Below are 122077 nucleotides of genomic sequence, written 5' to 3'. Positions count from 1 at the left end.
CCCCCCCCAAAAAAAAATCCCTTTAGAGGAGGAATCAGTGAAGACATCCTCTACAAAAGATTTGCCCAGTACTTACAGGCAGGTATATTGCTTTACAGATCACTAATCTTCTCGTTTGGGGGGGAAGAATTAACTCACTTTACAAGTCTTAGGCCAGTTAAGAGCAACTGAAAATTAAGATAAAGCATCTCTCAAATTAAGACAACAGGACTCATTTACATGGGGAAAAAAGTGATATCCAATTTGCTACTATGGACGGCTAAAATGAAGTGCACCTGTGTATGTATCTAGTTGAGTAATAAAACTGGCATGCAATCGGACATCAGATACACTTCCTCTTTGGCAGCATACTCCACCATCTACAATAGATGACCTCTCCTTTTCCAACATTTTTAAGAGTCTAATTCCTGATGAGACCCCCCCTGTTCATTTTTGTATTTGGAGACAAAAAATCTGAGGCAGTTCAGTATATACTTGGACATTTTGAACTTGCCTCTGCCATTCCTGTAACATCCTATATGGTGAACCAAAAGCTAGTGAGGCTGAGGTTTTTAAGAAACTACACAAGTTACTAATATTTTCCATTTCTAAGTTAGCAGCTTACTTTTCAACCACCCTAGAGCTCTGAGCTAGGAGCTCTGTCCTTGCATGATTTTGGGATATGTCTTAAAATCCTGCTCTGCAGGTTTCCTTTTAAAAATGGTGATAAGAACTAGCTACTTTAACTAATGCAGATGACTCTTAGGAAAAGGAAGTGCTATAAAGTGCAAGTGGTATTTTTAACAGAAGTGCAATGTTAAAAGCACTGACTTGGTAACCAGACCTGGCTTTTCCCTTTACATGACCTTGGACAATCTGCAAAATGAGGGTTTTATAGTACACGAATTCTTCTTACATTCTTAACACTGTTCAATCTCAATTTTCCTGGGCCTCCAGTTTACTCACTCATTAGATGATGTGATGTTTAAGGTCCCTTCTAGCTATAAATCTAATCACAGGACTAGATTACCTATCTCCCAAATCCCTTGCAAATTCTACGTAGCTATGATCCAAATCTCATGGTTCTAGTGGTGCCTAGAAATGAGGGGAACACAAAAACTATCACATTTTAAAAGTCCTTTCCATTACTTAACTCTCAGGTGTAGCAATTTCAACACATAAATCTGTATTTGTAAAATGTTATGGATTTGGTCTACGTAAGTACCAAAATGTACTAGTTATGACCACACTGAGCAAATCACAACCTCTGTATGCTGGGCTCATAGGTTTCATCGGTTTCATCACCTGTAGATTGATGCTTTGGGAATAATCACCAGTAAAATTCCTCTTAGATCTAAAATGTTCTATCTAGGACTTGTCATTTTATCTGAACATGGGTCCAGATGGACGCAATATATTATTTGGAGGAAAATACTGCAAAGTCTAATTGAGTGGGAGAATAAGAGGAAAAATCTTCAATATACACACACACCATTAGCAATTACTATGTGAAGGGAAAAGCATTCAAAAGTGAATTATGAATACAGAAAGAAAATCCATTAGATACCATTTGATTGTTTTTTATTTAGATAAATGAAAATCTACCCTAAAAAAACAAAACTAATCAAATTTCTTGTAATTCAATGCCTTGGAACTGAGGAATCTGCAAAGCCTGAAGCTTAAACCCAAGTTAAAGTTAACAGCCCTCAACTGAATACTTATAGTTCCAGAGATCAAGGCAATATATTGGAACAAACTATCTGTTGCCAGAAACTAATTTGTACCATTAATAAAATAATCTCAGAGCACTACTTCATAGTCCTCACAAGAAATAATAGTTTACAATAGTTGCACTTTCTAATGTACAAGCTTTCATGTTGCTATATACGTATATATAAAAGCAAGGTTAGGGACTTGCTCCGCAACTCTTACAATTTACATTAGCTAAAGCTAGCCTTGAGGTGTAAACAGGATTTATTTTACACATTAACCGCAGCTTTAAAAATTCTATCAAAATTGCAGCTTATGCTACTGATGTTCATTTTTACCTGCTATAGCTTTAACAATATGGGTTAGCAGATATGGGTATAAAATATTTATTTTCTAAAATGTCCCATAACATATTCAGGTGTTGGTACAAAAAAAAACTACAAAGCAAGTAATATAACTTCTGGAGAATGGATTTTGATGACTGCAATTTTCCAAAGTTGAGGCAATCAGGAAAAAAAAAATGGCATGAAGGTGTTTACTTAAAAAAAACTATTTTACTGATTTTGCATGTGTTAGGCAATTCCATACTCATGTTTGAGCAAAGCAAAGAGCTTCTACTTCCATTTTAGAAAGGAGGAATACATATATCCAATATTTAGAACTCTTGACACAATACTAGTTTTAATATATTGTATTTTTCTGATAAGACCAAGCAAATGGAAATTTCTGAGTGAGGAAACTCCTTCTACCAAATGCAGATAAGCCCCTTCTCAGCAATATATGATCTTAAAGGGCTGGCTAACACTGGGAGGTTACAATGATTTACCCATTGAGTAGCAAAATTTTGTGGCTAATTTTTCTTAAGTAGCCATGCTTGCTCACAACAGCAAAGAAAATAGCTTCCAGTTTTAGAAGTAAAACCTCTAGCAGTAAATTCTATGGGGAAAGGAGAGACTTTTTGGCCAAGGGATTTGCAGGTCTGAGTTCTCCCAACTGGTAAGTAATTAGTGTTCATATCAGACAGTAACTTGAAAAGTGAAAACACTACAGATATAAAAACAGCAAGATATTACATGTGACAATTACATTATAACAAAAGCCTCCAATATTTGAAGCTTTCATGCTAATTTGCATGAATGATCATAATTGGAAGTATTCTAACATTTTCCCAAACTTTTTAAGTATTAGCCCAGGTACTTTTTATTTATGAGGCTTCTTAAAATTTGTTCCTATGATAACCCATTTGCTTTTTAAATATTAGGCAATTTTTAAGTAAAGATGTCACTGTGCCCTAGAAAACTGAATAACTTTCAAGAAATCACCACCAGATGGTAGAATTGCACCAATAGTGACAGCTCTGTATGTGGCTAGTCTTTGCCAATGGTAAAGACCTCCTAAAGGGAAGAACTGCCACTAAACACAGGTTTTAAATATGCAGTCCAAGCTTCCTTAAGACAGCTATCTTAAACTGGTGGTGTGATCGCACTTGATACATTCAGAGCTTAACAGTTCAAGCTTACCTGGTTTGATTAATATGACCCAAATGCTTTACAAAGTTAGTCCCAGGTTTCTTACATTCTAATAAGACCAACAAACCTAAGTGTAAGCAAATATTTTATTTAAATCACTTGTCAAATCACAGTTTACCAAATGTATATGAACATAATGAGACACTGTTAAGACAAGTGGGCATATGTATATGGAGAAGACATAATCTAGTATCTATCAAAAACCACTTTCTAAAGAACTTGCCTAATTTCATGCTGTGTGTATGTGGATATCGTCCAGAATACAAGAACAATAGAATCCAAAAACTTAAAGCAATGCATTCTTTTCTCAGTAACATCAAAAAACAAGTTTTTGCTCAGTACTTAAGCACACTCATGTCTAAACATCTATTCTGAAATAAAGGAAGGCCTAAAAATTTGCAGAATTTGAAATTGTTGAGACTTCCTGCCAACTTTCACACAGAGCGTAAAGCAAAATCTATCAATTAAAGCTAACGTTCTAAGTTTATATAAATTTTTACTCTGTGTTGAGTGATACACAGAATGAAATGATACAAATGGGGATATTTCAACATGAATGGATATCTTAAGTAGGAATTGTACCTTTGCACTAGGAAGGACTCTCATGAAAGCAGCAAATGAAGCCTCACTTATTGTATTCTTGTAGCTCAAAACTCCACAGTGCTTTACCATGGTCATGTGCACTTGGCACTCCATATAATACGTAACAGAATATCTCCTTAACCAGTAAGTGAAGGAAAATATACAATAAAAACAGAACAAGGTTTATTTAAGATATACATATAAATACAGAATTACACTCCAGTTTTGGAAGCATTTTAAACTAAGATTTGGAATATGAGAAACTAAATGTTTCCAACCCCTCTCAAGGTTCAGAATTAGGGTCATTAAATCAGAAACATCACATGTTATCAAGTGAAAAAAGAGAAATGTCTCAGAAAGAGGAAATGTTAACATCCAAACATAAAAGAATGATGAGTATAGCTCCTGATGTCTCAGGGTTGTCAGAGGCTCTCCTGGAATGGCTTCAGGTAGTAAGACCTAATCTTCTGTTCTCACAGTTCAGGAACATTAGTCTTGAATCTAATCAGCAGCAGCCTTCACTTTCTTAAATGGCCTTCTTCACATTCTGGTCCTACGACACACATTCTGAATTAGCTACGGAGAAAAAAAGAATAAAAGAGAAATAGCATCAGCAGGTTCTTCTCGGTACTCAAAGAAAGAGAAAAACAGTATCTGAGGGTCCTCGTTAAGGATGCAGGCACTGTAAACAATGATCCAAAATAACTAAAACTCTCCCAACAAAAATCAGTTTTTTTGTATACATTGTTTTCAAAGCTATTCAACTTTTCTTTGCTTCCTTCTGTTTTCTTTGGTTCTCTGCTGTGCACTTTTTTCTCCCTCTCCCAATTAGTGAGATTTTTGAAATAACTCCTACTATGCAAAACAGCTAACATTTAAATATTACTTTCTAGTTCACACTGCACTAGTGTATACTATACTATGAGACTCACCCCAGCTCTCTGAAATTATTAGTACACATACATGTGCATGGGAGACACCTGTCTAGGAGATACACTTTGGTGTATAAGGCAATATTATGCATTAAGAGCTTACTAAAGCATATTGAGTGCTAAAACCAGCCTATTCCCTTCTTATGCCCTCAGAAAGGATAACTTCAATGTCTATGTAGCATCTTCTGATTGTGTAAAGATAAGAATAGGTACAGGGTCTGGAAGTTAATTTTATCCTTTACTTTTTTTAGCACAGTTCATAATTTTCCCCCCAAACATTTGATTATCTTGCCTCCCTTTCCAATATCCTGAAATCTGATCTCATAAGGCCAGAAGGTAGGTGTCATTTCCAGCATGAATTCATATTTTTACTTGATCTAGTCCAGAGATTTTAGTACAAACTACAATTAACTCCATGATATCCATTTTTCAAAAATTTAACATGAGCAATGCAAGGTGAAATATGCCCAAGGACCCCATCAAATAGTGATTTTTTTTTTTTGTCTTTGGGTGCATAGCAAACAAATGTCATACCCCCTGTTATCTGCCTCTCCTTTCAGGTAGCCTCTTTAGCTTCTACTTTCTTATGTCTTCTAGAGTTTCATTTGGAAACTGATTATTGATGTGATTATGCTCTTACAGCATATCTGCTGAGTCACTGAACAAAGCTTAAATACCTTAAAAACCAATAGCTAACAGACAAAATGAGTCTTAGCACCTTCTGCCCATTTCCCTACAGAAGTGGCCAGGGGACCCCACAGAATAGATGACTCCGTGTTTCTTAGTTCTGCCTCTCCAGCACCTAAGAGTATCTTAGCAGGTGCTTTAAAACATACTTCAAATAAACTTTGCATTTCACAACTTTTTGTTTTGGATTAAGCTTATGATTATTTATTTTCTGAATAGTAGTTGACAAACACTTTTCTTTCTTAATTTTATAAACTGTACTTAAGTACAGACTATTTGGAATAGTGACCACAAAACATGAAGCTACACTTTCTTTTGAATGGTGGCTATAAAAACTGGAATGTGTTTCTTGATTTCAAATATCTAATGATACACAGATAAAAAAGGATATAGCATTTTCAGGTTGTCTTTCTCTGAATGCTCTTTAGCTTATCGATGGAATGTTGAAAATATGGCAAGAGAACTAACTTCATACTCCAGATGTGTTCTGGCTAGCACAGAATATGTTAAGAGTTATAGTTATCACCTCCTTAGTTCCTGGGAGATGGTCTATATATGCCTCTCCTTGATAGCCCAAGATTACTGTTGTGCATTCCTGGAATCCAATAAAACTACTGGATCTTTTTCAGATGTACCTCCCCTTTCTGTACTTTTGAAGTTGATTTTTCATTTTTGACTTTACGTGTATGCATCCCTACTGAATCGATTCACCCCAAAGCTCTAGCATGCCAAGATTTTTTTTTGGATCCTGTCATCCAATTCTAAGTGAATGAAAAATAAAGCAGCACAGATCCAAATGCAGAAACTTGGGACACTACCAGAGAACTTGAACAGCTTGCACAGTCTGGTGCTTCCTCTCTCTCCATCCCCCTTTTCCCTTTTCCATTCCCTGACCATTCAGAGAGACTGCAGAGAACTCTATGCCCCAAGGCGTACAAAAGCACTTCTTGAATCCTTGAAGCTTACCCAGAACATCCCATCCCAAAGTCATCTTCATTTGCAAAATTTTAAAGATTTGGGAAATGATTTGTTCAAAGCCATATGGATATCCTCAATCAGGGCTTCTTCCACTTTTTCCTCTCGACCCTTTCTGCAACCCTATATGGTGTTCTCAGCCCGCAGTCTAATTAGAGCTACTCTAAGTTCAAATGCAGAATTTCTTCCTCTGACACACCAAGGCCTCTCCTCCCCCACACCCATATCTAAATTCTAGGGAGCTGTTATCTTAGGGTGCAAATGATTCTGTTCTTCAATTTTCTATTTGTGCCCTGGGCTCCACAACACAGGGAAACGTGAGTAGTTGGGTGGGGCAGAACCTTTAAGGGGAAAAGGGAGGGGATCGCAGAACTGGGGAGGTAGCTGTTTTCAGAAACAGACCAGGCCCTACATCTCCACCTAACCCCCATTCCTCTCACCTCTAGGTCCCCCACAGCTCCTCCCACAAGGAAGGCTGCAGAATTTAATGATGCAGACTTTCTCCAGCTCCCCCTCCAGGTTACCAGCCCAAACTGGGAATAATTCTACCCATGCCCCATTACTAGAATTCATCTCACCATCAGGCCCTACCCCCTATCTTCCTCCTAAGAGGAATATAATATCCCAACCTTGGGGGGCAATTGCCACCTTAGTAAAACACAGTGGTCTATCGTAGTTAGTTTCAGAGAATGGAATCTGAAAACTATAGACTAGTGATATGATTTCTAACCCTAGAAAAATTCTGGAACTTCCTGAAGGAGTGTGAACATTTACAAAGCAAAAGGGCAACCTTTAGGTCTGACCAGGAGACAATGAACAAATGCGGTGAGAATAACCTCATTTCCTTTTTTTGGTCAGGGTCAAGGGAGTGCTGCATATAGCTTATAGCAAAGAATTTAATAAAGATCTCCCATGATATTTTATGGATAAGCTGAAGAAACAGGCGAAATGGTAATACAGTTTAACCAGTGAATAACTGTCCCCAGAGACAAGGAGATTAAAAGTAGTCAGACATTTTAGTTGCTTCCTAGCCAAAGTCCTACAACTACACTTTCATATTTTTCCTTTCCCAAAAGGGCTTGCAGCAAGTCCCAGATCAATTCACTGTAGGGGTAAAATTAACAAAAAATAGCCCCAGGGCTACACCACAACTTCCTAGTTCCTAACAGTCCTGCTAGAATTGTGAGAGTGTGAGAAGTTATCACAGGCCTTCCTCAATGTGTGGCCCACAAAAACAGCCAAACCCCAAAGATAAGTCATTAATTCACTGATGTCAACTTGAAGTAACATTTCTTTGTGCCTGACCCTGTGCTGTTTAAGTTTTATCATCAGTGACTTGGATAAACGGTTAGATACCATGTTTTATAAAATTTTCAGAAACACAAGTCTAGGAGAGAGAAATACACATTGGATACCAACTCAAGGTCAAAGACATCAACAGACTAGAAAATTAGAATAAATCTAATTGAATGAATAGGGGTGATATACCTGTATTAAAAAAAAAATCAAGCATATGTGGGAGGGATGGCTGGACAGAAGTTTATTTGAAAAAATGTATAGAGCTAGACGGGGGAAACTGGGGGATAAGGGAGGAAGGAACAAGCTTGAGCACCTTCAAGAGAAGCAGAGAGCAAAGGATTGGGGGGTGTATAGTTCTACTGTATTCAGAGTGGCAGCGTGGCAAAAGGGCATGCTTGGGAGTACAGAGACTGAGGTTTAGGTCTGACACTAGTCTATGGGTCTGAGTAACTTCCTTTATAAAGGAGGATAATAATAGCATATATCTTGTAAAGGAAAACATCTGAGAAAGACTTGAGATCTCTGATCAATCAAACGTAATTCCATGTCTTATAATAAAGAATGCTTCTACCTACCTTCTAATAGAATGATAAAATCAAGGTGCAAAATGATAATATGTTTTTGGATGTGGTATATCTGGGGATTTATTTTGCTTGGCTATGCCTATGTATGGGTTTGTTGTTTTTGTTTTCCCATTTGAGGAAGGTATCTTCAGGGGAGCTAGTGAAAAGGTTGTTACCCAAAAAGAGCACTCCACAAATTAAAGCAAGAAGGTGGTCACTGAAAATCTTTTTAAATGTGCAGAAGAGAACAGAAATTCAGAAGGAAACAAACAGAACAGCTTTAAAAAATAGGGTGAACTTATTATATACGACTGAAATCAAGTACTGTGTCCAGCTTCATGATTTCATATATAAACTACTTTGCATGTGGAATTTTTTTTAGTCTTGAAGTTTAGAAAAGTAAAAAAAAAAAAAAATTAAGCAAAAATATCATGTGCGGGGGTGGATGGGTGGATGGGTGGTGGTTGTTGCTAAACAACGTTGTTCAAGATCACATGTATGTAAAGGACTGTTGTTTAAAGGTTAAGTAATTCTTATTATGACACCACCCTGCTCGAACTCTATCTAGGTTGTTATATTTAGTTTTTAGTATTGCAACATCTGAAAGTATGGATGAGATGGGGAACACCAAGAGGAAGAAGGTAGTCAGGATGCTGAAGAGCCTTAAAACCATGCCACACTAGTATTGGTCAAAGATCCTGGAAACGTGTAACCTATGGAACCTGGAAATGTGTAATCTATTGAAGAGAAGACACAGGCAAAAAAATCTACACCTATGATCAAGGAACCTAGGAGCCAGTCTTCAAGTTATTTGAAAGACTATAGAGTGGAAGAGAGATTTGACTTTTTTTTTTCTCTCAGAGAACAGAACCAGGTAATATGGGAAGTTCCAGAGAGAAAAATTTAGGCTTGATACAAAACTATTAGAACTTACCAAAAGTGGGAGAGTGATGACCCAGGAAGCAATAGGCTGAGAGGTCTTTAAGACAAGGCTAATAAGTGAGTTAGCTATAGAAAGGATTCAGTTATCGGTTGGACTACATGACTTTTAAGGGGCCTTTCAACTCTGAAATTTGTAGATTCTATGACACTTGGGCTCAAACCTGTACCTCTGTGTGACCATGGAAAGTCTCTCTACCCTTCTTAGTATCATTTTCCTCATCAGCAAAATGGAAATAATAGTATCTGAGGCATGCACTTTATAGAGCTATAAATGAGAATACTCTGTGAACTACATACCAGACCATTAAAAAAACAATCGCATGATCATCATCAATGCAGGGAGCTCCCAATGAAGAATTACTGCGAATGCAGATAGGCTCCTTTCTCTGCCCCACATACTCTTAAGTATTGTCTGGAGCTCTGAAAGGTTAAGCTTTCCCAGAACCACATGGTCAGCATGGGCCAGAGGCAAGAATGAAACTTAGGTGGTTCCCCACTCCTCTAGGGTCCAGGGCTTCTTAAAGCTTTCTCCATTTGCAACCCCTTCAGCACTTTTTAAACAGTTTTAAGAATCACTGTCAGAAGTCTAGACCAACTCTCTCTCCCCACTATGCTACTACCCAATTTCTCACTGAGCAGCATGAATACAAACCTATTCACAAAAACCACACTTGTGGGAGGCAAAAAACTGGGAAACCAAGTATGTACCAAAAGAGTGGAAGATGAACAAATTATTATATACAAATGTAATGAGACACAATTCTGTCATAATAAATGACCAATGAGAAATTCAGAAAATTGAGACATAAGCCCTGATAGAGTGGAATAAACAGAACCAGGAATACAATATTCCAAATAACTTAAAAAACACTGCAAGGCAGCCTAACATATTAACTGCAGCAGCCATCTTTGGTTTCGAGAATACACTATACTTCCCTCCTCCATAAACAAAGTGGGAACTACAGAAACATATAACATTAGAAAATGTTGCTTCCTTAGTCATTTGTTAAATGTTAATTTTTTTGTTTTTGTCAAAGAGGTGGGTCTAGTGGCAGGAAGGCCATTTTTAATGGAAAACACAAAAACATCAATAAACCATTAAAAATGAAGCAGAAATGCTAGCTTATTGTCATTCGCATGCTATTTTAATAATGAGAGAAATTTCCCTTATACCAATCAATAAAATTAAATCAGATAATTTCTTTTCACAGCTCATTCAAAAAGTAAATTCTACTTCTCAGAACCAGGCTGAACTGCTTAGGGCAAAACCTAAGGCATGTTACGTTCATTACTCAATTCAAGGCCTCAAGGCCCTTGACTGCACATTTAAATAGGCCAAATTTAGTGTTATAAATACCAATGTCAAAGATTCATTTGTTAGTTCTATGTCATTACTGGGACTACACAATAGAGATTATTGTTGCTATTGATCTTTAGCAAAAAACAACAGCCAGAATTTTTTTTTAATGTTTCAGATGGGATTAGACTCTGTAGAAACATGCCTATGTATGTCCTAGTGGGCCATGATCATCACTTGAACTTTTTGAGCTCCCTCTTCCACAAAACTGTAAACCTCACGTGATTATTGTGAAAGAATTAGAATATACGCAAAACTGAAGATGTACAACAAATATGGAATGTTATTTCACACACACACAAAAAAGGCACTGTACTTACGTTATGCCTCAAGACTCCTTAGGTGCTGATTTTGGTGGAGACTCACAAGGTTCATCATATTTATGTACCCCCTCTTGCATCTGTGTTTTGGTATCTTCTACTGACTGGTCATAAATTTCTTTTTCTACCTGGAGTACTAGTCTTTCTTGGCATTCCAGACCCTGGACAGTTTCATTTAGTTTTGGTCCATTTGAATCAATGGGCTCTTTGCATAGGTCATTACTTTCACCTGGTACTAATTTTGGATCATCTGAGCGGTCAACTGCAATGTCATCTTCAGTTTCTTCTTTAGGTACGTGTTTTGACTTATCAGGTACTTCTCCTGACGTTGCACTGTCAATTTTTGGCTCAGTCTTTGTTTCAATGGCTTTTTTTTCTTCTAGTTGTGGTGCTCCTTCTTCATGCTGCTTGTCACCTAATTTTAATTCAGGTATCTGTACCTCAAGGGCCACTGTCGTTTCAGAACCTTCAGAAACAGAGACTTCTTTGTAAATACCAGAAATTACAGGTGCATCTGGAGTTTGCTCAACAGCTGCTGGCCCTAAGTCTTCAGTTGTAAGAGATTTAATTTCACATTGTGCTATCAGTTCACTTTCATTTCTTTCAGATACATGTATAGTACTCTCCTCTTCAGATTTTCTCATCTGAATCTGCTCCTCTGCATTAAGTGCAAAAGTTTGAGTGTTTAAATCTTTGGCACTAACAAGTTGATCAACAGCAGTCTGAATAACATTTTGTACAATTTTGGTACTCTGGGTTTTGATGGTCAAAACATCATCTCCATCCTTTTCAAGTTCTACTTGGGTTGGAGTTGGTTTGACTTCCTGAGAAACAACTTCAACACTGGCTGCATTTGACAGTTCCTGGGACTCTTCCTCTGGTCTTTTCATGAAGTCAGAACATCTGACAGTCTCTGTAACAGCAGATAATACAACTGTTTTTGTTTTTTCTTGAAGTATAGACTCTGTGAGAGACTGCTGTTCCATGAGTACTGCTTGGTCTGACCAGGTAGTATCAGAGTCTTGCACACTTTCAGAGGGCATTTTTTCAGTTACTAATTCAACATTTACAGAATCCAGATTTTCAGCTGATGTTTCTGAAAGTTTTACAGCTTCTGCTACAGCTTTCTCTACTATTGCTGCTGCTGTCAATGGTAAAGATGTTTCTTGAGTCTCAGAGCTTTGAACTTTAAGAATTTCCGAGGATACTGTCTCTTCCTGAACCAAGACCTCTTCCTCCACTGAAGCTGAGTAAGAACTGATCTGAAGTTCAACCTTTTCAGAAATGTTTTCATATTCTAATTTGTCTTTAGTAATTTTCTGATCGTTCAGTTCAACTTGGTCTATCTTTGTCTGATCAAGTAACTCCATCACTTTTGTGTCTAAAGAGACCTGTTCTTTTGCAATTATTTTATCTTTCCCTTCCTGATCAATAAAAGAACCGGAATCTTGAACCACTTCAGTCCCTGAAAGGTTCTGTACCATTTGCACAACTATCTGTTCCTCAGTAGGTACTGGAACTTCTTCCACTTTAGACTGTTCTATATTTCCCTCTGAAGACTGAAAACCAGGACTTTCTAGAGGCTCATCAGTTGATACAGTGACCACTGTTGTTTCTACAATTTCAGATCCTAACGCAGGTACAGAGTCACCAATATCACTGCCTTCCTGCTTTTTTATACGTTTATCTTCAAAATGTACAAGAGTATCTTCCTCTGTACTTACACTGACTGGTGTTATCTGTTCCTCTGGAATCTGTGATGTTTCAATACCTGTAGTCTCAGCTTGATAAATTGGGAAATCACGGTATGATTTACAATCCTTCACTTGTATACTCTTTTCAACTTCGTTAAATTTGTTAAAGGTTTCTGAAGGTTCAATTATTTCTTGTTGCCCATCATAAATGGGGGTACTTTCAGATTGTGCTGCTTGTACCTGTTCCTGCACTTCAGCATGCATCACTTTACTGTTATCTAACCTGGCTCCCTCTTCAGTTTCTAAAATGACTGCCTGGTGATCACCACTTTGTTCAGTGTTTTTCATGTTCACTTTCTCTGGTATTTTAGTTTCAAGACTCTGAACTGTTAAAGGTGTGTCTCCTGAAACAGCTGTTTCTGTAATCTCAGATTCTTCTGATTGCTTAACTTTTTCTATAACTGCCTGAATTACTTCCTGAGTTCGTTGCTTAAGAGCTTCTAAATCTGGTGTGTCATCTTCAACCTCCTGTACAGGTGTAGCTTCTTCTGTAGTATCAGGAGAGTCAGTCAACTGTGAAACTGCAGAAACCATTTCCGTAGTCTCTTCTGCACAAGAGGCTTCTGTTATTTCTGCTGCCTCTTCTGGAGCTGTCACTGCTTCAGAAGTTAATTCAAGCTCACTAACAATTGTGTCACTGCTAGCGTCTTTTATATCTGGTAAGGTTTTAGTAACAGGTGTTTCAACAAGAACTTCTTTTTCAAATATCTCCTCAGTTTGCTGTTTCGGTTGATCTGTTGCTTCTTCAACAGGTTCTGTAATTTTAGCAGAAATCCAAGATGGTGACCTTTCTTCAATACTTGTAATGGCTCTCTCCCCTTCTACAACAGTCACACTAACGGCATGAACCAGTCCCTCAACAGTCTCCTCTGTTCCTGGACCTTCTACTTGTTCAGATTTCACCTCATGCAGATTCGTTTTTGCTGCTTCGGCGTTTTTTCTTTGTTGGGCTTCAATTTTCTCTTGTTCCGCTGCATCATACTCAGATAAAGGAACAACAGCTGGGATATCAGAATCATCTTCATTAACTCCTGTATGGTCTTCTTCAACAGGAACTTGTTCTTGTTTCCCATCTAGCCTTTTCTTTCTTCGACCAGGAATGAGTTTCTTGATTGAAACCCAAGATTCTTCTTTCACAGGTTCTACATCTGAAGCAGAATGTTCTATGCCAGAAATAGTTACGGATTCCTCATTTCTCTCTTCCATTTTTGATTTTGACTTTTTCCTTGGAGTAACTAATCTTTTAAATGACACCCATGTGGAAACTCCCTCACCTTCAAGTGGGCTTCCAGCTAGCTCAGGGGAAGAATTTACCTGCCCCTGATCACCTTCATGGGATTGCATATGAGTTATTTCAGTCCCAGATTCTTTGTTTTTTCCTACATCTTCTGTTTTCTGGGAATCTCCACTAATAACTTTAGACCCTCCTTCTTCATCAGAAGATGATGACTTCCTTGCTCTTTTCTTGGAAGATCCTACACAAATTAAGGCTTCCCAGGATACTGAAGTATCAACTTTACGCTTTGGCTCTTCTGTCTTCTGGTCATCCCCATGTCCTTTCATCTCTTCCTGATTATCAGAGACTGCACTTTCAGTTGAAGACAGAGTAGCACTCTTTACTTTCTCAACTTCATCTTCTTTGTCACTTTCAGAAAGCCTTCTAACACGTTTCTTGGGTGTCACCATCTTTTTAAAAGATGCCCAGGGAGTAACACCTTCTCTCTTTCTCTCTCCATCTGACATAGTCCCTTCTTCTTCAATCTCAACCTCCTGTGGTGCTTCTACAATACCCTTCTCTACAGAGATAACCTCAGCCAATTCCTCAGGGGATGAAGCAGAGCTTTCACCCTTTTGTTCCTCCGGAGTTTCTGGAGAATCCACAGACACTTGTGTAAGCTCCCCCGATTCCTCTGGCTTTATTTCATCATCTCCTCTTTTCCCCTTATGTTTCTTTCCGGACAGTTTTTTTAAGCCAGTACCAGTAAACAGTTTCTTTAATGGGCTTCCTTGCAATCGACCTCTTTCTTGAGAGGACAGTATTTCTACTTCATTTGTGATGCCCTCATGTTGCTGACACAAAGCTAGTTCTTCAGCACTTGGTTCAACTAGTTTAACATAGTAATCTCCGGAGGAACACACCAGCTCTCTGGTCTTGACCAGTTTCTCAGTCACTTCAGCTTTCTGCAAATCTGCATTTGTTTCAGCTGCTGCAAGGAACAAAGACTCAACCTCCTGTTCGACCTTGGTGCTTTGATCTTCTTGCTCTTCCACAGTACTGACATGAACTTCTGCTACTGTCTCTACCTTGTCATCAAACACCTCTGTGGCTAAGGGAGCAATTTTCTCCTCAGATTTCTGTACTTCTTGAACTAGATCTTCAGGAGATCTATGTACTTTTTCATTCTCAGATACACTGGAATCTTTTATACTTTCAACGGCCCCCTGGGGGGGTAGAAACTCTTCAGAAACAGTTGAATGTTCAGTAGTCTCCTCTTCCTTCCCTTCACAAATTTCAACTACATCTCCTTTCCCAACCTCTTGCTCCTTTTTCTTCTCAGAAATCTCTGGTTCTTCCTCCTTAGATTTCCTAAAACTGGTCTTTTTTCTCCAGCCAGCCCAACCAAGACTGAAAAACTTTCTGAATGATGATATACTTTCAGATTCAGAAGATTTATTGCCTACTTTTTCTTGTTTCTCTTCCTCAGAACTCTTGCCTTCCTCAGGATCTGCACTGTCTTTCTGACTTTCTTCATCAGTCCCAACTAACTGGGTTGATTCAGTCTCTTTAGGTAATCCTTCATTTTCTGAAGCAGAATCTTGATATGCATCAGCTCCATTTGTTTCCACATCACCACCTTCATCTTTTTTGACCGTGAGTAATTCAACAGGGTCGGACTTATCATTCTTATCCTTTTTCACAGTAAATTTAAAGCCAACAAACTTAAACACCTTTTTAAATCCAACATCATTAGATTGAGATTCTTCTGTAGGTTGCTCCAACTCTTCTATGTTATCTTCTGACAAAGGCATTTGCTCAATTATTTCATGCACAGTCTCCTGAACATCCTGCCCACTAGATGCTGACCTAGCTACCAGAGCATTCTCCACATCATCTTTTTCAATCATGTTTTCAGGGTCTCTCTGTCCAACTGTTGGAAAAAGAAAAGAAAAGAAAATTGTTAAAATGATTCAACAGATAATGTGTTCATTTAAGATGCAAACGTAACTGACAATAAAGTCACACCGTAGTGTATTTTGGTGAACTCTACACATGGATCACTCCAAGGTCATTTCTAAGCTAGTACTCTGACTCAACTTTCCAGGTAACTTGACAGTTTCTCCAACACCTCTGAGAATCTAGAAGTGCAAAGCACAATGTAATCTGTTGACCAAATGAAGGAATCTAGGTGAGCCATCTCTGATCAGTAACAGACTCAGAGGGAATGGAAAAAAATATTTTCCCCAACCAAAACTGTATTTTAAACTTGTAAAATGTTGAAATGCCCCACTGTGCATCTCCCTTTTCAGCATCAGCCTAGCAGATCTGGAAGCAGAGGAATGTGAAGGAGGGTGAGGAGAATAGGAAACAAAGTAAACATCAGTTTTTAAAACATACAAAACCAAAACATTAACATCAATTCATTTACTTTGCTTCCTTTTAATCACTCCTCCACGACATTAATTATAATTCATCATTAATCATAAGATATTAATCACAATCACCACAGTCATTCTGAATTCAGGGTCTAAAAATGTCTTTATTGCAAACTCAGTTAAAATGTGCCAATCTAAAAGGAAAGTAATAAAAAAAAAATCTATGAAAATTCTGTGATTATAGTAATTAACCAAAGTGATTTGACACAATGATCCCGAAACTCTAAAAAAAAACCTATAAGTAAATTTACTTTTCAATCTTTTTTCCCTTTGAAATATTATTTACAAATTTATTTCTGCAAAGTTTCAGATGTAGAACTAATATTTAAGCTGGGGAGATTTTAGCACAAATCCTATTCCCTCAAATTCAGGAAACTAATTCCCTGAGACACTGAGATTTGCAAAAGAACACAAAGCTTTTTTAGTAAAAGATCTTGGATTCAAACTCAGGTCTGATACTCATGTCACTCGCTATTCTAAACATCTAAAATTATTTTTCTTTTTTTTTAATGGTCATGTGCCATCAACACTTCAGATTTAGGTGTTGATTAACTAGGCTCTTTGTATTTCCTTCATGGCTATGTCACCAATACTTTCCAGCTTTACCAGAGAGCAGAAAAAAGACAAGAATAAGGAAATGAAATTAAGATGAAATGGAATTCACTAACTACCAGCAGATCTGATAACACATTGGTTACTGGGGAAAATGTTGTCAAAATGTCTCTACATTTTTTATATATCCTCCATCACGATAGATTTAATATACAAGAGACTAATAATGGCTTGAGAGATCTCATCAACTAACTTCAAGACCTTAAGTGAAATGGAAGAGAATTCAAGAAAATAAACAATGGTGAACAGAAAAAAAAAAAAATGACATGGTCCTTTAAGAAAGCAGAAATGCAAGGCAACAAAAATGGTTTACTATGCAGGAGAAGAAGAACATTAAAGAAGGAATAAAAACACTGCTTATTGTGGAGAGAATGTTGACTAATAAACTTGTTTTTTATCTTCAACTGGAATGGAACGTATTTGATTCAATGAAAAAAACATTGTCAAATGTTTATTAAGTGCAAGGTAATATGCCAAGTACTAAAGATACAAAGATTAAAATGAAAGTCTCTTCCTTTATGTAGGTTTTTACAATCTAAGCAAACGGAAGAACATCAGTTAGACTAAATGAATAGGAAAGGGTTAGAATAAAGCATAAAATATTCATTACTAGTGGAGGCTGAACCTGACCTGACCTTAAAAGAAGAGGGAATGAGGGAGGAGGAAGGCAGCTATGTGGCACTGGTCTTCCTCATCCTAAAGTCTGCTCCTCTCCACCATCTACTTTATACTACCAGAATCCTATACAGGAGAGAAATAATCACATATATTTCCCTATTAAATACACAGGAGCAGCTAGCTGGCACAGAGGATAGAGCACCAGGCCTAGAGTCAGGAAGACCTGAGATCAAATCCAGCCTCAGATACTAGCTGTGTGACCCTTGTGTGACAAGATTAAGTGACAAATCACTTAATCTTGTTTGACTCAGTTTTCTCATCTGTAAAATGAGCTGGAGAAGGAAATGGCAAACCACTCCAGCATTTAGTCAGTATCATGGAAACAACTAAACAACAAAATAGGTGAAGGATAGAGGCAATAATAAAAAACGTTACTTTACTTGCTCAGCTTAGGTGATTTCATCCAATTCAAATCATCTTTTTTCAAATGAGAAAATAGAAAGTCAAAGGTTATGTGACTTGCCCAAAGTCACCCAGTTAACAAGTAACAGAGTCAGGAATCTAACTCAATTACTCTGACTCCATATCCAGCAGTCATTTCACTGCACCATGCTAGATATGTCAAATGATAGGCTGATAAGCTTAGAATTCCTTAAAATTTAGAATTATTAAAGGAATAGCATAGAGAAAGAATTATCTTTTCCAAGAATAAGATATTTTTGTTTAATACATTGTCTTTTCTTTCCAATTTACATATTGCTCCTCTTATTTTCAAAATTTCCTTTTTTATTTGTTGATTTTCAAAATACTGGAAGGATGTCAGTACTCAATAAAAATGACAATTTTAAAATGATTCACAGATTTAGTGCTATACCAAACTACCAAAAAGTCACTTAAAGTGTCTAGATAAAATAAAATTCTTGAAAATTTTAAGGGAAATAATGAAAGGAGGGAAAGCAAGAATTAAAAAGAGATACTTCTAGACTTGAAATTATACTGGACAACACTAATCATAGAAACAACTTGGCATTTAGTATCAGAAGAAATGCAAACTATCAACAGCAAAGAAAAAATATTCCAAATGACAACAAATAAAACAAATACAAATTAAAATAAGTTCTACCTCACAACATGGCAAAGATGCAAAAAAAACAAAAAACAAACAACAAACAACTGTGGGAGGAACTGCAGAAGGACAAGTATAACACACTTCTGGTGGGGGCAGTGAATTGGTCCAACCACTCTGGAAAGCAATTTGGAACTATACTTTAAAAAAGCCCCTAAACTTGCCACAATTAATATGTATCCCCCACCCCAAATTAATAAAAGACAGAGGAAAAGAGCTCATATGTGCAAAAACATTTATTGTAGCAAAGAAGTTGAAAATACAGGGGTGTCTATCAATTGGGGAATTATACCGTTTGTCTAGAAAGGTAATGGATTATTATTCTACCTTAAATAAAAAATGATGAACAGAGGATATTCAGAGAAACCTAGAAAGATGTATATGAACTGATGCAGAATGAAGTGAGTAAGTACCAGGGGAACAATTCACACAATGATGCTAGGAAAAAAACTTTGAATAATTTAAGAACTTTAATGTATTAACTAATAGATATCATGATTTCAGAAAACTGAAGATAATATATTTTTCCTCCCTCTTGGCTGTGCTGAATGTAGGTACAGAATGGAATTTACATTGAGACACATCAATATGTGCATTTGTTAAATTAAGAAAATTTTATTTGGCGCTAGTTTAAAAAATAGGAAAGATTGAGGCCTTAAATTGGAGCACTAAAGAAATAGTTATAAACTCAATAAATCAGTGTTCTATATAAGCTCAAGAACAAAAATTGTTTAAAACGCCCTATCTGACAAAAATTACTGGGAAAAACTTGACATGTATTACATTGTGGTCATCATTTTAAACCACATAGAACACTAAGCTCAATACACACACACACACATACATACATACATATATGTAAAACCTGAATATTAGAAGTTATAATATTAAAAAATTAGAAAAAAAAACACATTGGTTACCTTTCCACAACCATGATGGGGTGAAGGACAGAGGCAATAATAAAAAATGTTTTTAATTGAAATTATTTTGCAAAAAATATTTAACACAATTAAGTTAAGAAATGAAGAGACATGGAACATGATATTTCAGACGCCAAAGAATTGAGACTCGAAGCCAAGAAGAATTTACTCAGCAAAACTGAGTATAATCCTATAAAGTGAAAAAGACCATTAATAAAATAGAGGACCTTCAATCATTCCTGATGGAAATACAAGAGCTACATAGAAATTTTAACTTCAAACACAGGAGTTAAAAGAAACACATGAAGGTAAACATGAAAGAAGAATCAAGAATATTCAAGAATCAAGAAACAAGAATAAACTGCTTATATTCAAATATAAGATGATACATGTGTCCCCTTTGAACTCTATCATCTGGGTTCACAGAGGAAGACTGATTTGACAAGGCCTGGGAATGATTCTGTTGTTTCCTGATGATTTTAAGAGAAGAATGGAGAGAGGAAGAAGGTGGCATAAGGAGGGAGGAAAAGAGAAGAAAAAGGAAGATTGGGAGAAATGATCTTGTAGCATTAGCATATACAAGGATTCCAGAGGTCTAATAATGAAACGTGTTATCCTCCTTTTGATAGAAAAATGAAGGACTCAGTGCAAAATGACACATACTTTTTCTGAAGAAAATGTTTATGCTCCATATGTTTATCACAAAAGGAGGAGAGGAGATTTTTGCTGATTGAAAAAAATAACATACAACTTTTTAAAAGTGACAAGATAAATTGGGGAAAATCTTTGCATCAAATTCTCTAATATACAGGCCTGGACCACCCCCACCCAGACACCAAAAAAAGATCACCTGCTAGCCAAATGTAATGATGAAATGATACACACCTAGCTAGACTAACAACCACAAGTACCACTTACCCAACAGGGTTGAATTAATAAAAATGCTTTGTAAACCTTGAAAGCACTAAATAACCATGATTTAGCATTGTGATAAATTAATCAGGACAAAATCTTCCTGATTTCTGCAGAATTAGAAATCACATTACCAGACTGGGAACTAGACATAAAACAGAACAAATGCACATTTACTCTTTATTTAGAGAATAAGTAATAGTCTAAGTAAAATTCTATTCACATAATTCTTTATAATTATAAAGCACTATACACACATTCTCTAACTTGGTTCTCAATAACCTTGTAGGGCAAGGTGGCATTTCCACCCATTGCAATAAATAAGGAACTAGAATGACTGTGACCTAACTTAAGGCTACACAGTACCTGAACACCAAGGGATATTAACTCTTTCATGAATATTAACAACTTCATGAATATACTATAGTATCAACGCTCCCAGATCTTTTATTTTAGTTTGGAAATTTAGGTATGCTTTTTGATTAGAAATGGATGAGATGTTTTTAGTAAATTAGCCTGGGTAGTTGAAAAGCAGTTGAAATCAAATGTTGGTGACTTGAGGGAAGAACAAAAGGAAAACTGCATGCTATTTTCACCAATAAGAGTTCCTACTACATGGGTTAGAACTACAAAAAGAATTTGTTATCCAGCCTAAGTTGAGCAGTAGATAAGAGTGTTTGAGCCTGGAGTTAGAAAGACCAGAGTTCAGATCCAACCTCAGACACTTACTAGCTGTGACTCTGGGAGTCACCTAATCTGTTTGCCTCTGTTTCCTGATCTATAAAATGGGGACAATAATAGCACTTACCTCACACAGTTCTTGCGAGTGTTAAATGAGATGATGGCACATAATATATGCTATATAAATGTTAGCTATTATTATTATACCTAATATTTGCAGTTCCCTGATTATACTATTAAGTTCTCACCCCTTCTCTAAGCCATTTCATACGCTGCTATTTTAAACATACTAAAAACATTTTTCCTCATGTCATTCCAATACCCAAAAACTTTTGATGAGTCCCTATTACTTAGGGGAAAACCCCTAAAACTTCTCTGCATTTTGGCCCCAAGCTAACTTTGTAGCCTTACTTTTGCACTACTCTCCTATCTTGCTCTGCCAAAGTTGTTTCATGTCAATCCCCCAAAGCATCCTTCCTGCTTTCCCAAAAAGCTTTTCTCTTCACCTATTTTTCTATCTTTTCTTTTCTTTCTTTTTTTTTTTTGGTGAGGCTGATAGGGTGAAGCGACTTACCCAAGGTCACACAGTTAATAAGTGTCAAGTGTCTGAGGCCAGATTTGAACCCCGTCTTTCTGACTCCAGGAAATGCTTTATCCGCTGTGCCCCATAGCTGACTCCATTTTTTCTACTTTGAAATGCCTTCCCAGAATCTCGTCCAGATCCTTTCCTTCTTCATATTCCAACACAAAATGCTTATCTTTGCTGCACTGTCAGACTCCAAGGTGATCTCTCCTACTCCTCATCCAAAGCACTAACTGTCTTTCACACAGTGATAGCGAAACCTCAAAATGAACAACACTTGACATTTGACATCACAGGATCCTGTCTTTAAAAGGGGAAGGAACAAGAGAAGTCCTCTTTTTTTGCAGATGAGGCCAAGAGAAGTTACTTAACTTGATCTCTACCTCCCACATCTCCAAGTACCATATTTGCACATAGCTGGGAAAACAGCAGGGGGAACCCCAAAGTCAGAAGGCCTAGGCTTGACTCCCATCTCTGAATTCACTACCACACTCGACTGCAGCTGGCCTGCCAGGTGGCTGCACTTCTGGATCTGGAGTTCCAGCCCGGCGGCAGGCACTTCCTAGCCACATCACCCTGGGCAATTCACCAGGGATCAGAGCACCTCCTTTCCAAGAGTTGTGGTGAGGATCAAATGAAGTAACTGCGAAGCGTGCACAGTAAGCTCTATATAAATATGAGCTGTTATTATTATTAATTACTACTGAGAGGCTGCTGTGGGAAGTTCAAATGAGATACATTACCAATAACTTGTTAACGATTACTGTGGCTGTAGAACAGGAGGTGTTTAATAAATGCGTGTTTCCTTCTGTCCCCACTCCCTATGTTCCAAAACCCACGGAGCACTAAGAAAAAAACAACTCCACGGGATTAACGGCAAAGGAAGGTGGCAACCGTCCTCCCGCCAGGTTTGGTTGCCTCTAACTCTGCTTATTGATCTGTAAACTACACAGACTGTATTCTATGGACACATAGGCTATAAGTCTACCGCTTATTGATCGCATCAGCAGCAACGACGATTATCAATGTATGAAAGGCTGAAAGGAAGCTCCTTCAGTCCAGGTTTCCCAAAACGATTGTACATGGAAGAATAAAGGGATGATTTCGCGGACACCCACGGAAGTGTTTTTAGGGCGAAGATTCCTCAAGGTCCGGACTGGACAAATCATCACTAAGGGAGCTGAGGACTTGGGCATCAACAATGGAATCCCATCTCGGCCCCGCCCCCCCCCCCCCCCCCCCCCATGAGCCAGGCCTTGAGCTTTAACCACACTGGGGCTCCCCAGCTTGCCTCCCCCTGAAATGCGCGGCTAGGCCCCGGTGGCCTCGATAGTCCCCCGGGCCAGGGGACGTCGGGGTGGCCGCTTCCTCTGGGGGCCCCTGGACGCCGCTCTGGGCCCACAGGCCTCATGCGGGCCCACAGGCCTCATCCGGGCCCACAGGCCTCATCCGGGCCCACAGGCCGCAGAGGCCACGGAAGGTCTCGGCCTAGCCCTCCCCTCCTTTCCCAACAGATTAAGGCCCTGGACCACCCTGGGTTCCCAGCGACATCCCCCACCCCACCCGCTCCCTCTCCAAGAAGGCACAGAAAAAGAAAGGCCTGACCAGGTTTCCCTCCAATTTCCGCCCCACCCACGCCCTCCATTTTCCTCCACCTCCTGGTCCCTGGGGCCTTCCCGAAGCTTGGTCCCTCTAGACCATTTCGGCCGAAATGTGAGCGCCGAGGCTTCCCCAAGGCCTCCCCCCTGAGAAGGAGGGCACGTAAGGCCCCTTTCCACTCACAGCAGTAGCTCCACCACGGCATGGTGCCCGGTTCCGTCCGGGTCGCCGCCCTATGGGAGCCCGAGATGATCAACTGGGAAGCTCTACCCAATGAGCTCCACAGCTAGGCGGAGACTGTCTCGGTTCCGCTCCCCCCCTCCTCCCCCCACCCCTTTCCCCTCCCCTTACCTCTTTCCCCTCCTCTCCCTCCCCCTCCCTCTTCTCTCCTCCCTCCCCTCCCCCCCCTCCCCCACAAAAGACTCTTAGATACAAAGATGTCCATGCCCAGGGCAGATGAGGGCCAAAGATGTTTGTCTTAGCTGCCTTCCCGGCCTAGCAGGGGTTCTTAACATGTCAGAAAGGGTTCTTAACTGTGTCTGCGGGATTTAGGAGAGAGACAGAGACAGAGAGAGAGGGAGAGGGAAAGAAAGAGAGGGAGATCCCTTTGACTGGGTTTCCTAACCTTTGTGTGTGTGAGATTGAGCCATTTGGCAGGGATTCTTAAATAATAAAACACACAGCCACCAAGGAATACAATTAGTTTGAAATAGTTATTAAAAGAAATGTTAAAGTATTAAAAAAAAAATCCCAGGTTCACAGACCCCAGGTGAAGATTGCCTGGTTGGAGGCTGTTAATATAGAATGAACTCCTTGGGAAGGGACGACTTCATTTCTGTTTCCTAATCTTTGAAGCCCCTAGCACCGTGCATGGCACAGAAAAGGCATTTATCTCTCCCCATTTATGGTAAGGGCAGAGAGACTGGTTGACCACTTGTCAGATACGTTAGAGTGAGGATTCACTTCATTTGTACATTGGACTCGGTCCAACTCTCCAATTCTATGACTTTGGGATTGAAAGAAATTGAGAACTGGAGAAACAAAGCCAGAAGGATGATGGGAGTGAGGGAGCTCACAGGATAAAAGCTGGCCTCTAGGGGTCAAGGCCCAGTTCTGGTACATACTAGCTATGTGCCCCAGGCAATTCTCAGGCTATAAACTACGGAAACAAGTATAATATTTTGTCTCGTTTATACAGTTCAAATTTATCATCCAATCAAGATTCTGGTAGCTTTTATCTACTGACCCCAGGACACTCAGTCCTTTCTTCCTCAGTGAGTTCAGTGCATGGCTTTCCCTCCACTCCAGATCCTGCCCTCAAATTAGGGGTCAAATACACTAACTTCCAAGGGTCTGAGTTCCCATGACCTACTGCACTCCACCTTAGCTACAGAGATGGTTACTACCCTTAACATCACTCACAAGCAATTATTTCCATGTTCCACAACCCTAAAATTCCTTTATCAAACCTTTTATCAATCCATCTTTCTCCCTTTGCTCTACAGTCCCTAACCCTGACCTCCAATCCCTTAGTTTCTTTGCCAGGTCATCATCCCTACGTCAGCTACACTCAGCAAAGTGTAGCCTTTCCCCATCTTGGCCCATTCATGAACAAGATCGAATCAACATCGTCCTTTACACATTCCAGCCTGCTGGTTCTGTCCTCAAGCATCAAGCCCGCCAACCCGGAGCTGTGCATTATTCCCATCTATTTTCAGGTTAACAGAGTTAGAGAAAATCATGAAATCCTGCTCAGCTGGGACCTCCCTACAGCAAGGCAATCCTGTTAAGTTTCACTAATCCTTTCACTCCTTTTCTGTTTCCTTCTTCTTGCTTTCCTTTTATGTTGTCTCCTCTCCCACCCCAGGGACTCTTTCTCTTTTTATTTTTATTTACATAGTCATAGTAGATGTTTAATAAATACATATTGAACTGAATCTCAGGCAGTCCTCTATACAGAGCTCCCATTTTTCTTCCATTAGAAGAATGCTGTCATCAGAGGACAGTACTCCTTTAAAAGCTAGCACATCTTAGATCATCCATGATCACAGAAGCTTTGATTTCCTAAATTGGTAGCGACTCACTCCCCATCTCTAACCTTTTCTAAACTAGAGAATGTTCTAGGTAATGTTCCCTGCTAAAAGGATTTTTACTGGGCCAGTCTCCATCCAACCTGAGAATACTTGGAGCTACACAAAGCAGGCCTACAGATCGGAGTAGTAATCAAGTAATTTAATCATTTTCAGAGTGAAGAATGTTCTCCTAGCTGAAGTAAAAATACAGGTTTTGTATTTAAATGAGAAGCAGGGAAGATGCGAGGAGAAACCCCACAAGACAACAATTCTAGAGTAAAGTCTTTGGAGGTCGTGACCACCTCCCCTAGAGTACAGAACCAGAGTTCTGTGTAAGGAACAGGTTCTGCAATCTTTGATTCACTTTACTTAAGGTCCAGTGATGATGAGCGCTGTCAAAGTTTTGATTAAATTTCAAAATGTATTGTGAGCTGACTCCTGAGTCAGGGAGGTAGCTCTTGAGAAAACTAAATTATTAATATATTCATTACACATATCATATCAATTACAATGAAATTATAATTTCATTCCCACTCCAAATAAGTATAAAATTTTGCCTTAAGTGTATTATTTCAAACAAGTAAGGGCCAAATATATTTCTTTCTCATAACAGCTACAGTTTTCACAAACTTTTCCATTTTTATGTTTACCATCTTGGTATCTGACCCTACCTCTTTCTAATGGCTTCCTAAAATACCAGTTCTGTACCTAGTTCTGGGGTGACACTTTTGGTTGCCTTAATAAATTCAAAGGGAACCAGTATTCCTGCTGATAATTTTGAAAAGCATGCAATCACGAAGCAAAAACATTGTAATACATCACACAGCAGGCATTTGTAAGGCCTGAGTCTCTAAATTATTCTGAAATCAAATTCAAATCAAACAAATATTTATAAAATTTCGGTCATCTGCAAGGTATTGGGGAAGACACAAAGATAAAAATTTTAAAGTTCTTAATTCTCAAAGAACTTACTTGCAGAGGGCAAGAAGAGAAGGGATGGCTTTCCCTACTAAACACAGATAAAAATTTACACCATAATTTGAGGGCAGATCAGAAAAAAAATCTCACATTAATGTTTACTTTTCCTGTAGTGTTTTAGATGAGTTTCTCTCCCCCTTCCCATGAAAGGAGGGAAATCATCCTTCTTTTCCATTTAGTTTTAACATAGCTAATGTTCCTAAATATCAAAAAGTCAAAGGATAACTGAAGATTTTTCTGCAAAAAACTTTTTTTAATTTGAAAAATCTGAAAGTTAATCTGCCTCCCTCATGCTTTTGCTGTCTTCAATGAAGACATGCTTCCGAGTTAGAAAAGCATGCTGCTCTGGAACTGATTCCACTCAGAAGAATTTGGATAAGCAGCAAGAATTGAAAAAAAAAACTAGAGAAGGAATTTGCTAAGCACAATTTGCTAAATCCAAGAAGGTAATATATGTAAAGTGCTTTGCAAAACGTGAAGTACTGTAGAAACATACGCTATTATGTAGTAGGAGTAGTTGTGCAAAGTTAAAGGTAGTTTCCTAAAATTGAGGATAATTTTTATAAGTATCATCATCATTGTAAAATTATTCATTTCCTCAGCAACCAAATACTCAATTTTCTTTATATATCCATTACAGCCACATCTTTCTCCCATTCATCATTAAATATTTGTCTCTAATTTCTTTTCCTGCAATCTCCAATTGCTCATTATTTTCCAGTTGGTCTTTTCTTCTTACATTCATATTCAAACAAAGGCATTATATGTCCATCCCTAACACTAACAGCCTTCAAGCCTTATCGCCTCCTTCTGGGAGTCCTCCGAGACTCTTTGGGTCCCATCTGAGCAGTAATGAATGTCCCCACAACTTTGCAGTAACACACAGTAAATATCTGCTCATTTACTGTTCATTTCCAACTCTCCACTGAGCAGGGGCAGAAGGAGATAGAAATAGGGACTGTCAAGGAAAGATGAAGCTTTTTACCAAAGGGAGGAAACAAAGATGGAATCAAACCCAGGATTTAAATGGACATTAAAAACTGCATGGCCAACAACAAGGCAAGCAAAAATGAGTGGTGGGAATCCACACAAGAAAAACTGCAGCAACGTCTTCAGGGATTTTCTTTCTTTTTTTTAAACCCTAGAGAACAAGGCATCCCTGAAAATATTTGTTACTCTTCATAATCGCCAAATGAGTGATCTGTCATTAGGAAAACCTTGAATCCATCCCAGCACAAGAAAATTATGTCCTTAACACCAAATATTATCTATTATAACTGTTTTCCATAGGAAAAGATCTATTTGGCAGCACTCTGAACCAATACATGTAGAGGACAAAAGCTAGAATCAAGTAGCTGCCGCCTCCTACACGTCTTCCATCTTAACACAGTGTTAGAATAATCCCTATGACAAAGCTTGCTTTCCAAAGCATTTCAATGTCTGCAATGCAATGCCATACCTTACCTGGCTATCAAACTCAGTGAATTCAAATTTCCACAGGAGATTAAATTCCTCTTTTAAAAAAAAAAGTTGCCTCATAAATACTAAAGTTTTTAAGTATTTCAACTAATAATTTCATACACATTTTGAAGGAATACATTTAAATTAACCACTGAATCATCAACAACGAATAAAGTAGATTCCACAGATAGTTTCTTCAGCTTATGAGGCAGAATGATTCGGTGGAACAATCTCTAAAGGTCTCTTCCAGTTCTAAAATTCTGTCATCTCACATCACCTCAAATCTCAACTTTATAAAGTTTGGATAAACTTGTCCATATGACTAATGGACATAGCCTTCAACATTTTAACGAACACTACGGATTGACACAGGAAAACCTACGCACACATAGCCTTCTCTCTTACAATTTAATTTACCTAAGCTTGAATCCAAACTCAAATCTTATTTCAGTATAAAAAAGAAAAAATTCTTAAAACCGTAAATTGCCAGTATACTTAACTTTTTATGACTGAAGCTTACAAAGCCACAGGTTATATAGCTATAAAATCCCCAGTACAAAGACAAAATCTATTGTAATGGAAAAATTTGTCAGTTGATCAAGTTTGGCTGTCAATCTCAACTTTAAAACCAAAGCAACTATTTGTTGATGAAAATATTTTAAACATCAGATACCAAAAAAAAAAAAAATGAAGTTATAAATTATATGCTTCATAACATAATAATGTGATCCTTGTGACAAAACAAAATTAACCATATATTATAATTATTATTAATATGTATTAAGGATATAGTGGTCATAATTCCAAATTCAAGTGGTAAAATACTACCAATTTAGAACAGTTTAAAATAATAACTTGGTTTATATCTTCAACTACAGTGTATAGTCAATATTAATAATATTGTACTAATAACAGCACATAATAATATCATGCTAATACTAGTATATAATACTAATAGTTGAGGTTTCCTCCAACAAAAATCCAGTTTCTTAGTATACAATTCTAGACAAATGAATACTTTAAGACAGTAGATGGCAGTGTCATGCTAAATCAGAATAATCACAATTTTACAGAACAGCAGGCTTATTTATCTTAATGGTAGTTGTGTTCCTGGAAAATTGCCTATAAAGCAAAATCTAGTTATCCTGAAGCCTATTCTTCCAATGCCTTCTGCTTGGTGGGATGATTAAGGGAGAGGAAAGGGAGCCCACTGTCAAGGTTAACAACCTCTACAGCATGGAGAGAGGAAAGAGATTTGGAGCCCAAGGACCTGGCTCTCCAAGCTACTTATAACTACCTCTGTGACAATTAACTCTTACCTGTTAAGCAATTAAGTCCCTTATTCCCTCTGGGTCTCAATTGGCTTTTCTGTAAAATAGACTTCCAAATTTAAATTATTCTATAATCTTGAAATCCCCTCCTTTTCACCAATATTGTTTTCATCCTGAGAATTCTACAGTTGACAGTTTAGAAACACAGGATCAAATTTAGGCAGCAACATTTCTTATCTTATTACATAAGTCAAGTGGCTTGGCTATTTGAAAATTCTAATTCTAGCCCCTATGGCAAATAGGGAAGGAGGCTGAAGGAGCTCTTCAATTCAAACAGGAATCAGACACATATATTCAAGGCATTGTCATAGGCACTCAGCATACAGAACAAAATAGTTCCTACCCTCAAGGAGCTTAAATTCTATTGGGGAAGGGGGAGAGAGCATGGTTACAACATAAACAAAAGCCTGGGTAAAATGAGTCAAAGAATATTAACAAATCAGGGAAAGGAGGGAATGGGGAAGGTTCAATAGAGTCCACTTCTAAAGGAATACAAGAATTCTGAGAAATAGGGAAGATTAATCATACTCCATATATATGTAGGATAAGATGTTCCATTTTGGTCATGTTGAGTTTTACAGTGTCTACAGGATGTTCAAATAAGCAATTGATTCTATAGGAATAAAAATCTTGAAAGTAATTAGGATTGGATAGATTTGGGAATCATCTACGTTGAGATGAAACAAAGCACATAAAATGAAGTTAACAGATAACTAGTAACTAAGGGCAATGAAGCCAATGATATGAGATGAATGACGTCCAAAGGAGAACGAGAGCATAGTGTCATGGAAGCCAATGATGGGGCCAACAATGGAAACAATTAAAGGGATTAAGGAGACTGAAGGTCATTGGGTCATTAGATATTAAGAAGAACCTAAACCACCAAAAACCTTACATTATCATTAGGGACAAGGTAAATGAAAGTATTTAGCAAACAAATGAGTGTACAATAAGAGTCATGGGGTGTTCCAATAAGTGACAGATGAAGATGATGAGGTTGAGAAGTTGAGTCCTGAAGCTGATGCCCGAAACTTCACTATTATTTGAATAGGTAGACAGGAGAGAGCTTTCAATAAGGAGAATATCATGAGGAAGTTAAAAGTTCTTGGGGAGACTATAAGACCCTCGTTAAAATGGAAGATTCATTCTGGAAATGAATAACTGGTAGGAAAAAAAGGAAAAGGTTGATGTCAGATTATGTAGTAATTTAACCACCAGGCTAAGGAATTTGAGTGCTATCCTATAAGCGATGGTTCTCCACTTGAGAGTCTTAACACAGAAGTGAAATAATGATAATGGTATTTTGGAAAGATTAATTTGGACATTGAGGCTAGGGAATAATTCAAGGCGATTCCAAATACTTAACTTAGGTAACTAAAAAAATGGTGATATCTGGAGATAGAGAAGAAGGTAAATGACTTTGTAAAGTTTAACAGAAACCTATCCTCAAAGAAATGTCTACTAGGCATTTGAAGATAGGAACTGCCGATCAAGTGTTCACTATATTGGAACATATTAGCATAAAGGTGAAATTGTGAGTATGATCAGAGCAGCATTTCCTTGTTGCAATTTCTTTCCTCCCACCCATAATATACAGAATCTTTACCTAAAAAAATAAAGCAACACATCAGGGACCTAACTGACCTCAACTCCCCTATGACACTTCTTTGTTCCATCTACCTTCCTCAAACTAAAGGGGGAGATCTAGGACAAAGCTGTCCCTGGAACCTGACTGACCTCAGATTCCTTGGTCATCTAGGAGCATTAAAAAGTCCCAGCCACATGGAATTAAGACTCTCATTCTTGATGGGTACCTAAAACCATGAGTCACCAAGAGATATCTAGAAAAGAAATTTGCCACAGTATCTTTGTTCCATGTCCTTGCTGTGTAAGGGCAAAGTAAACCTCCTCTTCTAAATGTTCAGTGACTTGAGAGTGCCTCATTTCATTCCAACATTCAGCATGAACTAAGAGGATGCCTCCAAGAGTGAAATAGGGCCAAGTACTTGAGGGAATGAGTAGAAAGAGAATTGCCAAGGACTAAGTTTTAGGATTATATATGATTATTAGCTGAGAAAAGCAAGAGTGGTTTGCCATTTCCTAAAACAGCTCATGTTACAGACCAGGAAACTAAGACAAACAGGGTTAAATGACTAGCCCAGGGTCACACAGCTAGTAAGTGTCTGAGGCCAGGTCAGTCTACTGACTCCAGTTCCAGGGCTCTCTGCACTGTACCACCTGCCTGTCTCTCACTAAGTATGGCAGCACTTAAACAGCCCCATTTACCACTCCTTCCAAACAACAAAAACAAAAATAAACTTCACTGAACATAAAGAGACTACAACAGTTCAAATGCATCTGGGGGCCAAGAAAATGGGGATTAATGTGTACTCGTATAGACTGGTTTTGCTCCTGTTTTTTCACTTTTGATTTTCCTGTTAGGATTAGGGACTAGACCTGTGATTTCACTGATGTTGCAAATAAAGTCCTTCTTACAACTTCTGGTCTTAGACAGTTGCCTAGTGCGTTGAGAAGGTTAAGTGTCTTGTTGAAGGTCAGATAATACGTGTAAAAAGCAGATCTTAAACTACCCTCCCTGGTCCAAGGTCAGTTTTCTACCAAGTCTCTCTAACCTTATTAACCAAATTATAACTGGGACTGCTGCCCTCCTTCTGAAGTTAAACACTCACAATATGGCATTCTCACTTGATCAAACATTTCCACATGAATATAAATCCACTTTCCACCAACAACATAAGCTTCAAGATGTGTACCTGCTTGGAATATAAAAGTTAATACCAATATACTTAACATTTCTTACCGTTTCTTTTTCACAAATAATATTTCTTCTAGGAATAAAGTACTTCCTTCTTTGCTAGATTAAAAAAACAAGGAAGGTAAGCCTGAGAGCACATAAAAAGTTGTTTAGGATGTAGGTAAAATGACTTTTGTTTATTTTGTGTGCTGCAGACAACATCTTCAGATACAAGTCCATTGAAGAGATAGGAATCCTAGGGCATTACCTATCATTATTTACAACAACCTAACAAGCAATGGGAGATACTGCCTGCACGCTGACTAAGCAATCCGGACATCCTTCTAGTTTCCTGGAAAGTATATACCAGTCAATAACAATGACCCATGTGCAACAGCTACATTTGAGAGGAAATGACAATTATAAGTTTGTCATTTGGTAATAGCACAGCTCCACCATAAGCTTCCCCCTTACCTTTGCCTAGACAATAATGTCTTTAAAATGCGAATTATGCAACTGAAAAGGAAATGGCTTCCCTTATTACTACCATTTTCTTAGGTAAAATATTCTTCCCTGGATTTCTTGATGCCTTCATTTAAAAATGTTTCCTCTTTTCCTGTGTGCATGCGGGTTTCTCATTTGTGATTTTTAGATTGTCTCCCTATGTTCCCATTTGTTGTTGGACAGTTACTTAGCTCCTTTGATAATTTTAAAGGGTTTAAGGGTATGTGGGGAGAAGGGGCGATGTGCCATGTGATGACAAGCATTTTCAAGGTTTACGGACTTCTGGAATCATGCTATGTTTATGAAATCATAAAGTTTATATAGTATAAAGGCAAATAACTTAAAAAGACATCAAATGCTATGTTCCTCAGTAAGAGGTAGTATTTATATTCCACTTACAAAGCACTACACAAATATCTCATTTGATCCTCAAAACCATCCTGGGAAGGTAGGTGGTATTATTCCTGATTCACATACGAGGAAACTGAGGTAGAGAAGCAACTGGCCCAGAGTCACACAGCCAGCCTGAGGCTAGTCATCAGCTCCATCCATTGTACCACTTCGCTTTACAAACCAAAGAAACCTGAATTTCAAAAGACTATTTTATGAATTTATATGTAAGGACTTGAAATTTTTAAAAATGAGCTTCTCATAACAGCTCAAATTATTTTTCTATTAGTTTTCTGTGAAAGGAAGGTATGTTATTGTATCCCTAACTTGACAAAACTAACACAATGAAAGGCTGAAAAAGCAAAACAGGACTAATGAAGGTCTAATGCCACTATTATCTTAGAAAGCACACACACACACACACACACACACACACACACACACACACACACACACACACTCTCTCTCTCTCGCCATCTTTTTAATTACATTTCTGAAGCAGTATTGTAATTCAAAAAAAGTAATGGGCCTCTGAGAGTCAGTCATCCTGGATTCCAGTCCAGGATCTGACATTAATTAACAGTATGCCCTGTAAGGTCACTTTCAGTTCTAAATCTAATATTTTGTGCCTTTGAGTTGTTACTCACTAGGCTTCAGTTTCCCAATCTAACAAAATAAGGGAATTAAACTGGATGATCTTTAAAGTCTTCAGGTTAAAAAAAAAAAATTCTGTAGTTCTTCATTTAAATCACATAAATATTTCCCATTTCCCCCCATCTCACTATTTTCTGTCAGGTAATTTCAAATATCTAAAATATATTTCACATCTGCCAAGGAGTCCCAAAGATGAATGTGAACAGCACTGATGTTGGGCTCTACCCTACTCTGAACTCTCACTGGTAATCTTCTGAAAGATGACTTAAATGAAGTTTCCTTCATATTTCACAGTTAAATGTAAGGGAAAAAGTTTCACCATGAAAAAGATTTTACACAAACACCTGGTGACTATTAATGGCATAAGCTATTGTTTTCAGTAAGTACTTTTTTCCAACTCACTGTTTCATAAACACATTTGTCTATGGGATAACAGCAGAACATTTCATTTCAGGATTCTACATGAGGCTGATTTACTGGTCGGAGTTGAAGTGATCTAATTCTATTCAAAAACAAATGGGTTCAAAGTTAAAAGGAATGTGAAGGGTCAACAAGAGTATTTTTAAAGTTCAGGAAAGTGTGTCTAATAGTTTTTTATTATGAAAGATTGAAAACTATTGACACGTCCATTAGTTGAGAAGATTAAGATCCATTTCCTTGATTTGACCTTTACTTTCGATAAGCAGAGGCTAAACTAACTTTCTAATGGTTGGGGATGGATTGTAATAGCTTGGACTGTAACAGTTAAATCTAAAGCACTTCATGGGCTTGTAGTCAACCATGTCGACATCTGGAGCTGGTTGACTTTTTCCCCAAAGATTTGTAACATAGCTCTGGAATTTTTCCAAGAATTCTCCACATTCTAAATCCATCCGTTATGTCCTACACCCAACTCCCCATGTTCCAAAACCCACTGACCATTAAAAAAAAAAACCCTCCATTTTTTAAACCTCAAAGGAAAGTAATAATCATCCCCAACATGCCTGGGTTTTGTTGTATGTCATATTCTTCTGCTTAATGATCCTTTAATGAGCCAGGTCTATTATCAACGTATTAAGGCTGAAACTCCCTTCAGTTTAGGTTTCCCCAAACTAATATTTGCAAAAATCAAAAGAAACTTCCATAAAGATACTACGTTAAGTGTTTTAAGATGATCTTTAAATGGCTTTTGCGGAACAAATCATATCCTAATTGGATTCTGGAAAGTGAATGAAAGATAGCTAATTGACAATTAAAAGTTTGCCTTTGTTATTACTAAAATTGTTATTATTAAAACCTCTTAAAATGATGTAGACATTATACATGAAACACATCAGTTTTTCTCTGACATTCCACAAATTGATATCTCCTTAGCATGGGCTTTAAGTCAAGGAACCTTAACCTGGTATTCATGAAATTGTTTATTCAACTACAAACTATAATTGGTTTCTTATGTAACCCTATTTATTTTATTTTATGTATTTAGAAATATTGAGGGGTTCTATAAGTTCATCAGACTCCCAAAGGGATCCATGAACCAAAAAAATAAAATAAAATTAAGAATTGTTTCTTTGAGGTCTTCATAAATTAGGCCATGACAATTAGCCATTTTACTCTCCAATGGGTTTAAGTGCCTTTTTTGGACACAACACTGTGTATACAAAGACAAAAAAATGTTTCTCTCTTCAAAGAGCTTACATTTTACTGAGATAATAAAGCATATTTAAGGTAACTTGGAGAACACTTGCAATTAACTGGAGGACAGTGGGGTGAAAGTCAGGGAAGATTTTCAGGGAACAAACACCCCCAGTTTGTAAGGAAGAAAGTGATGGGAGATATTTAAATATATAGTAACATATTTTTGATGTTCCCTGATAATTCACAACTTAAATGCCCTTATCTCTATCTTTATTTTTTGTCTTTCATCAATAAACTCATCAACTATGACTAGTGAAATTTGAGAATCACCTGGAAAGAAGCAAAAATGTTGCTGATTTTTTTCCTCAAGACATTTCATTCAGGTCCTAAAGCACTCAAACACCAGTGGTTTGAACACACACACACACACACACACACACACACACACACACACACACACACACACACACACTCTCACACATAACTCACACTGTCTCTGATTTTTGCCTTCGTGAATCCTCTACCTCCTTCAGAAATTCCCAAAAGTGAATGCTATTTTTGGAGCCTAAAAAGATTTCTTTCATTAACTGCATGCTCCCTTCTCCTCCACACATATAACATAGAATGTGAACCCTCACCATGTGAAGCCTGACATCTGAAATTCTAATCCGTGTTTACCTTTAGTCCTTCCAAGGAGGATTTTCTCTTAGCATAGCATTGGTACCTGACCCATGTTGTATGATAATAAATGTATACAGAATAAATGTTTAGAATATAAATCCCTCAACAAGCCATTTATTGATCTTACTATGTGCCATGCACTCTGCTAAGGTATAGGGAACACCAAGAGAGAACAAAAATAGTCCTCATCCTCAAGGGACTGTTAATTAGCAAAATAAATACAAGATAGAGAAGAAGGGTATTTAGTCATTGGGGTGAGGGGGAGTAATTAGAAGAGAAAGCATTGATGGTGGTGCCTGAGTGTAGTGAATCTTGAAGGAAGTGAGGGGTTCTGAGGTGGAGGTGAGGAGAGGATGCATTCCAGGTCTGGGGGATAGGCAGTATAAAGGAGGAAGATGAAGAAAACTGAAGAATGCTGGATTTCAGTTTCTGTATAATGCCCTTAAAGTATAGTTCATGATAAAAATAAAAACATCTTCTATATGAAATGGAAATATAACTACCCTAGTCATTCGTTGTCTTGCTCTCAGAATGGAATAAAATTAATTCTTTGCCAGATTTTTAAAAACAAAACAATTTTAGATATCTGTAGAACAAGATGGGAAACTGTCAGCTTTAAACACTCTTTGCCCCATTAAGTGTGGTAATTTTTCAAAAACATAAATCATTTGAAATATATTGGAGAAAGCTTACTTTTGAATAAGAATGTTCTCCTTGTCAAGATAAAACCCTTCCACACTGAATATTTCATTTGATTACATATTCATAAATTATTTGTATTGCCCAAGCTTCTATGTCATTTTATTCATTCTCTTTTAAAAAAGTGCCACATTTGGATTTGTATTGCCCAATACGGCACTATATTTATGGCATTTTATTCATTCCCTATGCTACTTTATTCACTCCAGAAAATAAGTGCTTGGTATAAAACCTTCCCCTACTCTCCATCAGCCCCCCGCCCCTCGCCCCAGCAAAAAATTTTCTGCAATTTAGAAAGTTGCTGGTGGTCTTTAAAATTTCTTTTACGCATCACTTAATCCCTTTTCATCATTTGTTGTCCTCAATATTATCTGACCCTACCAAAAAAAAGTTCCCTTAAAGTGAAGGGATTTAATTAACCCTTAATTACTTCCCCCCAAAAGAAAGCCAAAAGGATAAAGAGCCACAGCATGCAATAAGTTAAGTAGCTATTTTATTAAAAACCCAATCATAAACAAACCAGCCAAGTAGACCTCTAGGCATAAAACCCTGCCCCCATCTGCCAGCTGTTTTGCACCACATGCCATCCCTTGAAGACAGGGTTGGATAGGTTTCTCCTACAGTTTATAAATACTATGTGGGGAAAAAAAGTGTGAACAGAAAAAGCTTGAAGTGATTTTTCTATGATTTCTAGCAGATATGTACAACTTTGCATGAGAGTCAAAAGAAGCAAATACATTGCAATTTCCAGCATGTTAAGATTTTGATTTTTGTTCAGGCTCCATTAAAACAATGAAGAGTTGAAATAAAAAAAAATATAAAAAAGAAGATGGTTTGTGAAAACAAGTTCCTGCAGATTGATTTTTATGAGGGGAAAAATGTAATGTACTGAACTTTCTAGGCACTCAAAATAAAGATTTTTCCATGTGTATGTGAATTTATACATATTTATACACATATATATGCTTATGCTTTGAAAATACCACATGTAAAACTTGCAAGTGAAAATGCAGCTATTAGCAATGGAATGAAAAGAATTAAGAGACCTAGAGATTCTGAGAAGGTTAAAAACTGTCACTTAACAGTTGGGGAAGGCTGAATGGTGGGTACAAAGATTAAGAGGGGAAATTATTAACTTATTAGATTCTGGCAGGGTCTCTACATGTATTCTAGAAACTGGAAAATTATACTAAGAATCAGGTGTTTTCTAAGAGATGTTAAATAAAGGAATATTACTACATGCATACTGGCATTTTCCTAGAAAGCAAAAACTCAAGAGTATACTGACATGCTAAGTGTCATTAGAATTACGTTATTGGAGAAGATAACAACTTTTGTATCACAAATATTGGACAAAAATCTTAACTTGCATAAATTGTTGGCATATTCCAAACCAAGCTTTATATTGCCTCTAACTTTTCAAAAATAAGTATCTGTCTTGTTAATTATACCCTCTAAGGTCCCTCTAAAAAAACCCCAAACAACAAAAAAACTTCTCCAGTGTAATCGGTTTGGTTCTACATGTATTATTAAACTTTAGCATCATTTTTGGCTTTAAAAAAAAACTGTCTCTAACTGTAAAGGTAATACAGGAATATTAAATAGGTAATATAAGAATATTAAAAACGTAATTTTGGTGTAGATCTCCAGCATGAGAGAAGAGGGGAATTCTTGTGTTCCAAAAAATTCAAAATATTCTTTACCCACCCATCTCTCTCCAGAATGAACACATTATATGATTTTCTAACACATAAAATCATCAGAAATCTGAGTCAATGAGAATACTCTAGTATCTTGCCACACCCCAAACGAACTCAGCGTGGTCAACAGAATGAAGTTTGCACATATGATTATATCAACTGAACGAACTGACTTAGAGTTCCCAAACACTGACAAGTCCGTTTTCCTTACCTGTGATTGTTATGGTCCCTAGCATATTAAACAGCAGGCCTCCAGAAATCCTTGAGTCCTTTCTCAGGCAAGGCGACTTTCTAACCACTGTTCTATTCTGTGTAGTCTTGTTTTAAGCAGAACTAGGCGTGCAGCAGCCCCCTGACAGACCAAGGAGAGCACGCACTGCCTGGGCAGAGTGATCAACGTTCGCTCGTTCCCTCAGTGCCTGGTATGAAAAGCAGTCTGAAGATGCATTTCATCAGCCTAATTACAGGATAGAAATCCCGTTGTGGTCTTCCTTTCCCTGGGCTGGAGAGTTTTAAAGCACCTCTTACTTCACTTGGCAGGATGACCAAGCCAGTCACGTGGCTCAGTTAAAGGAAAACAGCCCTCCCTCCCCCCTTCTCCTGCCCCTATTGCAGCAAGACCAGGCAGAGACATAGGAATTTAAGTGTTGGGATGCAGAAAAGTTTGGAGTCAGTACCCTGTTATCAAGATGGTGATTTCATTCCTAACCCAGCTTTGTTTTTCGAGTCCTACATCAATTAAAAAGAAGCAACTACAGTTCCCAGGATTCAGATGTAAGCCTTCATCAGAAGTGATCTCCAAATGTTCGGTTTGCAAGTGTCAATATCGAGTATCAGTAAAGACATTCAGAGAGAAATGTAAAAACACTCCACATTTTTGAAGATTTTACATATTCCTACAGATTTCTCCACAACAAAAGAATTCCTGTGCCCTCTCTCCCTGGACAGAGGTACTGGGACATTTCTGATCTTTTCTAGCTCTTAAGACCTCCTCCCCATTTTACTTAGAAAAAGCACTAAATAGAATTGGGAGATCTCTATTCAACTCCCAACCCCAACACTGCCAAGGTTAAAGGATTTGAGGGTTACTTCTAGGCACCTCAGTTTCCCCACCTATAAAACTGGAGTTACAATTATATTTGTACTACCTATAATTCAGCATAGTTATAAGGAAAACAAATTGTAACTGCTAAAGAGCTACAGAAAATATTTAACCAGTTATAATAAATAAAACTTATTTCAGTATTAAGGCATGGAACTGGGACTATATTAGTAAAGCATTTAGGGAACTGTAGTTAAGCATGTTTATTCCCTTCCCTTTGGATTTGTGGTTATCATTATGTTGAGCAGATCAGCCACCAATGCTGAGATGAAGTACCGGAGAACTAGAGAGGTTTAAGTGACTAAGGTCAGTAGAGATCAGACAAAGCACTGTAAAGTAATGGGTCCTGTAACACTTCCCAGCTAAAAAGAAAGCCCTCTCCAGTGGATAGTTCAGAGTCCTGGACTACAGTCAGGAAAACATTGTTTTTACTTCTCACCTCTGACACTCCTGTGACCCTTTAGCAAGTCATTTAACCTCTCTGTGCCTTAGCTTCCTCATTTGTGAAATGAAAAAAAATAACAGCATCTTCCTCCCAGGATTGTTGTGTGAATGAAATACTGTAACATATGTAAAGTACTTTGCCAATCATGAAGAGGTATAAAAAACCTGGTTACTACTAAGTGGCAAATTGTTACTAGTAATATATTTAATCCAGCCCTGGTTTCTCTTGAAATCAGTTCTGGCTGATTTTTGAGATCTAATCTGATTTCCCAAAGTCCAGTTCAAATCTGTTTCATAGTCTCTCTGAACTGGAGTAGCTGGGAGGCACAATGGATAGTCAAGTCTGCTCTTATATACTTATTAGCTGTGTGACCCTGGGCATGTCACTTAACCTCTGTCTGCTTCAGTTTCCCCATCCATGAACTAGGGGTAATAATAGCCCCCACATCCCAGGGTGGTTGATGAGATAATAATTGCGAAGAGCTTATCACGATGCCAGGCATAGCAAGTGCTATGTAAAGATTAGCTATTCTATTTTGTTTTAATTGATGATGGTGAAAAATTGGAAACTGAAGTTGTGTAACCCAGTTTTCAGAATGGAAAAAATACATCAGGATACACAGATTAAAATGACAGAAGATTTCATTTGCATATATCCATTAAAAATACACATTCTTTTCTTCAAACCAGGTCGCCTTAGTTAAAATTCACCTCCTTGCTACCCACCATAGCCTCTAGGCTTAGAGAACTAAAAGCCCCCAGTCACCTCTGCCAGAGTCAATGCCTAAAGTGCAGGCTGGTAGTAGTGCTACCCAGCTTCTCCCACTCAACACAGCCCCTATGGAAATATGTACGTGTTCATTATTAATTGTTGTAGCAGATTGTTACCTCTAGGGGCAGCAAACTCAACAGTTCCTCTCTATAGGACAGAAAGGACAGAAGCAATTACTCCTCTGCAGAGCTAAAGCTAACAGTAATCGATCTTAGCTCTATTTCATTCCAGGTTTTCTTTTCTTTATTTTAAACCACTGCTTATTCTAAGCATTTTAAGTGTGAAGTCAGATGGGTCAACAGTCATCAGCCTAATGAAAAAAGCCAAAACAGCAAGGCAGGCAAAAGATGCTAACTCACAAATTCAATTAACAGATAGCCTTCCTTTGATTTCTCCACTCTTAAAAAAATCAAACAAGCGGTATGTAATTTATCTTCCTTGTGAGCTTCTGCATATCTAAGTTTACATTGAAAAACAGCCTTATCATTCAGTGATGAAGTTAAAACAAAAGACCACTGTGTAACACACACACACACACACACACAGACACACACACACACACACACCTTTTCTCTTGTTATTTCTTTAATTTCATGGTTGGGAATAAATTTAGTCTTCATTAAGAAAGCTGAACTACTGAAAAATAAAAGAAGCAAGGTATAGATTTTAGCTTAGTTTAAGGCTTGCTCCATCTATCTATCTATCATCTATCTATCTATTTTATGAATGTATGCATATGTGTCTATTCAATAGATACAAAGTGTATAAGTGAATGAGAGAGGAGAGGGCAATGTATTGGCAAGAGGAAGGAATCTGAACAGGCTTCCTGGAAGAGGTGGCACTTGACTGGAGCTCTGAGGAAAAAGCTAGCTCAGGAGTAGAAGAGAGTGGCTTCCAGCCATGCCGGCCAGCTTTTGCAAAAGTACAAATGCAGAATCATTGGAAAATAATCAATCAAGGGGATTATTATTAATCTCCAAGCTGGGGGGGCTGGGAACTAAACACACTGCCTTGGAAGGGTAGGCAGGAGCCAGATTGCTAAGGACTTGAAAACAGAGGGATTTGTACTTTATACCACAGGCAAGAGAGAGTCACTGAAGTTTCTTGAATATGGGAGTAGCAGGATCTATTGATTAGCAAAAATGTTTTAAGCAGCCTGCACTAAGTTAACTGCTGGAGATAAAAATACAAAGACTGAAACAAATCCTACTTGCAAAGAGTTTGTCAGATTATTTTGGGGGGCAGTTGGTGGAAAATGGATAGGTAAGGAATCAGGGACACCAATTAGAACATTATTGCAATAGATGAGGGGTGAGAAATGAGGGGTGACAATGTCTTGAAGTGGGATGGTGGCAATGAGTGCAGAGAAAGGGACAGAGAGAAGAGATGCTCTGGAATAAAACTTACTAGACTGGGCATGTGAGAAAGGAAATAGAAGGAAAGAATGAGGATAAGTCCAAGGCTGTGAAGCAAAGCAGACGTTTATTTTCTCTAGTGCCTACCACCAGTGAATTTTAAAATGCTTGTTGAATTGAATTGGCCATACTTGTACAAACTAACTCCGCAGGGCCTGTGTATATATGTATGTCTGGAGAGGGGGTGGGGTGAGTGAAGGAGAAGGTGCATTATCACAGCAGCTGCAGTGAATTCTACATTCCTATTAAGACAACTGCCAAGTGAAAGGGGAGTTTCTCAGAAAGGGAAACTAAAAACAAAACAGGAAGTGATTAGGGTAACAACAGTCACTGAGATTTGGTGGCTTCAAAAATAGAGAGGAGCTACTAACAATATAATTGTGGCTACAACTGATGGTTTTCTAGTGTTTCAGTACTGCTCAGTCAGGGAAATTTGCACTTGTTTATTTTGTAATTCAGAACATTTTTGTGTGTGTGTGCACATGCTGTGGCCACTTAAAAGTAAAACACCTTCATGGATACTCACTTACATGTGAAGCATGGCTTTTTTTGTGATAGGAAAGTAGTGAAAACAAGTAAATGCCTGTCAATTAAGGAATGTCTAAACAAATGTGGAACCTGAATGAAATGTGTTATAATGTGATGTAATTACTGTTGTGTAAGAAACAATAAAGGTAATGATGAATCCAGAGTGGCAAGGAAAAGACTTGAGCAAAGAAAGAAAAACCAAAAAACAATATATACGACGACTACAGTGTAAAAGGAAAGAACTACAAAAACAAAAATGGATATTGCAAATTACAAAGAACAAGCTTAGCCCCCAAAGAAGAGATATTAAAAGACTTCTCCCCTCCAGTCCTTTGCAGAGGTGAAATCTTTTGCACAACTATGGAATATAGTATATGATGTCGGATTTATTTTATACACTGATTGGTGTGTTGCTATTTTTTCTCTTCTTCATTATAAGGAAAAAGGGAAACGAACAGATAAAGAGGAGAAACCTGGGAGATTATAAAAACCAAAAGATATCATAAATCTATTTTTAAAAGTCTTTTTACAAGTATGGAAAAGGCACCAATCTTTGTCGAAACCTTTTTCAAAACCTCTTTTAATTTCAAAGGATCTGAACTATACCAATGAAATAGTTTAAAGAATAAGAAATTTCTATTTGTTTTTCCCATAGTCCTACTCACACAAGATAATAAATATCTTTTTAAAAAATTTTAGATCTACAACTAGTGATATAACTATATTAACCTTCTAACATTTACAGATTAATTTCATACATAAATGCAAAGGGGGAAAAACCAGATTGACTTGCAAGAACAGTATTTGCTAACCTTCATCAATCAACATGATAAATGATACTACGAAAGCTAACAAGCTTACATAAATCTTAACCCAAGTAAATTGGAATTTTCTTCTAAAGACAACATTTTTCACAGTTCTTAAAGTGAACTCAAAGTGCCATGATAATTACAGTTTCAAAACCCAAATGAAAGTCACTTTCTTGCTGCTCCCTACAACCCCCCTTAAAGTTTTTGGATCCAGGTGTGCCTAATCAAATACAATCAGCTTAATAGGTATGGTTCATATTCTTATGATAGTACATGCAGATTCATTCTCTTTTGATGAAACATAAACTAACATAAACTGCTACATACTTAAGGTAATAGTGCCTAGATTTTATGGCATTTGGAAGGTGTTTCGAGAAACCCTTACAACTGAACTTGAATTATAAACCAAACAAATCTCATGGAAGGTCTTTCAGGGTCTATGATTGGCTTTGAAAGCAGAATATGTTCCTTAGATATGGTGGTAATGGATCAGTAGGGGATATTTATCTACTATTAAAATGTTTACAACGAGTTTATCTGATATTATAAGCATTCCCAAAGAAAAAGACAAAATCCTGAACTAAATAACATCCTATAGAACTATATTCTTGACAAATGATATGACTTTCTGAAGATACTGTACTTGAATGGATCTACCTCTACCACATACCACTTACTCTTTAATCCAGCATCACTGACTTCCCAGCATTTTCTCTTACTATCCCTCATACCTAGAATATTCTCCCTTCTCATCTTTGCCTACTGACTTCCCTGGTTTCCTTAAGTCCCAACTAAATCCCTGTAGGTCTTCCCAAACCTTTTTAATTTTGGTGTTTTCCCTCTCTCAATTATTTCTTATTTATCCTATATACAGTCTTCTTCATACATATTTACTTGTTATCTCCCTGGCTAGATTGTAAGCTCCTTGAGGGAAGCGGCTGTCTTTTGATGCTTTTTGTATACCCAGTGCTTAGTACAATACCTGGCATATAGAAGGTGCTTAATAAATGCAGTGTTGACTATGATCTTAAGAATGTGGATATTACCTCCAATGACACAGATTACAAAATTATCTTGCCCCATCCCATGTCCATGTTCTACTATAAATTTGTCACCAAAGGGCAAGGTGAGACTTTCTCATTTTTCTTGACATCACAAGGACACCAGTGAAGACCGAAGGTTATCCATTCCTCTTTCTCTCCAGCTCACCTTCTTATGACAATACCTTCCTTTGGTGTTGCCCTCTGCATGGTGTTCTATGTATTACAGCTCACTCCCATGCTTGGCCTCTATATTGCAATGTGGGGGACCCACAACCGCAATTCAGCAGAGACTATCATGTTCCATGACTCATGGCCATATATCACATCACCAGAAGAATATTAGCCTTCATTTCAAAAAGAAGCTTGTGGTCATTAAAAGACCTCTGTGATTTCCCACAGGCATTATTACCTTCTCCTGTTCAATTCTGGGCCCAAGTTACTGTGCATTTACAGTGTTTGCCCATGATGTACAGAGATGAATGACTACTATAAGCAGTTCATTTGACCATGAGATAGTCTAGAAAACCCACTTGGTTTCTCCTTTGAGGATGGCAAGACCAAATTCCTTAGAGTGGTTATGGAGCTCATCAGATTGGCTGTCATAGAATCAAATGCGAAAGCACATGTGTCTCACCTTGCAAATCTTCAAGCACCACATAAACGCTTGCTGTTTTTAGGAAGCTCTGTGATATTCTCCTGGGTCTGGCGTAAGCATGAGAAAACAATAACCATTTGTTGTCCCTCTGTTTTATGTCTTTCCTAATAAATGATCTAAGAAAGGGCTATTGGAAATAACGTTTTTTAACTTTCAAGAATCTTTCATAATTTTGCATAACGTGGGCCTATGCTTGTGAGACACTTTCTTCCTTACTGGAGGAAGCCTTGAAACCAATATTTTGCTTTGCCAAAGGGTCTTAACTTAAAATAGTCATCCAAAAAAGGAGCAGAGTATAAACTTGAATTTTCTACATCTTTAATTATTTAATGGTTATGGATGAGGATTATAATTTGCATAAGGATTGCTGCTTTACTTCTACTCTTCTCTTTAAGAACGTCCTGAAGGTCTGTAGATAGTCATAAAAATTAGCAAGATGTCTTTTTTTTTGTGGGGGTGGGGGGAGGAAATTAAGGTCAATGGATGGTATCTTCTTTGGTACCTTGAGGTGTTATCCCATAACATGAGAAAAATTAAGTCAGTATATACTTGGCATTGACACTTTGTCCCCATTTAGTTACATTAGATGCCATACTACTTATGCATAGCACCACTTCCTCCTAATAATGTGGGCCACACTACATTTTTATGCCTTCTGAGCCAGGTTTTATAGATCTCTTATTCATTCTATCACAGAAGTGCTAAGTGCTTGGAATTTTTATGAGTAAAACTTTTTAAGGACCCTTGTTCTACTTAATTAAAGTTTGTAGTTCATGAGTTTTAAGCAAAGCTAAAGCCATCATATAACAACAATATACGAGGCCATTCTAATTTTGCCTTGCAGACAGTTAAGTCTTTGATACACCCTCTTTAAGAAAACTGTCTCTTCATATGAATAGCAAGTTCCATAGGCCTCAGTCCTGTGCTACAATTTATCGCCCTTATCCAAACTACTCCTTAAAAAAGAAAAGAACCTGAGAACCTTCAGTGACTTGTCGAAGGACACAGTTATACTGTAAAGAATGTTTCCTAAACTATGGTGCCATTTATCTTTACATCTATCAACTACAGTGCTCTGGTCTACTAAAGCCCTATATAGGAAAAAGAAAAAAAAAGTAATTTTCCAATTTTTTTTCTTGTTTGGAAGAAAAATAAAGATATTAATGCTGGATCATACTCTGGTGTAGTTTAAAAAAAAAAAAAAGACATGACCCTTATAAACAGAGGTAGCCTTGGGATTCTTGAAAGAAAAAATTTGAACTTTTCTGAAGATCAAAGCAATGAATATTTATACTAGTTATCTGTCTATGACATAAGTGATATAGCATCCATACTAAAAAATATTGTAGGAGGATAGGGAGAATGAATTAAAACCATTTCCAAGAAATGTCTTTTTATTATTTTTACCTAGAGTTCAAGGTCCATTTTTCCAGCCACTTTTCAAAATATTACAAAACAGACTAAAGCTTCAGAATGTGCCATGCAACAAAAGAAGGCACCAATCTTTGTCTGTTGAAACCTTTTTCAAAGGCTCTTTTAATTTCAAAAGATCTAAACTATAGTTAAAAGATCAAATGTGTGTATGAGGAGGGCCAGGAGGGGGTGAAGGAGAACTCACCACTCACTCTCCTCCTCTTCTCCTCCCTCCACCCCCAGTCCCTTATCCAACCACCAATCAGAGTTGACAAGAACTACTAGGAATCCTTCTTTAATTACACAAAGGTCAGTGTCTGATTTCACGTTTCCAGGCAATACCTGGTAAGCTTCTATGAAAACTCCCAATTCTGAAAGGTGTCTAGTTGTTTTTAAGCTAGTACAAAAATCAAGAAGAGTAATTCGTGGTTAAATATACAAAGTGGCTTAATTACCTGGAAGGTGAATTATTACTTTGTTATTTGAAACCAATTCAAGTTAAAGAGATATGATCATTAAGGAGATAATGGACTGTTTCTCTTCTCAAAATAAGTGATTATGCAAATGACTTGCTTGAAAGACTTAAGTGATAAACTTTGTGCAGAGAAATGTACAAGGTAAGATAGCCACTGACCAGATGAATGTTCATAGTATAGGCTCCAACTATAATCTCCCTTTTAGAACACAAAATAGCCATATGTACGTTAAGTAGGTTCAACTTCTTGGTTATTTACATTTTAACAAGTAAAGATATCAAGCAGCTTATGTGGCTCAGTGGATAGAGCACTGGGTTTAGAGTTAGAAATACCTGAGCTCAAATGTGGGTCAGATACTGACTAGCTGTGTGACTCTCGGCAAGTCATTTAACCATTCATCTCAGCTTCCCCATCTGATGAAGGAAATGGCGAACCACTCTAATATCCTTGCCAAGAAAACCCCCAAGGGGTTCATGAAGAATTGGACACCACTGAAGAAGGACTGAACAAGTAAAGACATCTCAAAGAAAGAGGATTAGATTCTGAATACTTTGAAAGCACAACTCAAAGACTTAAACCATACTGCCAAAAAGTGATTTGGTGTTCAAAATTTGGTGTTCTCTTAGGTAAGGAGCACATTTGCTGAAGGGTAACATGATCCAGCACAGACTCTTGTGATTATTTAGCAATAGTAATGTGAACTTTTCAAATCTCAAATGAATCATACCCTAGGAGTTGGTGAGCTTGAACGAAAAAGTTCGTAAAATTAAGAAAACTAAAACCTGAGCATTATCTCCAAGAGAGAATAGACTAGTGTCTGAAAGAAACTACAACCCAATAAACTAAGTTTGACATCAAAACAATATTTATCATTCTAATAAAAATATAATTTTAAGAATTTAAGAATTCCTAGATGTAAATTCAAGCAGAATACCCACATTCCCACTTACTGCAATACAAATTTATCACAATCAGCATTCATTGAAACTAGCAGATAATAGTTATATCCAAAGGGCTTGCATGAGACTGAGGTGGGGAAAACCAGAACAATTTATACTATAATATCAATAATTTAGAAACAAACAACACAGAAAGGCTTGGGACCACTGATCAATACAGTGACCAACCACAATTTGAGGTGACTCAAGATGGATCATGCTACCTACACCTTGGTAGAGGTAATAGACTCAAGAATACAGTATTGAGGCATATATATATATATATTGGACATGGCTAATGTGGGAATTTCTTTTGCTTGACTATAAATGTTTATAAATAGAGGTTTTGTTTTTCTTATGTCCTCATTGAGGGTAGGAAGAAGAACAGAGAAATGAGAGGGAGAAAGTTGAAATTTGAAAATAAAAAAATAAAAATACTATAAAGTTTACGCAGGGTGTAGATATAAAGGATTTAATACTGGAAAAAAAGAAAACAGGCTTAAATTTTTTTTATTTGTCCCTATGTAATTTCCATTTCCATACCAAGAAATGTGACTACTGATTGATGCATGAATATATTTGTTGTAGTGAAACAAATAATGAATAAGGAATAACATTGAACAATTTGAATGAACTGGTGCATAGTAAGACACAGAATGTAAAATATATACAATGACAACGTAAATGAAAAGATCACTAAAAAGTCATGATTTTTTTCTGACCAACTGAAAAGAAATTGGACTCTGAAAGATAATGAAACATTACCTCTCCTTCCTCTCCACAGAGGGTGGGTTACTAGTCAGGCAGGATGCCATATGCATTGTCTGAAACTGGTTATGGTATCAGTCAATTTTGCACAATTTTTCCTTTGATACATGAGAGGGCTCAATTGGGAGAGGGAGGATCTGAGGAGTGAGAAGCTTTGAGGGGGGTGGCAGATTCAAGGAAGACTTCATTGAAAATGGTATTGTAGTTAATTGAGCAAGTTAGTATGGTCAGTGATTTTGTTTTTGCTAAATTTTTTTATTGATGTTTTCTGTTTCTTATATCACCATGATATCACAAGTTCTGCCCCCCCTCCATTATGACAAAAAAGTAATTTTTATAGAGGAAAAGTCAGCACAATTGATTCACTGAAAAAGTAAAAACATTTGCAATATATAACACCTGTGGGTCTTCCACTTCCTCAAAGGTGAATGTCTTCTCATGTCCCTTCTGATTCCTTTTTATTTTAAATACTTAGGCATCAAAAGTAAACCTTAATTTTTTTTTTTTTTTTGCAATCACTAAGATCAACCTGTTAAACGCATGAAAACATCTCTACAGAGTAAGTGCTAATTGAAGAAAAAGAACCAAAGTTCTCTTTCTTCCCTTGGAATAAAATCTTAAGCTTATTACTTTTGGTGACAGGGTTGAGTATTTTAAAATTATGCCACATTCCACGAAAATTCTTCTTCTCTTCCCTTGAAATCTGTTCTCCATCCCCATCCCTGCATTTTAAAAAATTAACCTAAACAATACTAACCACATAAAGTGAAACCAGACACGAAATTCTCTATTTTAGAGTTTTTATTAAATTTTAAAGTGTCCTTTTACATTTAGTAGGTATGTAGATATATTCTTGGAAAAACATGCTATCAAATGAAGTAAGGGAAGGTAACAAACATTTACAAAGCACTTAACTGTGTGCCAGGACAGGATAAATAATATCTAAACTGAACCGCACTACAACCCAGCGATGTAGGCGTGTCATTATCATCCCCATTTTTACAAAGTGACTTGCCCAGAGTTACATAGCTGGTAAATATTTTAAGCAAGGTTAGAACTCAGATCTCCCTCGTTCTAGTTCCATCTAGCTCTTCCCTATTTTCTGTTTAAATTCCATTATCAGAGAGAGAGAGAGATTAATTTAGAGGAAACACTCAATGGGGACAGAAAGGGAGAATAGCTATCATTATAGAAAGAAGCCCAGAGTTAAGGTGGATCCATGCTCTAGCCAGAGACCTTCCCAGCATTATCCCACCCTTAGGCTAATCCCCTCTCTCAGTCAAATTAGCTTCATTTAAATATGCTTTCGATTGGTTTATACCTCACACCAACTAGTTTGAGTTATGCCTTTTCCTTTTTGTCAACCTAAATTCATCCCCAAAGTTCAAATACAACTTTCTCCTGTTCTCAAGTTTGAAAAGATTTCTCCCTTTTCTGAATTCCTACGCATTAAGCCTAAGCAAGGCTTCTTTGACAGCTAATCATGTACTTCTTGTCTCCTCCTGTTGTCTGGAGCTGTGCTTAAAATCCTTGATTTCCTTTAACTTTCTCCATGTTCATGTCTTGTTTCTTAAACTATATTATAAACTCCCGCATCTATTAGAAAGCCATAGTGGTTTTTAATATACCTCTCTTCCCCATATGGCCTGAAAAAGAGCCTAGCACAGCTCATGGCAATAAAATATATTAAGTAACTTCCAACTTACTGCATTTGGGAAGGAGACAGACTGGCACTTCTGAATGTGTTGGGCCAGTGCACTCTGAGTCGCTGGAATCTGAGTCTATGGCTATCTACACCGTACACATAATTACATGTACGGGACGAAGTCTATTTTTCACTTTAAATCATGCCTGTGGTGCTGAGCAGGCTCACAGTTCCCACTGACTTCAAAAGGAACTCCATGCCTGAAGCAACTCTGCAGGGCACTGAAGAAGATGAGAAACAGGCTCTTGTGCATAATGAGAATTAGGAGCCAATCACTAATCTCCTTTAGAGAAAAGGAAAACATTTCAGTTTCATAATTTTTTTGAAAAAGGAAGACATTCATCCTATTCCTTTAAAATGCCTGTTATAAAATATGCCAGACTGAAATAAGACTTGTACCAAGATCTTATTTATATATATATATACAATATGAAGATAGTGTAGTGGGGAAATTCCTTCAAATCAGGAATCAAATTTATTTTGAATAATCCGCAAAGGTAAGAGTGATTTAGTTTGCTCTGATTCAACATCTGGTCATTCCCTTGAGGCCAACTGATCAAGGCGTTAGATAGAGCTCAATTTTTATCAAAGCAATTATGATTTTTCCCCAGACAGAGCTACTTGTTATAAATGGTCCTCCCTTATACCCACATTTCTAAAAGATTAAGAAACTTTCAAAAGTAATAACATTGAGGCTCTACTCTGCTCAGTTTGGGCCAAAATTAAGCCAGCAACCCAGTGGTGAAAGGCTTGATATCCAATTACCACTCCCAAGGCACTGTTTGATTCTAGCTTTTCTTACAACTATAATAGCAAGCAGAACATCGATGTTTGAACAAAAATGAGGATTCTTTTCAAATGAAATGTATATGACCAGAAAAAAAAAATGTGCAAGTGTAACGGATCTAGCACTAATGAAAGAGGTACTAACTATTACAAAGCAACCAGTTCAGGGTTTCTATAAGAATGCACATTCACTAAACATAATAAGCCAAGTGACTGGAAAGAAATCAACAAAATGCCAGAAAAGAATGCCTAAGGAAGGGAAACAAAGCTTCACAAATCTGTAAAATTATGGCGTGGTACTACTTCCAAGAAATAGAGGCTACTAAGAACGTTCAAAGAAACACTTTATGCATTTTCTTTACTTTTTCCATTACCATCCCTCAATGATTGCTGGACCACGTCTTAGATTTAGGTGTGTTGAGGTTCAAAGCACCCTAATATATCCAGCCTAAGGCACTAGTAAATTTCACTTACCATCTAAGATAACTGCTTCTTCCTGCTGTTTATCTGGGTCTCCTCCTGGTCCTTCTGGTATTCCGTTAATACTGCTTATCTGTCCATTCTTCTGTAGAGGCTATGTGAGGAAAGAAAAAAGCAAAATAAAACAATTTAAATTCAGTCTATGGAACACAGCTAAATAAGTTAAAAACATTACCTCATGCTAAGAAAATAAGGGAGGGGGATGGCAAGGAAGAAAAAGGAATACCCTATACTCTAGGTTGAAGGATTCTATTGTCTCTAGACCAGGTGGCTCCGTTAACGCAAGCTTTCTGTACTCAACAATATCATGTTTGCCTTCTAAAGCCTCATTTCCTAAAACATTAAATTCCTCTGAAATAGGTTTAAGCCTTTCTTTTCTCTTGCCATATCACTTCTTTAGTTAACCATTTTCTATTAGTCTTTGATGCTGTTAGCATGGAATACTTCAGTACCAAATCCGCTGAGCTATCATTTCCAAATAATATTTAAGCATCAAATGATCCATCAATGAAATGTGGAAGACTCCTTACTTGATGAAGATGGGAGACAAAACATTTGAATATGATGCCACTCCATTTTTGCTTACCTAAGAGACTTGTTTTCATGAGCAAGTAGCTGATCTGCTGAGATAAAGAAATCTCAGGGCTACGTGCATCCTGCTGGCACACACACTGCCTCTGTTACTTGTTGTTCAGCAAACCTTTGTTGGCCTATCCAGTGACTTAGATCAAAATAACCTTTATGTTTCTTTTACATCTACATAAATGGATGGTAAGTTCAAGGTAGTCTATGCTGAAGCCTTTAAGTTGTACTAAATTGATTCCACCTGGCGGCATTCCCCTCCCGTGCAAAGTTGTCCTTCAGCTATATGATCTACTTTATGGAAAAAGATATGGATGTATTTTCATAGTAACATCACAGATGGAAGAACTTGGCTTCAACATATTCGCATGCTGAGCCCATATATTAAAGATCCGAATACTCTTAGATTACATCCCCACTTTAAAGACTTTGCTTACCAAAAATATGAGGGATGGTCATTTGAAATGAAAGTTCAAAGATGAAAGGAAAATCTCGTAATGTTCACAGAGTTTTGGGAATGGTATACACAAGTTCAGCTCCAGGCACCTCCTATGGGGGGCCTTTCTTTCCACTCTAAGTTGTTATAATATACTCGACTTTTCAAAGTCTTTTCAAAGAACTTTCTGCTGATATCATCTCCGGTAATTTTCTTAATAAACAACCCTGTGAGGTGAGTACCTTTGTCCCCATTTTAAAGATGAGAGAACTGAGGCCCACTAAAGGTTAAGTGATGTGCCAACACAGCTGGCAAGTGTTTAGCTCACATCGGAACATAAAGTGATTTGTGTATATCTCAAAATTAAAGTTTTGGCAAAACTGGCAGAACTGTCAGATTTCTTTCTTTTCTTTTTTTTTTTTTTTTTACAGCAGCACCAAATGATCAGGTGGAAATGATAATAAGACCACAAATGTGGGAGACCGTTTCACAACTTGCTCCATGTTCTTACATTTCCTCAGTTCTTGGCTTTATGACTGTCTTCATTTGCTAAAGTGAGCAACAACTGACATGGCTTACACACACACGTACACTTACTAGCTGTGTGGCCCTGGGCAAGTCACTTAATCATGATTGCCTCACAAAATAATAATAATTGTTCTGCTATGTCAATTAGCTTTGAGTATGGGATGCCCCAGCCCAAACAGGCATTGTGTCTGTCAAAACTCTCCTGACAGTCATTTCAGATAAAATTCAGGCTCTTCTTCCCAGACCACAGTGATAATTTGTGGATACCATTCAAATTTCTAATATTTAAAGGGAAAGTAGATTAACAGCCTTACAGCAAATGACCTAGTATCCAGGCATAATTCATATTGATAATGTCACTAGTAGTAATATCTACATTGATTTTTCAACAGTTTTCAAAGTGTTTTCACACACATCATTCCATTTGAATATTTTATCCACTGTTGTATTATTTTTGCTGTGTGTATTTAATGAGAAAAACAAAAAAGGTATATAAAATATATAGTAAAATATGTACACTCTTCAGTCCTACTAGTTTCTTGTCTCTTGAATTTTCCTTTGAGGCTTTTACTACAAAAAAATGAAAAGTCCAGATGTGATTAAAACATAGTCTTTTTCATACCACTTCTCAAGGATTTTGGAAATTCTTTTTTTGCAAAAAACAATGATATATGCTCGATTTCCATTAAATATGCTTAGTACAATACCTCATTTTTAATTTTTCATGAAGATTGAATAATCTTACAATTCTAATCCTGTGCTTCAAATGGAAGGTACTGCTTGAGTTGATCTTTGAAAGAAATTAATGATTCTAAGAGGCAGCAGAAAGGCAGGAATGCATTCCAAACATGGGGTAAAACGAATGAGGACAAACAAGAAGTCTAGTTAGACCACACTATGTGGAAAAGAGCAATATAAACTACGGATGGAAAGGTAAATTGGAGTCACCTTATTCCCACTGCAGAACAAAGATTTTTATTTATTTGTTTGTTTTTTGTAAGGCAATTGAGGTTAAGCTACTTGTCCAGGGTCACACAGCTAGTAAACGTCAAGTGTCTAAGGCTGGGTTTGAATTCAGGTCTTCCTGAATCCAGGGCCGGTGCTCTATTAAGGTACAAGGATTTAATTCTAAACGATCACATTTGTCCTTACCCTAAAACTTAAAATACTACGGATATAGTCTGAGCAGGACTATTACCCCTTTATTCCTGGAACTTCTTTCTTTCTTATACAGCCTACCATCACACCTTTGGACTGCTCCCCAATTATTGAGCTCAGGCCACTATCCCATATCCCATCTTTTTTGAAATGAACTGGTTCTAACAATGCCTCCTGCCGTCTTGTACTTCAGGCTGAAGTGGGAGACTGAAGCTGTTTGGGGATGATCCTCTAGTTCTATTCTCTTTACTCTCTCATTTAGTGGCTTCATCAGGTCTCCTGGGTTTAACGATCTTTTTGCAGATGACTCCAAAATCTATATATCTGGTCTTAGGATAGATATTAGGATAGGAGCCCCAGTCATCACAAGTCTGTTGAACATTTTAAATTGGCTGTCACATTTACATCTTAAATTTAAGTGTCCCAAGTAATTCATTATTGCTCCCACCAAACCTACCCCTCTTCTGAACTTTGATGTTTCTCCAGAGGGCACCATATACTTCTAGTCACCCAGGTTCACAACCTCCTTAACCTTCTCAGTCTTTCATCCTAATATTCAATCATTTGCCAAATCTTCCAATTCCACAACATCTCCCTCTGCCTCAAGTCTGCCCCCCACTCCTATTCATCCTCCACACAGATGACAATGTGATTTTCATAAATCCCAAGATACCCTCTGCTCAATAAACTCCAGTGTTTCTCTATGATAATGATCCCTAGGATCATATATAACCTTCTCTGTTTGGCATTTAAAACTCTCTAAAACCTGGAGAAGACTACATTTCAGGGGTTGAGGGGGAAACGTGTACCTTTGGAAAAATCAGACTAGTGAGAAAAGAGAAAGAAGGATCACTGAAGCCATGATCCTCCTTACGAGATATCAAATGCCACAGAAAGTTCAAAGATGATTAGAGCTGAGAAAAGGCCACTGGATCTAGCAATTAAGATGTCACTAGTGAAGTACAGGGGAGGAGTTTTAGGGGACTGAAGCCAGACTAAAGGAGTTTCAAAATGTTAACATCTTTTTATTTGGTGCAACAAGCATTTGTATGCCACACATGTTTATACCTGCAGCTTTAAAGTTATCTTTATAGTAATCACCGTAAACATTTTAGGGAAATTCCAAGTCAGTGATTTATGATGTTTGAATGAAAGGTGAGAAATGTTTGTTTTATAAAGTGTCTGTTTTTAAATTGTTTTTCTTAGTGATGACTAAAAAGAAATGGGACTAGTCAACATTGAAGGAGTTGTGGGAGGATGAGCACACCAGTACAAGGTTGGTAGACATGTGAAGTATTCTAACTGTTCTGCAAAGAAATTGCCTAAACATGCATAAACTTTATAATATTGAAATCCCTCTACTGGGAATATACCCCAAGGAGGTCAATGATAAAAACACATGCCCCATACCCACCAAAAAAATTCACAAGAGGGAAAAAACTGGGAAATGGCTAAAGAAGTTCTGTGATGGGTAGGAATAACATAGAGAAGCATGGGAGACATATGAATATACGAATAGATCCAAAGTAAGCAGAAACAGGAAAACAAACATACACAATGAATAATAACATTAATTTTTTTTAAAAATCACAACTGAAACAACACCAAATGATGACCTTGCCCCCAAATAAAACACAGGAGAAGGTACTTTCCTTCATTTTTGCAAAATTAAGGAACTATGTGTATTGAATACAGCATAATGAAACACTTTAATGTTAGTTTTACTTAACTTTTTGCATCTTTTTTTATAATTCTTTTGCTATAGGAATGTAAGAGAACAGAAATATATTGGAAAATGTTTATTACTGAAAATTTACCTTTAAATGTTTTGTTCCTGAGATGTTAAAACCTCATTTACTTCATAAGTCATATCTACCTTTGTTATGTCTATTTTTTTTTAAAATTTGGTCAATTACCTGATTAAGCCTGTCAAAACCTTCTTGTCCCAAGTAAGAATTAGTGGCTAATAGGAAACTAACAGAAAATTAATATGAAACATTCTTGAGCACTGAGCACTTTTATACACATGAAAAAGACGACATGGCATTAATGATTGGAGGGTTGGCGTTGGAGTCAGAAAAGTGGTTCAGGTGTCACCTCTGACACATCCTGGATGTGCTATCCTAGGCAAGTCATTTAACTGCTTAATAGGAAATGAAGTACGGAACAGGTGAAGGAAGCTCCCTACATGAAGGAAAGCAAGGTCTGGATCCCATGGAAAAGCATGACAATCATGACACATGAGCAGCAGCGATGATTTACATTACAACGGGATTGAATATGTATAGACAACTATATGTATAGATTTGCATACAACAGCATTCAGAATTAGGTCTTCTGCGTGGGTTATGCGGAGTTCAATTCCAACAAGACATCACCATATTACAACTGAATAAGCTACTACATTTATTTTTTAAAACACATTAAAAATCTCTTAAAAGCCAAAGTTTTTGTTTTCCAAGCAAACCCTAAAGGACAACACTGAGATATTTTTTTCCTTGCCTTTTCTCTCCTCTCCGTGATACTGTTTATCATTTCTTGAACCAGGTGGCTCTTTGCATTAAATAAATATTCAGGTAGCTTCCTGATTCATATGTTCTGAAAAGGATTGTGAGAATTAGTATAGAAGGAATGAGATTAGTAATGAATGTTTTAGCATTATTACTTTAAAAATTACTTTATTAAGAATACTGGAAGTCCCCTCCAACATAGAAGCAGCAGTATGGTATAATAAAGACTGCTAGACTTTGATTCAGGAAGACCTGGGTTCAAATCTAACCTCTGCTAGGTACTACCTGTGTGACCTTAGGCAAGTCCTTCAACTTCTCCACTCCTTAGTTTCATCTGCAAAATAAGGAGGATGGACTACGTGCATATGATGCACTCTTTCACCTATCAATCTCTGGTTCATCTATGATAAGGTTCCAAAGGCTGATTAGTTTGCATGGGAAGTATCTCCATCTCTCAGGTCACAGAGAATTTATCATACCCTCACCTTCTGCAATAAAACTAAAGTAATCTTGTAAATGCATACTCCAAAGAGAGACAGAGAGTAGGTAAACATGGGTGGGAAACATAGGAATGTTCACATAATGTATCTACCATATCTAAAAGTGACTTTAAACCACACCTAACCATGATGATACTATTATGGCAATAACTGGAAACTTTACAAAATAAATTTTAAAACCTCCCCCCATAATATTTATATATGCTAAAGAGGTCTAAAAGTCAGCCCCCCAAGAAAACTATATTTTTTCCAATTTGGAAAAAGAAAAGCACAGTAAGAATCGAAGGGATAATTGCCTGACCATTACTAAAATGTTTGCAATGAATGGATTGTAAGTAAAAAATTGAGTCAGCAGAGACATAGCAATCAAAAAAGCAAGTTTGATCTTAAGTTACAACAAAGGCCATAGAGAATCCAACATGGAAGCAGTAGTGCCAGTTTAGTCTGCCCTGGTCAGACAATATCTGAGGAAGATGATTGGAGAATATCCATGAGTGTCTGAACCTCAAGCCCTCCGCATATACTGTATACCACTTGTGACTATTACATCAATGAACAGCTTAATGAGGAAACAAAGAGCCATCTGAAAGTATCTGAAGGTCTGTGTCCCATGGAGGGGGAGATTATACTTTCTCACTGAACCCCAGAAGGCAAGAGGTTGAAACCGCAAAGGTGCAATTAAGGCTTAATATAAGAAATAAGTCCTTTAAAAGCTATGAAATCCAGTGTGATTGGAGTCACCCATCAGCTTCCCTTTCACTAGGTCTTTTAAGTGAAGGCTGTTGACCCACACTTCAAGGCACAGGTTTTATAATAAAAGGATTTTTTTTAAAAAGACTTATCTATTTCACAAAGTGACGCCAATAACTCTTACTTTTTAAAAAGACAGCTAGAAATTTGAAAGGGCAACATTAATTTAAAAGTAGTTTGGCATACATACAAGATCATTACCTACAAACATTTCTGATTTCTAATTAATCAAAGTAGAAGCTATTTAAACACTTTGGGAGCCAGAGCAGGTCAGAGAAGATAAGTAGTTATAAAAGTCATGATTTTAATTAACTAAATGGGATTGATTCAACCCCTACAGCTAAGGTCATCTCAAATGACAAAAATTCTTTGAGGGAAAAAAAGAGAATGGTTAAAAAACAAATAGCAACACACAGAAATAGGTTTCATATCCAAAAAGTTAGACCATTAATTCTAGACTAAGAGGATAATGTTACCAGTGTCATAAGTTCTAAATTCACACAGCATGAATTTTTATGAGAAAAGGACATTGCCAAAAAACAAATCCTTGAACTGCTAAACCATATTTCAGGATTCATTTAACCTAAGCTGAAACAGACCTAATTCCTTGGCCCCCCAAGAAACATGACTAAGTACAGGAGAAAGGCCTGTCATAGATTTAGCCAACTACTGACAAGGTCAGGGACAGATAACAACATTTAATCATTTTAATACAGAAAAAAAAATTCGATTGACCTGATTCTTTCACAACTCATGATTAGGAAGAAAAGCTTTGGATATCAGGTCTGAAGGATTTTGGTTAATTGCGTTCACAGTGAAGTAAAACAATGCAGTAGACAGAACACTAGATTCAGATGCACAAGAATTTTCATAAAAAATGTCAGCTCTTTGAGGATAGGGACTGCTTTCCTTTTGTTCTTGTACTTCCAGTCCTTTAGCACAATTGTTGGCGTATGGTAAGCACCTAATAAATTATTGTTCATTGATTAATATAGGCTAGAGCTCTTTGACATTAAGACCTAGAGACTACATGTCCCGTTTCCTCATTTTTTACATTTCAAGTTGACTAAACTCTACTAAATGGAAAGAACTTAAAATTCTTAATACATGTCACTAGTTTTACAAGTAAACCAAAACTAAGTGGACTTTTCAATTTTGAATGATGACACTTCTATTTATATATTCTTATTTATTTTATAAATATTGGAATAACTTGTACACATATAAAATGACAGCAAACTAAATGAATGGGAGTTATAAAAGGAACAGTTATTCAGATGATTCAGTCACTTTTCCACCTGAAATATCTAGTTTAATTCTTTGTCTTTAATTCTTTGTTCATAGGTAGCTGGTGTTGCAATGGATAGAGGGCAGGATCCTGGAGTCAGGAAGATCCAGCCTCAGCCACTAAGTAGCTGTGTGACCTTGGGTAAGTCACTTAATTTCTTTTTGCCTCATTTTTCTCAACTGTAAAATGGGAATAATAGTATTTGTTGTGAGGATCAAATGATATTTGTAGAAAGTGCTTAGCACTGTGGCTAGCGCATAACAGGCATTCTATAAATGCTTACTCTCTCTTCCCCAGCACGAGCAGCATTTTCTTTAGTTTATCAAGACAAGTCACATTTCCTTCCTAACTACGCCAATGAATCTCAAGACTATCACCAACGTAAGAGCTGGGGGCGGGCATCAGAATGAGGTGCTGAGTGATGAGACAATGTGTAATATGGGCATGCATTTATATCTTTTACTGAATGTTTGTATCACTGATTTTGCCACTAAATTCAATTCTTTAACCACTACTCATCAAGTGTTTAATATGTATAAAACATTATATTAGGTACTAGTGAAAATACAGAGACAAACAGGACATGGTTCCTGTATCAGAGAGGTTATCAATTCTCTTCGAAGTCTGTTTCACCTGCCTTTATCCAAAGCTATTACCTTTTTCACCCTTCCTTTATTCTCTTCTCTCTAAAATATTTTAGGCTCTGCTGCTTCCCATTCTTTGACCCTGGGCAAATCATGTTAGCCTCAGTTTCACTATCCGCACTGTCTACAACAGTTCTCAAAAAGTATAGTTCAGATCCATAGGATCTGAAGACCTTTTCAGGGGTGTCGCTATACCAAACTTGTAATACTAAGATATCATTTACCTATTAAAATAATCTACTTTTTCCAATAACATATATATGTGAAGCCAGATTCTCTTCAAGAGCTTCAACGAAAAGAACCAAGACAATATTGCAACATATTGAATTCAAGAACAGATGTGAGAATCCAGCTGCCTTCTCCTGCCAGATACTTCAGAGATTTGGAAAAAATCTGTAAAACAGTGCCACTCTTCTCATTACACATATTTATGCTAACATGTAATGACTTTATTATTTTAATGAATAAGTAATTTAAAATATCAGTTTTAATTTATAATGATGATTAGGGGAAAAGGAAAAACTGTGTTCTAAAATATTTACAACAGTTCTCTTTGTGGTGGCAAAAAACTAGAAATTTCAGGGATGCCCATCAATTGGGGAATGGCTGAGCTAGTTGTGGCATGTGATTATGATGGAATACTACTGTGTGATAAGCTAGGGGCAGCTAGGTGGTGCAGTGAATGGAGCACCAGCCCTGGAGCTCTGGACCTGAATTCAAATCTAACCCCAGACACTGGACACTTACTAGCTATGTGACCTTGGGCAAGTCACTTAACCCCAAATGCTTTGCCTTCCCCCCTCCAAAAAAAAAAAAAAAAAAAAAGAAAGAAGCTCAATCTTAGAAAAATTATGCATAGACTTACATGAAATAATGAAAGTACAATGACAGAACCAAGAGAATATTGTGAACAGTAATAGCAACACTGTTTTAAGAACAAGTCATTTTGACTATAAATAAACTACAAAGGACTATGAAGGCACTATCTGTATCCAGAGAAAGAACTGATAAATAGAAGAATGTATAAAGTGACTTTTATATTTATCTATAAATATAGATATTTATGTCTAATGGTAGCTGTGGTTGGGGGGGTAGAGAAAAAAAGGAAAAAAAATAAATTTATTATGTATTTAAAGGGGCAGGTTGTACATGATAAGATTTATAGTTTCATGAAAAATCATCTTTTTTTTCCCTATTCTACTATGCTATAGAAATGCTTGTTTTCTTAAGTTTAGAATAAAATAAATTTTAAAAAAATTCTGTGACAAATATTAATAGATATAACCCACATAAACAAAAATTGGTTTTGTTCCTCAACAATTTTTAAGAGCGTAAAGGGGTCCAGAAGACCCCTTGAAAGTCTGAAAACCACTGGTGCATAACACAGACTCAAAATGATCAAATGAAATAATTTATGCAAAAGCATTTTATGCAAATTACTTATGGTTTTAAAGTGACTTAATAACTTTCTGCATGGGGGGAGGGGTGGTGAGTGAAAAAGTCAAAGTACAAGATAGTTACCACATTCATAAAATAGAATCTGCTATTTAATCTGTGGGAGAACACAGCTTAGAAAAGGGACACTTTAATTTTTAAAAAAATCAGTGCAAAGCACAAATAACCTTTATTAGATTACTTGACTTCTTAATAAGGAGAGGGGAAAAAGGGTGGGAGAAAATCTGGAACCCAAAATTGTAGAAAATGAAGGTCAAAACTAATCCTAACCTAAAATGGTAACTGAAATTTTTTTTAAAAAATCAGTGCAAAGAAGTACATAGGTCTAAATGGAAGGAACGGAACCCTGTAACTTTCCCATTATAATTACTATCCTTAATCCAACCATTTAAATAGCTCAGATTACCTGATCTGTGATGTGAACACAAGCTATTAGATGTCCTAGGGATATTGGTTTTCTTCCATCAAGTTTATACTGCTATGGTCAGCTATCTCTGACAGTGATTCAGGTTTCAGGTCATTTTTGATGGGAGGGGGAAAAAATGCTCCTTCAACTATCTGTATTTATTCATAAAATTGGGAGAATAATTGCACCTGCTTCCCAGGGGGGTTGTACAGATAATATGGGTAATGAACTTTGCAAAATTTAACTAGCTATTAATGTTACTATTACTATTAAGATACGTCCCCCTTCCATGCCAAGGTGGGGAATTGGAGGTGTGGGTAGAATGCTGCATATGATGTCATACTTCTTCAACAGGCTAATTTTGCTGCACTAATATCATACCTTTTCAATGCTAGTTTTGCTGAACTTTTTTTTCTCTGCTTTTTAAAATAAAGGATGGTTCTCCATTGAGGACTGGGGGAAACTGTTCATGGAAAATAAAAATCATGTAAAAACAACGATAAAAATTATTTTTTAAAAAACCTCAATACTATGTAAGTATTGGCTATTTTGAGATCTTGATTGTTACCAAGGATATATTCTTCTTCATGTCAATCTAAAATTTTAACAAACATACCACCCATGCCTTCTTCAAAGCCAATGATATAAATGTGCTAGAGATCTCCTTCCAAGCTGACATCAACATTTTTAATGCCTATGTTCTTTGGTTCCAGACATTTAACCAATTTGGAATTTACCTAAATGTACTATCTAATCAATTAATTATTTTTTTCCACAAAAGAAAACAATATAATGTTTTCAAATGTTTTGATAAAATTTCAGAAAACAACATTTTTCATTTATATGAGAAAAATATTTCTAAACCTATAATTTTAGTATATGCTAATAGAATTATGATTTTTATTAATTCTTTTATAAATGATATCAGATTTCAGCCTAATGAGTCCAAATGAATCTAAAACTCCAAATTTATGGATTATTGAAATTAACAAAATCTTCTCCTATAAGCACTAATGAATAAGTAGAGTTTAAGCAAAGTGGTATGCATCAAAGAAAATCTTAACTAGGAAATTTTTTATATGCATCATAAGTCTCACTATGAAATGGTCCAGGAAAGAGATTTTAAATCTTTCAAGGTAAAGTCTCCTGTGCTTGTTAATCTTAATGACAACATAAATCATTTAAAGCATTTTAAGACTATTTCCAGAGTCATTGGAACAGAATTGTGCCTGGAGTCACCTCACTACTTTCTTGAAGGTGATTTTCAACGCAATCTTGTGAAACAATTTTTCACTCATCCTCCTAATTGTGTGTGCTTCAAAATCACAGGACTATAATTTAAAATGCTTACCCCGAAAATATCTATTCTTTGAGACCAGTGCTAAATTGAAACTAGGATACTTGGCATGCTTTTTGGAGGAACAAGACTATAAAAACGTCAGGACTTGCATTATATTTCATCAGAGGACCAGCTGAAGTTCAAAGATGTTCATCACCAGGATCTGACACCAGGTGATTTTTTTTCCTGTGACAGCACCTCATGAAGTCATCTACTAAGAGTCAGATGAAGTTACAGATCATTTGAAATAAGTACTTGCTCAATGGAGCCTAGTTCTTAGATTCTTAAGGAGGAAAAGGCAATCCAGCATAAGTACAAGAAATACACACACATAACCATGCATGATCATTGCTGAAAAGAGTCTTAAAGCAATCAGTGTAATCTTTTGTGCTTGGAAATATTTTATTAAATATTTCAGGTCCTTCCCCTCCCTTATTTCTTGTCCTATCCTTGGCAGAAACAAAGCAGTTTACAACTGTATAGTCTCCTTCTACTTGAGGTGGTTGTCAGGTAAAGCCAATGGACCCCCACCTCAATATAATGCTTTTAAATGCATAAAATACATAGAATTACAGAGGAAACCAGTCATATTGACATATAGTTATCAAAACATTAAGGAAAGGGGGAAGCCAAATTTACAAACCCCAGATTAAGATCCTCTGTTTTACAGGCATGATGTAGTTTCCTGAGCACAGGATTTGAGGTTATAGGAACTGGGCTTACCCCCAGATTATCATTTATCTGTCTGATTTTTGATATGACTAATTAACTTCTCTCAGCCTCAGTTTCCTTATCTGTTGGGATATGTGACCTCCAAAAGTCCCTTTTACTTAAGGACTCTGCTCAATGCAATGGCCACCTACCATTCCAGAAGAATGAGGATGAACCACTCTACCCATCTACTGACAGAGAGATAATGGGGGGCTCTGTTATGCTTCACAATTAATTTGTCACAAGGTTTGTTTTTTTTTTTCATTTTTCTTTCTTGCCCCATGGGAGACACAAGGAAATAATCTCATTAACTGAAAAAATAAAATTTAATAATAAACAAACAGTCTTTTCTCAGGGGGAATTAGGTCTATTCTGGTTAGTCTCAGGACAAACAAGACCTTGGGGGTTTAATTGGGCGTAGAACACCAGAGAAGGCAGGATGATTTCTAAGTGTCTGGTTTTTGTTGTTCTTTTTTGGACCCTCTCTAAATTATCTCTTTTCCACTCTATTGTCCCATTGTGCAATATAATATAAAAATAGACATTTTTTTTTCCAGTAGCATTATTAACTTTGGGATTGACAATATGTTAGATAATGATTGGTTGGTGATGTATAAGTGAATATTTCCCAAGTCAATTTAGACCTGATGTCTTGTCTTCCAGCTCAAGGTCTTATTTTACAGATACTAGATATTTAAGCAAGACATACATACATACATACACACACACACACACACACACACACTGTACTAATATTCACAATAATACTATACCCATATGTGTGTATATATATATGTATATATATATACACACACACACACATATATAAAACAACTGAAAGCTGGTCAAATCAAATGATGGATCAATACAGTAGCAAAGTATTAGACAAACAGCCTATTTAATTAAATTGACCAATAGTTTGTCTCAATTGATAACTGATGAAGAAAACCAGAGACTTTTATTCCTCCACTGGTTTTTCTAGCAGGCAGCTAAAAGATAATTAAATTGTAATTCTATCTCACTAATTATTATCCAAATCATTAATGAATATCCCATTATACAACTAAAAAATGTTTTAGCAAATTCTACAATTCACAAAGTACTTTTGAAAAAGTATTTCATAAAATCTTCACAGGAAGGAGAAATAGAACATGCCTTAGATTATGGTAAAGAGGTATATGACAACATAAAAGGAAAGAATGTTGTAAAAGGTTAACTCCAAGAGATATGAAAAGACACCTCTTTCTTTTCCTTTGCACAGATATTCATGGGTGTGAGATTTTATACACACACACACATACACACACACAGATACACACACATATAATGTGAGATTTTTTAAAATGTAGTGTTTTTTTTCTTCTTTTTTTAGTCTTTGTTCTAAGGAACAGCACTCTGGTATGATGTACGGTGAGAATGCAGGAGGAAATGGAGCGGTTTAAGAATAAATAAAAGTGCTGATATTTTTGACATTATTATATGTCCTCCCAAACTAAAAGGGAACAGAAGAGAAAAACAGGATTCAAAACACAAAAATAGTTGTGCATTTACACAGAATAGCTAATTTCTTTTAAACCTTGTATTTTGGAAACATAATCTGAAGTTCACCCTTAGAAAAGATGCATACAAAAAAATAAGAAATCAAATATATATCATGTTTCTTATGTAACCCTAGAGAATTTGACCTAAGTCAGAGCATGCTTAATTATACTTGGACTCCTTTTCAGAGTGATGCTTTGTGGTCTACATTAAGGACAGTACTAATTAGCGTTTTATGTGCCATTAAGTAGAACAGATTATAGTCCAAAAAGATCACCTCAGTGTGAGGTTAAAATTGTATTTCATGCCCTACCCTATCCTTTTGCATTCATTTCCTGGATGCTTTAATAAAGTACTAAAAAACTCTTGGGTACTCTGGGAAAGTATGTGAAAGAAAACAAGTTCTGAATCTGGTTAGGTGGGAGATGGACCATGCTGATTTAATGCAAAGGGAATTTTCAAAAGGTCCCTGCTTGAGGTTAGGGAAACAGAAACCAAAATGGCATCACCTACTGAAACAACATGTTTTATCAAGAGAATCAAAACTCCACTCCACTCTTCGCTAATTATCTATAAACCTCCTTCAACATCCTTGCTTGAATGATGAAGCACTCAAAGGCGAACATTTTTATATTACTTAAAAGTTTGACATGTTTATTCTCTCCTCAACTCTCACAACAAACATGTGAGACACCTATACATAGTGCTCTGACTCCCATTTTATAGATTAGGAAACTTAAGACTCAGCAAAGTTAAGTGATTTGCCCATGGACACACAGTCAGTAGTTATCAAAGGAAGATTTGAATTCACATCTTGACTCCACGCACAACAACTGCCAGTCCCATACCTAGAACATAAGATAAATTCTACAGCTCTCACAGATAGCAGACCTAGAGCCAAGAAACAAGCACTAAAATGTAGATTCTACAATTTCCTAGCTGTATGACACTGGACAAGCCTTTTTTATTTTTGTGAACCTCGATGTCTTCATCTTTAAAATTAGGATAGTTCTTATACACCTTAAAACACTGTCATTAGGAGACAACTTTGTAATCCTTAAAGCACGATGTAAAATGTGAGTTGTTATTAGCTAGGTACATCTATGTTAGCGGCATGCCTAATCTCCCCTTTCAACTTGTCCACTTTTAGGTTCTTGGAAGGCAAGGACTGTGCTTTCTCCATTCTCTCTGCCTTCAGAAATCCATACATCCTGATTCCCTAAACAATTTATGAGTGAATCAGTTACAAAAATGACAACTGGAAGCTTGCAGCAGAACTGTGACTAGGGCAGGCTCATCGGTGCTCTTTCTGAAATTTAGAGGGGCTGCTAACAGTATTTTCCATCTTTATGAGACATAGAAACGAATAAAAATTGCACTTAGTCAACAAAAATAAGTAGATAAAAAAGGAAGCTACCAGGGTGGGCCAAGTGAGTTCCTTTCAGCCCTCAGGACTTGGGGAAAGAAGGGAGCAGCCTTTCTTTCCATCAGTGCCCTGGGATTTCCAAAACTACTTAAAGATGAATTGAGGGTATGCATCATGCCACTTAACCTGGTTACTTTTTGTGCTGCTTTCCCCCATGGAAGCAAAAATGGCCAGTTATAGGGCTAAGGTTCTCTTAGTAGGATCAAGAGTGGGGAACCTGTGGTCTTCAAGGCCACATGTGACCTTCTAGGTCCTCGGGTGCAGCCTTTTGACCGAGTCCAATTTTTACAGAACAAATCCTTCTACTATTAAGTGGATTTGTTTTGTGAAGTTTGGATTCAGTCAAAGGGCTGCACTTGAGGACCTAGAGGGCTACATGTGGCCTTGAGGACCACAGGTTCCCCACTCCTGATCCTACTAAGAGTACTAGTCCTGTAGTAGTATTTGAAATCTGCCAGTATCACTTTCCTAAGCTGCTCTTGTGTTCATTCACTCTACTTTTCATAGCTATCACTGGGTTAAGTAAAAAGTATACAGCTTCAAGCAGTTACTCCCCAGGAGAGTAACTCTTCTCTTCATACAAAGAAGTCTGTGTTAGGTAGATGAAATAATTGCCCCAGCAAATGAAGTATTTTCTTCTAGTGGGTAATGAAGCAGGGAGTGGAAGAGAGGGAGGGACAGGGAGAAGATGCAGAAAAAATGTCCTGGTAGTCAGTCTCTCCCTGACCCTCTGATATTTTGTAATTCCTGGGAACAAGCCTCCAATAGTACCAACCAAATCAACCTTGGCTGGGTTTAGTTCCTGGAGTTGGAAAATGAGGGAAAAGATTTCAGAAATGGAAGAGTGGGTATGGAAGGGGAAGAGTGCTGAATAGAAATAAAAATTAATTCTTCGCTGTTTAATGCCTTAAAGTCAGACAGGTTGGGCAGGGACTCTGACTGTAGTGGCTGGAGGCAGAGTGGAGGCAGAAAGATGAGACAGTATACCTGCCTCCTTCACCATGTTACTTCACTGGGTCAGCCTTGCTTATCCTTAAGAGCATACAAAAAAAGGAACTCAGGAAAGGTATTTTTGAATGGGGTACATGTTGGCTGGGAAATCTCAAGACAACCGTGACACTATTTCAAATAAACTGACAAAGGTAGCTAAGCACACATCCAACAGGTGTTAAAGGAGCTTTGATCTCCGGAGATTCATTAATTAGGTGTTGTTTCACTTTTTTTAGGTTTTCCTTTAATCTGACACAATAGGAAGAGATTCTGCAGAGCACACAGAGATAATTTTTATGATTTGATTCTGTTTGAAATTAAAAACTGAAGAGATGTACAATGTTACTAATTTAACCAGGGGTAATAGCAAAATTTCCACCAAAAAGAAGCAAATAAAATTGCATTACATTTGCTGAAGAAGCACCACTGCCTTGTAGGATGTATGCCCTGAACTGCTTTTACAATTGATTAAATGTCTCTGCTTCATGCCAGACTACTCTGATGCATGCTAAGCAGGTCTTTTATTCTGAGACCCTCTCACTACTCCAATCTTGATCAGAAAGCACTCAGCATGAAAGGAAGACTGGGTCAGACCAGTAGAATTATGTTAAGTGATGCTATGGGACTTCTAAATGCTTCCTACAAGAAAACCTAAACAAGAAAGTTTCACTTCATACAGATGGTATGGATTATTTAGTAAAGCTTTTAAACATTTATCCCTGATAAACTAACGAAAATATTATTTTGAAAAATCAACTTACACTTTGTGAATGGTTCATAGAAAAAACTGAAATAAATCCAAATTGATTTTACTTGTGTGCTTGCTAGGTTTTTTTTTTTTTTTTGGTTATCCTGTCACTATCACATCAAACCTAAAAATCTTTTGAATTCATCTACAATAAAGGTCTTTTAACATACTTAGAGGATGGAAAAAGAGACCTAGCCTGAACCCATTCTTAAACCCAAACTTATGAAAGAATGAGGCAAGGGAATGAGAATTAGGAAAGAGTGAAGCAGGAGACCTTTTCTTCCATTAATTAGTAAAAATTTTTCTAAGATTTTCGATGGATCCATAATTCCAAAGCTGTTTTTCCCCCAGGAGTATAACTATTTCATGCTGACATGTAATCCTATATCTTAGCCTTTATTAGCCTTTTAGTTCATCCCTTTAATTTTACAGACATGGAAACTGAGACCCCAAAAGATTAAGTGACTCTCTCAAGGTCAAACAGTCAACAAGTCACAGAGCTAGAATTTGAATTTAGGTCCCATGACTTCCAAGTACTATGTCAGATACTGTTCTTATGATTCTGAACAAGAAACTTAATCTCTCTGTGGGCTTTGGGTTTCACCAGCTGTAAAGTAAGGTTGACCTTGATGGCCTCTAAAGTCCCTTTCAGTTCTAAATTGAAACCCTAAGATCTTAAATTCACAGTTCTTTCCACAACATGGTGCTTCCTCGACAGTCCCCACCTATTGCTTTACACTGCCTTCCTAAAGTTCCCATTCACCAATCCAAATCAGGAGAGAAAGCTTTATCTGAAATGATAACAGAGAGAGAGAGAGAAAGAGAGAGAGAGAGAGAGAGAGAGAGAGAGAGAGAGAGAGAGAGAGAGAGAGAGAGAGAAATTATAAGACAAATAGGAGACTATCCATGGCTGAACATCCTTTGGACACGCATTAAGTCAAACAATTTGCCATGAGAATTTACCAGGTCAGCATCATTTACCAGCATCAGCTGTAGATGTTATCTTATCCAATTGTGAGGCAGGATAGAAAGGAAGAAGAGGAATGGGGACTTATACCCAGCACCATCTCCTTGATCACATCTAGGGTAGCATTTTTCTCTGGCCAGGTGGATCGACATTTTAAGTCATGCAACAAGGGAAGCTGTCCCTCCTGCTACAGTGAACACAGCAATGATGGATAGCCTGCTAGATTGTGGCTACCCTGGAGCTGCTCTGCTACATTGAAACCATAAAGTGCCTGTGCTGATGAAAGAAAGACCTAAGGATGTCTTCTAGATCCAGGGGGAAGAAAGGCAATTTAATGGTATGTATTATCATAAACAGCGTTAGGAAGTAATCTTGAAAGTTTGCTTTTAAAGAGATACTGATTATATATTGGTAGCATGTGTTTCCCCACGCCATCTTCTACTTACCTCTCAAAAGGATTCTTCTAACGTACAGGATATCACCATGTCAACAAGCTCCACTGGCTCTATCACCTCTAGGATCAGACATAAATTCCTCTGGCATTCAAAGCTCTTCATAACCCTCCTCTCCCTTCCCCCCTCCACTTTTTCAGTCTTCTTGTACCTTATGCCCTCTGGGTACTCTGCAATCCAGTGACACTGGCTTCCTTACTGTCTCTGCTCTGGGCACTTTTACTGGCTCTCTGTCGTGCCTGAAAATCTTTCCCTCTTTTATCTTTATTCCTAGTTTCCTTCCTAATTCCCCTTAATTCTACTACCTTTCATTTGTTGATAATTTCCAATTTATCCTGTATATACCTAGTTGCTACATAGTTGTTTGCATGTTATCTCTCCCTTCAGACTCTGAGCTCCTTGAGAACATGGACTGTCTTTTGCCTTTCTTTGGGCTTAACAGCACCTGACACACAGTAAGCATTTAATCAATGTTTAACAACTGACCTATCTGAAAAAGTGCAAACTTAGGCGAAGTTTTATCCAAGCCACTAAGACATGCATATGCTAGTTATCTTTTTAGCTAAGTGGTTAAGAAAAATAATAACCCTGCTTATGTACTAGAAATATTTGTGAGTTAAGCACCTCCAAGCATGAGCCAAGACATAACATTATCTATCAGTAAAACCTCACAAGGGAGAGACAAGGACCATCTGTGAGGCTTCCTTTTCCTCCCTAGCCCTGACTAACCCACAAGAAAAATAAAAATTCCCTAAGGGCAGTACACCTTTTCATAACCTTACTAGTACCAAACTGATCATTTTTTCTCATTTGTCTCACCTTAGACTTCTTAGGTTCAAATCTAATCTAGTACTACAAAGTTTATGAAACTAACAAAGATAAAAATAAGACTTTCTTCTTTTTCTCATTATAAAGTCATAAAACCAATCAGCACACACACAAACACACATTCACACTCAACTTTTAACTATAAGAGAAACGTGACTCAAAAAAAGGAATTCAGACACGTACAAGATGCAAATCTCCATCAAAAGAGAAAAATAAATAATTGCCACAATGATAATGTTTACCTCTAGTCTTATTGGAGGTTGATGGAGTTATAAAGACTGTCTAATTTATCCCATTGGCCAGCCTCTGCTAATTAACTCCAGTGCTTAATTAATTCAATCCTTCTCCTTTCACCTGCAGCCAAGTCAAAAATGAACATTTTTAATAGGAGTATCTATTATTAGAATAATGAAGGTCAACTTCAGAGGCAAGTGTCATATCCTCAAACACTTGATGAGATTCTGGGATAGGGAGAGTGCAAGGGAATATGCGATATGCCCTCAGGGAAAAAGTGTGATGGAGAAAATAAGCCTATTATCTTATTCCTAAAATGGTGTTATGTCATAAATATTATGGATCCCTATGCACTTCAGCTAATTTTTTTAAAGTTATGATTAGCATTGAAATTCTAACCAAAATCCTTTTTTCAGATTGCTTTGCAACAGCATGTTCTATGGAAAACTTATCTTTATATGGCCCACAGACACTAGGGTTGTGCCTCCTACATACAGACTCCTAGGGTCAGAGTATTTAGAACTGAAAGGATCTTATCATCCTTTTGGCCCATTTTATTTTACAGACAAGGAAAGTGGGTCTTAGAAATGAAGTGACTATTTTAAGGAGAAGCATAAGAATCAAGTGATAGACATTTATAGAAGATTATATTCATAATTGTTGTTAATAAACTATATTCCTAAACCACAGGTAAATTTTACTCATGCTTCAGGAATACAGGTTCTAATGGGTTGATTTTTCTGGTCAAATGAGAGCTAACATTTTCTTTTGAGAGGCAATCAGGCTTAACTGATTTGCCCAGGGTCACACAACTGATGAGTATCTCAGTCAAGGTTTGAACTCAGGACCTCCTAACTCCAGGGCCAGTGCTCTATCCACTGTGACACCTAGCTGCCCAACTCTTTGAAGTCCAGATATAATGCTCAAGGTATTTCCAAATGTGTTTTTAAATGTTAGCATCCTTCTGAGTATCTATTCTCAAAAATTCCAAGGTGGACAAAATCAAGGGGATCAGGAAGAATATATCCTTGACCCTAGTAAGGTCTTGCTATGGGCTCATTTACTTGGCATTTGTCTCTCATATAAAGTTAGATTACAAAATGATAAAGATTCTGAATATTATGAAGTTTGAGTTCATGGTAGTTTCACCATTTTCAAATGCCTCTACGGCATTCAGAATTCTGGATGGAGAGAGTGCAAAAAGAGCATAGAATGACCCCACCCCCTGTGAAGGAAGAAAGCATCTGCGACAAATTTTCAGTAACTAATTTGACTCAACGTCCAATTTTCCATTAAAAGCTAAAAGCCATTAACCTAGCCTACAAATCATAAATTACAAATGTCAAAAATAGCTTTTAGAGCTACCAAGTACTCTAGCAAATTTGTAGCGATGATGTCAAGGCTAATCTACCTCCTATCTTTTAGCTTCATCAGCAATATTGCACACTATGCCTAGTTCTCTAATACCAACAGAATTCTATTCTCATTCGCCAAGAGGAGCAAGTACATCTTAGAGCTGGGAAATTTACTCTGCACAAAAACCATTACTTTGGAACCGAGTAGCAAAGAGAATGTGATTCATCAGCATTGATCTCAAACCCAACATAAAATAAATTTTCAGGCATGTTAATAATAGGAAGCACAGTGCCTGAAAGTTATGGTAATTACTCAAATGACACCTTTTGAGGAAAAAGGCAAAATGACAGTAAAAGTCATGAAACACAGACTCTAATCCTGGACATATCACCTGAATTACCTTCCTTCCTTTTTCTGGGTTTTACTTGCCTCATCTGTAACATATACTATACTAACTATACTATACTATACTAACTCTGAAGTCTTTTCTAACTCTTAAATCTATGTTCCTATGGATGTAAGAAGTTCTGTCCTAACCTCTCTGCCACTAGCTAGTTAGATGGCTTGGCCACTCTGGACCACAATCCCTTAAGCAAACTATAGATGATCTATAGCACTATTCCTATAATGAGTTATCATATCAGTGAGTCATTCTTAAAATGACTACTGGTTAAAGAGGAGAAAAAAAAAATTTTCATCTCAGCAGGATGCTAGAATTAGGATAATAGAAGTAAACAGTGAATCACAAAGCTATTCCTTCTCTGGATCACAACTGGCATGAAGAGAGAAGTTTCATATGTATAGGAATATTTGCCAAGTACTTAGAGGAAATGATTTGCTTTATTTATTGCAAACACAAACTTATCTAGAGAACTAGAAAGCAAGTTCTTTGGCTTTCTACATCAGCTAATAAAACTAGAGAAAATACTTTACCCAAATTTACTCAAATTTAATTTTCCTATTTTCAAATGAATCCTTTTTTTCTGCATGACACTGATGTTTTTTTTCTGTGAAGAGATAATGATGGGCATTTTAAAGGCCAGTAAACTTCTCCGTTATTTTTTTCCCCTCATGAAAAGTAGCTTATCTTTTCTGTAAACCACCCTTTTAAGAATGTCAAGCTCTTTGGTAATTAGAAAGTTAGAACACAACCATATATAATATGGATTGCTGTTCTCCAAGAAGTGCATAATCACTTCCAGGCAAGAGGTAGGGGGAGAAAAAGCATAACAAATTCTATGTGAATTACTGCCATCTCACACAATGAATACATGGTATCTAGTCACATCTGATGATACAGAGATATAGTCCAGAGGGTCCTAGAGTTTTCATTAAGAGCTTAGGAAATGTACTATCATGTTTTAATAATGCTAGTATTTAATCTTTTTTGGAAATATAGACCATGAGATAACATGATGAACAGTGTGATTAACTTTTTATAGTTTATATTTCTATTAGATTGGCTTAATTTGATTTCTTTGTCCCAGTAAGTGGAGATAAACCTTTTCAACCTCTGTGCTCAATCCTACCACATATTATCCTCATCTGGAACCTCATTTTCCCCACTATTCTCAAACTGGCATCTTTGGATATTTTTTAGGTCTTTTTCTTTCCAACATATAAGACATCTACAGTCTTGAGGGGAAAAATCTACTGAATTCTTAGGATACTAACTTCTCTCCTTCCTATTCACTGATAAATGGCAACTCTGCCTTTACCTAACCTATTCCCTTCTTGATTTCCGCAACTGGAAGTGTCTTTTCCCACTCTATTGTAAATGCACTGTTAACTAAAAACTATCAATGTCTGAAACCAGTGGCTTACACCGCCCCCCATATTGTCCACCTATCACATGACAACCTATGTCTCATCTGATATGTCATCTAACACCAGAAAACCTTAACAGTTATTACATCCCTTAGAAACAGATTTTGTTCTTCGGTGTATTGTACATGCAGAAAATCTAAGAAAGGGCCACTTTCCCTCTCTATTTCTGACTTCTTTGACACTTCATTCTTCTGTTTCTGTCTCTCTTAGCAGTGCCTCTTAATACCTCTCACTAAACCACAATTGTGAATGCTTTCCAATCCTTGGCTGTCCTCACTTATTTTATATTCGGAAATTTTACCCACTCTCAATGCATCAACTCTGGCCTCTCAAATCTGCATCTCTCTAACTCTGAACTCCTAAAAATCAGTTGAGTGTTTTCAAATGTCTATTGGGGAGCAGATGATGAAATGAAGCTTCCTCCTTTCGTCAGAGAGAGGGGGATACGTAAAGGTGGATGGATGCTGGACTTGGGGTCAGGAAGACATGAGTTTGACTTCCGGTTCAGACACTAATTAATTATGTGACCTTCAAATCTCTCTTAAACTCAGTTTCACCTGTAAAATGGGGATAATGATAATTACATCAACCTTATAGGCTATTAGACATTTCTGTGAAGGTTTGAAGTGACAACAGTATAAATTTGCTTAAATTAAAAGCTTTCCCTACCCCAACCCCAAAAGGACTAAACAATATTTCAGTTTTTATTCTTCTAGATATTCAGATTCCAAATATCAGGCACCTTTGATGACTCATTTTTGTCCTTTATTTTTCTATAGGATATATAATTTTTTTTCTAAAAGGACTCAATAGGAGACATATGTATGTTATATGTGTTTTCACAAACACATGAACATATATACATATACATAGTTACACAGTGTTCTCAGAGTCTTAGTGAAGTTAAGCTTTAATAGCTTACAACTACACTAAGGCTTTGGGGGTACCTTATAATATTAAGTCCTTTTAGAAGAACACTGAGAAGGAAAAACTGTCGCCATCTCTCTACTTGAGTCAAAATCTTCAACATCTTCCATATAGGTCACTACAGTCACATCCTAAACTCCTGTCTTTCCTATGAACCCATCCTGCATACCACTCTGAACAACCCTTTCAACATCACCTCCCTATTCTCCTACTCAGAGTTTGAGTGACTCTGCACTGACTAAAGAAAATCAAACTTAAATTCCTTGAAAGACTGATCTCAGCATAATTTTTCCAATCTTCTTCCGCTACTCTTCTGCATGAATCCTCTGCTTTAGCTAGACTAGTTAAATCACTGTCCTAGAAAGCAGATTACATACATTCCTTACTTTACCTTTCATACCAAGAGTTCCAAAACAGGGCTAGAATGTGCTGAGGCAAAACCAAGAATGAGATAAGGGGGCAGGTACAGCAGGAAATCTGAACTGGCAAATGAGATATAAAGCAAGAAGGATTGGGACAGAGAGAGGTTAAGGGGATTGAGGAAGAGAAAAACCTGAGAAAAATAAATACTAGAATCAAGGTAAGGCAATGGGCTAGAAAATCAGGTTACAGATAAGGGATCAGTGAGGCAACTCCTATCCCTAAAAGGAATATATAAGAGTTGGAGATAGAAGCAAATCCTAGACTAAGGTACAGATGACTGAAACAGGAGAACTCCTGATAAGAAATGCCAAACAGCGTAACCTGAAGATCAGAGGAAGTATCAAGTCAAAAAATAAAGACAAGATCCAGTTGTCACCTTTGGTCATTCATCCTTTCACTGCCCTCCATATTTCCCTACCCTTTTCAATCTGCTGGTCTACATTCTATCCATTTTTCTTCTTTAGCATTTAATTTTTTTTAAACAAAAATCTATTCTCTCATTCCCTTTCTGTCCAGTGAAAAAAGAAAGCAAAAACAAAAGCCAAAAAATATTCTTACCCATCCTGTGACGCTCACCTCAAACTCACCTCTACCCAGAAAGCTTTTTCAGATTACTCCAGCCCATATCTGTTTATTCCCCTCTGAATTCCTAGAGAACCTGATTATTATTCATTCATTTGGCACCATTTCCAAATCTCTATTCTGCCCCTCCAATACTGCTCATTAAATACTACACCGAGTCCCACTTTGAATCACATTCCTACTTCTCTGCTCTTTTGTTTTTCATAAAGCTGACAAAATTAATAATAGTTTTGTTGTTCAATATCTGATTCGTTGTGATGCCATGGACCATATTGTTCATGGGGTTTTCTTGGCAAAGACAATGAAGTAGTTTGCCATTTCCTTTTCCAGTGGATCAAGGCACAATTAAATGACTTGCCCAGAGTCACACAGCTAGTAAGTATCTGAGGTCAGAATTGAACTCACCAGGTTGTGACACCAGTCCAGCATTCTATTCACTGGACCACCTAGCAGCTTCCTAATAATAGTTGCCATTTATATATGTCTTTGTGGTTTGCAATGTTATCTTATTTAATATAACAATCTTGTGAGGCAGGTGTTATTACTATTCCATTTTGCAGATGAAGGAACTGAGGCTGAGAGAAGTTAAGTGACTTGCCCAAGGTCGTCGGTGTTAAGTGTCTGAGCCAGGGTTTGAAAATAAGTCTTGTCGATTCTAAGTCCTGCACTCTCCGCTGTACCACCTCTGACCATCAGATTACTTTACTTGGCATCTTGTGCCCTGACATTCTAATGTGTCCTGGCCCCACAAATGCCAAACAAAGAATTTCCATTTCTTCTAAATATTACCTCAACATGGCCTCTCTCTTTAGCAGGCACCCTAGCCTTTATGGGAAGGAAGGTTTCTTCTTGACACTCTTTCCCTTCCCTAATCCTGACTCAAAAGGAAGTGGCAGAAATGGAAAAATGGTAAATCCCCCCATATCTTCCACTGATCTTTGTTTTCTCTTAGTTACTACTACTTCCCTTTCCTGCCTCAAGTTTCTCATTTCTTGAGCCATGGATACCAATAGACTTCCTGTTATCTCAGAGATCACTTTTTTCCCCTGAATATGAATATAAGGTCCATAGAAATTCAAAATTCAAAAAAGCCCCATGATATTAACTCAGGTAATTGACTTAAATAATTCTGTACCAGTCAAGGTGAAGCTAATGTCTTATTTTATAAGGCATAAAGTCATCATAAGGAAGTAAAGTATGATTCCTCTACATGGTAAACACTGTAGCTTCTTAAACCTAGTAGGGCTACAGAAATATGAACTACCATTTTTCAGATACTATAATAAAGAAGACACAAAAATCAGGAGGTGGATTTTAAGGTTTATGAATTCTATTCATGGGTTTTCATACAGAATGAAAATAACTTAATATTGTTGAGCCACATGAAACAATATTGTCCAAAATATTAGAACAAAAAGAACTCAAGTATTCTAAGTCACCACAGAAGTGAATGAGTACCTTCCCTTTGTGTACAATGGGTACAAAAGGGAAGCTCTCCACTTTAATGCGTGAAATCTCCGTTTAACAAGTAATTTTTTTTCTTGATTCATATATTTTGAAAAGCAATTGTCCATTTCAAATAAGATATAAGTAGGGATAGGGAAAAAGGATTTACCCAGGCTAAAATCTTCTCCTGTCACAAAACTTTGTGTTATGTTTCCTTATCCCTTGTTGTCCCCCACCCCATGCAAAAACTAATAACTAATTTAATTTATGTATTAACTAGTAGATGCCTGATAAAGGTGAAGAATGATTTAAATGCCTCTGCCCCCCCCCCCCCCGTATACAATACAAACCATTTACTTTTAAATTTTGCTCCCACTATTATATTTAGCATAGAGCTGGCTGCATTGCAAGTACTTGCTCAATACTTTTCCATATATTCATGAGGTTAAAAATATGGAAAAAATATACTCATTAAAGACAAATGACTACTTAACTTCATCTAATTGAAAAATGGATAAAAAATGGAGGAGTCTTTCCCCCCAAGGTCTGGTAAAATATGCTATAATTAAAGCAAAAGTTCTAAAATATGAGACAGTCTTACATTTATTTAGAAGTATATGTAATATTTTCATGATTAAGCACACATGCTTTGATGACATGCTCCGAGGACGCACAACACTGACAAAAGACCTGATGAATTTCTTGCAATCCCACCAATGGATAATCATGACCAGATATTCCCAGACTAGTTCAATATGCCACTACTGCCACTTATGTCCCAACTGCAAGAAACCCACCTTTATACAACTGCAGAAGTAGGTGCCTCCAAGAAGGGAAGGATTCATTTTCTTCTTTTTTCTTCAAGATATTTTAAAGGTAATTTGGGGGACTAAGTGATTAAAACCAGCACATATACATATATATATATATGCATATATATATATGAAGATATATTATATATAATTTTAATAGAATAATTCAGAATGCATACCTGTGGCAAGTATTACCAAAAAAAAAATTGACTGGCACTTTGACCATCCCTTCCCCCAGTAAAACAAGGAAAAAGAGCTTTGATTAAATAAGGAAAGACTAAGAAAAGATAGCTTCATTTAAAAATTAATTAAATCCTATCGGGTCATGTAATCTCTTTAGAACAACAAAGCAGATATCAAGCTTTCCTACAAATCTTTAGGAAATTTCTGACACTACAACTGTACCTTCCTGGAAAATAACAAAGGACTAAAAAGTTATCGAGATTTTTGGATCTTCTGGTGCGTTGCGTTGCTGGAGCCACTCCCAGACTGTCCTTTTCTTTGTGTGATGTTCTGCATAGACTATGTCCACTGGGAGGTTGCTCTGCAGACACAGCAAGGCATATTAAAGAGCAAAGCATCAGTGTGGAAACAGCATCCCTTTACCTTCTCTAATACTGCTGACTAAGGACAGAGCTTAATCACAGGATCTTTTACAGGCCAACTGTAAAGCACTAGTCAAAAATAAGAATAAAATTATTTATCTGAGACAAAGCAAAAATTTTGAGAGTGATTGGGGATAAACTCTTGATAAAGATGGGGGGAAAATTTCCCAGACTAATTGTCTTAAGTATTTAAAAAAAAGTTTATATTTCCTTATTTTTTGTTGATCAGCAAAATTAGGGGACAGGCATCTTGCCCCCTGTGTACAAAATTAAAGAGCTTATTAATTTTGTAACAATATTTTCACATTGTCTTTTTTAAAAAAGTACAGCCAAGAATAGTTAATACAGTTGATCTCTAAGCTGAGAGGCTAAAGAAAGCCTTTTAATTCTCAAAGAATCTGTGATTTTAAGCATTGTATTGGTCACTCTAAATCAGCAGTTCTTATTTTTTGGTCTCAGGATGCTTTTAAAATATTAAAAATTGTAACACTAAAGAGATTGTTCTCTGTGCAAAATTATCAATATTTACCATATTAAAATTAATTTTAGTCATGTATTAATTCATTTTAAAAGTAACAAGAATAAACCATTACATGGGTTTAACATAACAACATAATTTTTTGTGTGAAAAATAACATTTTCTAAAACAAAAAGAACTTAGAAAGAGTGACATCATTTTTCCTTTCTCCCCCCTACACCAATCTCTTTAATGACTGACAATGGAAGACAGTGAAATTCTCATATATGCTTGTGAATTAAAAATGTTGTGGTGTTGTTTTGGTTAAAGCAGATGAAGAAGATCTGATCTCCCACAGACATGTAGTTGGAAAATAGAGCAAGATTTTAAGAGGCAAATATTCTAGTATTATCAAGAAAATAGTTTTGACCCTACAAAATAATCCCTTGAAAACACAAGCAGATCACCCTTTTGAGAACCACTTCTCTAAACCATTATGAATATAATAAATAACCTATTCTGTTTAAATGGAAGGCGATGTTTGGTACCCCCATTCCCGGGGGGAAGGAGAAGGATTTTTTACCACCCACTGTCATCTGTGATGGCTTAGACCATAAAGTCGCCCTATTTCTAATCATCATCAGGTGCTGAAACATGAATTAAAATCCCATTTCCTGGAGGAAGCCTTTCCAACAGTAGCTTATTCATACATTATTGTCTGCCCCATTAGATTTGTGAGTTCCTTTGAGGGTCTGGACTGTCATTTATCTCTTTGTATCCCCAGTTCTTAACACAATGCCTGACACATAGTAGGTACTTAACAAATGGTTAGTGACTGATTTCTTGGTCTATTACTGTTTCTCTCTAAAGATTGTCTCTGAATCTGTGCTACATTGAATCTTGAATTACTTTCCAATTACTTTCCAGTTAACCTATCACAGCCACTGCCTGAGAATGGCAGGAACATCTATTATTTACATGTCCTACCCCAGAGCTGTGTTATAATGCACATTGTTTCAACACTAGACAACTGCCTGTGTTCTCGGACCTCAGAGTTTATAACCAAACTTACTTGCTATCTCCTTGTGCACCCTTATAACAGTTGGTCCCTATTGCGAGGAACGAAATCTCTTTTAGAATCCCTAGGTTTCTCCAAAACTCAGTTCAAGTGATTACTACACACCATCTCCTTCCTACATGACTTTGTGTCTCCCTGAAATTATTTAACATGCAACTTTTTTAATAATACTTTTTGTATTTACTTACATATGTACATACTGTTTGCTTTGATGTAATGTAAACCCCTTGAGGGCAAGAACTGTTTTTGTATATGTTTCAGCACCAAGCAGGGCCCTATAGAGAGTAGAAACTTCATAAATGTCTTATTTATTTGAATGATTTATACTTTAAATGGCAACCAATTATACTGAACCTACTAAGGTTCAGTTTAATATATATATATATATAAAATATGTGTGTATATATATATATATACCATATATATATAATATGTATATAACTGTTCCATATTTTATTGTGTAACTTGAATCCATAGGTAAGCAGAGATTTAGAAGTGTGATACCTTGCATGCAAAGGACCCTTTGCCCGTCACTGTCTATTAGAACTACACAAAGGTAAAAAAGCCTGACTCTGAAATCAATTATCCTTGATTGACGTCTTCACATCTTAAATACTGACTCACTCATTTCATTAACGTAAGATGATATTATCACAGGAAGAATAACAGCGCCTTGTTGTCTACATTTGACTAAAGATTAAATTTAAGATTGTTATATTTATCCATATTATATTTATATTATATAATTATAGCATATTATAGTTAACGTATAATTGTACATATAGTGTACATAATATCCATAATTGTATATATGTACTATATTTAATACAGTATTTAATATTTAAATGTAGCAGTGGCTAATGCTACTGTGCAACTTTAATATTCATACCAGGCCACATGGTGTTAAAGCTGGAAAAGATTTTTAGGAGACTTTTAGATCTAATCTCGTGAAAAATTTCTTGCAATCCCACCAATGGATAATCATGACCAGGTATTTCCAGACTAATTCATTTTCTTCTTATTTTTTCAAGATATTTTAAAGGTAATTTTGGGGACTAAACCTCCTCAGTTAACCTTTTTTCTCCTAAGCCCCAGAGAACTGAAGAACCAGCTCACCACAAGTTAACTATAGGATGGAGACAAGACAGGATCCACTGTTCTTACCACGCTCTCCAATTGCGAGCATTCAGCCCTTCTTCTTGTCATCCTGCACTCTTGGGTGCATCACTCCCTCCACTCCTCTAACTCTACCACCAATCTCAATTTTTTCCCATTTCAAACTTAGGCTTAACTTTGTAAGGAAAGCCTTCCCTGATCCTCTGAACTGGAAGTCTTCTCTCTTTATACTCTTCTCTCACAGTACTTACTTGGTTTGAACTTCCTGCATTCTGTCCGGTATTATATAATTATGTGTGTACATGTCCAAAGTGCCATATTAAATTGAGAAAAGAAGCTATGTCAGTTCATGTTTGTATCCCTAGTCCCTTGAAAACTATAGACTTTCCAAAGAGCTAACTGAGGAAGCAAATTTTGGAAAATAATCTGTACTATACAACACTTCTAAAAACAAATATAGTATAGCATAGTAAGAGAGATGTGTTTATTCTGCCATCTGCTCTACTACTTATGAAAGTGACTTCATCTGGTCTACTACTCGTGAAAAAGCCTTGGTTAGAAAGTAATTTAACGTTGAGAAAACACATCTTTCTTTTATTTGTAGAGGTGGAGGGAATATGAGTATGAAACATTGCCTATACTTTTAGAAAGGGTTGATGTTGGTTAGGGTTGATGTTGATCGGTTTTGCTGAATAATTTCTTTTAAAATATTTGTTACAAGGGGAAGGAAAGGTGAAGAGAATGGAAAACAGGGAGGAATATATTCAGGAATAAAGGTGATGTTAAAAAAAACCCACCAAAAATATTGAAAAATCAAGGTTTTAAAAAGACAATATTCCATTGTCTTTCTACAAAAGATTCTTTCTGTATCTGCCCAAAGATACATTTTTTAAAAAGATTCTACCAAATCTTTCTATAAAACGAAAGTCAGTCTGTAACTTACATAAATTTAGAAATTCAGAAAAATATTTTCTATCAAGAAGATATGAATTCCTATATCAATGCTAACCCAAACTAAAACTGAAAGTTATGATTCCCTACTGAAAATTTTTCTTAAGGCATATATTCCTCCTTGGTTAGTCCTTATATCAAGATTTGGTTGGCTATTTTTTGAAAAAATCATTATACATATGATATATATTTATATGAATTTTCATTATCAGTTTTAGAACTGCACAATTGGCTTCCCATTTTCTTTACTTCTGAAAACACACACATATACTTTTATTAAATTTTCACACCTTTGCCATACAAATATTTTTTAAATATATAATTTTTTAGACAATAAAACTGATGCAAGGAATTCTTATTCAAGATATCAACTCAAATATTCCCATATCATCTTGTATTATCAGATTAGCTAGACTGGTTTTATGGCTTTTATCTCTAAAATGGTAAGCCCTGTAGAATATATTAGTAACAAATGATGAAAGTAGCAAACCACTAGAATACACTAAATTCAAAATAAATAATACTCCCATCCATGGGAAGGAAAAACAATTCTGCCATAAAAATAGCCCCAGGTACAATTCTCCTCATCGGAAATCATTAGTAAAACACATCCCAATAAATTTACTAACTTTTATTTCTTAGCTTTTGTTCCAAAGTTGTACAATAGCAGGATGATAGTTTTGGGTTGGTTTTTTTTTTAAGATAAGGACCATCAACATGATTAGGATTAGCCTTTTAGCCAGGCAAGTGTACAATAAGGGTGGCATTGCCTATAGGTCTGTTTGTGAAATGAGTTCATCTCTCTCAATGTATTAATTTTTAGTTATTCACAATCTTAGAAAGGGTCCTCATAGGACAGAAGTGAACTGAATTTTCATTAAATTCCAAGGGAGCAGGAAATAAATGGGCCAGTCATGCTCTTGAAGACATCTGGCTATATCACTGATAAGCCTAAAGTTTGTTGTAGGTTTTTTCATTTGTTTTTTAAAGTCATTGGTATGAGATAAGTTTTTTTTTTTTGCACCCAGAATAAGCTGCACAAAATGAGGCCTTCATTCAGCTGGGGAGGAGTGAGTAAAAAAACCAAAATATTTGAGACTCCTGATAGGAAAGATACTATAGGATGGAAAGATATAGGGAAATTCTCTATCTGGTAGCTTCCTATTTTAACTGAAGTGTTCCTGCTAATATGCTGTTAAGTTTAGTTCTTTCTATATTGCCATGGGACTGAAAATACCATGACGACACTTTTTCTAAGTGTTGGCTTCCTGGCAAAAATCCAGTTAAGGTTAAAATTTATATTTTATTTTAAGGAAAATAAAATTAAGGAAAAGTGCCAAGTTGTTTAGAATGAATCTGCCTTTGACTTAGAGATCTTCTATTCAGCCATATCTAAGTTGATTTTTTCAAAAATCTGCATGATACATAGAGCTTGAACATTATTTTGATCAGTAAATAAAAATGACATTCATTTTTTTCCTCATCCAATTCTCAAAGAACACAATTCCTATCTACCACTACCACCAATGGTAGTCAGTTCTACACAGGACTTACATGCAAGAAGGAGAAAAGACTACAAAGTATGGAGAACATGACAAATTTACAGTCATCTAAACTTTAAGAGATGCTTGTATTTCTGTCTTGGTCAAGTTACTGCTATCCATGCTTAAAGTTTAGGCATATTTCTCTGCTAGAAGAGGGCAATTTGTTAAGATAAAAAAAGGATGGAGTATTCTTTTTTATAAAAAGTACTTTAATGTGAAAGCACACAAAGTATTTGAAGAGGCAGGGAAAACCTAGTCATGCATCTGTGTTTGAAGGTTGGAGAGTAGCAGAATGTGAAGAGAAAGGGAAAAAAGAACTATTGAATATATAGAGCTAAGAAACAGATATGTGACTCTTTCCAAATAGAAGAGAGCAAAACTTCTAAGGATGTAGAAACCCCAAGGAAAAAAGATGTACTCTTTTCAGGTTAAAGATTATTGCAAAGTTAGTAGCTTCTGGGCCTACAAGAGCAGCTATTTGTCTACCTGACAATAGAAGTCTGCCATCTTCCCTGGAATATGTATCAAAAAGGCATGACTGAGAGACTCCCATATCCTATAAACACAATGACTATCCTGATGACTCACATGGGCACAGATGTTACCACTACTAGAAATAACCAAGAAAACACTGTTTAAGACCATCAGGTCTTGGGCAAGAAACTTAAGACCTCAAGACAATGGTTCTAACACTTTTGTTTTTCAGCGTACAACAAACATTCAATGCAGGTGGCAACATTATAAGGGAGTTGGGTCTTGCACACACACAGCTTCCTTCCAACAAGAGCAGCCATTTTTGCTGAATTCTTTGTGGGCATTTTGAGATTACTACGCAAGCTTTGTTTGTTTTGGGAATGCTAGACCTACCATATTGTACATGCTGGGTAAAGAAAAGTTATATTAAATGAATAGTATCTATAAATTATACCTGGAATAACAACATCTAAACATTCAAAATTTTGTTGCATGCCCATTGAGAACTACTATCTAGAGAGTATTTTCTTCATCATTACATCAGAAGAACTTCAGAGAAACAAACAAATGGCTAAAAGGTGACATCTGAGAATAGGCTTTGGATATTTCGTTCACAATTTAAGAATACTGGGGTAACAGAAGCCAAGAATGACACAGCCATGTCAATAGCCCCTGAAAGAGCTAAAGAGAAAGTATTTATAGAATTTATCTAAAGTGGCAAATTAATTTAAAGAGCCTTGAACTGAAAAGGGAGAGAAAAGAAGAAAATTACATATATATATGTATATGCACAAATATACATACATAAATATATATACATACACAACACACACACATATTCAAAATAAGTCAGATACCATAGAGAACAGCTATGAAAGGAAGGGCCCCTTCTGTTTTACCTTCTATATCTGAGACCTAGCAATAAATCAGTTAACAAAGCATCTAATATGTGCAAGGTACAAACAGGTGTTGTTCAGTCGTGTCTGACTCTTCATGAACCATAGTTTACCAATACTGGCTACAGGGTTTTCCTGGCAACAGTGGAGTGGGTTGCCATTTCCTTCACAAGTGGATTAAGGCAAACAGAAGTTAAATGACTTGCTCAGGGTCATATAGCTAGTAAGTAGCTGAGATTAGATTTGAACTCAGGTTTTCCTGACTATGAGCCCAGTAAATCTATCCACGGAGTGATCTAGTTGCCTCCACTTACACACAGTAGGTACTTAATAAATGCTCATTGAACTGGATTGTATTCTCTGCAACAAGTCAAACATCCAATGATCTATTGTTTGACTTGCTTTGATCATAACTTAACTCACCAAAGTTAAGAATCAAAGAGGGAACTTCCTATCCCAGATCTGATTCTCATTAACAAGAAGCAGCATGAAGCTGGGGTAGAAATGATGAGAACTCTAAAGAGATAAGGCCCTACCCTGTTTTAGAACTTGTGAGAGAAAAAGGCTAAAGCTGGAAAAGAGATTTTAAAAATAGACTAAAATTCTACAAAATTCCACAGAAGAGATCCAAGGCTAGCTAAAGTGAGTGATCTTTGAAACAGTAGAACAGCACTGACTTTTTGGAAGCAGAAATCCAACAAGAGTTAGGAGCTACCAAGAGAGCAAGCATTGAGCTGCCCTTGATAAGCTCATTACACAAGGCGTAGGTCAGCTATACATCATAGGTTATGGGGGGGGGGGGCGGGGAACCCTGGAAAATATGATTGCTGAGCCACTTTAAATGATCTTTGAAAGGACCTGCCTCCCAACAAAAAGGTAATAGGCCCAAGCTGAAGAGTGAGGCATACTTTTCCAAATATGTCTTAAATAAAAATTTGTTCTGCTTGACTATGTTTATTTGTTACAAGGACTTTGTTTTTCTTTTCCCTTTTGCCCCAGTGGAGGTAGAGGGAAAAAGAAAAAATAGTTTTTTGTTAATTGAAAAAAAAATTTATAGAGAATGAGAGGTTCCACAAAGAACAGGACAAATGTCTGATTTTCAAAAAAGAGAAGACAAGTGAGTTAAACTTTGATTCTTAGCTAAATATTTGAACATATTAAAAAAGACTGCTAAGGTATATACTCCAAGGTTTTCAAAGACAAAAAGAAAACGTCTCATGTATACATCAAAATATTCATAGTAGCAATTTGTGATAGCAAAGAACTGGAAACAGTAGGTAGGGAGCAAATGATCAAAGGACCAGCATGGCTTCATTGAGAAAAGGTGATGCACTTTGTGACCTAGACAGGATTATCACCCTGCTGCTTGCTTCCTGTGCTTTAACACCCCCAAAAGCCTGCTGCTTGGGAGGGAAATCAAAGTAACCAGACTCCCCCAAATTACACAGTCTGTTTTGTCACAATGAGAGCCTTTGGCTCTCTGGTGCTCCTTCCTGACAGGAGACTTCATTCTGCAGTATCTAGAAATCATTGCTGCAGCCTGGTTAAGTTTAACTGACTCTAACTAGGTTCAAGTTTGGGGATGAAGAGAAGAAAAACTGGTTTTGTCATGAGGGTTTTAGCAACAGGAATTGCTTTCCTGGTCTGAAATACTTTGGGTTTGTATCATATTCCTTCCCACTCTCAAGCAAACACAAAAGTTCTGAATCTTATTATCCTTGCAATAAAAAGCACCAGTATAGTTTTCTAATTTTTTTCTTAGTTTTGATTTATTTTTATAGATACCTAGCCCAAGACCAGAAATCATTCCTTGGCACAGAGATATCAAACATTCTGCCAATTGCAGAATTCCAGAGTGTACCCAAAGCAAATTAAAATGTAATTGGGAAATATTTAACAAAATAAATAAAAATACAATAAAACTTTTGGAAAGCAATCTGGAATTATGTAAATAAAGTGACTAAAATGTTCATACCCTTTGAACTAGAGATTATTACTTGGCTTATACCCCAAGGAAGCGAATGATGAGAAGAAAGTCCTTCAAAATATTTAGAGTAGCACGTTTTCTGATAGCTGAGAACTGGAAACAAAGTAGATGCCTATCAATCCAGAAATGGCTCCATAAAATGTGGTACATGAATGTAATGGACTATTACTATGCTATAAGAAATGATGTGTGGTGAATACAGAGAAGCATGGAAAATCTATACGAACTGATACAGAGTAAAATAAGCAGGGCCAGGAAAAGAATATACAAAGCAAAGACAGCAATGTAAATGAAAAGAACTACATACACTTAAAATCAAAAACAAATGTAACAAAATTGTAAAGATTAAACAAGACTCAAAAAGATATGAGAAAACACCCTCAATAGATACCTTCTGTGAAGGTGGGAGGTATTACATATTGCATGTATTAATGTATCAGTGTGCTATTTTTTCTCTCTGAAAATACTATTTGTCATATGGTATGGCTCTCTGGGTAAGGAAAAGGATACTTGGGGAAACTATCCTCATGTAGGAAACATAAAGTTTCAATAAAAACTTACTTTACAAAAAACCCAAAAATATAGATAACATTCCATTTTAAAACTAAGTCAATATGCAGGAAAAGTTATGTATGGATTAGCCATCCTCTGAGTTTGACACTGCTGCCCAGGGGATCTTAACCCTTTTAGTCAATCAATAAGCAAACATTTATTCAATACTGACTATGTGCTAGGCACTATACTAAGTTCTAAGGATGCACAAAAAGGCAAAACAACATTCTACTCCCAAAGATTATCCCTTTATCACAAAATTTCCAACGAGTTCCCAAGGTTCAAACTGGAGAATCTCACATGTGACCCACCATATCAGGCCAACTTACTCCAGCCATACATCTTCACTTTATTCCTTGGACACCCACTGTCTTTTCCTTTCCAGTTCTGGAACCACAATGAAATCAATACTTCCACTGCTACAGGAAAGGGGACCAAAGCTACTACTGGATAGCTCTTCTCACCATCCCTCACCACCCTCATCCTCAACATGCTGAGCACCACACCAAGCTCTATTAAGTGTTTATCGCTTTTTCACTCATTGCTACTTTTGTTTTTGTATCATTTTCACGTTCAGACACGTTGCCCCTCTTGGTCATCTCTTGGAACAGATTACAAAAAAAAGCAGCAAGACCAACCAACACACTGCCTATATCTGACTGCATATAATCCTTAGTCCCCACCTCTGCAAAGAGCTAAGAGAATATCTAGGCCATCCTTTGGACAGGCAGCATGGTATGATGGATAAAATATACACCTTGGAATCTGAAAGACCTTAGGTTCAAATTCTCCCTGACACATACTGCATAAACACAGGACTGCACATACCATCCGTTGTGACGTCCCTTTTACTGGACTGCTAGTGTTCCCTCCTTTCTCAAGAGATCCAATCTTTGTTTCTGTGGTAGAAGTTGTAGTCTTTAGAGAATTCAAGCTCCTGGAAGGACTTTTAATTAAGTAAATTAGTACCTGATAGTGCATTACACACACAGTAGGAACTAATATTTGCTAAATGAAACAAAATTGCATATTGAGAGTTGATTTCCAGTATGCCTGGGGTTTATAATATGTTGAAATAAAACATATCAAGATTTTTTAAAAAAACTATTTCCCAAAGATTTCAACTGCAGTATTTAATAGTTCCATTAGAAAAAACTTCCTGGTGATTATTTTTTTATAATTGAATTTAAGCTTTATTCTGACTTTAGTAGTGATAAAGAAATGGCTGTTATCTCATATATAAATTATCTCCCATCTAATCAGTTAAGTTGATTAATATAATTCTTTAATTTTTGAAGTTCTTACCACAGTACCCTATGTAGGACTACATTTTAACTAGTCACCTAAATCAGGTATTAAAATAGCGTCCTTATTTATCTGTACAACCTGTATGAATAGGAAAAAAATAGAGTACAGTTGCATCCATCCTATCTTAGAACAGAGCTGGAGGGAACTCAGACCCAGAGAGCTGGAATCAATTGCTCAGGGTCACACAGGCAAGTTTCCACTCATCTAAATCCTCTGACTCCAAATCCAATGCCTTCCTACTACTCTAACATGCTAAACATTGGCAGATAAAATATTCTAGATCACTCCCGTCCAACTTTCTTTCTAACAGAGAACAAAATACCTGATATTGTCATCTAGCCTAATTAAACACTTCCCTCAACAGGAAACAGACACTACTTCCTGAAGCATCGCATTCTACTTTTTGACATCAAATAATGAAAAGCCCTCCTCTATATCATGTGAACCTTTCTCACTTTCACTTCCATCCATCAGTCCTACTTCTGCCTTATATGGCCACAGAAAAGTTAATCTCTCACATAACACCCTCCCAAACCTTTAAGATAACTATCATGCTTCTTCTACTGCTTCTTTTTCCTTTGAGCCAAATACCCTGAATTTTGTCCAACATTCCTTCCGACACAATTTCTCACGTTTGAAGTCATTGCAATACAAAAGAGTTAAAATCCAGACATGCCCTTGATTTCAGTCATTGGGAATTACTTCCAAGATCTGGGTCTGATCCACCTTTACAAAAATACTTACAGCAGCTCTTTTTATGGTGGCCAAGAGTTGAAAATTGAAGGGATGTCCATCAATTGGGGAATGGCTGAACAAGTTGTGATATAGGAATATAATGGAATACTATTGTGGTATAAAAAATGATGAGTAGGCAGACTTCAGAAAAACCTGGAAAGACTTACATGAATTAATGCTGAATGAGGGGAGCAGAACCAGGAAAACATTGTACAGTTACAGCCACATTGTGTGATGACTAACTTTGATAGACCTGACTCTTCTCAGCAATATAAGACAACTCCAAAAGGCTCATTATGGAAAATACTGTCCACATCCAGAGAAAGAATTACAGAGTGTGAATGCAGATTGAAGCATTCTTCTTGCTCTCTCTCTTTTCTGTTTTTTTTTTTTTCTTCTTTCTCATGCTTCACTCCATTGGTTATAATTCTTCTTTACAACATGACTAATGCGAAAATGTTTACTATGTAGAGCCTATATCAGATTGCCTGTCATCTTGGTGAGGGGACAAGGGAGGGAGGAAGAGACAATTTAAAACTCAAAAGCTTGTGGAACTGAATGGTATAAACTAGAAATAAATAAATATAAGTTAAAAGAAAGCATCTAGGGGCAAGTAAGGGTCAAAACAGAGAAATAGGATCTTAGAAGGTAATAAATGAAAATCAATTGAATTGATCCAGGTACATAAGGTGGGATGGAAGAACATACCTTTTTACACGACACTCAAGATATCTCATATACAGCTGAGAGTGATATAGTACTTAAACAAAAGAGGAATCAAGGAAAGGAAAGGAAAGGGGAAGGGAACCAAGGAAAGAAGAGAGGGAAGAAAGAGGAGAAGGAAGGCAGGCTTAAATCTACATAAAGTTACAATTTATATTTTTTTCCTCTAATCTGATTTTCTAAGGTCTCTTCCAACTCAGTCCCATAAGCCTTTTTGCAATATCTTTTTATTTTTTTTTTTAAAGACACATCAATGCTTTCTGCCATGAATAAACCTTACCTCCATCTTTCCCCATTCTTTTCTCCTGGGTGTACATTTACTCTGAAGTGCCTGTTTCTGCCTCTATAAAGGACTAAAACTAACTTCCAGACTAAAATATTAGGCTTTGGGGTTCAAATGAGAAACTAGAACAATTCATTCCCTGAAGAGTTTATCATCTGTCAGTGTGAATGTGGGGAAAATTCTCTCTTGTGGATCTATTTATCACAATGGCCAAAACTGAAATCTACTTTCATGGAAAAGTCAGCTAATTCTTCTGATTTATACTCAGGTTAACAAATTTTTCAATTTTACTGTGCAACAACATGCTCATTTATTTATTTTCCCTGAGCCCATATTCTAAATCCATCAGATTGAAGTTAGTTTAATTCACTTCTTTATTAGGTCATTAAATAGGAACTGTGACCATCTCTTCTTGATGTTTGAACTTGAAGAAGCTTCACTTCTTGCATTTTATGTTTTAGAATATACATCTTAAAGGAATAGCCAGATTCCAATGATAACCCAAGGGAAAGAAATAAAATCATAATGAGCCCGTTCAATAATAAGTACAAAACATTTATAACATACACACATCTGTTTCTAACTGATCAAGGTTAAGATAACATTAAAAAGCAATTTAGCTAGCATGGATATATTTTAAGCAGCTCTCCCCTCTACCCCAAGGAATAAAAACCCAAACCAAAACAATTTAGCTGAATTTTTCCATTTTCCCCAGTGATTTTAACTGCAGTATGTAGTCCTTTGCTATTGAGATATGTCAAAGATCAATTAATATTTGCACTCTAATTCAGTGGGAAGAGCATGGACAGAACCTGGATTTGAATGCTGACTGGCACTTGCTACTCATGCGATCTTAGATAAATGAATGGTCTCAGTTTTTTCAACTGCAAATATTTCACTCCTATTATTCTATAGAGTTGCAGAAATCAAATGATAATTTATGTAAAGCACTTTTCACATAGTAGGCTCATTAATGTTTGAAGTGCTATATAACTTATTTTTCAGTAGCTTATTCAATTAAATGAGCATTTAGTCACCTAAATGCTAGGCACTGAGGAAAGAGATAAAGATGGAGAACAGCCCTAGTCAAGGGGCTTACAATAGTAGGACAACATGATATAGATAAAGAAATGCAAAGTAATTTGGGGAGAGGCAGCTAGGAGGCACAGTGGAATCAGAAGACTCATCTTCATGCCTCTCAAATCAGGCCTTAGACACTTCCAGCTGTGTGACCCTGGGCAAGTCACTTAACTTTGCTTGCTTCAGTTCCTCATTTATAAATGAGCTAGAGAAAGAAATGGCAAACCACTCCAGTACCTTTGCCAAGAAAACTAAAAAGAAGGTAAAAAAAAGGGGAAAAATGGGGTCATGAAGACTCAGACACAACTGAAATGACTGAACAAGAACAACAAAATTTGGGGGAGAGAGCACTAACAAGAAAGCACTGTGTAGTGAGGGAACTATTTTGCTTTTCCTTGAAGGAACCCTAGAGATTTTAAAAATGAGAGGGAAGGAGGATGTACATTCCAGGTATGGGGGACAGAAGGACAAGACAGAATTGGCCTTCAGGACATTTTACTGTTGGCTTGGTTTTTTTTAACTTGCTTGTGTTGATAAATGTTTGCTAGATATCTGTAATTGTCTTTAAAGTTTGGAGAAAGATGGAGCGAAACTGGCATTAAACTGAGAGCAACTGTTAATCCTAAATCCCACCAAAAAGATTTATACTTCTAGATTTCAGTTAGCGTGTTCTAACCTAATATCCCATTTTGAACATAGGAGAAGCCATTTGGACCTCCCACTACCTATACACCAAAGTGGAAATCCAGGCCCCCTTGGAGGGGTGGGACATTCCAGACATCAAAAAATTCCTTTAAACACTCTTTTGGAATATATTGGACCTTCCTTGAGGTAGATTAATGATCACAAATCACCACTTTCTTCATGATAGATAAATGTCCTTCAAGAACCACTTATAGTACCATCTTTTTCTGTTCAGCTTCATATATGGAAATATTCTTTTGTTTTTGGGGTATGGGGTGTTCATTAAATTCAGAATAATTTTTTTAAGGACACCCTGCAGCTCCTCTACCTATCTAGCTGTCAAAAGGTCCTGTCCAACCTCTTACTTGCCTTACTTACTTGCCCTTGTCTTACTTGCCCCTTATTTCCCCTTAGCTCTGTCATTTCCCTTTGTCCATAGGATTGCAGGTTTGGAGCTAAAAATTATCTTTTCCTCCAACCCCTTCATTTTAGAGATACAGTAACTGATAGCAGTGACACAGATAATGAATGGCAGAATCAGGTCACTTCTCTAAATCCATCATTCTTTCCAAGGTACCATTCAGCCTCATGGTATCCTCGGAAATCCATCATTCTTTCCAAGGTACCATTCAGCCTCATGGTATCCTCAGACTGTTTCTCCAAATCATCTTAGAATCCCAACCCTACCTGCTCCCTGGTGACAAATATCATTAACCCCAGGCAACAAATAAGTAAGTGTTTCTTTATAATTTTCTGTAAATTAAAATTTATACATTAACCCAAAGAATTTTTCAATGAGTAAGAATCCTAGAAACTTTTCAGGAAAAGCTCCTAAAATGTTGATGACTTCATTTAATACTTGATATCACAGCTACGTAGCTTCAAAACCATGTCCTGATTCACATGAAAACTTCCTTGAATAAAGTCAATTGGTAAAACCTGAATAGAAGGGGAAAAAATGTTCCAGAAAAGTACCACGTAGGCATAAGCTCACAACTTGGTTCTTTTAGAATTAAAAAAAAAAAAGCCTAGTATAAAAGAGTGGCTAGTGGTTTTCTATGCTCACTGAGACAAGGAAATGGACCAACCTTAGCAAGAGAGGGGAAGTTGTGACCTTGTACATTATTAAAAAATTACAATGAAGTTAGGAAATCAATCTCAAATTTTTAAAAAAAATAAAAACTAGGGATACTCAAAGATCTCTTTCAAGCCTATGTCCATTATTCTAGGGGAAAAAAACTAATTGTAACTCTAATAAAAAGATTTTAAGGGTCTCATCATAGCTATTGCTATTATTATATTATTTTGTTTAAAATGAAAAACCTTGAAAAAAAGCCCAACCTTGAGCCAAGTTGCTCTCAATAAAAATATTTATAGCAGGCAAAGAACTGAAAAGGACAGGAAATATCATAGATAGGGAAATGGCTAAACAAACTATATATAAAACAATGAATGTGAAGACTGCAGAGGATCATGGGAAGGTGCATGAAATGTTGCAAAAGTAAAGTAAGAAGAATGAAGGAAGCAACGTACACACAATGACTAGAACAACGTAAATAGAAAGGAAAAAAACTGAAAGTAAACATAATTGCAATGACCAAGCTTGGCTTGGAAGAAGACATAAAGACGCACCTCTCTCTCCCTCCTTCGCAGAAGTGTGGGACTATAGGTATGGAATACTGCATTTGTATACTATTGAACTCTTTTAAGTTGTTGGTTAGTTCTGCTACCCCTCCTTCACCACCATTTGTTGTGTTAAGTAATGGCTCTCTGTGTGAGCAAAGAATATTTTGGGAAATGAAGAATATATAAAAACAAAAAGACACAAATAAAAATAAAAGATGACTTCAGGAATTAGCAGCTGTGCATTTTATATAAATTGATGCATTGATAAAAATTGCATTTATAAATTGTGCATTTATATAAATTGAGATCAAGAAAAGATTTCAAGCCACAAATACACATTTTCTAAAGTGTAAAATACACATTTTCCCAAGCTATGTGAAACCTACTATCTAAGAAATAAATGTGGACACTTAGGTTTTGAGGTAGATAAGGCTGCTGTTCTTTTAAGAGCGTTAAGAAACAAGAAAGACCTTCCCCAATTGATAAATAGTCAAAGGATATGAACAGGCAGTTTTCAGAGGAAGACATTAAAGATATCTATAGTCATATGAAAAAACGCTCTAAATCATTATTGATTAGAGAGATGCAAATCAAAACAACTCTGAGATACCACATCACACCTATCAGATTGGCTAACATGACAGAGCAGGAAGATGATAAATGTTGGAGAAGATGTGGGAGAGCTGGAACACTAATTCATTGTTGGTGGAGCTGTGAGTTGATCCAACCATTCTAGAGAGCAATTTGGAACTATGCCCAAAGGGCTACAAAAATGTGCATACCCTTTGACCCAGAGGTATCACGTCTAGGACTGAATGCCCAAGAGATCATAAAAATGGGAAAGGGTTCCGCATGTACAAAAACATTCATAGCAGCTCTCTTTGTGGTGGCCAAAAACTGGAAATCAAGGATATGCCCATCAATTGGGGAATGGCTGAATAAATTATGGTATATGAATATAATGGAATACTATTGTGCTATAAAAAATGATAAACAGGAAGACTTCAGAGAGGCCTGGAAAGACTTATATGAACTGATGCTGAATGAAAGGAGCAGAACCTGAAGAACTTTCTACACAGCAACAACCACAGTGTGTGAAAATTTTTTCTGGTAGATTTAGTACTTCATTGCAATGCAAGGACCTAAAAAATTCCCAATGGATTCTTGAGGCAAAATGCCTTCCACATCCAGACAAAGAACTATGGAATTCAATCGCAGAATGTAGCAGATCATCTTCTTTGTATTACGTTTTGGTTTGTTATGTGATTTCTCCCATTCATTTTAACTCTTCTATGCAACATGACTATGGTGAAAAATGTATTTAATAGGAATGTACGTGTAGAACCTATATAAAATTGTATACCATCTCAGGGAGGGAGAGGGAAGAGAGGGGGGAAGGAAGGAAAGGGAGGGAAAGAAAAATCTAAGTTATATGGTAGTGATTGTAGAACACTGAAAATTAAAAAAAAAAAAAAGAAACAAGAAAAACCAGGGGCACCACTGTTTTGAACTGACATACACATTGAATGAGAAGAGGAAAAAAACCATGTAGGAAGACTAGAAAGAAAAACATTTACAAATAATTTTAGAGTGATAATCTTACCCAAACCCTCAGGGCAAACATATCCTTTTACTTTGGGAAACCTACCCAGCTTCTCTGCTGCTCTTAGATCAGAGCTCTGAAACTAAATGTCACAGCTGCACAGCAATGCTCCTGAATTTTGGCACTTCTGGAAATCTAGTGAGGTTTTTTAATTCATATGCTTTTCTCAGAGAAAAAACACATGTTCCTTGCAATTAAATTCAACATACATATTAAGTAAATGTATGTCACTGGGTATATGGCATGGGGATTCTCTTGAAGGCTGAGATCAAAAACAAGTTTCTATGTAATGGGATAAAGGTTCTTGCAAAGGCTCTTGCACGCATGCACACACACACACACACACACACACTCATGAGAAAGAAACAAAGACAGGAAGAAAGAGAGAAAGAAAAATGGAAAGTGAGAGCAAGAGATAATAATGGAGAGGGAGGAGAAAGGAGTTGTTGCTCAATGGTTTCAATCTATTTGTCCTTCCAATTAGTTGTTGTTACGTCCAACTCTTTGTGAACCAATTTGGCATTTTCTTGGCAAAGACATGAGAATGGTTTGCACAGATGAGCAAACTGAGGCAAACACAGTTAAGCTCAGGGTCACACAGCTAGGAAGTGTCTAAGGCCAGATTTGAACTTAGGAAGGAAGATGAGTCTTCTGACTTCAGGTCTAGCACTTTATCCATTTCACCATCTAGCTGTCCTAAAAGAGGGAGAGACAGAGACAGATTGTATGACACAAAGATACAGAAACAAAGACAGGGAGAGACAGGGGAAAAGGGGGATGAGGGACAAGGTAGGGAAGTGATGGGAGAAGAAAGAGACATGGAGAGATGGGGGGTAGAAAGATGATGGGGGGAGTGTGGGGAGAGAGGGATTAAGTATAGGTTTAACATGCTTCCCACTTTTTTTTGAGGGGAGAAGGCAAGGCAGTTGGGGTTAAGTGATTCGTCCAAGATCACACAGCTAGTTTCAAGTGTCTAAGGGCACATTTGAACTCAGGTCCTCCTGACTCCAGCGTTGGTGCTCTACTCACTTCGCCACCTAGCTGCCCCATGGCTTCCCACTTCTTGGCAGAAAGGTGATGAACTAGAGGTACAGAAAGAAATACATTTTCAGCCACTGCCAATATGTGAATCTGTTTTACTTGACTATATTTATAATAAGCAAGAGCTTTTACTTTTTGGTGGGGGATAAATATAGCTTTATATTAACATTTGCATAGTAGTGCATTATCTTTAAGCTACAAACTCTTCTAGATAAAAAAAAAAAAGATAAGAACCATGGTATTCATTAAAGCATAACTGCCAGTTTTCCCTGTCATCTTTCTTTACCTTGCACCTATCCTTATTGAACATTTAAAGAAATACTATTGACATAATACTTGCCTTCTTAAGTCATGGTGAATGGTGGGAGGAAGGAAGAGAACTCGGAACTTAAATTCTTTTTGTTATTAATTAATTTATTTTTAGTTTTCAATGTTCACTTCCACAAGATTTTGAGTTTCAAATTTCCCAAGACAGCATGCATTCTAATTACCCCTTCCCCAAATCTGCCCTTCCTTTTATCAATATCATCCTCTTCTGTTATCCCCTTCCCTTATATTTTCCCCTAGGGCAAGATAGAATTCTACACTCCATTGCCTGTATTTTATTTCCCAGTTGCATGTAAAAACAATTTTTAACATTTGTTTTTAAAACTTTGAGTTCCAAATTCTCTCCCTTCTTCCCTCCCTACTCACCCTCATTGAGAAGGCAAGCAATTCAATATAGGTTATTCATATGTAGTTATGCAAAACACTTCCATAAAAGTCATGTTGTGAAAGACTAACTATATTTCCATCTTATGCTACTTCCCTATTTATTCTATTCTCTCCTTTGACCCTGTCCCTCCTCAAAAGTGTTTGCTTCTGATTACTTCCTCCCTCAATCTGCCCTTCTTCTCTTCTCCTCTTCCCCCCTACTTTCCTATAGGATAAGATAGATTTCCATACCCAATTGAGTGTGTAAGCCAAATTCGATGGCAGAACTTAAAATTTTTAAAAAATGAATGTTTAAAATGTTAAAAACAATTTTAATGTAATTGGGAAACATTTAACAAAATAAAAATACATATTAAAAACACCATTGGTTCTTACTAAATATTTACTCCACTCAGATGCACCAATAAGGCATAGGATATAAAGGAAGTAGAAGTGGAAGACAGAACTTAGAACTCAGAAGTGCTATGTACTTTGATATACCAAAACCAAGACCATCTTCCACTCTACACCCATCTCACACATGGCCTGTATGTACGTGTAAGTATACACACACACGATTATAAGGAGGTCACTAGTAGAGTGGACTAGAGTGGAGTGGACAAAGAGCTGGCCTTGAAGCCAGAAAAACCTGAGTTCTGGTGCTGGCTCAATACACACTGACTGCTTGTCCCTGGGAAAGAAAACCATAGTGTTCTTGGCAACTTTCTAAACTTGGACTCCCTGATTTAGCACAATACTAACATGTACAAGACATTTTAATGTTTGTTGAATAAATGGTCATCTCTCAGGCTGTTTTTTAAAAAAAAATTTTTAAAAACTCTTTGTATACCTACCATAATGCCTAGCACAAAGGAAACTTAGATGTTATTCTAACTATCTAGGGTTACTATTACCAATGAGTTTTTCTGACTCATTGAGCACTAGAGATTTTTAATACATTTTGATACCTCAGGAGTTGGAGTCAATGATATATAGTTGTAATAGTCTTGAAAACGTACACACACACAAATTCTAATTTTCACTTTTGCAAAACACAGTTTGCCTTCCCCCTTGATAATAAAAGTTAGCATTTACATAACATTTTCAAGTTTGCAAAGCACTTTACAAGTATCTCATTTCTTCCTCACAACAACCCTGGGATGTATGTGACATCATAATCCCTCTCTCCATTTTACAGATGAGGAAACTGAGGCAGACAACAGTCAAATGACTTGCCTAGGATCACATGGCTAGCATACATTTGAGTCTATAGATTTTAACTCAGGAAGACCTGCCTCTAGGCCCAGTACTCTATTCACTGAGGCACCTAGTTGCCTCTAATAACCTAAACCATTGGCCTATGACTATTTTCAAGATTTTGTAACTAAGGGTAATTTTTGGAATTATTATACTATAGAAATTGTTCATAAGCTAAAAAGTATCAATTTGCTAAGAATCAGAAATTAGACATATATCACCAAGTTAAATGTCCATTTCCAAATACATTTTCCTTGACAGAACTTGGTGCCTCTGGATCTTTTACAGATTACTAGCCCTCCCCAATTATATTAGATTTGTGTGTTCACAAAGTAAAGGCAACTCACTATGAAAGCTCCTTTAACTCCCTAACACAGAACAGTGGCTTGTCTAGTAATCAGATTCAGAGATCTGACTTTAGGAAAGAAATCATTCTTCCTCTTCATGTCTTTATCCAATAGTGAAAGAAGCCAGCCGGTCAGGTCACTGCAGAGGAATCATGAGCTGTGGGGATTTTTCCTATTTTGTGACCATAAAAAGCAAGGAATGGATGACATTTCCCTTTGACTGCTATTGGTCTAAGGAAGAATGTACAACTCCATTCAAGAAAGCCCTTTCTGCCCTTCCCCTGATCTTCCGGAGAGTTCACATATAGTGACAATACTACTAGTATTCCTTGAGAGATCTGGAAAGTATTGGAGGGAACCGGCTCATTGACAGCATTTAACTCCACAATGCATCAATTGTCCTGGGCTCCAGAAAATATGGTTAAATGAAAATTTTCGAGGCACAACATGGGTTTGTGCTGGGATGTTTAACTCTAAGCTGAAATAATGAAGTGCTAGAAAGAACTCTTTGGCTGGGTCTCCAGATACAAACAAGTGTATATGTGAAGCAATTGTCTGAATTATTTAAGCAATGAAAATACTTTTTCCTTCAACTACTTAGAAATTTCATTCCAAAGCAGGATCCCCCTCTCCCCAATCATTTGAATAAGTTCCTCACTTCTCTATTTCACATTTACTGTACACAAGACATGGCAATTTTATTGCCTATTTATATACAAGTCAGGATGAACTGAGCTTCAAAAATGGACACTAAAACAAGTATTTTACATCATTACTTTAATAACAGTATTGTACCAGTTGGGAAATTCTCAGATTTCAAAACAGTTACTGCAAGCTCAAGCTGTTTTTATAATTTGATATAAAGAAATAAATGTGAAGACATCGTAAATAGTTAGTGAATTAAATACATGAATAAGAGAATTATTCCTTAGATTTTTAAGAACTTTATAAGACCTATCTTATGTCCAATCCAAATGCTCATTTTAAAACAACTTAAAATAATTTGCACACTAAGAAGAATGCATTCTGTAGACAGAATCTACAATTCTCTTGAGGATCTGTTTAAAAATTATTAGTCAAACATACCCAGAACCTTAAGAAAAGTTAATTCAACAACCCTAATTAACTTAATAATCTAGTATCCTAGGGGAGGGATAATAAGCAGCTTCAGGAATCATAGAAATATCTTGAGAAACTTTCTTCCACAAAAGCAATACTTTAAACTATGACCTACTTCCATGAACACTTAAGCATTCTTTGCATTCCTCTCCATCATGGAGAGATTGTTTATCAGGCACAGCTCCACAAATGGCCTGAAATCTCAGGCCACACTTTATTGCAAATTCAGATAAAATTGTTGGTCTTCTTTGTCTATCACAAGGATATTATTTACTTCTGTATCCAGGACATAAAATTCTTTGTAGTGTTACAAATTAAGTGCTTCATAAATTAATACCAAACATAAAACCTCTACATTTTCACTGAAAGGTCATAGTGTGATCATTCTAAGGACAATAAAACAAGGACAAAATATGATACTCTTATGTTAATAGGATTGAAAGTAAGTTATGTAAAATATTAACATATTTAAAATAACTCCAAAATACCCAATCAAATATACACAAAGGAACTTTACCCATTAAATTAAAATATTTTTTTAAAAAGCTACATAGGGTTAAACTTTAAAACTCTTCAAAAAAATGTAAAACCAAAACTATGAACTGATTTAATAAAATCTAATGGTTTACCATAGCTATTAGTAATTCGTCAAAGCAGTCTGACAGAAACTAGAGAAAAAAGATTTCAATTAATTATCTTGATAATTTCAAAATGAGTACAAGACTTAGACAAAAGGGATGACATCATAAACAAATTAGGGGAGCAGGGAAGAAATTAACTGTCAGACCTATGAAGAGGGGAAGAGTTCGTACCCAAACAAGAGATAGAGCATCACAGAAGGTAAAATGGACAATTTTGATTACATAAAATTAGAATGTTAGTAAGAAAACAAAATCAGTGCAGCTAAAATTAGAATGATCTTTGCAGCAAGGTTCTTTGATAAAGATGTCACTTCTAATATATATGGGGAACTGATTCAAATGTATAATAGTAAGATCAATTTCCCCATTTGATAAATGGTCGAAGCAGGCAGTTTTCAAAAGAAATACAAGCTATAATTGACCACAAGAAAAATGCTTTAAATTGCTAATAAGAGAAATGCTAATTAAAACTCTAAGGCATCACTTCAAATCATTTAGCTTGACACAACTGACAAAAAAGCAAACTGATAAGTCCTTGGAGGGTCCATGGGAAGACAGGTACATTAAAGTAGCATGGTGTGCTGTGGTCACACTGGAAAACAATTTGAACTTGGCCTTAAAAGTTACTAAACTGTGCATATTCCTTAACTCAGTTCATTACTAAGTCTACAACTAAGAGATCAAAGATAGCTTGTGTGTATCAAAAATATTTGTAGTAGCTCATTTAGTGGTGGGCAAAGAATTGGAAACTGAGAGAGGATGCCTATCAATTAAGGAATGACTAAACAATCTGTGGTATATGAACGAATAAATGAAGGAAAGCTATTATTATTCAGTAAATGTCGACTCTATTAGGTGGAGGTAATGAGGCAGTACAGGCAATTAGGTGGCACAATAGATAGTGTACTGGGCCTGTGGAGTTGAAAAGACTTCATGAGTTTAAATCAGATCTCAGGCACTTACTAGCTGTATGACTCTGGGTAAGTCACTTAACCCTGTTTGCCTCAATTCCTCATGTAAAATGAGCTGAAGAAGGAAACAGCAAAGAACTCCAAGACTGTTGCCAAGAAAACCCTAAATGGAGTTGGACATGATTGAAACTAATGGAAAAGAAACAAGAAATGGTGAAGGGGATAGTTTCAACCTGTGAATTGACTTGTGAATTAAGTAGAATCAGGAGAACAATTTATTTTAAAAAAAAACAAAAACAATGTCATTGGGGCAGCTAGGTGACATAGTGGATAGAGGACCAGCCCTGGAGCCAAGATGAACTGAGTTCATCTGGGGCCTCAGATACTAACTGCCCAAGTCACTTAACCCCCATTGCCTTCAAAAAATTAATGACAAACAAGTTTAAAAGATTTAAAAACTCTGATCAACACAACGACCAACCAAAATATCAGAGAATTCATGACAAAACATTCTATTCACCTCTTGAAAGAGAGATGAACGTCTCAGAGTACAGATTGGGCATGTATATATTTTGGACAAGGAATTTCTTTTATTTAACTATACATATTTGTAACAGGGGATTTATTTTTCTTGCTTTCTCAAAGGGGAGAGAGAAAAGGCAGATTTAAATGATTTAAAAATGTAATTTAAAAACTTTTTTTTTTTTTTTTTACAAAAAAGGAAGCCATTTACTCTGAATTTAGAGAGAATAGTTAGAAAGGACAATAAAACTAATTTTTCCATTTTAAAATTTGAGGTTGATCATACAGATGAAATGGTATCATTTCTAACCTCTTAAAGAAACAGTACTAAAAAAAAAGAGATTGAGCTTTACCAGTTTCCTGTTGCTATTCATGGCTTAAAATCTTATTCTCTACTAGTCCTCTAATTTGTATTTTTAAGTATTTCATGATAAACTCCTTTAGTATGGAAATCATACATAATGCTTTGCAAGGATCTTTGTCCAAAATTATCTGTATCAGGGAATCTTAACTTTTTAGCAAACAAATAAGATCTATCAAGTATTTCACTAAAAATGTACCTTAATATTTACGCATTTATGCAAATGAAAAATTAAGCATATGGATCAGTAATATCTCTATAATAAAAGGAGGGAATGAAAATGCCCATAATTTTTTCTAACTGCTTAATATCTTTCCCCTTAAGATTTCTTTTAAAAAGTGATCCCTCCATGTCAACATTGTGTCACATCCAGCATTGTTTTCTTCTTTGTATATTTGATCTTCCAATTTAGTGTACAAAAATCCTCTAATTATCAATATAAACCGAGGTAAAAAAAAAAAAAAAAGTAAGGAGACCAATGGAAGATGTGCTGTGCATAATCCAAATGGAAGAGTGAATCTTTTAGTGTCTCTTGTTTGCTGAAGACATTGTGCTCATTCTGCCATATCTTAGATTATTTTAAGGAGTCAGAGCTAACAATCCTTGGGGCATGGGGAGTTGAAATCATAATAGATAAAGAGCGACGATTATCTAGACCATGGCACACAGATGGAAGGCCAGTGTGGGCCAGTGTGGCTAGCCCATTGAATTAATCAATCAGTGCACCTATCTTGGACAGGGCTTATAGATGTTCAAAGAACTGAGCCCAGAATTAAATCATAGAGAGGTTAGACTACATTTGGAAAACTTCATAGCTTTCTCGACAATTACAATTGCTTCCTGAAAAGAAAAAAACATCTTTTAAACCAGTATATCAATGAGGTGATATCGTTATAAAGCATAAATTTCTAAAGAATCAAAATTGCTGGCAATCTAAAAGGCAATGGCTGCCAGGTAGAATAAACTATTTTCATCCAGTCTCTTCTATACACAAACTGTAGAAAGAAGTACTTTTAAGGCACACTAAAGAGATGTAACTTGGTCACCAACATTAGGGAAATATTGACCATGTTGGCAGATAATCAGAGACTAAGCTAGCTCAAGTGAATTAAAAAAAGTAGTGTTTTCAAGGAGGCCAGAGTAGTCTGCAAACAACTGAAAGTCATAACTGCAAAGGAAAATCAGGCAGGAAAAATCAAAGAGGAATGACATTTAAATCTTGCATTTAAAGGCTGCTTATCAGAAGGAAACATCTTTGAAAGGAAAGAATCACCCAACTCTTTGCCCCAGGTGGAAAAAAAAAGCTGTCAAAAAAAGTGTAGCAGGAAGGACGCCCTTATCATGGAACTTCAGAAGGAGAATCTTGCTCCAAACAGACTTAGCCTCACATTTGGTCCAGCTTCTCTGCCCTGTATTTTAGAAGTAACTCAGATGTAAGGGTTGAGGAGGTGGACTACTAGTGTGGGTCAATACCTGTAGCAGCAAAGTGATCCTATGGGTGAAGAAAAAAAATGTTCAAGACTATGGTGATATTTGCTAAAGAAGTAACAATGGTCAGAAGAAGGAACTTGACTGACTGACTAGTTGACTTACTTGGAATCAAGGATTTAGTTACCCAGAAAGAGTTTTGAAAGAGCATGGAGACTAGTGAGGATCTGTGAGACAGAAACTGGTTCTGATCATAGGATGTTAAAGAAGAAGGGATTTGTAACAGCGGTTTTATTTCATAACCTGAGAGATCATCTAGTACAAACCCTTCACTTTACAGATAAAGAAACTGAGGCACAAAGAGGCAACAAAGAAAGAAATGATTTAAAATCGAGTCTTGATTTCAAATCCAGCTTTTCCCACTCATGCTCCTCCACAAGGCTTAGGGATAAAGGAAACTAGAGTCTACATTTTCTATAGCTTTTATAATCTTAAAAGCTAAATAAGATGTTATGTGGCCAGAAAACAGAATACCTGCTGACAGAGTTCAGGAACACTGTGACTTTGGGTTCAAGTAGTTAAATGGATAAGTTGATGAGAAACAGAAAGAGAGATTAGACACGAAAGTTTCTGCTTCCCAAGAACCAAAGGAGTTGAGGGAAATTGTTCTGACCACTAATGGGAAGGTTAAAAAAAAAAGTCTTCTAGAACGGCTGAATACATTATAGTACATAAGTATAATGGATTATTTTGCCACTATTTTCTCTTGTGTTTTGTTTTGTTATTTCTCATGGTTTCTCCCATTCATTTTAATTTTTTCATGCAACATAACCAAGGCAAAAATGTATTTAGTAAGAATGTATGTGTAGAGCCCATATAAGATTGCATGCTGTCTTGGGGAGTGAGGGAAGAAGGGAGGGAGGCGGGGGAGGGGGAGATATTAATATTTATGGAAGTGATTGTGGAAAACTGAAAACATATAAATTTATAATAATAATAATAATAAAAAGAAATAACTAAAGGAATGGTTTCAGAGAAACCTGGAAAGACTTGTATAAACTGACCCACAGTGAAGTGAATAGAACCAGAAAGACTTATTGGATAGTAATAACATTGTAAAGAAAAGTAACTGAAAGCCAAAGAACTCTGGAGTCCCGGTTGTTCTCTGCATTGGTCAGAGGGCCAATAATCAACCGTAGTAACCATTTCTGCCTCCAGGCAGGGTGATGGACACAAGATGTATAATGAATTATGTTTGGACATTTGACTTTGTTACAATGATTATGAATTTTTTTTGTAGGGGTAGTCATTAAGAGTGGGGAAAGAGAGAGAAGTGATAGTGTTGTCAAAAAGAAAACAAAGAAAGTGAAGCTATTGAGGGTTTTTTTTAAAATGCACATTCAGAACAGAAAGTTCAGAATTGAAGAGACGAGAATATTTTTCAAAGTAATATATTAAACATGCTTTTTGAAAATAGGTTTATAATAGGTTCGTGCTTTCACATATCAACCTCTTTCTCCGTTCTACTTTGTATATTGAAGTGGTTTTTTTTCTAAATTCAGAAGAATAAAATTAAAAAATAAGAAAGTAGAGGCAAACTGAATTGAACAAAGAAAAGGATCTTCTTGTACCGCAACTAACTGCACACCTCACGCCTGACTCATGATGACAGCCTCCTTGCTTCTTCTAGTCTAGAGGCTCCTACCCTATTGGTGTCATGGACCCCTTTTGCAGTCTGGTGAAGCCTATGGATCCCTTTTCAGAATAATTTTTGTTGCCCTCATTCATAACTGAAGGAAATGTTGAATTCTATTTAGAGATCAGTGGAAAATAAAGATGCAACTATTTTTTTCCATCCAAATTCATGGATCCCTTGAAATCTAGATTAAGAACCCTGTTCTGGTCATTCTTGACTAACTCCACCTTTAATCTTCCTAAAGAACATCTCCTAGACAAGAAAAGAAAAAGCCAATGACTTACCCTTGATTCTGGGATAATGCTTCTAAGCCTTCCACAATCTGACACCAAACAACTTTCAGTCACATCACCACCCTAACTGTCCAAACTGCCCTGAAAATATGCCTGGACTTCATTTTGTTCATGGAATGCCTATCCCAATTCTCTTCTTGTTGTAATATCCAACTCAGATCCAATTTTGGTAAAGTCTTCTTTGACCCGTGTTCACATAAGATCTCATCCCCCTTCACCCAGCTGACAAATTGATTTTCCTAAAGCCCAGAGCTAACTATTCAATTAACTCCAGTGCCTCTGCCCTGTAGGACTGCAAATAAAATCCTCTGGCAATTAAAGTTACAACCGGTGTGTGTCCTTCTTATATGTCCAGTCTTTCATTTTATTCCATTCCAAATACTCTATAATCCAATTTCCCTGACCTACTTGTATGTCCTTGCCCACAATTCTTCATTTCCAAACTACACGCCTTTGCAATGGCTGTACCCCATGCCTGGAATGTTCTCTTTTCTCTCCCCTCTCCCTCATGACTTTCTAAATTCATTCAAGACTTAGCTCCAATCTTACCCTCTGCAGGAAATTTTTCCTGCTTTTTCCTTCTCTTCTCAACCACAATCCTCCTCAGGTTACCTTACATTTATTTAGGCTATATATATTTTATATGAACATGGTTACGTGTATATTGTCTTCCTCATTAGAATGTATGTTCCTTGAGCAACAGGAATGATGTTTTTTTATCCTTTTTTGTATCCCCAGAACTCAGGATGATGCCTGGATATTTAATGTTTGGTAATCTCCTCTAGCATCCAACACAGTACCTTATATATAAGCAATCTCACTAGATTTTATGATTTGATTTATGGACTCAACAGAAGGGAAACCATCCAGGTTATTGGTAACTGGTATACTTACTAGGCGAAAGGTTCCATTTCTAGGTCCATAAAGAGGCCACAGTTCCTCCCATGAGGGCAACAGAAGGAAAAAATTCATTTGTTTAGGGGTTTTCTCCTCAGTCACAATCAACCAGTTACTTAGAACAGAAAGAATTAAGAGAGTATGCCTTTCTATCATCTCTCCCTAGTTGCATCAGCAGTTAAAAATGAAATTGTAAACCTGGGGAAAGATGAGGGAAATAGCACAAGAATCACTTTAATTTCTATTTATAGTCTATTGCCTAGCACACAGTAGGCACTTGATTGTACAAACGGATTCCCAAATATCTTCCCACTCAGGATTATTGTAGTTTCACATTTCTGCATAGAATAAGGGAAGGTTATCCACTAAACTGCAAAATGAAATTGAGATATCATATTTACATATCAGATACAATTGAAAATGATAGTAGAAGGGAATTAGGCTTAGCCAGAATTACAACTTCAGGTTTTTGTTTTGCTTTAAAAAGTAAACCTTTGTCACAATTTGGAAATAGAAACAGGATGATCACCATTCAACTGTAATCTCTTGGTGATAACTGAAGCATTTCAACAGAGTCAGAAAACAGAATACATCACACTTTAATATGAAAATGAGACAGCACTGGGCAGAGCTTAGAAGCCTAATCCATCCATTGTAAGGAGAAAAGATTCCAAGGGAGTTTCAGGATATTGTTTTCTCAAGGAGTGGCTATCTGCTTCCTCATAATCCCATTTTTCTAAAGGATAAGGAAGGGTTAGGAAGAAATTTCTGGCACTGAGAATTGCTTCCAAGAATCATCCCAGATAACTAAAGAATTGAACTACTACAGAATATTATTTAAGAATATCTTTATTTGAAAAGTCAAAAAGGAAAAAAAAAGAGGTCCTTCATTTAAAATATCCCATAATTGTAAAAAGGAAAAATTCATCCTTTTCCCCCTTAATAATTTAAAGTATCTGCCACTCTGTAATAATTTCAGAATACTATTTTCTTTTTAAAAATTTACAAATTGAAACTACACTTTAAGAAAGTAAACAATCACATGGAAAAATAAGAACGATGATAATAATAATGGCTAGTACTTATGCAGCATTTTAACGTTTGCAAAGCACAGTATATTATCTCACTTTTATCTTCACTATGACCCTAGGATATAGGTGCTATTATTATTCCCATTTCACAGTTGAAGAAACTGAGGCAAACAGAAGTTAGTGACTTGCCTAAGACCACACAGCTAGTGTTTAAAAGCAGGACTTGAAGTTGGGTCGTCCCAATACCAATTCTAGGATTCTATCCATTGTGCCACCTTTTATATACATATATAAATAAATGAGGGGGCACTTTTATTGAAGGAGATACAATAACTATTTACATTTTACTTTGTCAGATCTTTCTTAACTCCTGATATGACAGGGTAGCATGAACTTGGAATCAGAAGAAGTCCAGGTCTGCCATGTACTAGCTGCATACTTTGGGCAAGCAATTACTCTCTGAGCCTCAGTTTTCCCATCAGCAAAATATATTTAAACTCTATATACCACAGTGGTGAAGATTCACAATGAAATCATCATTGGTTTTGTAACTGTACTTACATACATATATAGTGAAGCCAGGAGGCAGACTCACACACATACATTCCAACACAAACACAAATTCACAACAGCTTATGGATATAATTCTCAACAGCCAAGATCACAGGCAACATCAACTGAAATCCACAAAAGCCATGATATTATCTCTTATTTAAACCTTTCAACAAATCTGCTATAAAGTAGAAAATTCTACTTCATGTCCCTTTCAGTTCTTAGTCTCTAAATGGTCGAAAAGTTGGAAAGATAAAAGCCTGTGGCTATTTCATCCTTAAAACAAAGAATTCATAACTGTAAATTTATTTTATGGATACATGCTTTTTTTCATGTGACTTAAAATGACTCCATTCCTCATCCCAGCCCTTAATATGAATTTTACTCCAATGTTTGTTTTTCATCATCCCTCTCATGCCTCATCCTTGGTTTTTGTTGACTATGTCAGTGGAGGGGAAGCTGTGGCACATCCCACCAAGCTGGAAAGACCTGGTGGACAGATGGTCAGAGAAACAGCCTGGCTAAATTTAGCAATGCTCATTAACAGAAGGTTGGCCACCAGGCAATTACATTTCTTGTCCATAGCAACGCATGAAGATTGTCTATTAAAGCATGATGGGGTTGTGTTCTGAGAGTACGCACACCACTGACATCACAAATCTTTTGAAGTGTTTTTTTTTTCCTGTTAGTTTTTGGTTGCCTAATATTTTTAAATGAACTAGCTATTAAAAATGCCAACCTGTCATATGAATGAATGAAACGTTTATTAAGTGTTTACTATGTACCAAGTGTTCTAAATGCTGGGGATACAAATACAAAAACAAGGATGACACAAGTTAAGGCAGAGATGGATCAGGGGAGAACTGTTTTGATCTGGGAAGGCACAAAAATAGTGAATAGAGCCACACAACAGTTGATTGACTCTTTCCAGAAGAAAAAAAAAAAAACCCAACCAAAACAAATGGTAGTATTGATTTGATTAGTTCTCCAACCAAGAGAGTAGAAGGAGTTTGTATTTCTAAGAAGTATAAGGCAAGAAGATGGCTAGGGTAGCCAACTGACTGTGTTATGAAACATGATCTTTTCTGGGGCTAGCCATGGGAGTTTGTGGTTATTCATCAATCAGGATACCCCAGCACTAAGAAAAGACTTTCAAAACTGAGGTGATTAACAACCCCCTAAAGGTCTGATCTCTGGATAAAGAGGATCAAAAGATTAAGATCTGGAAGGAACTTTAGAGAATCAATTAGATCAAACCCCTCACTTTAGAGAAAAGGAAATTGAGGTTTAAGTAATACATGCAAATTCATAGTGAGTAACAGAGGATACATTTGACCCCGGATTAGGTACTCTTTCCACCACACCAATTGTATTGTATTTGGTTTGTTTGTACAGTTTGGATTATATTTGGTTTTTCATTTTGTTTTGTTCTTTGTGAGAGACGTTGATCTTATTACTTTTCTAAGAATACTAATTAGGAGTGACAGAATTCAGATCTTTTCCCTAACTGAATTTAATACAAGTCTTGCTCACATAATCATGCCTATCTAGGTATCAATAAATGGCATTTAAAACTGTTGATGATTAATGAGAAGAATTATGGGCTTTTTGGTGGGCACAACACACCCAAAACTGAACATTGAGTACTTCCTGAAACATTAAGTTAAAAAATATTCCCAGATACCAATATTAACCTAGGGGAAAATCAGCATGACTAATTACAGCCTAATCACCAATTATCTGTACAATGCAGATGACCTCCACTCCTAATTGGTCCATATTTTTCATCCACATATTCTTCTACTTTAGAAGTTCACAAAATATGTATTCACCTTCTAGGGACCAGGTACCCCTCCAAGAACCTGTTACATACGTAATGTAAGAAGTTAGTCCTGAGAATACAAAGGAAAAATGAAACGGCTCCCTCACCTCAAGGACCTTATTTACTGGGGTACAACATATACGCAGATAAACGTTGTGTAAATTCACAACAAAATTATACAAACCTAGACTTGGGGGACCACCCCAAGACAATGCCTTGATTTGAATCGATCAAGGATTTACTAAGCACATTTCATGTGCCAGACACTGTGATGAATATGGGCTGATTTCACGGTTATTTCCTAACACCTCTAAGCAACAATTGTGCCATGTTGGCTAAAATAGAATGGAAACATAACCAGCTTCTCTAGGCTGGCCCCCTGCTCAAACCTCTTCCCTAACTTTCCTGCCCCCAGCTGGGGGAGATAATGTCTCATACTGATGCAAAACACTGGCCTATTTTAAGTTTACTCTAAAACTTAACCATCTTAAGGCTGGGAGAGGTAGAGATAGGTCAAGGGTGTTAGTGGCAAAATTTTAAGTAATTGTTTAAGGATCTGAAAGCAAAATGTGGTGGGAGAGGTCACTTCAGTAGGTAGTCACTAGTGACTATAAAATAAAACACAAAAATAAAAACACTTTCAAAGATGTAACAGAAAAAAATCCACTCTTAGGCTGAATGTTACCCAAAATTAAGCTATAGGCCACATGAATGAAAATTAAGATGCTACTGAACTTCACTTGTTTCTAATACAGGACATATGAGTACCAAACCCAGAAATCAGTTTCAGACTAGCAGATTCTTGGAAGAATTCTTAAGTTTCCTTAAAAAAAATAAATTTGCAACAAGCTATGCGTAGAAGACACTCTCCCTCCAGTTCAATTCAAATAGTCTAAAAGGTAATAATAGAGCCTTTGTATGCACAAAATGCCAAGGTGGGGCAACTAAAATCATTTACCTACTCCCTTTGACCTGCTAGACTAGATAATGTAATTACTGTATCATCTTTTGATGGTGTACACAGTAATTTACATATCTTTCAATAAGTGATTAATTGAGAATAAAAAGAAATACAATTGCAACACAAATCCAACTAAATTTACATTTGCTCTGAGAAAGAATTTTAGAAAAGTTCATGTATACAAAATTCAAGACATTCTCCCTTACCACAGATAGCACCTGTAGGCAGAGAGTCCAAAGTAGTCAGTCACATTGGCTTTATTTCAAAGCTGCTTCAATAGCTAGAAATCACAAAGAAGAGAACGGTGCAATTTCTGTCAGTTGTAAATAAATAACTTGTATTATATGCTGCTTTCCTCACAACAACCTTGTTGAAATAGGTATTACAAGTATTATATCTTCATTTACAGACTAAGAAACGCCCCCAAAATGAGACTCAGAGGTGACACTCAAGGTTACAGAGCTAATGAATGGATGAACACAACAGAGAAGCAAGTTTCCATGTTGTTTACATTATTCCACATTGATAATGGAATATGAAAATGTTATTGCAAGTCTAATAGTTTGTGTCTAATTGTATCAATGAAGTTAAGAATGAACAAATGGAGCATAAAAGGGATAAGATTATAATGAGATAAAGATTTTAAAGTGGAAAATTATCAAGGAAAAACCTCAGATCAAGCCACACCCTTAAACCTCTCTACACATTACAGAACAAAATATAATTCAAGCCAAGTTGAACCTATAAATATTATTTGGATCACTTGGATAATGAAGATATCTGAAACTGAAATAATGGATATAACTAGTCCCCTTCAATAGCCATGCATGGTTAACTGGATATTGTCTACACAAAGGAGACACATGAATGTCAAGGGTAATAACCAAGAAAAATACCCCAAACCTCTGTTAGTCAATGGTTTCTGTCTCCTACAAAGAAAATTAAGCCAATGTGCCAACATGGAACAGAACAAACTAATTGGAATTTTATCTCTTCTGTCTTTTACCAAAAAAGAGAGGGATGCTAATGAGCAATTAAATGGCCAAGAGCAGAAGCAAAGAACCATGGGAATTCTCAAACTGGGTTAACTAGCACCCAGATAAAATGAAAGGACCAGACTTTAAGAATACCTCAAGAGAGCAATAAAATTTTTGATTCAACTGATGCTAGTTGTAGTGTTAAAGGTCTCAAGATTAAGAACTCAGAAGTCACTCAACTTGGATCCCTTTTAAAAATAGCTTTAGTATTTCATAGCACCTCTTGAATACTTCAAAACCATTCATGATTGCATTGATAAAGCTGCTTCCATATCACTGACACTTACTGACAAGCACTTCATATCCTCCAACCTTTAGTACAAGGTCTTTCAGAGTTGTTGGAGTCAAAAAACATCCATCAGCTGACAGGTATCTGAGACTGCGGTTCTCCACACTTAGGCTGGTCCTCCAAATAGATTCACTATGTGAAATTTGGGAGGACTAGTTTAAATGAAAAAATAAAATCTGTACATTTTTCTATAATAGAGCTAAGTCAAGAGATAAGTTTATATTGGTTTGTCAAACTGCTGTCCAAATAATATGCCAACAAGTTCATGAATTATGGGATTTGTTTTTCATTTTAAGAAACCACTTTAAAAAATATACAGGGTATCCCAAAAGTCTTAGTACAGTCCTATGCCATTAAGCTCTTAAAGCATAGGCATGCACTAAGACTTTTGGGACACACTATATAACTATCTGTAGAGTTTAGCTCTTTCAAGATTTGAGGGCAGGGAGAAGAGACAGAGTGGGCCATTCTTGAGTAGGAGCACTAAAAAAGAATATAATCACATTCATAAATCATCTCCAAGCTCAGAATTCTCAGAAAATTAAGTCAAGTTTTGAACTCTTTTCAAATTTTAAGCTATCTAAATACTGTTATTTTTTACTGCGACAACTTGACTCATACAACTATAGTCATGGATATAGCCTTGAAAAATGTTAAGTATAAGGGCATTTTATCATTTATCCTGACCTCAGTTATATTACCATTCTCTTAAAGCCAACTGTTCATCATCTATTTTAAAAAAATACCCTAATATACCATTTATTATCATTGCCTGTCAGCTACTTGAAACACAGCTTCAGTAAGCAAATACTAGTAGCTTGTATGATAAGTAGGATTTCTTTAAGACATTGGGATAAAATGAGTTATGTCAACATCCTCATAGCAAAATAACCAGGCAACAAATAACTAGCTTAAAGGGAAAGTTCATTTTTTTGAGATCAAGGGGGATAAAATCTTAATTCTCATATTTAAAACCAATTGAAACCTAGAATGTGTGTGTGGGGGGGGATTTCAATCTTTAACACACAAGTCTAGAGAAATTTCAACACAGTAAAACTTTGTTTTTTCCCTTTAAAACTGTAATTAATCTTAGTAATTGAAATATTCAGAAATGAGTTTATACACTCTTCAAAACTGGGTATCAGTAATAGTCTTGCTAAAATATACACACTTACTAGGAAATTTTTGCAGGTTCAATTCCATTAAAAAAAAAAACAAACCCTAGTGGCCAGAATCAACTAATTACGTTGTCTTTCAAGCAGAAGCTGAGCACTGTAATCAAATATTGTACTTCTAAAGCTTCTACAACCGAAGTTATCTTCCCAGGATAAAAGTATAAACACTGCGTATATATTAATCTACCAACACATCCTGTGAGAACTTCCAAGAGACGCTATTTATTTAACCAACTAGGTTCAAAGACAATGAACTGAGAGAAAATGGGTGGGGTGCCGCCCACTTTGGGCAACTTGTCAATTCCAGAACCGCTCTTCCCCTTGGCGAAGACCGAGCCTGCACAGGTCTCCCTTGGCAAGGAGCGACTGCACCGCAAGCATCCTCTGCATTAGGAAGGCGAGGCGTCTGCAGAGCACAGGGCAGCTGTCGCAGGACAGGGTACCAATACCGGGCTGGGTTTGGGCCGCAGGCAAGCGCTCCAGGCGTAGACCTGCCCTCGAAAAATACTAGGAGAAATGAGGGTGGGAAGGACCCAGTTCTCTCAAATCCCCGCCCATCAGAACCAGAGAAAGAACTTCTAGTGCGGGGTCGGTCTCACCTAATGGCCCTATTTCCCCTGTGGAGGTGGGGGTGGGGGGTGGGGGTGGGGGAGGAGAGGAGTTAAATGTCCTTTAATCCGTGGGGTTTAAAAAGAAGTACAGCACCTAACTCGGGGTAGGAGGAGTGCCGAGGGGGTGGGGGAGACCACCCGCCCCGTAGCAGCGAGCCCCCGCGAATCCAGGACTAGCGTGTGACGCCCTCCCTAGCCCAGCTCCCTACCCGACGGGGTGTCCAGTCCCGGGGGCAGGGCAACGAGGACCCAGGCAGGCTTTCGCCTCTAGCTCATGGGAGACCACTGGAATGGCCACAAAGTTTTCCCAGACAGGCGGCAATAATGCAGAGGGGTCTCACCCCCTTGCTCTCCCTGCAGCTGCCGCCTATCCCAGAGCCGGTAGCGCCCACCACCCTCGTGGAGAGAGGCGCAGAACGAGAGAGTGTGATGGGGGTGGGGGAAAGACGCTTTACCTTGGGGGAGGCGGGGGCTGCGCTCGTGGCGCGGTCCCCCGGAGATTCCGGAGCAGCTGCTGCGGCTGCAGCCTCCGTAGAGGGGCTGCCGTTCTCCGGCTCCGCCAGCACCGGGGCCCCTGCCGCTCCCGGCTCGGCTGCATCCGTCACTGCTCCCGGCTGCGGCGCCGTCACTGTAGAGCTCCCCGCGCCCATGGCTCCACTGCGGTTCTTCTCGGGTCAGCCGCAACACACCGCACTCACGCACACACACACCGCACCGATCTGCTTTCCACCAGCCTCACGGAGGCTCCCGCAGTCGGTTGGGGAGTGAGGGAGGACCGGCTCCTTAGGGACCGATGTCCCAAGCCACTTGGATTCACCTGCCTCCTCCTCGGGATGAGCCTGGACTGCGAATGAAGGAGACAGGCTCTCTGCAAACTCCTTTAAAAAAAAAAGCCACCACCTCTAGGCCTCCTCCCCCACCCTTGTTTTTCCCTCTCTTCATCACATGAGCTCAGCCCCAGACACGCCTTGCAGCAGCAGCAGGAGCAGCAGCAGCATCTCCCACCCCAAGCAAAGAGGGACTACTACCGCTAGCGGAGATACCCCCAGTGAAAGCTTGCACCCCTACTTTCACCGCAAGCTGCTCGTTACCTCCTAGAGCTTCTCGTGCACACCCAGGGAGTCCAGGGCTTTCGTGGACATCCGCCCCAGATTTGCTGGAGGAGAAAAGGAAGAAATGAGGGAGAAGGCAACCCCCCCCCCCCCCACACACACACACACACCCGAAATTGGATTAACTGGGTTTTATTAAATGATTGATACCTCAAGGGAAGGTCTTCTGGGTGGTGCCTGACCTTCAGCTCACGAACAAGCAAACACAAGGCCTCCGCTTCTCTCATAAATTGTTTTCTATTCTAAACATTTGTTTTCCCCTTCTCTTTGATGGGGGGGTGGAGATGGAGAAGAGGTTTACTGCTCCCTTCGCAACATTAACCCTGATCAAATTGCTTAATAGGGGAGAAGTAACAAATGGAGCAGCTATACGTTTAGACTATGGCTAAGCTTTGCAACTGGTGCCATTTCACTTTCACATACTCTCCATCCAAAAGGATGTGATGGCATCCAATCTCATAAATTAAATCGACCTTCTTCCTTTCTTGGGGAAACATTAGAAAAATGTAGCTGTGACAACATGGGCCCATCCTCTTTATTTTAATACCTTATGTTGAAAATTACAAATAAAATGAAAAATTGTGGCCAATTCTCCGCCCCCCCCTTTATAAAATGATGCTCAATTAAGCCCAAGGTACAAAGTTAATTCCAATTTAAGTTGGCCTTGTTCTGTTACATTATGCTTTCAGATATGGTAGTCTTATTTAAAGTAATTGATGTATTGGCTGATACACAGACAAAATGATGGTGGGAAACTCTCATCCTTTCCCCACCAGCACCTTCATCAGCTCTAATTAAACTCTCTGTTTCAATGAATGACTTGAATCATCTGGTGCAGGTAATTTACTATTTTTAAAGTAGCACACTCTTTTCTCTTTTCTTTTTCAATTTAATAATTACCCAGATTTAGTCCTACTCAGACCACAACGTTTATGAAAGTAATATTTTGAGTACCAGTTTCTGACAGGCAAAAATGAATTATAGTGACAAACATCTTAGGGAAATACTGAAGATATTCCTTTTAACAATTTGGTTAAGGACACAGATCATTCTATCAGTGCATAATCTGTGTGCTCCACTTTCAACATGTTTTCAGAATCAGAATTTGTTTATTTTGAGGGAGTGAACAAGGGCAAAGGCCTTTGGGATGTATTCCTTGAGAAAGATTTTTTTCTTTTCTTTTTGATGTTAAGATTTCCATGTATTCAGTTCATTTTGATTTTTGATTTTCAATCATTACTATCTGATTAGAAAACTCATCAGTATTCATTCCATTTTTACATATACTAATTGGAAATCTATAATGACATTACATTGAAAAGCATTCTAAAACAATTTTCTTTTCATTTATATCTTAGTGTTTTGTGGGGAGAGGGGAAGAAAGATTGAATTTTAAGACTGATATTTAAATTCCAGTATTTAAATATTGTCATTTCTGTTACCAACAAAACTGCTGCCACAAAACTTTCCTATTATATTCAATGGCCATTTAAATTCAGTCTTTGTTATTGTTCAGTCATGTCTGACTGGTCCTGGAATCAGGAAGATGTTCATATCTGGCCTCAGATACTTACTACCTTTGTGACCTTAGGCAAGTCACTTAACCCTATTTGCCTTGGTTTCCACACCTGTCAAATGAGCTGGAGAAGGAAATGGCAAACCACTCCATTATCTTTGCCAAGAAAACCACAAATGGGGTTACAATAAGTCTGACACCACCAAAATGACTTGAAAAATATCTTGACTCTAAATTGGCTGCTGTAACCACTGAGAAACCTGGCTTCCAAATTGAGTCTTTAGCAGATTCTTTTACATGTTCCTCATGTTTAATTATGTTTACATTTGAAAAAATTGTCAAAACATGCTGACCAAGCATAATTCACCCAATCAAGCCCATATATGGGGATCATTTTAAATGTCCAGGACCAGACTTTCTTCTATGAGCATCTGATATATAGATGTTTCAAATTGGTAAAATAGCAGAATACCTATGAAAACAAAACTGTAATTTAAAGAACTTCATAAACTCAAGTAGTCTTTATTCTTAATATTACTCAGGTGAGATCAGTTATTTTGTAATACAAAATAACTTGCTGGCACTAGTGAACAGTTCTAGTAGTGGCACTGGTTAACTATACAGTATAGAGTTTTCTCTATAAGCGCTTATATTTTCACATGTTGGACTATTCTTTTCTCTTTTGTATAGATTTAAGGAAAAATGAGTGGGGTACTTTGAAGATTCTTTTTTTCAATTTAAATTTATTTATTTAAGTTTTCAATGTTCATTTCCACAAAATTTTGGGTTCCAAATTTTCTCCCCATTTCTCCCCTCCCCCACCCCAAAATGCTGAGCATTCTAATTACCCCTATCACCAATCTGCCCTCCCTTCCCTTATCCCCATCTTCTCTTTTGTCCTGTAGGACAAGATAACTTTCTATACCCCATTACCTGTATTTCTCATTTCCTAGTTGCATGCAAGAACAATACTCAAGAGCTGTTCCTAAAACTTTGAGTTCAACTTCTTTTCCTGTCTCCCCACCCATCCCCTTTGGGAAGGCAAGCAATTCAATATAGGCCATATCTGTGTAGCTTTGCAAATGACTTCCATAATAGTCATGTTGTGTAAGACTAACTATATTTCCCTCCATCCTATCTTGCCCCCCATTGCTTCTATTCTTTCTTTTGACCCTGTCCCTCCCCAAGAATGTTGACTTCTAATTGCTCCCTCCTCTCATTGCCCTCCCTTCCATCATCTCCCCCACCCTGCCTATCCCCTTCTCCCCCACTTTCCTGTATTGTAAGATAAGTTTTCATACCAAAATGAGTGTGCATTTTATTCCTTCCTTTAGTAGAATGTGATGAGAGTAAGCTTCATGTTTTTTCTCTCACCTCCCTGCTTTTTCCCTCCACTGAAAAGTCTTTTACTTGCCTCTTTTATGAAAGATAATTTGCTCCATTCCATTTCTCCCTTTCTCCTCCCAATATATTTCTCTCTCACCCCTTAATTTCATTTTTTAAAGATATGATCCCATCCTATTCAATTCACCCTATGCTGTGTGTGTGTGTGTGTGTGTGTGTGGAAAAAGTTTCAAGAGTTACAAATATTGTCTTTCCATATAGGAATGTAAACAGTTCAACTTTAGTAAGTCCCCTATGATTTCTCTTTCCTGTTTACCTTTTCATGCTTCTCTTGATTTTTGTGTTTGAAAGTCAAATTTTCTTTTCAGCTCTGGTCTTTTCACCAAGAATGCTTGAAAGTCCTCTATTTCATTGAAAGACCATTTTTTTTTTCCCCTGAAGTGTTATACTCAGTTTTGCTGGGTAGGTGATTCTTGGTTTTAGTCCTGTTCCTTTGACTTCTGGAATATCATACTCCACACCCTTTGATCCCTTAATGTAGAAGCTGCTAGATCTTGTGTTATCTTGATTGTATTTCCACAGTACTTGAATTGTTTCTTTCTAGATGCTTGCAATATTTTCTCCTTGACCTGGGAACTCTAGAATTTGGCTACAATGTTCCTAGGAATTTCTCTTTTTGGATCTCTTTCAGGAGGTGATCAGTGGATTCCTTGAATACTTATTTTGCCCTCTGGTTCTAGAATCTCAGGGCAGTTTTCCTTGATAATTTCATGAAAGATGATATCTAGGCTCTTTTTTTGATCATGGCTTTCAGGTAGTCCCATAATTTTTAAATTGTCTCTCCTGGATCTGTTTTCCAGGTCAGTTGTTTTTCCAATGAGATATTTCAAATTATCTTCCATTTTTTCATTCTTTTGGTTTTGTTTTGTGATTTCTTGGTTTCTCATAAAGTCATTAGCCTCCATCTGTTCCATTCTAATTTTGAAAGAACTATTTTCTTCAGTGAGCTTTTGAACCTTCTTTTCCATTTGGCTAATTCTGCTTTTTAAGCATTCTTCTCCTCATTGGCTTTTTGAACCTCTTTTGCCAATTGAGTTAGCCTATTTTTCAAGGTGTTATTTTCTTCAGCATTTTTTTGGGTCTCCTTTAGCAAGGTGTTGACCTGCTTCTCATACTTTTCTTTCATCTCTCTCATTTCTCTTCCCAATTTTTCCTCCATCTCTCTTACTTGATTTTCAAAATTCTTTTTGAGCTCTTCCATGGCCTGAGACCATTGAATATTTATTTTGGATGTTTGGGATACAGAAGCTTTGACTTTTATGTCTTTTCCTGATGGTAAGCATTGTTCTTCCTCATCCAAAAGGATGGGAGAAGATATCTGTTCACTAAGAAAGTAACCTTCTATGGTCTTATTTTTTCCCCTTTTTTGGGCATTTTCTCAACCAGTTACTTGACTTTTGGGTCCTTTGTCAAGAGTAGGGTATACTCTGGGAATCTGTAAGATCTCAGTTCCTCCAAGGTAGCACAATCAAGCACATACATTGGTCTGGGAGTAAGAAGAGATTTTGTGTCCAGAATCTTAGCAGTTTCCTCTCCACAACCACCTGGCCTCCAGTTCCACCAAGCCAGCACTGGGGGGCTGAGATTCAGTTAAGCTGTGGGGGCAGGGCCACCATTTAGTGTGAGATAAAGATCCCTCAGGACCTCTCAGGACCTCTACACAGGGCTGAGGTAAGAATGGGCTGCTCAGTGCCCATTTTTTACAATCCAACAATGGATGCAGGCTGCTGTGGGAACCACCAGCCCCATGTGGTCTCCATGGCTGCTGCCCAAGGCCAGAGCCATAAGAAGGCCCCTCTCCCCTCCCAGCCAGCTGAAAAAACCCTACCACTGACCCCCAGCACCTGCTAGTTGAGGGATCCGTGAACCCGCTGCTGCTGCTGTTGCTGTGACAGGAAAATCCTCAACTAGAGACCCCTCCCCCAAGGCATCTTCCTCCCTGAGCTCGAAGCCAAGGCTGGGATGGGCTCTGCTCAGTATCTGGTGCAACAGATGCTTCCTGTGGGCCTTTCAGGTCACCCTGGGCTGGGAATCTCCTCCACTCTGTTGTTCTCCACCTCTGCTGCTCCAAAATTTGTTGAGAGTCCCTCTCTACAGGTATTTTATGGGTTGTGTGGGGAGAGCCTGCATATGTGTGTCTTTCTACTCTGCCATCTTCTACTCTGAAGATTCTTAAAGAAATGTTGTAAAAATAATTTTATATCCACCTTGGCTAAAAGATTTTCCATTCTCTGGGATCACCTGGCCTTTGCTTTGGAAGCACTAGAAAGACACAGTTTTTCTCAGCCCAGTAGAGGATCATGGAACCAAAGAGCTGGCAAGAAAAGACCTTCAAGATCATTTAGATTCAGTCTCCTCATTGAGCATGTAAAGCAATGCTGAACCCCAAGTCCACTAAAATTTATTTCTTTGAAAAAACAGGAGAGTAGCTGGGTTCTTGAAATCCACTTGAATGAAATATTTCCAGAATTGTTTGGTGCTGGAAGAAAAGGAACTGTATCAATTTCATTTCAATTCAACAAGCACTTAATAAACACTTAACCATGTGCAAAGCACAATGTGATGTGCTGGAAATACAAAGTCAAAAATGAAAAACACTCCCTGAACTCAAGAATCTTACATTCTCCTGAGGAATACTGCATGTAAACAAATTAGCAACTATAATTTAAAGAGGGCAAAAGCATTAAAAAACTACTTTAAAGTTCTGGTGCAATGCTCTGAGTTATTCCTCTGTAGAAGCAGCAATAGTCATGTCTTCACAATATCTTCCTTAAAACAATAAGGAGCAAATAAATACTGATACCCTTCCTCTCCTACAGTGGGTACAGAAAGTCAGTTTCCCTCAGGTTCATCCTTTCCCACAAACAGCATTTGAGATTTCATAAAAATGAAAGCCCTCCTGGCATAACCTATAAAACTTGTATCTCAAGAGAAGGAGGATATCAGGAAATAAAGGTTTCACTCTTATTTACTAAGAGAATCCAGTGGTTGTTGTCATTGTCAATTGTCATGTGCACATATCAAAACATCCTTTAAATCCAAAGAAGTCATCAACATTGATTTGATAGGCTTAGCCCTTCATAGCTATGCAAGGACCTAAAACATTTCTGAAGGACTCTTGATGCAAAATGCCATCCACCTCCAGAGAAAGAACTATGGAGTTGGAACGCAGAAAGAAGCAGACTATTTTCTCCTTTGTTGTTTTGTTTTTCTCATGGTTTCTCCCATTCATTTTAATTCTTCTATGCAACATGACTAATGTGAAAGTGTGTTTAATAGGAATGC

General features: G+C 37.0%; 1 protein-coding gene across 3 annotated transcripts; it reads right to left on the bottom strand.

The window, feature by feature from the left end:
- Window positions 1–3290: 3290 nt before the first annotated feature.
- Window positions 3291–115911, bottom strand: AKAP12 (A-kinase anchoring protein 12). 3 transcript variants are annotated; one of them, XM_072643699.1, is made up of 5 exons: window positions 115852–115911; window positions 115216–115604; window positions 51505–51604; window positions 10876–15778; window positions 3291–4376 (listed from the first exon to the last, which is right to left on the bottom strand). In XM_072643699.1, exons 2-4 carry the CDS (start codon window positions 115408–115410, stop codon window positions 10884–10886), a joined length of 5190 nt encoding a protein of 1729 aa, XP_072499800.1. In that variant the 5' UTR covers window positions 115411–115604; window positions 115852–115911; the 3' UTR covers window positions 3291–4376; window positions 10876–10883. The 3 variants fall into 3 exon arrangements, with proteins under 3 accessions (XP_072499800.1, XP_072499801.1, XP_072499802.1); XM_072643700.1 differs by lacking the exons at window positions 51505–51604; window positions 115216–115604; window positions 115852–115911 and adding an exon at window positions 38388–38764; XM_072643701.1 differs by lacking the exons at window positions 51505–51604; window positions 115216–115604; window positions 115852–115911 and adding an exon at window positions 23518–23664.
- Window positions 115912–122077: the final 6166 nt, after the last annotated feature.

Source organism: Notamacropus eugenii, chromosome 2 (genome assembly GCF_028372415.1).
Source record: "Notamacropus eugenii isolate mMacEug1 chromosome 2, mMacEug1.pri_v2, whole genome shotgun sequence".
Taxonomy (NCBI): domain Eukaryota; kingdom Metazoa; phylum Chordata; class Mammalia; order Diprotodontia; family Macropodidae; genus Notamacropus; species Notamacropus eugenii.
Note: the sequence above shows the minus strand (reverse complement) of the source record. Positions and strands in the feature narration are given on the sequence as shown.

Bases quoted from the DNA above. Each gene is read 5' to 3' on its own strand.
- AKAP12 (XM_072643699.1), bottom strand. From the start codon at position 115,410: ATGGGCGCGGGGAGCTCTACAGTGACGGCGCCGCAGCCGGGAGCAGTG. The intron at 51,605-115,215 runs GTAAAGCGTCTT...TTCCTCACATAG, and splicing joins CAGCCCCCGCCTCCCCCAAG to CCTCTACAGAAGAATGGACA. The intron at 15,779-51,504 runs GTAAGTGAAATT...TTTTTCCAACAG, and splicing joins AGAAGCAGTTATCTTAGATG to TTGGACAGAGAGACCCTGAA.